Genomic DNA, 129,668 nt, shown 5'->3' on the forward strand with positions numbered 1-129,668 from the left:
AAAGTCCCAAGAACATGTAGTGCGGTAGTCTAAGAAACTATTTGGAATTGTGTTGAATAATATATATATTTTTTATAATAAAAAAGCGTTTGAGAAAAAAGTTTATTTTCAAGCTTTTCATAAAAGTGCGTTTTTTTAGAGCAAAAAAGTTAAAGAAATACATTTTGAGGTTATTAGCAAAGATTTAATTAATATTTAATTTTAAGATAAAAAGTCTCACTCAAACTTCTCACCTTTGGCTCCAAAATATATCGAGCTGGCATTTACTGCAGTATTAACTTGAAAGTTCCAAGAAGCTGTAGTGCAGTAGTATAAGATCCTATTTGGAATTGTGTCGTGAAATAGAGATTTTTTATAATAAAAATGCGTTAGAGAAAAAAGTTTATTTCAAGCTTTTACAAAAGTGCGATTTAGCCTTTTTATAGCAAAAAAGTTAAAAAAAATACTTTATGAAGTTATTATCAAACATGCCTATTTTTACTTTGCACAACTTTCTATATACTAAAATTACTTTTTAAATTTGTTAATACAATTTCAAACAGATCCTAACAAATTTAGTAGGACTGCTGGTCCGATTCGCCCCTGCCAGCAATGACATATAAGGCTAAGGAATTTCGAAAAGGACACGGGGACCCATAAAAGGCTGCCTCCCTCTGGTTGTGGAAAAATCTTAGGAGAATTATCAACACTATTTTGGACGAATTATCAACAAGAATACCATTGCTTAATTATAGTTTGTATTACCGCTTTTTAGCTTGTGTTAAAAATATTTCCTTCAAACTTAATGACTAACTCTTTAACATGATGTATTTTTTAGCGTCCATTTTAAATTGCGTTAAAAAATTTAAAAATTAATGTTAGTACTTAAAAATAACTGCCATGTAAAAATTGGTTCATTTGGTAAAAAAAATATTAAAGCATTTTTTTTCTTAGTATCTTTTTGCTTTAAAAAACTCCCAAAATTACGTTTTGACATAAACTTAAAAAAAAAAAAAAAAAAAAAAAAAAAAAAAAAAAAAAAAAAATTCACACTTTTTTAGATTTTTTTTTTCTAACAAAAATCTTATAAGCTAGCTAGCAGTGACATATAAGGCTAAGGAATATTTTCCGAAAGGAAACGTACGTGGACCCATCAAAGGCTGCCTCCCTCTGAATCTGATTGTGGAAAAATGAAAAATCTGAGGATAATTATCAACGTACGCTAGCTGGCTTTCAGTTGAGTAACATCATCAATAAAGTTAAACGACATGCACGTTCCATGCATTAATATTAGAGCATCAATCAATTAAGTTTACAAAGTTGTCCATAAAATAACTGTACTTTAATTGACTTTGAGGTCGTCTACGATGATCTCTTTATCACTCGCAAACCAAAACCACAATTACTTACTCCCTTCTCTCCTCACTCCTTTCATCTCTCTCTCTCTCTCTCCAAACTCCTTTGGCCACCATTTTGGGGTGGGTAGGTGAAGGTATTTTGCTTGCCAAAATGAAGATGTTCCTTGTTCCAATATTAATTCTCCTTGCTTCAACTCTCTCCTTTTGCTTCGCAGCAGCTAGATTGCCGGATTCTGAAGGTATGTATATATATATATATGCTCACCACACAGATGTATGATCTTTAAATTTTATTTTCTCCCCTTTATTTGTTACGTACCTGAATAAATCATGGTGATCCATGCAATTAATTCAAGTACTTTCATCTGGAAACGTGCAAATTTTGATGGGTTGATTAACCTTTGAATTTCTTTTTCCACTTGACAGTTAGCTTGCTTAATTAATGCAGCTGATTTGATCACTTGTGTCCATTTGCTAACTTTTGCAGTGCAAGCTTTACGTGACATAGCGATTACGTTAGGGAAGACGAACTGGAATTTCGACGTAGATCCGTGCAGTGGACAATCGGGATGGCTCGAGCCAACACTAGAATTATTCTCGAATAAAGTTAACTGTGACTGCTCCTTCTCCAGTGGAACTGTGTGCCACGTTGTCAGCATGTACGTATTTCTCTCTCGTGTATACACTCACTCCCTGCATATACTTCATTTCTCTCTGGCGCGCTTGTATTTGTTTCACTGATCAGATTGTTTTTTATATGTACCCGACCTTTTTTTTTTTTCTCTGTTTTCCTTTTTCTTTTTTCCACTTAATACACTGTTATTTAACAGATTGTTATACGATTATCACATAATTATATGACATGACAACGAAAATGAGGAGTAATATTATATATCACCTCTCGAGCATCACCCCCAAAGACTACTTATGTGCCATGGTCTTCAGCCCATAACATTAATTTAGTGCATGAAGATTGATTTTTTAGTAGTGGGACAACATCACATAGACTATAGGATGAGGGGTGATATATAGTATTACTCGAAAGAGATAGGATCGATACGTTTATAACCTTTATATAACTCTTGTACAACCCTAACAATTTTTTTTTTAATCAACTATTAGATATGTAAGACCCATATATATGAAAACAAATCTAATGGTTAGTTTGAAAAAAAATTTGTGTAAGTTAGAGTTGTACACGTATCATATCTCTACTCGAAATTAGCACTGTTAAAAAAAAAAGTCAATTGCTAATTTTTACTGTCATATTATCATAATCATATGATTATCTTATAATAGTCTACTTTTTTCATATATCTTTCATATCCATCTTTAGTGAAGACGTATTATTAATAATGGGGAAATGTTTACAAAAAATAGGTATAAATGTTATTTACCCTACTTTTTTTTTTCTTGTTTCGTAAATTAGAAAGAGGGGGAGCATGATCCATAATTATAAAAGCAAACATTTCCCACTTATAAATGCCAAATTCACTTGAAGAAATAACACGCTAAACTAGCTAGTACTACTCTTTCCTTTCTGGAGGAGAGGCACAACAGCTTAAAGTATTTTTTGCTTTGAAGATCGAGATCAAACGGCTTTCATTTAGAGAAATGCTACGTTATACACCACTATCCCTCTCCTCTCCCCCCGTTCTACATGGACATCAGATTTCTCTTATTTTCTTTGTTAAAAAGAAAAAGAAAAAAAAAAATGAAAGCAAATGTTAAAAGAAGGGTCATCTGAACAAATAATCACGAAAGTAACAAATATTATCTCGTCTTCTCGCCGGGAATGCTCTATCTCGCCTAAAACACTCTCTCTCGCTAGAAAATCTCTCTCTCTCTCTCTCTCTCTCTCACCGGATCTATCTTGAAGGGTTGTGCTCTTCGGGTTGAACTCGGCGGAAACCTATCCACCCTGAATGCTTTCACTTGGAACCATTCCTCTTAAACCCCTAAAAAAGTAGAGGTCGTCTATGGGTTGTTATCTCGGAGTCTTGGATTGAATTTTCTGATATACGTATGATTATCTATCAATATACTTATATCCAATAGGCATTAGCCCCAATTAACCAAAAAAATAAAGAAAGAGTCCATTGAACGCACTTAGTTCTTCTAACTTGAACTCTTCAATAAAGCCTACTCAATAAAGGAGAGGGCAATGATTCCTGCATGTTAACCCTAATGCTGAATTTGGGGGCTTGGGAGTTTGGAGAAATGTCCAATTCTAGATGATGCTTATGTTCTTTCCTCATTCATCCAATCCCTGTTTTCGTACTAATTAACTTTACTTGATTTTCACTTGGTTGCTTTTGGTTTCACAATACATTCTTTTGAGTGAATGGTTGTGTTTGCAATTTTCTAACAGGTTCTGGCCAGAGATGTGCAGAAAAACGCATATTCATGAAGCAAATAACATACTCCATTTCCATGATTAAGGAATTTGTCTCAGCCCACAAACAGACAAAATTGAACACAACAATTCGTTTAAATAAGAAGAATTACATATATATTGTGATGCAGATGGCACATAAACTTCCTTCCCCCATAATTCATCTTATAATAGTTTACAGTCGTTGAAAGCTTTCAAACAATCAAACCCCCAAATTAAGAAAGAAACCAAAATGAGAATTATTTGGAACTCCCAACCTCGGAAATTCGAATAACTACCCATTTACTGTATAGATCCCTTATAGATCCGGCAAGAGAGACCCGGCGAGAAGAGAGGGAGTTCCGGTGAGAGCAAGCGAGATCCGGCGGCAGAAACTGAGGTCCGACGAGATCCGTCAAGAGAAAGAGTTTACGGTGAGAGAGGAGCGTTTCTTGTTAGATCCAGCGGAGAGAGTCGTTTCTTGTGAGATCGAGCAGAGAGAGCGTTTCCGTCGAGAAAGAGATTTCCCAGCGAGAGAGAGAGAGAGAGATTTTCTCTTTTTCGGCAAGAAGAACAGAGAGAGAGAGTAAAAAGTTTTCGAACTTATTTTACTTTTGCTCATTTTTATTCAGAGGACCGCCCATTTCATTTAGCTTCATTGTTGGGGGCTTTTTTTTTTTCTTCTTCTAATCAAATAAAATAAGAGAAAAAAAATGCTGTACACATAAGACTGGTGGATAGAAGTTGTATAAAAGCTTACAACATAGCATAGCATAGCTCTTACATTTATTAAAAAAAGTAAGGGTAACATATATTTTGCCCTGATAGACTATCATTATTTTTGCACTCATGTCACAAAATTTTATTTATTTAAAAAAAAAAAGTTGTCACCAAATTATTGACAATAGCATTTCACACATATGTCAAATCTTAGATGGGAGCCACGTATTAAATTTGTGTCGCGACCACACGTCTTGTCCGTCAAAACCCATCTAATTAGCACAAAAATTTTAGGGTTAAATACGTTTTTGCCTCATGTGATTTAACGACTATATTTTTTATTCCTTGTGGTTCATTTCGTATCATAGATGATACCTCGTTTATGACTAAAGATGAAAATTGTACAGCTATCTTACTTCCTGTCCGAAAATTGATGAAAGTTCATGTCAACGCCTCTAAAAAACTGACATGTGCCTTAGGCCTAATTAAAAATTGATATAAAAAAAAAAAGGTTTAAAAAATATATATTTTTTTTTTTTAAAAAAAAAACAATAGTAGGGGTGGCTACTAGGGCTGGCAATTTTGACACGACACGACAACCCGACACGAAAACGACACGAAATTAGCGGGTTTGGGTCTACCTTAAACGGGTTGACCCGTTTATGACCCGTTTATCTCAGTTAAACGGGTCGTGTTATGGGTCACCCGCGGGTGACCCGCCAGACACGATTACTTTTTTTTTTTTTTTTTTTATAATAATAATAATTATTATTATATATATATATATATTTTTTTAAAAAAAAAAAAGAAGAAGGAGAAATGGGATTAGTCTGACAGATAGTCTTTTCTCTCTCTTTTCTTGGTCTTTTTTTTTTTTTTGGACTCTTCTGACTCTTCTTTCTTCTTCCTTCTTCGTTTCTCTCTTTTCTTGGTCTTCTTTTTTTTTGACTCTTTTGACTCTTCTTTCTTCTTCCTTCTTCATTTCTTTTTCTTCTTTCCGAGAGACACAGCGAGAGACGAGAGAGAGAGATCGAGAAATTGAGAGAGAGAGAGAGAGAGTGGGTTGAGAGCTGAGAGATGAGACCGAGAGATCGAGGGAGACCGGAGGAAGGAGAGACCCGATCGTGGAGGATCCGACCAGTGGGTCGACGGTGACGATTCTGGCGAAGCAAAGCTGATTTTCGGTGATTTCTCCGGTGGATTTTTTGGGAAAAATCCTGAACGTGAGTAATTTTGTGAATTTAGCCTTATCCTGTGATGATTAGTTGGATTGACAGCTTGGGTGTTGTTGATTTGAACTTATGTTGAAATTTTGTTATGGGAATCGATTGGGCTTTGTGAGAGTATAGTATTTCGGATTGTTTGAGTATGTGTGGGCATTGTGTGCAGTGTATCGGTTGACTGAGGGTTATTGTTCCATGTTCTTGTCATTGTTTTAACTTTCCTTTCTCTTTGATTTTAGTACTTGGAAGTTGGAAGAGTGTTTGATTTTGGTTCTGTTGCTTGATGATTTTGATTTTGTGTTTGAGCTTGAGCTGATTAAGATATTGCTCCGAGAGTTTTTGATTTTGATTCAGTGAATGCTTTCACAGAATCCTAAAATATATATTTTTTTTTTATTTTTTTTTTAAAGGGTTAAACGGGTCGTGTCGACCCGATATGATCCGTTATGTTAAACGGGTTTCACGAGTCGTGTCGGGTGACCCGTGAAATAACCGTGTCGTGTCGTGTCTGGAGCCCCGACCCGTTAACATAAACGGGTCGTGTCTGGGTCTAGCTTAAACGGGTCACGGGTCTTAACGGGTCGTGTCGGGTACCCGTTTTGCCAGCCCTAATGGGGGTAGCCAGTGGCTACTCCCATGGCCGGTCTGGGGGTGGTTTAGCCAACCCCAAAGATCAAAATGAGGGTGGCTGAAACCACTCCCAAGAGCCTTGGACCACCCCCGCTTGGCCTGGGGTGGTTTTTTTTTTTTTTTTTCTCTCTCTCTCTCTCTCTCTCTCTCTCTCTCTCTCTCTCTTTGTGGGGGTGGTTTGTTCGGCCCAGAACGGCTAGTTTGGGTGGCTTGGGCTCTTGGGCATGGTTTCAACCACCCCATTTTGCTCTTTGGGGGTGGTCGAACCACCCCTATTTTGCCCAAAGGACTGGCTCAAGCCACCCCTCTTTATTTTATTTATTTTTAATCTTTTAAAGGTTTTTCTTTTTTTAAAAAAAGTTTTTATTATTTTAAGTTTTTTTTTTTTTAAAAAAAATTATGCATCGGACACGTGTCAGCTTTTTAGAGATGTTGACGTGGACTTTCATTAATTTTTGGACGGAGGTACCATCTCCGTCTTTAGCCATAAACGAGGTACCATCTGCAATACAAAATGAGCTATAGGTGACAAAAAATAAAATCGTTAAAACCATAGGGGAGTCAAACATATTTAACCCAAACTTTGATGGGGTTATGAAGTCTTGCGTTATTCCCTCGTCATTATCAACATTTTTTTTTTTTTTTTGAAAATACACATACTCCTTTAACTACCTCCAAATTGTCAATATATACCCCAAATTACTGATTGTGTCAATTCCCCCTCAACCCCCTAAACAACAAAAAAATGTCAATGTTCCTCCTAAAGTCAACAAAAAGACACAAATAACCTTAAAATAGTTTCAATAAGATAAATATATCTTTATATATATAATTTTATGAATGGTATTTTTGTCATTGGGGGACAATGACAAAATTCTTCTAAACTTCTACTCGTTTTTGAAATTACCTGACTAAAGTTAAAAAATTTTGAATTTCAACCTTCGAACTTCTAATTTTTTACAATGTTCCCCCTCCATTAGGATTTGACATTAAATTAGACAACAAAGGAGTAAAATGACCCATATACCCCGAAAATTTTTTAACATTCCAAATTTAGCCTTAATTAAGAATTAAGAATTAAAACAAAAAATAATAATAAATAAAAATAAAGCAAAAGAAAAAAAAAAGACACCATTGGTTGCGATCCAGGGTGCCTAGCCATGGGTTGCAACCCACTGCTAGGGTTTGACACCACGGCTTAGGTCAGGGATTCCTCCAAAGGATCACTGGCCATGTAATCCCTTGTTCCAGTGGAACGACGCATTGTGGTTGCCCATGAACACTCGCTTGGTTCGCATGGACTGAAACTGATGAAGGAATGGAACGAGAAGTAGACAGAGTGACTAAAGCAGCATCTGTCGTTCACTGCTAGAGCTTGGTCGTGGGTTCTGTCCCACCTTATTGCGGGACTGAGACCCACGACCAGCTTGGCCAATCAGGGATATTTTGGTAATCTCAACAACATCTGTTAGAATTTTCTATTAAAACTTAACGGAGGGAGATAATATAAACACCCCACGATGTGTTTATCCAAAAAGATACAAATTACAAAGTGTGATTCAAATGTAAATCCAACAACATTACAAATTCAACAAACATAAAATTTAAAAAATAAAAATATTTATATAAAGAGTATGCGGATGCGGTTATTAATCGGATTTGCATACCCTAAAGCCGCTATCTGCATCTACATATGCGGATACTAGTTTTGGCTAATTGCACCCCGCATATGCAAATAGTGAATAGTTGTGGTTAATATCCGTCCACATATATAGCCCAAACAGAGAGTGAAAATGAGAATGTAAGAGTAAGAGTGTGTGTAACATTACTCTTTTCTATGTCATACAATGCTAAGCATGTATCCAAATCAATCCATACAAGTGATCTTAAAATGTTGAAAAGATGGTATTGTCAGTACTGAGCATATCATCATCTAAATTCTCTTGAGAAATAAATCTTTGTCGTTGATTTCATATTATATGAAAATTTAGATAAAACTGTTCAAGATTTGAAGAATCTTTAAGCTGAACCTAAGCCTTAATCTAAGGATTGGTTTACTTAGAAAAACATCCACTCAATATTTCTCTATGGTGAGGCATGAGAGGTTCATTAATCAATTTAATCCATTGGCCTTTTGCAAGGCTGAGCATGGGGCGAGGGGAGGGGGGAGGGGATGCCCCATTTTTGGCCCCGCACCCCCTACATCCATGCGGGGAAGGGATGCACAGGGTGGGGATTCGCGGGTATGCGAGGATCCGCGGGTATAGAGGTTGCTGCATGCCTGCATAAATTCTGCAAAAAATTTCAATACTAATCTCTCTTTCAAAGACAAAATATACATAGCAATATTCAATATAGGCTATAGCATACACTAACACTGCAACACATTACACACGGAAGCAACAAACAAGATCAAAGTTGCAAAAATTTAATGATGAAACTAACAATATAGCATACTGTTAGTGTATTCTCCTCTTTCTGGACAGATGTTTTAGCAGATAATATGAACATTTTCAATGCCAGCGCTTACTCTCTTCTCCATCTGGTTAATTTTATCCCTTAGCTTGCAATCTCTTCTCATTCAGGCTCAAAGAGAAGGTCATGCAAGAAGCCATCATAAACTTTATGTTTTTGAACTTGGAAGCTGCCTCCTTGTATAGATCCTGAATGTTGCTCTGCAATATTTTGCAGAGCAACATTCAGTATAGCATACTGTTAGTGTATTAGTTGACACAAACAAAGCTAACAGTCTTAACTAACAATCTTAACAGTTAGCAATAGTAGTATTAACATAGCAATATTAGTGTACACAAACAAGAGCAACATTCAATATAGAAATTCAATGCCGAAACACCTCATCATATATTCAATTGCTATAAAGCTGAATGCTATTCAGCTATTCAATATAGCATACACTGCATTACTGCAACTGCCAACACATCATCACTAATTCATTGCTGTAAAGCTGAATAAGGCATTACACCAAGAGCAAGAACACATTCTGATATTCTTACAAAACAAAAAATTTGAATCCTAAAGTAAAGCAATATCACTAGTTGCACTCATTTTAAACCAAGAGCAAAGAAGGAACCCAACAATCTTGCCAGTTAAAAAGCACAAACAAGTAAATAGTAACATATCTAAACATTAATCTCATTTAACAATTTGATGCAAAACGCGAAACAATCCACAAAATCCAGCAACTCAATGAATCAATGACCCATGTCATCCATCTAGCCTTGTCAGTTGCAACATCAATCTTCAGTCTTCACTTCACTAATCCTCCTCAAGCAAAACATTGATGTTCTTCAAAGTCATTTCTACAAAGAATGAAACAAAAAATAATAATAATAATAATAAGTACGTTCTCAATTGAAACCAATAATTAGAATATTTAAATAGCAAAATAAATTAAAAAGTAAATAATAGAAAGCTAAAAGCTTACCTTACTCGAGCCTATAACTTTCAGGATCGTCAACCATCTCTGTGTCATAACTACTGATGGGTTTTGATCTTAACCAGTTTTGTGCACACACCAATGCTTCAACCGTTGTTGGGGCCAATGAACTTCGAAAATGATCCAACACACGTCCTCCAATGTTAAATGTCGACCCTACAGCAACTGTAGTAATGGGAATGGCCAACACAATACGTGTTATTTGGGAAAGTACTGTGAATTTGGTTGAGTTCACCTTCCACCAATTTAAAATATTGAAGTTCACATTCGGTTTTTCAACCTCTTCCATCAAATACTGATCTAACTCTGATTTGCTTTGAACATCACTTTTAGAAGTTAGGTACTTATGAAACTTATTCATCAAGTGATATGAACGATTCTTAGTTTCTTCTGCCATTGAGGAACCTTGAGGAAATGCACCACTATGTTCATCTTGAGATGAACTATTTCCAGTGTTGAAGTGATCACATAATTTCTGAAGGTGGTTCTTCAATTTTATTATCATATCAGTGCATTGCTCAACACTAAGAAGATCATTGAACCAATATTCCAATGACCCAAACTTGGTTCGGGGATCAAGTATAACAGCAACAAACAACAACACGTTAACCTTATCAAGATCTCCCCAATACTTATTATACTTCGACATCATTTTTCCCACCATAGAACTCAATATATAATCATCACTGTCACAATATTCTTGTAAATGCAGTTGAATGGCAGAAACTTCTTGAATATACATATTACACGTCACATACAAAGACCCTGAAAGTCGCATTGTAGCTTCATAAAAAAGTCTGAAAAACAAAATCTTAATACAAGACCAATCTTCATAATTAGGAGGTCCCAAAACTTTTTTATCATCCCACAACGCAGAAACATAATATCCATCCAACTCTTCCATAAGTTCAAAAGCACTTTGACATTTTTCTGCACCTTCCAACATCTTAAATGTAGAGTTCTATCTAATTGGAACATCCAAATACAACAACTCCTTGAAATTAATTTTTTCTCATTCCATACAAGTCTTAAAACTCTCAAATCTTGCAGGAGAAGGCTTCACATATTAAACCGCACTTCTAACCTTCATAATGGATTCATCAACCTCTTTCAACCTCTCAGAAACAATAAAATTTAAGATGTGTACACAACACCTCACATGCATAAACTGATTCTCTAGTACGGCGCAGGGCTTATGAGCACTTCTCTTCCTCAAGTACACCAAAGCGGTATCATTGGAAGAAGCATTATCAACTGTGATAGTGAAAATGCTACCAATGCCCCACTCATGCATACACGACTCAATCTTTCCCCCAATGGTCTCATCTTTGTGATTAGGAATTAAACAAAAGTTCTAAATTCTTTTGTGTAAGTTCCATTCACGATCAATAAAATGAGCAATGATAAACGTGTAATTAAGGTTCTGTATTGAAGTCCAACAATCAGTGGTAAGATAAACCTAAACACTGGATGTCAAGAACATTCCCCTCAACTTTTCTTTCTCAGACATAAAGAGCCTAACACAATCCCTCATCACAGTAAAATGGAAAAAAATTGAAAACCTAGGTTCAACTGTTTTCATGAAGTCTTGAAACCCTTCACCTTCTACAAACCTAAATGGCAACTCATCCGCTATGATCATCTTAGAAATTGTTATCCTTATTTTTTAAGCATTATATTTAGCAATCACAAGGTTACCACTAGATCCTTCACCCACTGCCGCTTGTCCTTCCCTCTTAGCTTCAAAGCTTAACTTTGATTGTGTCTTATCAAACCTACCAGGATATTTTTTACAGCTTTTCCTGATATGTTGTAGCATAGATGAAGTATCATGGCTTCTAGGGTGACAATTAAACTCCCTCTTACAATAATTGAACTGTGATTTATGATTAAACTTGCCTCTAACTTGGTAAAATGTTTCCAAACCGTTGATGTTTGTTCAATTTTTTTAGGTTTTGGTGGGAGAGCTAAACTAAGATTTTGAGGGCCAATAGTTGAAGAACTAAAACCAATATTAGTATCCAAAAGACTAGGCCTAGATGATGAAGAACTAGAACCAATAGTACTACTAGTTGAATCATCCATGACTTGAGTCTACAATTTAAGTGGGAAAAAAAAATAATCAACATAAGCAAAAATCCATAACAAATCTCTCAAAATAGCAAATAGGAGCTACACAACTATTACTTGCTAAACAACACCAAAGCAACTAACCAAAGTACCTAACACCAAAGCAATATGTTTTTTGACACATATTGAACTAGGTGTCCTATAGACCCATGATCCAATGATCCATCAATCCAACATGATTTCATAGAACACTAATATTTTATGGAAAATACAAAAGCATGATTTCATAGAACCCTTATGCATAATTATGTCAAATTTAATATGATGTAAGATACATCCCATTACAGAATTCTCTTAACACATATCCTGATTTAAAAGATATTTATTGAAACAAAAAAAGGATTAACAGATACCTCATCATATAAGACTATAGCATATTTTGGATAAAAATACTGAAAAGTAAAATAACACATGTAATAAAGCAGGTCATGATTTCCACAAAGATCAGGTCACGATTTCCTTTGAAGAGATAGTACAGCATCCCAGTTCTAACTTCTAAGAAGTAAACAAGAACACCCACAAAATCAAACAAAATCCAATAATAAGACAAAGAAGTGAAGAACAAACAATACATGCAAAGCCGAAATCCCTTAGAACTTAGAAGTTAGAAATAGACCCGTAAGGCCGTGAACCAATGATTCCTCCGAAAATACCTGCAAACCCAAACAATAAATCACAAGAAAATACAAGTTTACAATTTACTTCAAAGATTAAGAATAAACACAATACAAGTTTACAAAAAAATACCTCCAAAGAAAATGAAGATCGGCCATCAGCGGAGGCTAGTTTTTGGTGTTGAAGAAGATGAGGATTGGTGGCTCGGCGCTTCCAGGGGACCAGGGGGGCTGCGGGATGTATGGACTATGGACTGTATGGTGCAATCGTGCGGGTGCGGCACAATGGGGAGACTGGAGAGGAGTAGAGGACTTAGTTTTTAAGTTTGTTAGGGTTAGGTTAGCACGAAAAGAGCCGGAGGGTTTTAAGTTTTTTTTTTTTTTTTTTTTTTTTTTTTCCTTTTTTTTAATTATGCTGTGCGGGGCGGGGACCTGAGAATTTTCAAGAGGCCCCCCTGCAGCCTTCACCGTGCGAGGGTCCCAAATAAAGGCCCATGGCCCGCATGCTAAACTCGGTTTTGCTGTTAGATGGGGCGGTTCCTTCGGGTCGGGGCGGGTATTTACGAGTATTACTCACTCATAGCCTTTTGTGCTTAAGAGTTGTAAGAACCTTTTTTTCGGTGGCCAATTACTAAGTGAACTTTAATCATGGGTTATACTCAGGTAACTCATTAGAAGGCTTCCATTCAACTAGAATAGTTCTCATGAGATTTTCTCAATCACGGTCTTTTTTTTTTTGGTCCTAAGCGTCTTTTGATCTAATTCTTGAAACTTTAAGCAGCCAAAGGTACGTGATATGCATATTAATGCTTGCAACTTTTGGATAAGATTATTATTATTATTTTTTTTATAGTAAAGCTCGTGATATTTTATTAAATCACAAAGGAGCATATTACTCAGCAATTACAACATCTCTAATTAATGCAGAATAATTTTCCATCTAAACTTGTTCCAATGATTAATTAACGGTTGCTTTCGCTAGATAATGAGCTGAAAAATTGACTTCCCTTTTGATATGTCCCATGAACTATGAATAGAGACTATTTAGCACAATCTTTAGATTATCAATAAGTTGCCTATACCAGCTCCAACACCGTCCTTTTTGCAACGCCAGCATTATTTTTAATGCATATCCTTTCACAAGAACATTTTGAAATCCCAAGTCTCAGCTAAATTCCTCAACTTTCTAAAGTACAAAATTTTTAGCTATGGTTCGATTAGAAATTTAAGGCTTTAAGGACCACATAGATCCCAACATCTTTCCTTTGCAATCACACCCACCCCCATCTTTTTTGATTTGTCTAGCGCCGCATCCTAATTGACCTTAATCAAACCTCTAGGTGGTCCTCTTCATTTCAAGGTCTCTCATCATATGCTTTTCACATTTTGGTTCTTCATACTAAGTACAGCTTTGAAAATTCCTCCACTGACTCCTTTGCGCTTCTAACTAATAAAGAAGGATGGGAAAGCACACCTCCAAAAACTGATGTATTTCTTCGCATCCAAATTCTTCTTGTTATGGTTGCCATCATTTCAAAATCCTCCTCATTTAATCTCTCCATCAGTCCTTCTAAAATGCATAAAAAAATCTTCTCCATTTGAGCACTTTTAAATCTTTCTACTGCATTCCGTCGAATTATCTATAGAAGATGGACATCGCCATAGAATATGGCTAGTGGTCTCCACCTTTAACCCGCAAATAGGACAAGGCAGATTGTAACCTCTGAAGAAATTTATTAACTAGTAATTAACTTCACGATTTGTCTCTAAGTCCCATTCCACAAGCAATAAGACTCAGGGATCTCTACTCTTCAAAAAGAGAATATTGCGCAGCAAAAACATAAAGTATTCTATCAACATTAATAATGACAACAAGAGCATCTACTAAGATTCATCACATTAACTGAAATTACTATATGTATCAACCATATAAAAGATCCAAACTAAACCTTAATATACAATCAACCCTTAAATGTTAAGCTTACAACATCACCCAAAAGTACTAATTACCATGAGCGGCCTTCAAATCCTCTAATTACCAAACGGCCACATCAGCCTCGAGGTCCATTTCAAATTCGACATATAAAGGTAGTCCAACTATAAACAATAAAAATAAATAAATAAAAAAACACATATGTTTCATAGGTAGAAAATATACACTACGGCTTAGTGAGTAATAATACACATGGTGTATAGATTATCATGCAATAAACTTAGTTGTTTTGCAAAAGATTCTAAATTACAAGCAGTAATATAAATGAAGTCCTTTGTTGAATAAAATAATGACATGATAATGTATTATATATATATAGTACATGATGTATTAAGTGAGAATCTCATATGTTAAACAAAATGGTCTACCCAAGATATTAATCCCTTCTAGACAGGGTTGATGCTGTCTTGAGGGACATGTAGTACAATACCGGTGCCCCTAATATTTTCGCATACCGTCTTATACTAGTAACCTGATGGAGTCTAACCTTGGGTGACCCACGTTACTAATCGTGACCCCATCCCTACATGGTGTGCCCGTCACAAAAATAACCATTGGATCCAGTGTCAAACATAAAAGTAAATCTCTTTGACCATAGAATTAACCTGTATAATAGTAAGCTCATGACCGTTATCTCGCATGTACTGATATACCATGTCATACGATGCAAATTAATATTCACCGTCTTTTACATGCATACATTTACAAACTCATTATTTTCGTTATCTTGTTATTCGTCACTCATTTTTACAAAATACAGTTCACAGTAATTAAAAATATATTTCATATGAGTTGTAAACATGTAGGTTTGATACATCAAATAATCATGCTATGTGAAACAATAATAACAACTATCTGTGTGAGGTTTTACTCACATGAGTCGTAGGTTTCCCTCGGGTAATCTTTTGGACACTCTCCAACCTCCACATCTGTGAAAAGACTTGGCATTAATTCCTATCCTTGAGCTAAAAATGTCCTAATGTCCTAAACTACTCAAAGTAGGCTTACTGCCCGACCATCGAATGTTCAGACAAAGTAGTCGAACGTTCGGTCACAACAATAAACATTCTTCCAGGGAGGGTCGAACGTTCGTTGATGTACATAAACCATTCCGAACCAAAATCTCTTCTAGAACTCATCCCGACATGACATTAGGTCATTGATCTCTAAAACAGTGCAAAAGTACAGTAACACTCTCATGCAGAACATGGTACGTCCAATACCATTAAGCCACAAATCCAACACTAATCTTGTATTAAAGTGAAAAACCAACTAGAGATTAAAAACCAAAGGCTAGGGCATGAAAAAGTGACTAAATAGTATGTAACAACCTAATAACACTGATAAAAATAACCTAGGTTAGGAAATTTACCTCATTTGAAGAACAAGAACCAAGAGAGATCATTCTCTCTCTTTCTCTCTCTCCAAATCACTCTCTCACTTTTACTAGGGTCTTAAAACCAAAGGAAATAGAACATGGGGTTTAACGGTCATGAGGGGTCCTATTTATAGGTGTGAAAATATGAGGAGAAGACTGTAACCATATGATTTTTCAAGTACTACAGGCATTGAACGTTCAATGTACGATCAAACCAACAGTCTTAGGGTTTTAAGGGAATGTTCGGCTTAGAAAAAAAGTTAAAATTCTATCTCTTAACAAATCCTAATATTACCATTAATTTTAATTAAGGCTCACTTAACCCTAATTAATAGTTTGGGTATTACACAGATCTTGCATTATCATTCTTTTATAAAGATTTTCTTTGGTCGGTAATAGATTATTGTAAGCCTTCCATAGAAACATATTAACCTCCCCAGGAACATTAATCCTCCATATCCTATTCCACATATTACAATTTATTTGAGCACTTGAACTCTTCTACCTTTACTCAACATGGTCCTTTCCTTTTCAAAATGATAAGCACTTGTGATCGAAAAATCTCCATTTAGCGTACCAACCCATACTAATTTGTCTTGTTTTCGATTGGGATTTATCGCCAAATTGCATATGTTCGTAACTTCCTTATTAAATATCTCTTTTATGAGAGGAATATTCCACCATTTTTTATCTTCATCAATTATTTCTGTAACGCTTACTTCCTTTTCAAGAACCATTATTGGTGACTGTATAGCGTAAGTTGAGGGAGTTATAAGTCATTTGTCTTTCCAAATTTTATGGAAGCCCCATCCCCTACCCTCCACACACTAATCCTTTGTTTAGAAGGTCTTGGGCATTCCATATACTTCTTTAAGTATAAGATGAGAGATAGCCCAACTTAGACTCCAGAAAATTACCCTTCATATGATATCTCTCCTTAAAGATTCACGCCACCAGAGTACTAAGATTATGCAGTAGCCTCCGTCCTTATTTTGCCAATAACACCATATTAAAACATTTTAGATCTTGACAACCCAAGCCACCCTTAGCCTTCGACCATCCCATTTTGGATTAGCTCATCCGTGTGACCTTGGCTTCATTTTCTTTATGACCCCACCAAAATTTAAGCATGAGGAAATTTATTCCCTTGTAGAGAGACTTGGGCATTTGAAATACACACTCTCTCTCTCTCTCTCTCTCTCTCTCTCTCTCTCTCTCTCTATATATATATATATATATATATATATATATATATGGGTATGGCTTGAATGACTACTTTTAGAAGAATTTTGTTCCCTACTTGAAAGAGAAAATTTTCCTTCAATCTATTAAGCTTGCTTCATATCTTCTCCTTTATGCTTTTAAAGTTTATAGTTTTTTTACTTTCCTACTAAATCCAGCAACCCCAAATACTTCTCATAACATTGAGTCACCTACACCCCCGCCAACGAGAGAATGTGATCACTTACCTCCCTTCTTGTATTTTTGTTGGAAAAAAGGAGATGTCTTCTTCTTGTTAATTTCTATCCCGGGTCTTTTTCATAGACATCTAGTAATTCTTGTATTCTAACCCATTCTAGGGGTCCACCTTTTCTAAGTCATCTGGATGGAGTTATGAGCCCATGCGGTTGACCATTGATAAGAATTGAATATTACATTGACCTAATGCAAGTCATAATCAACTGTGTCCACTTCTCTACAAACCCAAGCTTCCTCATCGTTGCTTCCAAAAAAATCCCATTCTACCGTGCCATACACCTTGCTCATATCTAGTTTGAGAGCCATATAGCATGTATGAAGAGCCTTATAGGCCACTAAGATATTATCAAATATCAATCTTCTAGGAATGAAGGCACTCTGGTTTTGAAAAATAATACAGGGCAAAATTTTCTTTAACATTTTAGCTAATACTTTTGTAATTAATTTTTTTTTTTAAAAAAAAAAAAAAAAAAAAAAAAAAATTGCACAAGATAATATGTCTGTACTCAGACACTTCTGAAGTATTTTTCACTTCCGAGATAAGGGCTATAAAAGTGGAATTAATAGGCGCACCCTGAAAACCATCATTAAGAAGATAAATACAATATGACATACCTCTACTCCTACAACTGTCCAAAATTTTTGGTAGAAACATGCAGTGAGTCGATTAGGCCCTAGGCTTTTAGAGGCTGCATATGGGATAAATTTGTTGCAATTTCCTCCACTATAAATTCCTTTAATTTCTTCTCATTCATCTCCTTTGTGACCCTAGTTTCCAAAGTTGATAGGCATTCATCAACTCCTACAGGTTAAGCTGTGGTGAACAGGTTTTGATGAAACTCAATGAACACCTTTATCTTATACTAAGACTCCGAACATAATTGCCCCCCCTTCATCTACTGTTTTCTAATAAAATTATTTTTTTTTGCAATGACTAGCCCATGCATGAAAAAACTTTGTATTCCTGTCACCATTTTGATATCAGTTTTGATTCGCCATTTGTTTCCGTTTTAGATCTTATCAATATCTCATTGCATTTTTTGATCTCTTTAAATTTTCAGGCCTCTCTCTTTTTTCCACTTTTTTTTTTTCATCCTTCCATATCAAAGATAATCTCACACTACGACCAATTGGGTGAACCATAAACATCCCTTTATATCATATTTTTGTTTTAAGAAATTGTAACAGTTGTTGTTTGAGCTTTGTTTCTATGTGAAACAAAAATCTAGGTTTCTTATCTTTTACCAATTGGCAAAGGTCTAGAAGTGTCAGAAAGTTTTCAAACCTTAACATTTTAGCATCTATGGATGAAATGCCTTAATAAACAACTCAAAAATCAACAATAATCTCCCTAAAACCAAAACCCATTACCATTTCAACTTAAAATCCTAACCTAAGTAAATTTTCAAAACATTCACATGATTTTCCTGCTTTATAAAATAAACAAAAATAAAAACAAATTGGCAAAGCCCATTTTTAGTTTTTTCTTCACCCCTTTTTGCTCCATCTCACGACACACATTCTATCCTCTTGCCAATCCTAGCCCACCATGTGACATTAGATAAGATTACATTTTTACTTCAAACATCTCACTTTTCTAATTTATGATATTATCCCCACTATACCTAATTCTCTTATTTGTTAATTGTTAAGAGAAAACCTTCAATCCGGACCATTTGTAAAACACTATTTTTACGACCTTTAATAAGATTTTGACACATCATTTAAAAGACTCAAAATACACTAGAGCCTAAAACACCGGATCATCACTCTACTTATTTGATTATTTCCTTCTAACCCTAGTGAAGCAACTTGCAAACCACCACTCCTCTCCCAGCCAAACGCTGCCACGCCTCTCCTAGCCGAACGTCACCTCCCCACCTCTCCTAGCCAAACGCCATGCACCTCTCGGTTTCGACATTCTTGGTATCGGACAACTGGCTGCACATCAAGCAGCTGAACGCCAAACACCACCATCCCACCTCTTCCAGCCGAACGCTGCCGGAATACGCCAAAGTCTACAGCCAAAATCTGCCTAGTAATCCCTAGTACTCTTTTTTTTAAAAGACATCCAGATGAGGCTTCACATCTCGTATGAATATACATATCTAGGATATAACAATCTTATTCTTAGCTAAATTACTCGATCTAGACCAGGTTGGTTAGATAACTTGAATGGAGTGGAACAATTACATTCATTTCTCATCTTATGAGTCCTAATTTTTTTAATTTTTTTTTTAAAAAAAATAAGGCACACCCTTGCTGTTATAGATCTATCTCTGCCCATCTCTTTTGTAAATTTACCATGAAGAAAATACACTTTACTTATCTAAATTATCACCACATTTTTATTTATGCTTTCCGACTATAAAAAGTGACATTGAAGCCCCTTGAAGTACCACTTCGTGTCAAATTAGACACTTTTACATTTTTCTCTCCGAAATACAATTGCAGTTATCAAAAAATAAAATTAAAAAAAATTAATAATAACCATTTGAAAAAAAATAAAGGGGCTTATATCAAAACAGCCACCTCTTTTTGGTATTTTCAATTTTTCCCTTTTTTGTTTAATTATTTTCAAATGGTAATTTTTTAATAACTTTAAAGGTATTTTAGGAAAAAAAATGAAAATGTGTCAAATTTAACATGTGATGATAGTATGAGCGGCCATGATGTCACCTGTTAAAATTTGGAGGCGTAAATGAAAATATGATAATAATTCAGAATTTCAAAGTATATTTTCCCTATTTACCACTGAACATGTGGATTTCACATATTTAATAGTGGATTTCTACTTCTTTTGTATGGGATGGATAAAGGATGAATAGTAGTGGAAAACAAGCATTTTTATGATATTCAAATATATTTCACATTGTGAAAAGAACCAGAAAATAAAATTTGATTGGAAAAAAAGTTACAATTTGTATCAGGTTAGTCCACTTTGAAGTTCTTAGGCACAATTTGAATAGAAAAAAGTTATTTAGGTTGCTGAGCCTTTAAACTATGATTTTATTCTCATATATGTTAAGAAAATTAAGCCCGGTAACTAAAAACCTCACTCTCTATTGGATGTACAGAGTTCTCAAAGGACAAAATCTTGCAGGCACACTCCCACCAGATTTGGCCGGGTTTCCTTCCCTCCAACAAATGTAAGTAGTCATAACAGAGATCAGATGCACACATGCTCTACTTTCTTTCATCAACTGACTCATTTCTCTCTTTCCCTCTCGTATTAGTGACCTCACTCGCAACTTCCTCAAAGGTTCAATCCCTCCGGGATGGGGTTCTTCTACGCAGCTGGTCCACATGTACTCTCTGTCTCTCTCTCCCATATATATTATCCATGGTTTTTGTAATTGTTTTCTCGAATCGATTCTTTGATGAGTGATGATTTTAATTACGTAAGGGTCTTATTGCAGTTCCCTTATTGGAAACCGGTTAACGGGTTCTATCCCCAAAGAGCTGGGAAACATCAAAACTCTCAAAAACTTGTGAGTTCTGATCGCCCATTTGTTTCTATTTGTGATTTTTTTTTTTTTTGGAGTTCTGTTATCAAGGAATTCAGTTTATTATTTGTAGTACGGTGGAGTTCAATCAGCTTTCCGGAAAGCTTCCTCCAGAGCTTGGCAATATGTCCTCCATCGAAAGATTGTAAGACGATTTTGAATATTCCCTTTTTTATTTGGTGTGAGAATTACTTGGATTGGCTTTTCTATGGAAAGATGTTGAATCCTAAGGCTGACAGCTCAATTGGTTTACTCTTACTCATATGCTGTTGTTGATGATGTTGTTATAGTTTCCTCAGCTCGAATTATTTTACTGGGGGGCTGCCTGATTCATTTGCAGGGCTGATCACATTGAAGGACTTGTAAGCTACTATTTCTTTCTTTCTTTCTTTCTTTCTGTATTACGTTTTTCATATGCTTGCAATTAGTTACTAATTTTTGCATTCTGAGTTTACAGATGACATTTCTTTCCTTTTTTTTAATTCCTTTTGTCCATTCAACGTAATGCAGTCGGATCGGTGACAATCAATTTTCTGGAAAGATACCCAATTATATTCAAAACTGGAAAAACCTTACAAAACTGTGAGAGCTTTGTTCCTTTTTCTTTTTTAATTGTGTTAAATGATTTTCTCGTGATTTTTAATTTTGGCTGTTATGTGTTATCCCTCTTTAAATCAAAATTTGGCGATAACAGACTGATTCAGGCAAGTGGTTTGAACGGGCCAATTCCTCCTGGCATTGCTTTTTTGGAAAACTTAACAGACTTGTGAGTATCGATCTTCTATGTCCCAGGTATAAATCATTTTCAGATGGAATTGCATTTGAATTGCATTATTCTTTGTTGAATTTGATATGTAGGAGAATTAGTGACTTGATTGGATCTGAAGAACCTTTTCCAAAACTTAATAATCTGACACAGTTGACAACACTGTAAGTTAAATGTTTCAATGATATGATTTTCCAAAGTACCCATGCTTATGGCTACTCAAGTTTACATCGATACATAATTTTAATTTTGTTCCAGGATTTTGAGGAGTTGCAATATTACTGGACAGCTACCTGATTATTTCGGGAATATGGCAACGTTGACAACCTTGTTAGTACAGTAGCCACTTTTTCCTCCGTTTTTCTGTTTGCTGATATTTCAAAAATCCTCTTGAAAATGCTTTTATGCTAATTTATGGCTCATTCAGTATTCTTGCATGGCTCATAATTCATTTTCTTCTCCTTGTATTGATTGACATAATCATCTTAGGTGGCATTCTTGTTATCACACATCCACAAGATTTGAATTTGAACTTCTGCAGAATTTTAAATTCTGCAGATATGGTGCTGAATATGTTTGAGTTGAGTGCATTGTCTGAGAACCTGGTTCCGTGAGCAATCCTCTTTCCTCTTGTTTAAATGGTTGTTCACTACAGGAAGTCTTCTTGCAGTTGTCCATGCTAGCACACCTTTCGCTGAGTCCTTATCCAATTGCACATGCTCCTTCAGTTTGTCATGCAGCAGACAAAATCGAATAGCAGCATGTCCTTTGGTCAAGAGTGGAAATGTAACGAACTTGAATGTCCTTATTGTTAACCTTCTCACTGGGGTCGGAACCAGGATTTTTCATCTGGAGGGGTTAAAGTATGAATGAGGGGTCAATTTTTAGTGGGGGTTAAGCCTAGTTTTTAAGCCTTAAAATACATATATATTTAACTTAATAAAAAAATTTAAAACCAAGGGGTGGCCCCCCTTGTTCTATACATGGGTTTGCCCCTTCTTCTCACGAATAAAATAAACATCAACTTCAATAAGCTTTAGTATGAGTGTGAAAAACCGGATTTGAAGCAAGTGCAAGAGTTCCAACATTATTGCACCATAGAGTAGTGAAAAATAAATATATGACTTCTAAATACTAAGTGTGTGTTCGTATGCAACAAAATATTTTAAATGCAGAAAATAAAAGAGACAATATATTTGTTGATGAAGTGCAAATTTTGTGTAGAGAAAAACTACTCTGGGGCAGCCAAACCCAGGAAATCTACTATCGAAAGGCAAAGAAAGTTACAAAGCACTCGTACTCACAAAACCTATTGCAGTAGTCAAACCTCTAACTATAACACGAAGTCCATCGTAAACGCTTCTCAACCAAGTCTCCTACTTGAAGAGGTCTTTGATGAAATCCTTTACCTTAGGGCCGACCTCTAAGATAGACTTCACACGAAATGTTGAGCATACACCGGCAACGGCTAGAGAGATAGCGGATCTTCAAATCTCCCTAAATACTCTCTCTAAGCACTATTAAATTCTATGCTGAATTCTTACAAATAACAAACTTAGAGTCATCTATTTATAAGCTTCAGAAAACGTAATTCTAGACAAATTTGGACTCTGGCTGTGAAGCGTCTGAACGGTAACTTACCCTCGTCCGAACGGTCTTCTGCGACCGCCTTTCTAGAATAGCACGATTCTTCCCATAATAGGAGCACGTCCAGATGGCTCGGCCAAGTGTCCAGACGATCTTTACTGTCACTTATTTTCGCGTCCTTAAAGAAAACCCGGAATATTCTAGAACGCTGGGTAACGTCCGGATATGTTGCCACGTTGTCTGGACGTTTTGCAGAAACTTTTCAAATAGTGTCAACTGAAATCCAACTCCGTGTAGAAATTGGAGAAGCTTGACCTAGCTTCTGGAGGTGCTGCTCTGACGTCCGAATGTCTTCAATGCTGAAACTTCTAGGCACTGAGGGGCGTCCAAACTCCTTTAAAGGCTCGTTCGAACGATTGCACAGGAACCGGTTAATCTGACTTGGAAAAAGCATGGAATCTTCATAGCATCTTCTAGAAATTTGTGACCAGTCACATGGCTTGAAACAAACATTGTCTATATAACTTGAAAACTTTGAATAAAACCAATAAACCTATTTAAAAAGCAACGGTTACATAAAGTATTTTTGTCATCCAGAATGTTGCCAACATAAAATACTAACAAACTCCTCATTTGGCCATTTTGGGACAAAAAACACTTTACCGGTTTGAAAATACATTGCCGGTCCAAAACAAAAAGTACTCTACATTTTTGTCACAAAAGGACAAAGGGTAAACAGAGTAATAAGGAAAAGCCACAATTACTAAAATTCAAAACAACAAGAATAATAGTAAACTGTCTCATCAAAAGCTTAAATCATCATAAGAGAAAACCACAACCTCAAGATATCACATCTCTTGAATTTGAGTCACTTCGGCTTGCTCCTGAAGCCGGGAAACCATAGACTGAATGTCTTTAGTCACTTGAGTCTTTTAGCTCGAAACCGATCATTCGCAGAATGAAATCCTCTAAACAAGTGGTCTGCAAGACGATAAAGAAGATTCACTACTGAATCTCTAGCTGGTGCAAATCTAGAGGAATAAGTTACGGAAGACTCTGTATGAGCTGGGGGAATGAGCTTATTTGAAATCTGAGACCTTTGGAATTTTGAACATATGACTTCAACACTAGTTAGTTTTCCAAAGAGCCCGTTGTCTAACACTATGTTGGAAGCAGCAAAATGACATATTCCTGACAAGATTAGATAGAAATACCAATGGTTTTCCTTTATCCACAAGAGAATATTAGATCCTGTTAGTTCAAAAAATATGTGGTATAAAGACGATATATCAATATATCAAAAATAAAGCAATCCAAAAGATACAGATATATCAATATCCATCCTGTACAAAGATAGAATAATCATGCACAACATCTCAAATCAACATCTCAAACAACGATTATTCCAATATTCTAAAAAGGACCAAAGCTTAAAAGAATAAGAGAAGTCAAAGAAAATATCTTGGAATGAGGAGATGTATAAAGAATATTTGCGTCCGTAAAGGAAACCCGGAATATTATAGAACATTGAGTAGCATTTGGACTTGTTGCCATGTCGTCCGGATGTCTTGCCATGTCGTCCGGGCGTCTTGTAGAAACTTCCCAAATAGTGTCGACTGATATCAAACTCCGTGTAGAAATTTGAGAAGCTTGACCTAGCGTCCGGACGGTGTTGCTCTGACGTTCGGACGTCTTCAACGCTGAAGCTTCTAGACACTGAGGGCCCGTTTAGACGCCTTCAAAGGCCCGTCTGGATGGTTGCACAGGAACCGGTTGATTTGACATGGAAAAAGCATGGAATCTTTATGGACATCTTCTAGAAACTTGTGACCAGTCACATGGCTTGAAACGAACAATGTTCATATAACTTGAAGACTTTGAATAAAACCGATAAACCTGGTTAAAAAGCAACCGTTACATCAGAAGACACCAGCGAGGAGGTCTATTATAACTCCTCTGATGCCACTGGTCATATCCTCGAGTTTGACATAGTGGAGTGCAAGGAACCAGAAATCTCTCTCAATGCCATCTCTGGCTCTCTGGGTGCCAAGTCTATGTGGCTGATGGGCCGTCTGCAAAACCAGCAAGTCAGCATCTTGGTAGATTCAGGAAGTACCCATAACTTCATGGATCTGGCCTTCTTAAACAAAGTCCAGCTCCAATACACTTCCACTGCTCTACTCTAGCTTAAAATTGCTGATGGAACCACTGTCCAAAGTTTGGGGAAGGTCACTTTTGTCACAGTCAAGGTTTAGGGCTTTTCCATTTCCAGTAGCTTCTATCTAATTGCCTTGGGTGGGTGTGACATGGTTCTCGGGGTGGAATGGTTGAGCACCCTGGGACCGATCCTCTAGGATTTTACCTTGATGACCGTGCAGTTTACATACTTGGGTGTTCCTACCCGACTCACAGGACTCACTCCTAAGGGTCTTTCGCTGGAAGCAGGACCCAACTTCATTAAACCTTCCCCTTTTGCCAACAAAGGGTTCTTTCTCCAGCTTGTAACCATTGAAACCAAAGCTGACCCAGCCCCTCTCTGTGACGTCCCACATCAACTGGGTATGGGAATGGGTATGTGCTTATATGTATATTTGCACCCTTCTTGACACAACTCGTTTTAAAGTCGTGATGGCCAGGAACCTATTAGAACTTCACAGTTAAGCATACTTCTAGAAGATTAGTACTGAGATGGGTGACCTCTTAGGAAGTCTAGTTTGAGAGAGCCAAAAGCACACAATATTGTGTCGTTGAGGGTGGGTCGTTCCAAATGGTATCAGAGCCATTGCCTAGCCTGAGATGGGGTGAGCGTGCACAAGCCCATGAGGGTCGCCAATGGGCACTCGCTGGGACGCCAAGACTGGGGTGATCCTATAAGGGTCGCCAGCGGGGATGTTGGGTTCCAAAGGGGTTGATTGTGACATCCCAAATTGTCTGGGTATGGGAATAGGTATGTGCTCATATGTATATTCGTACCCTTCTTGACACAATGCGTTTTAAAGTCATGGTGGCAATGAACCTATCAGAACTCTGAAGTTAAGTGTGCTCCTATGACAGTAAAATCGGGATGGGTGACCTCCTGGAAAGTTTGGTTAGGGGGAGCCAAAAGCGGACAATATTGTGTCATTGAGGGTGGGTCGTTACACTCTCCCTGCCTCCATTCAAGCCCTTCTCACCACTTTTGCTCGTGTGTTTACCGAACACTCAGGTCTTCCTCCGTCCTGCGAGCTAGATCACTAGATTAACCTCAAAAACCCTCAACCCATCAGTGTTCTCCCATACATATGCCCCTACTTCCAGAAACTTGAGATTGGAAAAATATTTGGGAGCTCTTATAGTCGGGTGTGATCAGCCCGAGCTAGAGCCCTTTCTTTGAGCCTGTCCTATTGGTACGGAAAGCGGATGGCAGTTGGCGGTTATGCCTCGATTATCGGGCTCTTAACCAAGAGATGATTAAAGACAAGTACCCCATCCCTATCATCGATGAGCTATTAGACGAGCTCCATGGCGTAGTCATTTTTTCCAAGATGGACCTTCACTCCGGATACCATCAAATCCAAATACGGGCTGATGACATCCCTATGACTGCCTTCCGCACTCACGAATGCCACTACAAGTTCCTCGTAATGCCATTTGGGCTTACAAATGCCCCTTTGACATTCCAGGCTCTCATGAATGATGTCTCCAAGCCCTTCCTCCACCGCTTTGTCCTTGTCTTTTTCGATGACATTCTCATTTACAGCAACTCCTTAGCTAACCATTTGGTTCGTCTGCAGGCTGTGTTGGAGGTTCAGCTACACCAAAAACTTTTTGCAAAGCTTTCCAAATGTCGATTTGCGATAGAAGAGGTGGATTACTTAGGACACCTGATTTCTCAGCAAGGGGTACGAGCCGATCCCTCCAAGTTAGAAGTCATGACCAATTGGCCTTTCCCACACACGACCAAGTCTTTACGGGGATTTTTGTGCCTCACCGGATACTACTGAAAATTCATCCGGAATTATGGAATCATGCCTGCACCATTAACGGCTCTCTTGAAGAAGAACGCCTTCCAATGGACACTTTCGGCCACGGTAGCTTTTAACACGCTCAAGATGGCAATGCTTACTCCCCCGGTGCTTCGCCTACATGATTTCAACCAAACATTTGTGATCGAGTGCAATGCCAGCAGTTCAGGTCTTGGCGCTGTTTTGATGTAGACAAGGCAGCCAATAGCCTTCCTCAGCAAGGCCTTAAAGGGTCGTGCTCTCCTACTCTCCACTTACGAGAATGAGCTCCTCTCCTTAGTGACCGTAGTTCAACATTGGCGTCCCTAATTATTGGGTCACACCTTTACTGTCAAAATGGATCATCAGGCTTTCAAATTTCTTCTTGACTAGAATATTGGGACCCCCTGCTGGCAACGTTGGTTGTCTAAATTAGTCGATTACAATTTTGTAATTGAGTATAAACTGGGCAGTGACAATTGCGTGGCAGGTGCTTTATCTCAGCTCTCGGAGCCCAGTTCTCATCGAGAGGAGGCCTCCATTTCCCTCATCTCTTTTCCAACCCCTGCTTGGGTTTCGAACTTGAAGTCCTCTTACGTTGATGACCCGCAGACAACGACATTATTATAGTCTCTTCAACAAGGTGACTTTGGTCCTAAAGGTTTTTCCCTGGAGCAAGGGATTATCATCCTCAAAGGTCGTTTATGGCTTCTGAAACACTCTCCATTCCAACGCTAGGTTTTGGAATTCATTCACTCCAATCCCTTAGCAGGCCATTTGGGGTACTGCAATATTGTTCATGAGGCTAAAGCCAATTGCTATTGGCCCGGAATTCGCGAGGATATCAAGCAATTCGTCAGGGAATGCCTTATTTGCCAGGAGAACAAGCACGAAACTTACTCCCCCCTAGTTTACTCCAACCCTTACCAATCCCTACTCGGGTTTGGTCCCACATCTCAATGGATTTCATTGAGGGTCTACCCCTTTCGCAAGGTTTCTCAGTTATTTTCGTGGTGGTTGATTGAATCATGAATTATGGCCACTTCATCCCTTTGGCCCATCTGTTCTCTGCCTCTAAGGTTGCTTAGGTGTTCATGGCAAATATCCTTAAGTTACACGGCATGCCTACTACGATTGTCTGTGATTGGGATCCAATTTTTACAAGTTCTTTCTAGAAAGAGCTCTTTAATCTTTACCTATCAAAAAAAAGAAAGAGCTCTTTAATCTTCAAGGAATTTCCCTCGCCTTTAGTTCAGCTTATCTCCCACAATCAGATGGTCAGAGTGAAGCCCTCAACAAATGCTTGGAGACCTACTTACGTTGCTATGCCGGTGCTAAGCCTAAATCTTGGAACCTATGGTTGCCTTTGGCAGAATGGTGGTACAATACCAACCACCATTCTGCGACGGTTTGTACTCCGTTTGGAGCCCTCTATGGTTACCTTCCTCCTACCCTTTTATCACATGTGCCAGGCATGTCTGTGAATCTGGCAGTGGACTCCCAATTGCGGGATCGTACCACTATCATTTCTTTACTCGTGGAGCATTTGTAGGTTGCCCAGAATAAAATGAAGACTCCGGCGGATAAACACCGCACTGAGCGTGTCTTTATGGAAGGAGATTGGGTTTACCTGAGGTTGCAGCCGTACTGCCATAAATCCTTAGCCTTGTGCAAGAATTTAAAACTTTCTCTAAGATTTTATGGCCCTATTCAAGTTTTGCGCCGCAATGGATCGGTAGCATACAAGCTTGACCTACCTCTGGCCGCTTGCCTTCATCCGGTCTTCCACGTCTCTTGTTTGAAAAAGAAATTTGGGCATTTTGCCTCTCCCATTCCCACCCTGCCACCTGTGGATGCCGAGGGCAAAATCCACCCTAAACTTGAGCAGATTGTCGATTGTCGCTTGATTAAGAAAAATGGCTGTGATGCGACAGAAGTTTTAATTCGTTGGCAAGGGGATTCTTCGGAGAATGACTCGTGGGAGCTACTTTGGACATTGCAATCCCAGTTTCCGCACCTTGTGGGCAAGGTACTCTGATGGGGGAGGCCATGTTATGGGTCTGCCATGGTGGTGCCATCTCAAGCCACGGCTAGTGAGTGGGGAAGATGACATGGAGCGTGGATAGTGAGTCACCAACAATGACTCAACTGAAAGGCAGTTTTCAGAAGTTCTAGAAGGTTGTTTGGTTATTTGTTCATTTACCATTTTATCCCTAGATTAAATTTCTATTTCTTGTTATTTGGTAGCTGTTTAAAGGAGTGAGAAAGGATGCTATTCTGTAGGATATATTCCAATAGAAGCGCCTATATATGGACGACTGTAGTAGAAGTTAGAGCAGAATTCAATATTGAATTGTAAGTCGTACCTTGAGAGTTTGGGCCTCTCTAAGAGCTCTAGCTTATTTTTAGTAAAATTGTCGGTAGTTTCCCTTCTATTTCCTTGCAATCTGTCTGCATTTCGCCACTTGTTGGTTAACCCACCACATAAACAAGAGACAAGAGGATTTGTGTGTAGGTGGAACAAAACCAAACAATTATGGGGACTGAAACGAATGGATCCAAAGAACAAACATTTTAGCCCCCCCAAACCACTAGCCGTTTTGGAAGTTGCCCTCTAAACTATTAACCCTTGGATTCTGGCCTCCCAAACTACGAGAAAGTTTCAAAAAGACTCATTTTGTCAAAATATGCCTATAATATCCCTGTCATGTGTCATTTTTCAATTAAAAAATAATAATAAATTTAAATTTAAAATAAAATAATTTATATATATATATAGTTTGGGGGTGGTCGAACCACCCCCATGGCTCTTGGGGGTGGTTCAGCCACCCCCAAGGAGCAAAATGGGGGTGGTCGAAACCACTCTATTGGGGGTGGTCGAACAACCCCTGTTTGGCCTAGGGGTGGGTTCGGCCACGCTTGACCAGCCAGTCTGGGGGTGGCCAATCTACCCCTAAGAGCCATAGGGGTGATTTGGCCACCCCCAGATCGATCGGTCAGGGGTGACTGAACCCACCCCCAGGCCAAACGAGGGTGGCCGAGCCACCCCCTTGGCCAAAATGGGGGTGGCCATATATATATATTAGGTTTTTTAGTTCTTAAATTTTAAATTTTAAAATTAATTTTTATTATTTTTAAATTGAAAAATGACACGTGGCAGAGGTGTTATAGGCATATTTTGACAAAAGAGATCTTTTTGAAACTTTTTTGTAGTTTGGCGGGCTAGAGTCTAAGGGTTGGTAGTTTAGAGGCTACTTTCAAAACGACTGGTAAATTGGGGGGGCTTAAATGTATTTTTTTTTTAATTGTTATTATTGTCAGATACAATTATGCAAGATCCATAGTGAGAAAGATCTACACAATATTGACTATCAAGAACAAGACAATAAAACATAATTACAAAACTCACCGGCGACACCTCAAAACACTACATAAGATGTTGGATAACTCAAAAAATGCTGGAAAAGACCATAGCAGCCTCCAGAAACAACTAAAACCACCGAAAAAATTGTCAAATTTTGCCAAAAATTCGTTGGAGACAAGCAGACGTCGCCACAAACTATCAGAAACTGTTGGAGAGGATCAGAACTCGCCGATGACACCAGCTAGGACCGCCAAAGAGCCAATCGACAACCACCCACTTAGAACCACCGTGAAAACGCATGGTAAAGGAATTAGTTTTTTCTTTTCCACTAGAGACGTTCTGGTCACCATGTACAACCATTTTAGAGCTTTATCAAGGCACTACTCGTGTGGGCTAAGCTCACAAGAGCGGTGCTGCCGCCAAGAAAAGAAGAACCAAACTAGGGGTTTTTAGAATATCACAATGAGGGGTTTTACCAAGTAGGGGTTTAGCTTAGGATCTAAACCTGGTCTGATACCAAGCAGAAAAAAATAGAGGAGAAATATTATGATTACTCGATTACTTCATATTTTGCGATAAGGCTACATTGATTAAATAGGAAAAACCTAGAACCTAATATGGATATAAATAATAAAATATTACAAATCAAATCATAATCAAATTAGGGAAAGAATTTAGGGACATAATCTTTCCATCTCCAACAACACTAAGAGAAATAGAGCCTTTGCTGATGAAAAGACAAAAAAATCAATTGTGTTCTTTTAATACCGTAACACCCGTTTGGCAGAAGTCAAATGGGTTGTTGTTGGAGCTTTCATATGCTGGCATAGTTGATTCATCGAGCAGGAAATGTCGGGCCTTGTTAAGGTAGCATACTGAAGAGCACCCATTACATGTCAATATGTCAAAGGATCATCTAACAAATCACCATCCAGTTTTGAAAGCTTGGAACCCAAGAGGTAGGGGCACAATATGGTTTAGCAGCTCTCATGTTAACAGGCTCCAGTAAATCAATGATGGATTTAGATTGACGAAGGTGAAGACCAATGGTATTGCATGTGGCTTGAATACCCATGAAAAATCAACAATGGCCCAAGATCTTTCATTTCAAAATCACCCTTTAGTTTCTCAATCAGCCCAGAAACAGTGTTGTCATCATTACCTGTAATAACTATGTTGTCGGCATAGACTAAATGAAAAATGTGGACCTTAGCCGTATGAAAAGTAAAAAGAGATTGATCCACTTGAGACCCAACAAAACCAAAATCAAGCAAGGTATGAGATAGTCGTGTAAACCAAGCTCAAGGGACTTGTTTGAGCCCATAGATGAATTTATGCAACCTGCACGCAAAGTCTAAAAAATTCGTGTCAACGAACCCAATGGGAGGAATTTGGCATAAGCAAAAACTTGCTTGATGGCATCAAGGAGTGGGAGGTTGATTTTTACTTGTTTGAAAACCTCCATCATATCTTGTATTTTCTCTCATTGTTTCCTGAAGTAAGAAGGTGCCTTGAGACATTCTGGAAATGGGAACCGGGGCTCATATGGTATCTCAGTAGTGGGAGCAGATGAAGAAGAAGCCTCAGTGCTTATATGCTTACACTTTTCCTTCTACAGATTCTGTGGGGTCTGTATTTGCTCATACTCCTTTTCTTGCACATGATTCTCGACCCTTCTTCCACTGCGCAATGTGGTGATGGCTAGCACTTCTGATGATTTGATGTACTTGCTTCTGCCATGTAGTGTCCATTCGGGTTGGCCACCAGCTGACTTGGAAGTGTCCCCTCTTCCCTCTTGTTGAGTGTATTAGCCATTTGTCCCATCTGCACTTCTAACTTGGCTATGGATTGAATCAATGGTCCCAACTAAGCCTTAATTTTGGCAATGGCTTGGGAGTGAGAGTCCATTGTCCGATCCATCTTGCTCATAAATTTCAATAGCTGATCTTGAAGGTCAAAATCCAACCGAGGAAATGGTGTAGCCTGAGATTGTTGTTGTGGAGGCCTGTATGTGGAAGAAGGTTGATAGGGCTGCTTGTTAGATTAAGCTTAATTGTACACCCCTGGGACCGAGTTACTTGCAGCTTGAGCTTTCCATGAGAAGTTGGGATGATTTTTCCACCTTGGGTTATAAGTATTGGAGTAAGGATCATTACCTAGATGTGAAAATGCTGCATTAACCTGCTCAGTTGAAACATTAGAAAAATTTGCAACCATAGGACAATCATTGACTTGATGCATAGGATTCGAACAAAATGAACATGGTGAATGCTGTGTATTTGTGTGAGCAGAATGAGGAGCAAAACTAGCCACTATCAATTGATCGAACTTCTTATTGATAGCATCAACTACTTGATTGGCTATATCCGAAGATTGTCCTACTTTAAAAAGACCTTCGGTCTTTGGTGCTTAGGTGCAGGTGCTCTACGTCTAGTGGATGCATGCTGAATGGAATTATCACTCAAGTTTTCAAACATAATCCATTGCTTCATCCTCACTTTTCATCATGAATGTTCCCCCAAAAGATGCATCTACCATTTTTCTATTAGGCTCGGTCAAGCCTTCATAGAAGCTTTGCACTAGCTACCATTTCGGGACAGCGTGGTGTGGGCATGATCTAAGTAGGTCCTTGAGTCTTTCCCAAGTCTCATATAGTTGTTCTCCCTCATATTGGGAGGTACTAGTGATAGCTCTCCTAATATCATTGGTCTTTCCTATGAGAAAATACTTCTTCAGAAATTCTTGTTGCAGTTAAGCCCAAGAAGTAATGAAGTTTGGTGCTAAGGAATGAAATCAATGTTTGGCTCTTTTCTTGAGGGAGAAGGGAAAGAGATGCATACTTAAGAGTGTCCTTAGTGAACCCGCTCAATATAATGGTAGAATAGATTGTCAGGAATTCACCGAGAAAGTCGTAAGGATTTTCAATACTAAGTCTTAGAAAAGATGGTAAACTCTATATAGTGCTGAGCTTAATCTCATAGTGTTACGGCAGCCTGAGATATGTGGGAGGAGTGTATGTGGTAGGGAGATAGTGATCTCTCAAAGCCATAGTGTTATTGTCACCCATAGTCTCAGTGGGGCACTCTCCTAGCAAATTAGAGTCCCTTTCGGATCTAAGTTGTCTAAGAGTGCGTTCAATGTCGAGGTCACAAGAAATTAAAGGCAATGATAGAGAACGATGACCCAGCATAAAACAAAAGAAAATAAAGATAAAAACGGAATAGAAAGCTCACAAACGGCCTGTTGGAATGCTAGAATTTAGCTGCTGCAGATGCTGATGGCACTAAGTGAGAAAAACTGAGAGGAAAAAGAAAAAGGAAAAAACAAAAGAAAAAAGAAACATTAAAAGCAAAATTAGAAACGAAAATTAAAAGTAAAAATAAAAATGAAAACATAAAATAATGAAGCTAGATTTAATCTTTAGAACTTAATAACTCAACTGTTAAGCAGTCCCCGGCAACGGTGCCAAAAATTGATGTGGTCATTTTGTGTACAAAAATATCAATAATAAAATTATTCACTCGCAATAGTACGAATCCTTATAGGATAGGGCTATATTGAGGGTGTCGAACCTCAAGGACTGCATATGAATTGTTATCAAGTTTTTCAAGATTAAATATAACTTAATTAAAAGAAGTTTGATTTGATTTTATTTATAACTACGTTAAATGCATAAAGCTAAAGACATAAAAATAAAGATTGTAGTAATGAGAGAAAGAATAGGGGATTGATTTCACTACTTACCGCATAACAACGGTCAATCATAAATTAACAAGGGAAATTCATACTATGCATGATATAGGGCTCGTCTCACTCGAGTAGTCAAGAAATTACCTCTAAAGAATAAGTATAATCTATCTTTGGCTGGCACAGACCGTTCATCTAACCACTAAGATGCAGTACAACCTGTCTTCCTTTGATATGGATTAGCTACGTCTTAATAGGATACACACAATTATTGGAATAATATAACTCATCTTTTGTTGGTACGAATTGTCTACCGAAATTACACTAAACTAGGGTGTAGTACAATCCGTCTTCCCTAGGCATGGCCTATCTAACCCTCTTGATCATATATCCGTTAAAACCATTGTATAATAATCATTCACATAATCACAGAAAATATGAAAGATTGAGTTCAATCAATATAAAAGACATTCTAAGACAAGATAAGAAATTCATAATGATTGAATATAAACATTAAGATTAATTCTCACAATTATACAACCATCATGCATATAGAAAATCCAAAATTAAAATACAATTAAATCATTGTTACTTGGAAAGGGTTACATCAACACCCTATTACGAGTTTAGCTGCTCAATGTGGGGCTGGGATGGCCTCATGCCATGTTCTTCACCTTTTCAACTTGTCAAGCCTTCAAGAATAATTTTTTGTTTAAAGCTAAGCACACCTTCTCTTGAAGTTTAGGGGTTTATTTATAGAGACTAGGAGAGGCCTAAAAGACATAACTGATTTCAAATGATTAGTTACTTGTTATGCCAATGTTATTCCTCCAATAAGTTACCTATCTACATCTAAGATATTGATAACAGACATAACTGATTTCAAATTTCATACCTCACAGACTACACACTAGTGTGCTTGTGAGAATCAAATTAAAACAAGTAATATCTCATGCTGCCAAAGAAAATAACAAAACTTCTTAATTCCCTAGTCAAGCGATCATTTGTTCGTCATGTTAAGCTCACCAATGAAATACAAATTAAAATTAAAGTTCAACGAAATTCTTAGAAATAACGTGATTAGGCAGTCACAATATCTACAGCAGGACAACAAAATGTTTTTCCCACCCCCAAACTTAAATGATACATTGTTCCCAATGTATAGATAGAGATACAATACCGGGTGGAAGGAAAAAAAAAGTTGGGATGGTTGTACTCCCCAAAACTTCAACGCAAAAGTGCTTGTCCTGAAAAAGAAAGCACTACTCCAGCTGTATAATAAGTATCAAGAAAATCAACAGGAAAAGTTTTAGTAAAGTAGGTTGCCTACCATTAGCGCTAAATTTATTTTCTTCAACTAGACAAACTAGATCCACAAAGAAATCAAAAATAAAAACGAGAAAGGGTTAAAACCAGATCCACAGATATATTTGTTGAGGTTTTTATTAGCTTTCCAATGCCACCATTGTTATTGGAATCCGAGATCTAAGCAGAAAGTTATGATCCAAATTCTGAGACGTGTGTAGAATCCAAATTTGAATCTAATCCGATTTTGACTCTTATTGGAGAAATTCTGATTTAATCCTTCCCTTGATTTGATTAAACTTAACCACATCATATAAGTCTTCTATTATGATTGTTAAGCTTACCAATATCTTCTAGGTCTTCTTAAAGTGTATTTTAATCCTAAAATCAATGGAATTAATTGCATGTTTATTTAAAACCTGAAAACAATAAAACAACACAAAATCAAACAAATAACAATGCAAAGGAATTAACATATGCAAGTTAAGGGGCTTGAATGTGCAACACTCACCACTTATCATGGATAGTTGCAAATTGTCTGAACGTAATTTCCTTATCAAGGACTGCGTCTGGACAGATACAGGCTTTCTTCCCATACATGTCTAAAAAGGAAATCCAAATACTTCTTGAACTCTAACTGGCGTCCGGATGGTGTTGCCTTGTCGTTCGAACATATGCACGCTAGAGCGCTAAGAATCTTCTAGACACTAATAGGCGTCCGGACGCATAACTGGGCTGTCCGGACGGAAGCAAAGGATCCGATTTCTCTGAGTTGGAATCTGTACAAAATCTTCTTGGAAATTCTGAAATAGCCTTCTTAAAGTTTGTGACACTGTAACTTGTCATAATAAAGCTTTTTCCGTATTAGTGAAATAAACTCTAAATACTTTGAAGATTCTGAAATATACGGCATCAATGTTAAAACACCAACATTATATAATAGTGACTTTGTCAACAGAATGCAGCCAATAAAAAACTAACAAATGATATTCCAAGAAATACTCTAGAAAAATTTTACTTTATAAGGTTTTAAACAAAAACCAAAACCATGACCTCCCTTTGCCACCCACTTGCAATCTAAACCAAGGCCTAGGATCTGCAAATGTTTTTTAAAAGATATAAGAATCCACTCTAAATTAGCGTGGTTTTGACTTTGTTTATGACATTCTTATATAAAAATGACTGTCTTTTCTCGTTTTGATAATTTTAATATGTTGTTTGTTTGTAACATTTTTTTTTTCCAGGAAATGACTGATTTTTCAGGGTGCTATTTGTTTTCTAATTCATTTAATTATAACTTTTCATGCAGAGATCTCAGCTTTAACAAACTAAGTGGAGAAATGCCAAAAATGTTTGTCGATCTTCGATGGACGAGTTTCATGTATGCATTTTAAATTATATGAATATTTTCTTATATCAAATTGCAGACGACCATTTCCGTATAGCTAAGAGGCACTGTGTGATCATTACCTCATTAGTGGGGATGAAAAAGAAATAGTTTGTTGGTCTGATCAATTAGGCAATCTCCAATTTTATTAACTAGATGACTCCTAGATTCTGGCCTTAAAAGGCCTCAAGTATAAAATCAGACAAAACTATCAGTTTGACATCGAAGTTAAACTCAAAACAAACCTTGGGCCCGAAACAGAATTATCTGTGACCAACCTGACAGGATGTTTCAAGGGTCAAATAACTGAATGGCTTGTAGAATAGAACGTGGCACTAATGTGGCTTTAAATGCACCAAGTCAAGCTTTTAGTTACAAGGGTTCTATAAAATTTTTGAAGTATTATCATCCATATGGGTAATTGAGTTTTGAAAATGTATTCTCTTAAATACCTACCCAGTAGTGTGTTTGCTAAAGGCTAAAAAAGAAAATTTAAGTCCCTTCATGTCATTGAATTTATAGGTTTCCTTTAGTTAAATACTACATGTTGATATCCATATAAGGATTTTTCAAATTTTCTTCCTAGTTAATGTTGTTCCTCTTTCAAATTTGTATCCTCAAGGACAAGTTTACCTGATGATCTGTAATGCACAAACTACAAAATGATACTGAATTGTTAATATTGATTTTGTTTAGATATTTAACCGGCAACTTGCTAACTGGAAAACTGCCCATTGGGATGCTGAAAGCGAGTAACATGTAAGCTTCTCTTCCAAATTCTATATATTCACTTTGTTAATTAACCAAAAATGTTGACATATTTTTATCCTAATCATTCCGTGGTATTTCATTAACAATGATAATTGTGCCTCTAACATTGTTGTCTCTCTTCTGGAACTTTATTTGCCTTTTTGACTGGGTCAGTTTTACTTCAATTGAACAAAATGTATCTATGTATGACCTTTGGTAATATGTAGTTAGTTGTGTGCTTTGATAGCACTTCCTCCATTTGATTGGTCTAAATATCATGTTGTACAAAGGACCACAATTACGGTAAATAAGACAAAATAATCACACATGAACACCAAGAATTTACGTAATTCCTTCAATGTGAGGTACATCCACAGGCGGAGGCGATTATGGAGAAATACTATAAAAAATGGAATACAAAACAATAAAAAGAAAATCACTCAAAACCCAAATCCCCAATATGCCCAAATCTCACTTACACAAGATTCTTCCCTAAAGGAGAAAACAAAAGAAAAAATAAGAATATAAACTTCTCTTTTGTTGGGACAAATGGTAGGTTCGTTTATCTTTTTCTCTCACTTTCGCACGCATAGCTCCCTAAATTTCTTTCACTGTCCGACGCCTTGACTCACCTTTTTTTTCTCTCTCTCTTGTTTCAATTCTTCAAAACCAAGAAGAAAACGTCTGGCGCTTGTTTTTCTTCTCTTGTTTCATGCAACGCTGGGTAACAAACAAAAGCTGCTTACTTATAATGAATGAAGTCGGTGGTAACAAAAAACACTTTCCTACTTGAAGGAGACAAAATTTTGGGTCCCACCAACTTGATGGGTTCATGTCACCCACGTTAACAAATCTCCACCTTAACTTGAGTCCCATTAGATCTAACAATAAGAATCTTTTCGAGATGTCTTTGCCAAAGCCTTTAAGAGCCATCACAATCCAGAAGTGTTACTCAATTTCATGCGTCTCATATATTCGAGCATAGGACTTGGTTTAGACATAACATCATGCTTCTCTACTAGTCTCGTTGGCCACAAAGCTTTCTTAGCTAACTCTGCCTTCCAGTAGACCCATTTGCACCCTATAGTCTTTTTTCCCTTGGTCAATTCTATCGACTCCCAAATTTTACTTTTTTGTGGCTACTCCACCTCTTGCGGCATACCATTCTGAACAGATGATGGATCTCCACTACTAGCTATTAAGGCAAAAGAAACCATATACTTAAATCCACACCTCTCTGGTGCTTTTCGATCACGTTTCTCTCTGTCTCTTGCTAAAGAATAAGGCTCTTCCTCGTGCTTGAGTTTCTTGAAAATTGTTTGTCATCACATTTATCCATGGGTGAACTTTGATCATCAAATTCCACTTCCACGACTTGTTTCCTTTTTTGGCTATCAGTTGATGCTGCATCCTAACTATTTCCTAACATATAGGGCTTATAGAATCTAAGAATATAATTGTTTATATTTGTTCTTGTTCCCTCAAGCGCAACGGTATAGGATTGATATTGAGCTTTTCTTGAAGAAAACCAAAACAAGAGAGGATGAAAGACGCTTTGTAAAGATATCCACTAGCTGATCTTTGTTAGAGATGAACTTGATGTTAATGATTTTTTTTCGCAACTATGTCATGAACGAAGTGAAAGTCGATCTCGACGTGTTTTGTTTGTGCATGGAACATGGGGTTGTACTGCAAAATAAAGTGGGTTCAAAGAAGAGATCACCTTCAAATGCCCATAAATGAGTGGAGGAAGCCATAGGAGAATTAACCAGTTTTGCTTCAAGCATCTTGGTGCGCTTGAGGAGGTCAAGGATGTACCAGTGCTAAGAGAGAATAACACCACCAGAGGAGGGAATGACTTCAATGCCTAGGAAAAAACTGAGTTTGCCCAAGTCTTTCACAGCAAAGTAGCAGCTCATCAATTGCAGAGGAATTTGAACATGTTATCAAGATGTCATCTAGATAAATCAAAACAAACGTGGTGTATGCAATAGATTTATATTTGAAAAGAGATGTATCAGACTTGGAGCTATGAAATCCAAGCTCTTGCAGTTTGCATCTAAGTCTGGAGAACCAAGCCATACAAGACCTTGTTGAGTTTATAGAGTTGTGTAGGATGCTGAGGTTGAGCAAATCTTGGAGGTTGGGATAAGTGGACCTCCTCAATCAAATGCCCATGAAGAAATGCATTATGAATATCAATTGGGTGTATAGGCCAACCATCGTTGATAGCAATGGAGAGTACAATACTTACATTGTTGGCTTGATTGCGGGGCTATAGGTCTCACCGTAGTCAATGCCGACCTACTAATGGAACCCCTTGACAACGAGGCGTGCCTTGTTGTGGTCAATGAAGCCATCAGCCTTCCTCTTTAAGTGGAACACCCATGTGCACCCAATGCTATTGGCAGCCGAATCAAAAGGAACAAAGGTCCATGTGTGATTTTTTAGCAAGGCATCAAATTCAACATTCATTGCTTGCCTCAATTCGCATCCTTGATAGCTGATGAATAACATGTGGGTTCCAGATCCATTTGAGAGGATTCAGCAAGAAGAGCACGGGGAAGAGGGTACCAAATGGTGCCATTTGTGAAATTTTTGGGCCTAGAGACATTATTTCGAGCACGAGTGACCATGGGGTGAGGGGAGATAGGAGGGAGTGAGGGATTGGGTATTTCTGAGGTAGGCTTGGCAACAGGTTGAGAAGATGCACTCGGGGCTGTGGTATGGTCAGAAACAGGAGGTAAACCAGAAATATTATGAGGGGCAAAAGGCAGTTGAATAGGAAGAATGAAAGGAACATCACCTTGAGCACTAATCTTGGAAGGAAGTTGTGAAGTAGCTTTATCCTTTGCAGGGAAGAAATCTTCATTAAAGATAACATGTCTAGTAACCTAGGATCCAAGCATTTATAGTTAGCATAGTTGTAACCTAGGAAAATACAAGGTTTGGATCTATATTCCAATTTATGCAAGCCAAAGGGTTAGAGAGGAGGATAGCAGAGGCAACAAAGACTCTAAGAGTTTGATAGGCAGGTTCACGATTATGGAGTTTAAAGTAGGGTGACTTGTACTTAAGAGTTGGAGTAGGCAGCCTAATGATTATGTGCACAACGGTGACGAAGGCATCAACCCAATAACGATTTGAGAGATGGGAGTGGGCTAAAAGTGTCAAACTTTCTCTAAGATTTGTCTCAGTTTTTGCTCAGAAATTCCATTTTGTTGTGATGTATAGGGACAAGTTTTTCTATGTAAGATACCATGCTTGGTCAAGAAGGATTGAAAATGAATTGAGGTATATTCACCTCTCCCATCTGATTGAATTTGTTTAATCCTAGTAGTGACTTGATTTTCTACTAAGATCTTAAATTTGACAAAAGTTGGAAAGACCTCAGATATATGATAGAGAGGATAAATCCAAGTATATCGTGAAAAATCATCTATGAAGATAACATGGTATTTGCATCCATTGATGGACTGAATTGGTGATGTCCAAATGTTAGAGTGAATCAATTCTAAAGGTTGAAGAGTAACATGATTTGAAGCATGCAAAGGCAGCCTTTTACTTTTGCCTAATTGACATGAAATACAAGCAGATGTTTTATTGAAATCAAATTCAGGAACAGGTAGATGTTTAAAATGCCACTGTAAAATAAAGACTTCTGATTTACCGTGTTTGTGTGAACAATGTGTAACAAAATATCAAAATGCGGAAATTAAATAAGAAAGATATTTTGTTAATAAAGTGGAAATTCAATTAAAAGAAAAACCACTTGGAGGCAACCAAACCCAGGAATTCCACTATTCAGAAGACAAAGCTAGTAACACTCACATATTCTGATGCAGCAATCATACCTTGCACTCTGACGTGTACCTATACACGAACGCTTTCCAACCAAGTCTCCTACTTGAAGGGGTCTTCAATGGATTCCTGTAGCTTAGGGCTCCTCCCTAAGCTAGACTTCACACAATCAAGTCACACACCGGACAACTCTTAGAGAGCTAGCAAATTTACACAATTTCTACCTAAATACCCTCTTTAAGCTCTAGAGAATTCAATACCGAATTCTGTAAATAATACATGCCGAGAGGTCTCTATTTATATGCTTTAGAAAACCTAAATCAAGTCTGATTTGGATTTCTCTACGCCATGTCCGGACGTAACCTGAGAGCGTTCAGACGGAGAACTGCAACTGTCTTTCCATAACGCGCTTCACGTGTTTCCTTATTAAGGCCGCGTTCGGACGGTGTTGCTCTAGCATCTGAATAGTTGCAAGCTGTCTTCCAAATCCATGTCTGTAAAGGACTCTGGATTCTTCTCGAACACTGAAGAGCGTCCAGACGATGTTGCCCTATCGTCCGGATGGATGCTTGCTGAGCTAGTAGAATCTTCTCGACACAAAAGGGTGTCCGGACGCTTCACAGGCCCGTCCATACGGAATCAAGGGATTTGACTTTTGTTGAGTTGGAAACGGCGCAGAATCTTCTTAGAACTCTGAAATAGCCTTTTTGATGCTTGTGACACTGAAACTTGTCATATTAAGGCTCTTTCCATATTTAGAGAAATAATCTCTGAATATTTGAAGACTCTGAAATAAAACGTTATCCTCGTTAAGCAACATCATTACATGATAGTGATTTTGTCAACAGAATGTAGCCTATAAAACTAACAAACTCCCCCTTTGGCCATTATGGGACAAAAATCATTTGACCGATTAAAAAATACAATTTTGGTCCATAATTTTGATTGTTGGTTGGTGGAATGAAGGTGGTAGTGATGTCGGAGGAGGATGACGGGTTTGAAGTGGAAGTGGCCATAGGAAGGATCAACACAAAACTGGCGTATGCCTAATATTGAACTCTGTAATATTGGCATATGCCTAATATTGAACTCTGATACCATGTAAAAGTCCATGGAGCTTACTCACTCTCAAAAAATGCATTGAAAGAGGAAGGGTGTCCATGGCTTATAAAGTCACCAGGGCATGTATCTCTTGGCGATGTAGGACACTTTAACATGCCCCCTCACGTGTGGCAACTTTGATCAAACACGTGTTCAACATCGGGAGGAAAAGGCTCATCATCGTCCAAAGAACATGCTTTGATACTATGTAAATATTTGTATTGCTTTCTTATAATCACTTACCTTACAATGAAGAGGCATATGGCCTTATATACTGTCAATTAGGGTTTTGGTTTGAATGCCTCTCCTTGTGAGAGTTCTTTCTTTATATAGAGATTGTCGCACATTACAAGGCTGAAAATGAAAGACTATACAAGGTAAGAATAAAGTTATTCAATTATACAATATATGTTTCCTTATTTAGTTTGGACTAAAGGTATTCGTCAATTCTGCTTACATCTCCCCTCAAATTGATGTTGGGCGATCGCGAAGCAGCAATTTGTTAATCAGGAATTGTTGGCGAGAATGAGAAAGAGCCTTGGTGAAAACATCAATGGTTTGGTGTTTAGAGGAAATGTGTGGAAGAGTAATCTCCTGACAATCCACTTCAATATGTTTGGTGCGCTCATGAAAAAGGGGATTGGCTGTAATATGAATAGCACTGGTATTATCAGCATGAAGGGGGAGTAGGAGTATGCTGCGGGACACTTAGTTCGCCTAACAACCTGCAAAGCCATATAATTTCAAAACTGGCAGACGACATAGCCTGATATTTAGACTCGGTGGATGACTTCAAGACATGAGCCTACTTCTTACTCTTCCAAGAAATGAAAGCATCGCCAAGGAACATACACCAACCTGTAACAGAACGACAAGTATCCGCACAATCAGCCCAATCGGCATCACTAAAGCCCTCTAACTATAAAGAATTTCCTGAAGGGAAGAACAAGCTGCGACCAGATGTCCCTTTGAAATAACGAAGAAGACAACAAATAGTGACCAAATGTACCTAGCACGGATCCTGCATAAATTTACTGACTTGCTTGACAGCAAACGAGATATCAAGTCGAGTAATGGTCAAATAATTCAAACTGCCCACCAGCTGTCTATACATCGAAGGATCAGATAAGGGATCACCATCCGCCTTAAGCAGCTTCAAATTAACCTCCATAGGAGTAAGAACCGAATTACCATCTTGAAGGCCAGCTAAAGAAAGAAGTTCTTGAGTATACTTATGCTGATGTAAGAGCATCCCAGTCGGACAATGTTGAACCTCAAGTCCAAGAAGTTACTGTAGGGGACCAAGATCTTTCATATGAAAGGAAGATTTGAGGCACTATTGGAGCTAGTCAATTAGCTGGAGATCAGATCCAGTAATCATAATATCATTGATAGACACAAGAAGTATAACAATCCCAAGAGCGGTCTTGTAGAAATATAGAGAGGAGTCATACTGACTCTTAAGTAAAAGTGAAATCTAGTAGAGTAGTATGAAACTTCTCAAACCATGCCCGCGATGCCTGCTTCAAACCATACAGAGACCGCTTCAAGCGACAAACCTCAACAGAAGAGGAAGGAAACAAGCCAGGAGGAGACATAAATATTTTTTCCTTTAGGTCACCATGTAAAAATGCATTCTTCACATCCATCTGGCAAAGCTACCATCATTTCGAAACAGCAATGGCCATAACAGTGCGGACAATAGTCATTTTGGCCACAAGAGCAAATGTTTCCTCATAATCAAGCCCAAACTCCTGCCAATTCCCAAGTGCCACTAGAAGAGCTTTATGTCTTTCTATAGATCCATCAGCATGTAGCTTGATGGTGTAGATCCATTTGCACACAATAAACTTAACTCTAGTAGGACAAGGGACGATGTCTCAAGTATGATTGTCCTAAAGAGCCTGAAGTTCATTCTGCATAGCTTGGCGCCAACATTCAAGTAGAAGCCTGAGAATAAGACCTAAGCACATAAGTATTATCAAGAGTAGCCTGAAGAGAGAAAGAAGAAAAACCATACCAATCCAAGGGCCGAGAAACCCTAGGAGACCGGCGGGGCGCATGCAAGACAGGATCAGGTGGCGGTTTAGAGGAAGGAAGACACAGTGGGCAACGTTGCTGGTACACAATACTTGGCTTAAAACGAGGAGGAGTACTAGACATGTCACCAAAAGGAGAAAGCAAAATAGAGGAAGACACATGATTAAGACGAGACAGAAAGAAATATGATTTTTTTTAAAAATCATATTGCGAGAAATACGAAGCTTGTTAGCATCCGCATCATAATATACAAACTCTTTATGAGAGTTACTATAGCCAATAAAAGCACACTGAATAGATTGAGCAGCATGCTTTTGACGTTCAATGGGAGGTAAGTGAACAAAACAAATGCAACCAAAAAATGCAGAGAATTATAATCAGGAGGACCACCAAACAAACGAGAATATGGAGAATCAAGATGCAAAGTTGGAGAAGGCAGACGATTAATCAAATATACAGCCGTAGACAAGGCTTCTACCCAAAATCTATAAGGAACAGAAGAATCAAGCATCAAGGTATGAACAACATCTAAAAGATGACGATTCTTACGCTCGGCGACGCCATTCTGTTGAGGTGTGTAAAGACATGAACGCTGAGAGAGAATACCCTTCTGTTCGAGAAAAGATTGAAAAGCATGAGACATGTATTCTCCTCCAGAATCTAAGCGTAAGATCTTAATATAGGTAGAAAAATGGGTTTCTACAAAGGCAACAAAAGTTTGGAAGGTTGAGACCACATCAGCTTTAGAACGAAGAAAATAGACCCATGTGAAACGACTATAATCATTAATAAAGGTCACAAAATACCTGTATTGAGCATGAGAAATAACAGGACTAATACCCCAAACATCAGAATGAATAATTTCAAAACATGTAGAAGCACGACTACCCTGTAAAGGAAACGGTAGGGTTTGCTTTTGGCAAGTTTACAAGGAGCACAATCAACAATGAAGAAAACTCATTCGTATTATTCAAATATTCATGTTTTATAAGATGTGTCAGAATTATAGAGTTGGGATGACCCAATTTCTTATGCCAAACTTGGCTATTATTATTAGCAATAACAAAACAACCAACAGAAATTGAACGAGGAATGGGAAATGACTAAAGAGAAAAAAGATGTCCCACTTTAGGCCCCTTCGCTATCTCCTGTCCCGACGCTTGATCCTGCACACAACAACCAGAATGATCAAAACGAAGAGAATAATTTTCTTCTACTAATTATCCAACCAAAATAAGATTGACATATAAATCAGGAAACACAAAAACATTAGTAAAGGAAAATCTCAGATTTCCAACCGCTATAATAGGAAGAGTACTGCTATTGGTGATCTGAATATGCTTCTTACGATCATACTTACGATCATCATGTAAAGCTGCCGAACCACCAGTCATGTGATTGGAAGCCGCAAAGTCAATTAACCAAGGAGAACTAAGAAGATGTTTCTTATCTTGGAGACCAAGAGTAGAAAGGGCAGAAATAATCATCTGTTGAACCTGCTTGGGAGTAATGTTGGAAGAAGAACTCAGAACAGCTGGCTGTGCAGAAGATGTAGGCACAAAAGTGGACTGAACAGCAATATGATAAGCAGAAGCGGATCGACGTTGAGGGCGGAGATGAAAATCCTTAATGATATGACCCTTCTTCTTGCAATAATTGCAGAATTTCTTGTTGCAATGTTTTGCAATGTGCCCAATATTTCCTTGCAACTATAGCACTATGGCAGAGCTCTGGATCGTCCTCTACCTTGAGCAGCGTAGGCCATATTAATCATCTCAGAACCACCAGCATCTTGAGTAATGCCAAGCTGTGAGGCGAGACGTTGTTCTTCACGCAAGAGTTCACCCAAGCAAACCTCCAAAGATGGGATAGGTTGGCGATTGACTAACGCAACTCGAGCACTTTCAAACTTAGGTCGAAGCTTCATCAAGAATTGATCCCATTGGCTCTCAGAGTGAACCGCTTGTAGTGCTGCTAAAGCTGCTTGGACAACCTGAGAATGCACCAACCCAGAATAATCATTCCATAAATAAATAAAACTGGAATAAACTTGCTCAATAGAGAGATTCCTTTGGCGATAGTTTCTGATGTTCAACTCCAATTGAAACTTTCGGGCGGAATTATCTTGATAATAAATTCGCCAAAGGTAATCCCACATCGCCTTAGCAGTAGTGAACCCATGACGATTGTTGACCGACCATATGAGGTTCAACAAAGCTGAGTAACTAGGAAGCAATTTTGGCATCCTTCCCTTCCCATGAACTAGGTTCATTAGGATCAGTGGGAACTATAGAAAACCCATCCAAATGACCTTATAATTCATTTCCTTTAACAAACATTCGGAACTAGAATTCCCAATTGGCATAGTTCTTGTCATTAAGGCGAATAATAAAATTTTCTCCTGACATAATAACCACTAGAAAGAAAATTGACGAAGTAGAGAAAATGCCGATAGTCACAATAGAATTGCACAACCCAACAACACCAAAAAAATTGCACAGCCCACACAACACCAAAAGATTCAGCCAAGCTGAAAGAATACTACGAAATGAATTTGGGGCTCTGATACCATGTCAATTAGGGTTTTGGTCTGAATGCCTCTCCTTGTGAGAGTTCTTTCTTTATATAGAGATTGTCGCTCATTACAAGGCTGAAAATCAGAGACCATATAAGGTAAGAATAAAGCTATACAATTATACAATATATGTTTCCTTATTTAGTTTGGACTAAATAAAGTAGCCGTCAATTCTGCTAACACAAGGTTGGTATAATACCTACGGTTGTACAGCAAAGGAAATTAAAACAATGAAAATCAAGTCATAATAATTTCATTCCTTATTGGATCCGAGGGTCTTTGCTGCAGTATATTTCTTTCCCTCTTAGTGTTTTTGTGAGCATCAAGGTTGGGCAATTCACGCTTGCACAATATTTTCCTTTCCTTCTTAACATTGTCTTGAGCATCATGGTATTGGGTTTGATTGAGCAATAGTTTCCCTTCCTTCTTAGTGTTGTCTTGGGCATCACAATATAGTTGAATCTTGTCACACATAGCTGGAGATACTTTGATATTTTCCTTTCTTGGTATAGTTGAGATCTTTCCAACATGGTGGAGATTTGTAGTTGCCTTCTTATTGACCGTCATTGCTACCAATGTGCTGTCATGCGAGGTATACAAGTTAACACACAAAAGCAATAGCATGAGAGGAATAAACTATCAAGCTTCAGATGCAGGAGGAAAAACTAAGCAAATATCAAACTAGATTATCTCAAGTATATGTAAAGTTATTTCAATAAAGCACAAAGACTGAGATATCAATTAAAAAGACGAGATATTTGAAAAGCCGTCAAAGAAAAAAATTGTTTGCATCCCCTTTTTTTGTTTTTTTGTTTTTTTTTTTAATAAATCACAACTGACAAAAAAAACAAACAAGCAAGCAAGCAAGCAAGCAAACAAACAAAACAAAACAAAACAAAATTAATGCAATGCATATGCAAAACAGAAATTAAATAAAAAAAAATGCAATGCAAAGAACTCTACATGCTCTAGGATATTAATATGCATGAACAATGATTCTAGATATGCCATGTGACCACCTAACTCTAGGTGAGTCCACTACCACTCCCCGTCAAAGGGTGAATGATATCAACCTTCCTAACCTAAGCCTTCTTAACACTAGGTTTAATGTTGTGACTCTTGTCCAACTTATCTAACCTAGTCAAAACAACCATCATCATATTGCACAAACCCTCATAATTATTCCTAAGATAAAGATTATCATTATTATGCTCATGGGGTTTCAGCTCGAAACAGTTAGGTCGGGTATGACCAATTCTGCCACAGTGATGGCAAGTAGGGACAAACCTTTGAGAATGTTATCTCCTATGCGGAGGGACATATTTAGACATGAAAGACTTCTTAGGAGCATCCTTCTTATTTCAAGGTCTTTGGGATTTCAACTGACAACAATTTAGTCTAATGTGACCAACAATCCCACAGTGGTAACAAGTAGGAACAAACTTAGTTTGGGTTTGTTTCCCTAAATGAGCATTGGATTTGGGCTTTAGACAGTTATTCATGGAAGAAGTTTTTCTCTTATCCAAACAAACTATATTGGCATTGACTTCTTCAACTTTTATATGCTTAACAAATAAAGACTTTCTTTTAGAATTAGAAGCATGCGAATTAGAGGCACCCAAATTATCAACAATCATACTAGGCTTGTTAATAACATGTTTTTGAACACATAACATGTTTTTCAAATTATCACTAGAGAGTCTATTTGAGAGTTCCTTATGGTTCGTTTGGGAACCAAAGAGAATCGTGATTCTCTTTGGGTTTTTTCTAGTTTTTGGGTATTTGAATCCAACCCGTAAAAATACCCGAAATGCAAGCGTTTTTTTTTTAAAAAAGTCCTACTTTACTTGTGGGTCCCACTGACATCAGCAAAGTACACCCACTAAACACAAAAAATAATTAAATAATACTTATTTAAATTAAATAATGGTTTTTAATATTTTTTATACTAAATAATTATTATTCAATCATTATTCCACACTACTTTTCATAATACCAATCATTATACACAACTTTTCATACCTCCAATAATTTCCAATCATTTCCTATCATTAAAAAACACTACTTTTCAATCTCAAAAATCCAACATCCAAACACATTTTTTTTACTTCAAAATTCGCAAATCAAATAAGAATTCAATTATGATTTCAAAAATCCAACACCTAAATGGACCATTAGAGTCTTTCAATTCATTCTTAAGTGATTTAATATTTTCAACCAGCACAATATTTTCATATTTTAAAGAGTCTATTAAGGCATGTGATTCAGACAATTGAGTAACCAAAGACTCTTTTTCAAGCTTAATATTTGTAAGCTCTTTGAGGGAAATTTTATAGAATTTCATCAAATTCATACATTCCTTAGAATAGAACTCATCATCAAAATCATTCTCAGATAACTGAAAAGTTTTCATAACACAAGGATTCATGGATCTCACTCAGGAAATTAATCCAAATAGGGTGAACCTGCTCTAATACCAATTGAAAATAAATATAAACTCCTAAGCTACCTCAACCAAACAGTTAAACATATATGTAAAGCAATAAAAGTAAATAACATACAGATATTTGGTTACGAAGTGGAAACTCTTTGCACCAAAGAGGAAAACCACTTTGAGGCAGTCAAACCCAAGAAATCAATTATCAGAAGAAATAGTTAATTACAAAAAGTCCTCTCCAGTTAGACTTTAATGGTTGAATGGTTGAACAACAAAATACATCAAAGACTCTAAGAGAAATACATAAATCTGTTTAAGCTTAGATAATGTTCTCCTAACACAATGGAATTCTCTACTAGAATTCTTAAAGAAACACTACCTAGAAGCCTCTTTAAATAGGCTCTGGAAACCCTAATTCTAGTCAGAAATGGATTTCTAGGCGGTGGTGTCCAGACATGTCACTGCGTGTTCGGACATTATGAACTTGAGCCTCTCTCTCTCTCTCTCTCTATGAGGCAGTATGAATAACTTCATCTGAAAAACTAAAACGGATCGCATTGACAGCCTCCATATCCATCTCTTCCCACTCATCGTCGTCCATCTTCTAAGGTTTCTTTGCATTTCCTAATAAGGCCTTGTGGACTCTTTGCTGAATCAAAAGATATTTCATCCTTCTTTTCCAAAGAGATAAGTTGTTCTTGCCCTTGAACTTCTCAACTTCATACTTGGTGCTTGCCATATTTACCATAATTATCAATCTGAATACCGAACCTTAGCTATGATAACACTTGTTGTGCAAAATGTAGCAATTACGATAAACAAGGCAATAATCTCACAAAAGAAAACTAAGAATTTACATGGTTCCCTCAATGTGAAGTACGTCCACAGGCATAGGCAATTACGAAGAAATTTACTATCAAAGATGCAATACAAAACAGTAAAGAGAAAATCTGACGCAAGAGCTTTATTGGGCTTTTTATTTAGTTGCATTTTTCTTTTATTATTTATTTTAAGACGGGTTGTATTATTTTATTTTGGACTTTATGTTATTTAAGTTGGCCATTAGCCCAAGTACCATAAGAGTTAGGGTTAGGGTTTTAGTCTTTATTATATTTTAAAAGAATTTTCTATTGTATTTGATATCTTATGATGAATTGAAAATTTTGGTCGACTGTTGTCGTCTCCGCCCTCTTGTCTTCTTTCTTCCCTCTTTCCCCCTCTCCCTAGCTTCTTCTCCTCTTTGACTTATTTTCACCCTCTTCTCGACATCTTCCTCTTTTCTCTTCTCTCTCTATTTACTCTTGTCAATCTTGGTTTGTGTTGCATCAAAATCACTCAAAACTGAAAGTCGCAATACACACAAATCTCACTTTCACACAAAATAGATTTTTTTTTCCAAAGGAGAAAACAAAAGAAAAAAATTAAGAATAGAAACTTCTCTTTTGGTGAGACAAATGGAAGCTTCATTTATCTCTTATCCTCTCTCACCGTGCAACACCTAGACTCTCGCCCATTTTTTCTCTCTCTTGTTTCGATTCCTCAAAACCAAGAAGAAAATGTGTGGCACTTCTTTTTTTCTTCTCTTCTTCCACGCAACATTGGGTAGCAAACAAAAGTCACTTATTTATAATCAATGAAATTGGTGGTAACAAAAAATACCCTCCTACCTGGAGGAGCCAAAACGTTGGGTCCCACCAACTTGATTGGTTCATGTCACCCACATCAACATGTCAAAATGTGAAGAAACTTTGATGCATTCAATGTTAATCTTAATCATTTGAGAAGTGATATGAGCAAAAAACAATATGCATCTTTAGAGAGTAATTTACAGAAACATGTGAGATACTTCATTAATCAGTTAAGAAAATGAGGGATTGAAAGCATATCAGAACAAGAGGATTAAAGGAAATGTATTGCTTATAAGTTTTAATCATTTCCAAGAATTTGTACTAGTGAGATTTCCCAACTGTTTGTACTCCAAGGGATTTTTTTTTTGAAATATATAAACAATGGCATCCCAACTTCGAAAACGGGATTCAAAGAATATGCATTTTCATTGGCATCCACTATTCTGGTATTTGTTAATGGGATTGTTAGCAACATCATAAGACTATAAGTAGGATGATCATGTTAGGCAGTATTTGCTTAGCTTATGATAATTAATTAGCCACTAATCTCTCGAGTGGTGGAAAGAGCTTGTCATTTTTCTGCTTAAGTTCAGTTGTAATTGTATAGAATGAAGTGTGAGAACAATTAATCTGAATATTATCATCTCTTCCAAGTATATTATGCACTATCATGTATAATAAAAGTTTTCTGGTCATGCTACATTATGGAAGATAATGAATCATGTTTGCTTCTTTTGAGTGCAGAGATCTTTCATATAACAAATTTACGTTAGTTGAATCAAGTTGTCCACAACCTAGTCCGTAAGACTTTCTTCTACACATGTTTGTCTGAATGCAAGCGCTCATGGGTATTCTCACTAAACTTTTCTCTTGTTATGTTCTGCAGGAACTTGTTTGCAAGCTCTTTGATTGGCAATAACAAGTAAGTATCAACTTCATCTAAAAAAAATATGCATCATAAATTTTTCTGATATTAACTTTCTTGTGTATTGCCTTGATATGAGTAAACACAAATTCAATTTTGATGTCAATAATAACTTGTTTTGGACCTTGATCTTTCCAACAGTGGCCTGGTTCCGTGTTATAGAAGCTTTCATTGTCCTGATCAAAGTAAGTTGAAATGCCATATAGCCATATATTTCTTCAATATTGATATATTCTCAGGATTACCTTTAGTTCAATAGTGTATTGTTTAGCTGTCCTGATCTGTTGCTTTTATCCCAGAATCATACCAGATTCATATAAATTGCGGCGGAGAAGTAGTACCTATTAATGGAAATACTGCATATGATCCCGATACAGATTCAGGTGGAGCGTCAAAATGCTACTTGAGTCCACAAAAATGGATATTTAGTAGCACTGGTAACTTCATGGATAACCGTCAAGCTAACTATATTGGGCAAAATTCATCCAGGCTCTCTATGACCAACCCTCAACTGTACATGAATGCACGCCTTTCTCCTCTCTCTCTTACTTATTATGCTTTTTGTATGGGAAATGGAAATTACACAGTAAACCTCCATTTTGCGGAGATAATGTTCACTGATGATAAAACATATAGTAGCTTGGGAAGACGTATATTTGATATTTACATTCAGGTAATTTTTACAATATACTTCCACTTTCATCGACCAATTTTCAGTTACTCAAGTAGTATTTGTTAGCATGACATAAATGGATTATAATATTGTAGGGAAAGCTGGTATGGAAGGATTTCAACATTGTAAAAGAGGCTGGTGGAGTGGGTAAAGCAGTTATAAAAACTGTTACTACTGCCGTGAATAATAATACCTTGGAGATTCGTTTGTACTGGGCTGGTAAGGGGACAACTGATATCCCAAACAAAGGAGTCTATGGTCCTCTTATTTCAGCTATTTCTGCAGTTGATCCTGGTAGGTTTTATGTTTCATGAGTTCATGCTAACTTTCAACGGTTTGAAAGTGAACCATTCTCTTGCTTATATCTTAGCATGTAAATTTATCTCTATTTATTTGGGAACGTTTAAGAAAGCATGATGCTAATTATATTTCATTAATTTCCTTAAAGTATTTGAGTTGAACCTTTTAATTACTTTATGGTATCATAGATCGATGTATCTGTCTTTTTTTTACCACATTTTATCATTTTATTTTTATTTTTTTTAGTTTGATGTGTACTAGTCCACGAAATGATATTCAAAAATCATATTGATGAATAAGAGAAGGAAATCATTTTCTTGTTTATTTTCATTGTAACTCTTATGTTTTTTCTTCAAACAGATAATATACTAGAAAATGGAACTGGTATATCTTTGGGTGCAACGGTCGGGATTGTCGTTGCCGGAGCTTTTGTTATATTTTTGGTTCTGGGTATCCTCTGGTGGAAATGTTGTCTTGGACAGAAAAATAAGATGGAACAAGGTACTTGCAAGGCAATTAATATTGTTATTATATTCTTTTCAATATATATATATATATATATATATATTTATTTCTGATATGTTCTTTGGTTTCTTTTTTCTGTTTAGTTTTTAGTTTTTTCCCCATATGTATGTATGTTTGAACACGCAACAGGTGCATATATACACCTGTAGGATGAAATAAATTCCTTATATATATATATATATATATATATATATATATATATATATATATATATATATAAGGTATATATATCAAACTATTTGCCAACCCCTAATTCTTTTAAGTGGAAACAACTAACTTACTCATCATCTGTTTAGTTATGGTATGCTTTAAACTGTCTCAAACTATAAGGAATGTCAAGAATTTTCCAAATTTCTTAGACATGCTTCCGTATCTAACTTGGCATCTCCCTCAGATTTAAAGGGTTTGAACTTGCAAACTGGTACATTCACCTTAAGGCAAATCGAAGCTGCAACAAACAACTTTGATGCTGCAAATAAAATTGGGGAAGGTGGTTTTGGTTCTGTTTATAAGGTATTTGCATAAGAAATAGTTTCTTTTCATTGAATGTTTCTTATTGTAGTTCTTTGTCTTTTTGAAGTGTTCCTTACTCATTTATGACAAAAGTTTATGTTTCCCAAATGCAGGGCCTTCTGTCAGATGGCACCAGAATTGCAGTCAAACAACTTTCTTCCAAATCAAAGCAAGGAAATCGTGAGTTTGTGAATGAGATAGGCATGATTTCTGCTTTGCAACACCCTCATCTTGTTAAGCTCTATGGATGCTGTATTGAAGGAAATCAGCTGTTGCTAGTATACGAGTACATGGAAAATAATAGTCTTGCTCGTGCTTTGTTTGGTAATCTTTTAACTTCATGCACTTAATTGTTTTTGTTGTGTATTTGTAGTCATTGATAAGATGCATGTGCGCATGGTCATTTACTATTTTCTATTAATTTGATTGATTAAAGGGCCAAAAGAATATGAGTTGAAATTGGATTGGCCAACGAGACAAAAGATTTGTATTGGTATAGCAAGAGGTTTGGCCTTTCTCCATGAAGAATCGAGATTGAAGATTGTTCATAGAGACATCAAGGCTACTAATGTTTTGCTTGATAAAAATCTCAACCCGAAGATATCTGACTTTGGTTTGGCCAAGCTTGATGGAGAGGATAATACCCACATAAGCACCCGAGTTGCTGGAACTTAGTGAGTTGCTCTATATTAATTTAATGTCATAATGTTTCGTATTATCTTTTTTCTTGTTCTCATGTGATGCCAGTAGACTAAAAGAAAGAGAGAACAAAAAGAAAATGGATAATTGCAGTATTGGTCTCTGGGGTTAGCCTAAATTACAAATCATTCCATGTTATACAAAAAGTTTTTGGAGGGTCATTGTGATAAACTATAATTACAAATCAGTTGTTGAACACATTTTCTATCCACCAAGTTAACAGATCCCGTTAGTCAGCCACGTCATTCCCAATAGGAAGCCGACACGTGTCCATTACAATAAAAAATATATAAATAAATAAAACAAAAATATTTGTTTTTTTTTTTTAAATAAAAAATAAAAAATACTAACCAACAGCCGCCCCTTTGGGGGTAGTGCGCGGCCACCCCCAGGGCCTGAGGGTGGCCTTAGACCACCCACAAAGGTATTTAGGGGTGGCCTGAAAAATAAAATATTTTTGTTTTATTTATTTATATTTTTTTTATTGTAATAGACACGTGTTGGCTCCCTATTGGCTGTGATGTGGCTGACTAATGAAATATGTTAACTTGGTGGGCGGAAAACGTGTTCAGAGACTAATTTGTAATTATATTTTACCACAAGGACTCTCCATGAATTTTTTATATCACATGAAGTGATTTGTAATTTAAGCCAACCGCAGAGACCAATGGTTCAATTATTCCCAAAGAAAAGTCAAAGTAGAGGAATTGTTAGTGAAGTTCAATAGTACCAAAAAATTTCAGCTTGAGAAATTTCATTGTCTCTGAATTGTTTAATAAGCTAACTTGATTACTTCATGATATTGATTTTTGTTTACGCTGCCATTAAGACCAAAAAAAAAAAAAAAAAGAATGGAAGGCACATATAGAAATTATTGCCCTTAATATCAGCGACTTTACAAAATCTTAATGCTGAAAATTTTACCCATTGTTTTGTGATTTGACAGTGGATATATGGCACCTGAATATGTAATGCGGGGTTATTTAACCGACAAAGCAGATGTTTATAGTTTTGGAATTGTTGCCTTGGAAATTGTTAGTGGGAGGACCAACACTAGTCACTGGGGAAAGGAGAAATCTTTCCATATTCTTGATTGGGTAATTTGAAACTCACTCTTTCTTGCATTTATTTCTTTAACACTCTTGTTAATTTTTATACACTTTGTGTTTGTTAATCTTAAAATCTAGATTGGGGAATTGTTTCGTGATGAGTATCCACTATTTGGAGAGCAAAAAAGTTGACAAGGTTCCTGGCCAGTAGCATGTTGCTGCTAATTAGACTTTTCTACAATGTCTTAAGTACCCTGCTCCTATCTCCCTGTTTGCAGGCACTTCATTTAAAAGAGAGACACAGTTTATTGGAACTGGTTGATCTAAGGTTGGGCTCAAACTACAAGAAAGAAGAGGTTATGGTGATGATCAATGTGGGTCTCCTATGCACTAATGCTTCTGCAGCAGTTAGGCCTACCATGTCTTCAGTGGTGAGCATGCTTGAGGGCAGGGCTGTTGTTCCAGAGTTGGCTCCGGATCCAAGTGTCTCAAATGACGAAATGAAAGCGAAGGCAATGTGGGAGTATCTTCCACAACGTGAAGAACAGAATATGAGTGAGAGCGAGACACAGTATACGGCAGAACTATATCCAGGCAATTTAGATTCTGATTACTGGGAGAAAAGAGATTTGTAGGGTGAAATGATATGTATTGGTTCACTTGGAAGGAAACCAAATAACTTTCAAATAAAAATGTTAACTATTTGAGAGGAATTCAACTTATAGTGATTTCATTCACGTAGAATGCCTCAACATATACTTACAAGAATTATAAAGATAAACAACTAATCCTAACTAATGATTATTCTTCGTTATCAATACATCGAGATAACTTTTTTTTTTTTTGGATGAAATTATTTTTTTATGATTTGATTAAAGAGATAAACATTTAGAAGAGTACTACACATATTTTAAAGTGTCCACTTTCAAGTGCTCACTTCCTAATGTAGTAGTAAAAAATGAGAAATGCTAAACGTAAGACTTATGTTCTTTTTGTATCTTTCAAAAATGATGTGACTTTTAAAATTATTATTGGATTAAATAAATCATTATTAAATTTTGATCCAATAATAATTTTAAAATTCACACCAATTTTGAGGTGACATTTAGTATTACTTGTGAAAATTACTCTTTTTTTGAAACACATACTAGAGAATTTATCCTGAAAGCGAACCGGTGAAATTACCGGAAACCACCACAAAGGGTTTTATGTACAAAGAATATAAAAGGCAGTCCTCTTTGTCCCACGGGAAGACTAAAAAGACGACGTAAACAAATTTGCCTCAGAACTAAATTAAACACAGCATTGACTTTAAACCATATGAAAAGAAATACAACCTCCCATTCTTTTCGGTCATTCTTGATGGCTGCATGACAATTAATTCGCCTACCGTACTTGACCAGTCTATGTCATGACCATCTCTTTCCTCTCTTTTTCCAACTCAATAATAGTATGACTCAAATCCTGAACTACAGTGGAAACTTTAGAATATTTATATACTAAACTTAAAAAAAAAAAAAAAAAAAAAAAAAAAAAAAAAAATTTGTTATTTTTGAGAGTCAAATTACTAAAAATCATCAAAATGAATATTTTTGTTTGTTAGGTGAGCTGTACTCTCAAACTTTGGCGAGTATTATTCGTTCACTAAAATAATAAAAAATAATAATTTTTTTTTTCTCTCTTTTGTTTATTTATTTATTTTCATATTCATAGCAAACGTTCATTTCTCTCTCCCTTTTTTATTTCTTATCCTAACATTTATTTATATTGAAAGCATATAATATTTTTTGAAAAATATGACCGTTAGGAAAAAAAAAATCAAATTTTAAAAAATATAACCGTTAGGATAAGACAAATATTTTTAAAAAAATATGACCATTAAGATAAGATAAATATTTCAAAATATAACCATTAAGAAAAAAACAAACTTTTTAAAATATGACCGTTATAATAAGACAAATATTCAAAAATATGACTATAGGATCTTGAGAATTTCATTAATTTCGCAGCACATAAGATGGTCTATAGCCTAGTTAAGACTCCAAAAAAATACCTTGTACGTGGATAATAGTTCTCTTTAAAAATTCATGTCACCAGCATATTCGACAAATCGGCCAACCGCTTTGGTACCCGGTTAGAAATAACTGATAAACAACCTTACCAGAGCGGTTATGGATTTTAAAAATGATTTAACCTTAATATAACAAGTAGCCGGGTATATATATAAATATATTTATTTATTTAAAAAATTAAAATGATAAAATTTGCGTATAGAGTTTTACACTTATTTTTCATTGGTATTTCTCATTAATTAGTTTACTTTATCAGTTTCTTCTTCCTTCTTCAGTTATTTATTACAAATTGATTGATTGACCTGTCAATGAATTTCTATCTGTATGATTTTGAGGATCAAAGGGAAAGACATTTTTCTTTTGCTGGTAAACAGAAAGTAACCGAGATAATTAATGGGTTTATCTTTTACACCCACAAAAGTAAAGATCAGCAAAGATGGTTTCCTAGGCCTGCTCACAGTTTCTTGGGGTTGGGAAAAAAATCTTTTATTCTCTCTCTCTCTCTTTGCTGCTCATCCAGAAAAAATAATTATAACACCACCAAATTAAAGCACGAAAGGGACTTAGAAACAGTGATCTCTCTCTCTCTTTGCTGCTCATCTCCCATCCTCTCAAGCTCCAACCCTCCAACGGTAATTAAGTAAGAAAAATATTTATCCCGAAACACCCCATGCTGACGTTTCTGTTCCTATTTTCATTGTGCAAGAATCTCAAGGATAACTTTGTCAAATATTAGACAGACAACCTCAAGAAATAAAAATAGGTATGCCGTATGCCTCCTTTTTTATTTTACTGATCTCATATTTACTTCACTGCATATAATGTGGTTTTTTTTGAGAAAGCCAAGCATATTGGGCTAAAGAACGTTATATATATATATTATTTTATTATTTTTTTTAATGGCTATAAACGTCTAAATGAATCTTAAAAAGTAGGCCTAATACCTAAAATATGCTCAAAATATGCAATTTTTTAAAATTTCGGATACTGGTGTGGATAACTGGATACCAATCGACTATTAAATATCCGATTAACCCGCTACTTGCTTAGCTGAGCTGGTTGAAAATTTTGGCCAATTGGCTACTCCAATTATGGTTACCGGTTTTAACCAATAATTGGTATTTATAATAGAATTTTCACTCCTAATAACCGGTTGAAGAAAAATCTCTGTCCCAGCTTGTGTTAAAAAATATTTCCTTCAAACCTAATGACGTACTCTTTTAGTGAGATGTATTTTTGGGAGTCTGTTTAAAATTGGTTTTAGTACTTAAAAAAATGTGCCAAGTAAAAAATTGGTCCGTTTAGTTAAAAAAAAAAAAACAAAAAAACAAATATTAAGTATTTTTTCTTTTTCTATTTTTACTCTAAAAAAATGTCCAAAATTTTGTTTTGAAATAAACTTCAAAATGATGTTTTTTCTTAAAAAAAACAAAAACTCTTTCAGACTTTTTTAGATTTTTTTTTTTTTCTAAGAAAAAACTTATAAGCTAGCAGTGACATATAAGGCTAAGGAATTTCCGAAAGGCTGCCTCCCTCTGATTGTGGAAAAATCTTGGACAATATATTATCAACGCTAGCTAGTTTGAAAGAATTATCAACGACAAGAATTAAGTTAATGAGAGCACAATATAACTCTAAGACCATGCATTTATGGTGGTTGACGTTAATATCTAATACTAAACTCCTGGTAATTCTTTTTCTCTCTTTTCTAAGTCTTTTATTCTTGTATTTTAAATTTTTACACAAATCTCAACATCGATCATCTATCACTATATTACCAATTCTCATGTTTCACGGCATGTTCCGTACATTAATTAGAGCATCAATCTGAGTTTACAAGTTGTCCACAAAATAATTATACCAATATTGCTTATAGCTTACATGATAATATAAACTTGACTTGTCTTTGAGGTCTACGATGATCTCTTTATCACTCTCAAAGCAAAATCAGAAGTTACTCCCTTGTTTCCTCACTGCTTACATCCCGCGTATTGAACTCCTATCTGATTTGATTACTACCAAGATTTATCACCCACATCCAGTGCGCGAAGCCAACTTTTGCAATTTGTATTTGGGGCCAAATTGAAAAAATAAAAAATAATAAAAATAATAATAATAATTAGGGAGCAAAACTAAAAAAATGTGGAGAAGCATGATAGAAAATGGCTAGTCTATTCAAAAGATTTTATTAATATTTAATGTTAAAATAAAAGGTCTTACTTGAACTTTTCACCTTTGGCCTCAAAATATATCGACCTTGCCTTGACTACAGTATTGGCCTGAAAGTTCTAAGAAGTTGTAATGCGGTAGTCTAAGAACCTGTTTGGAATTGTGTTGAATAATAGATATTTTTTATAATAAAAAAGCGTTTGAGAAACAAGTTTATTTTCAAGCTTTTCACAAACGTGTGTTTTAGCCTTTTTAGAGCAAAAAAGTTAAACAAATACTTTTTGAGGTTATTAGCAAAGATTTAATTAATATTTAACTTTAAAATAAAAAGTCTCATTTAAACTTTTCACCTCTAGCCCCAAAATATATCGAGCTGGCCTTGACTGCAGTATTGGCCTGAAAGTTCCAAGAAGTTCTAGTGTAGGAGTCTAAGAACCTGTTTCTAATTGTGTTGGTAAATAGAGATTTTTTATAATAAAAAAGCGTTAGAGAAAAAAGTTTATTTTCAAACTTTTCACAAAATTGTGTTTTAGCATTATAGCAAAAAAGTTAAAGAAATACTTTTTGAGATTATTACAAAACAAACCTAGTTTTACTTTGCATAACTTTCTATGTACTAAAATTACCTTTTACATTTGTTAACACAATTTCAAATAGACCCTAACTAGGACCGCTGGTCTGATCCGTCCCTGCCACCAATGACATATAAGGCTAAGGAATTTTGAAAAGGACACATGGACCCATCATAGGCTGCCTCCCTCTAGTCGTGGAAAAATCTTAGGAGAATTATCAACAACAATAACATTGCTTAATTATAGTTTGAATTACAACTTTAAGAAAAATCTTTGTCGTAGCTTGTGTTAAAAATATTTCCTTAAAAACCTAATGACGTAGAACTCTTTAACGAGATGTATTTCTTACTGCCCGTTTGAAATTGCATTAAAGAGCTTAAAAATTAATTGGTTTTAGTACTAAAAAAGATTTGCCATATAAGAATTAGTTTGTTTGATAAAAAAAATATTAAAGCATTTTTTTCTTATTATCTTTTTGCTCTAAAAAAACTCCCAAAATTACGTTTTGACAGAAACTTAAAAGTAATGTTTTTTTATTTATAAATATTATAGGCTAGCTGTGACATATATGGCTAAGGAATTTCCGAAAGGAAAAGTGGACCCATCAAAGGCTGCCTCCCTCTGAATCTGATAGTGGAAAAATGAAAGAGAATTATCAACGTACGCTAGCTAGCTTTCAGTTGAGTCACATCATCAATAAAGTTACACGACATGTACGTTCCATGCATCAAATCGAGCATCAATCAAGTTTATAGTACTTTAATTGACTCTGAGGTCGTCTACGATGATCTCTTTATTTATCGCTCTCAAACCAAAACCACAATTTCTTACTCCCTTCTTTCCTCACTGCTTTCATCTCTCTCTCTCTCTCTCTCTCTCTCTCCAAACTCCTTCGGCCACCGTTTTTGGGTGGGTAGCTGAAGGTATTTTGCTTGCTAAAATGAAGATGTTCCTTGTTCCAATATTTCTCCTTGCTTTAGCTCTCTCCTTTTGCTTCGCAGCCGCTAGATTGCCGGATTCTGAAGGTATATATATATATATGCTCACCATACAGATGCATGATCTTTAAATTTTATTATCTTGCCTTTATTTGTTACCTGAATAAATCATATATAGTTTCATGGTGATCGATCGATGCAATTAATTCAAGTATTTTCATCAGGAAAACGTGCAAATTTTGATGGGTTGATTAGCCTTTTAATTTCTTTTTTCCACTTGACAATTAGCTTGCTTAATTAATGTAGCGCTGATTTGATCACTTGTGTTGATTTTCTAACTTTTGCAGTGGAAGCTTTAGGTGACATAGCGAAGAGTTTAGGGAAGACGGACTGGAATTTCAGCGTAGATCCATGCAGTGGACAATCTGGATGGCTCGAGTCAAAACAAGATTTATTCGAGAATAATCTTACCTGCAGTACTGGCTGCTCCAGTGGAAATGAGTGCCACGTTGTCAGCATGTATGCCATTTCTCTCTCGTATATACACATACACATACGCATCCACAGATATATATATATATATATATATATATATATATATATATATGTGTGTGTGTGTGTTTCACTGAGATGGTTAGATTGTTTTTTACACACATTTTTCGTATCTATCTCATCTACATCTTTAATGAAAATGTATTACTAATAATGGGAAATATTTACAAAAACTCAAAAGTTGTTAGGATAGGCCAAAAAAACAATTTATTGCCAATACTAAATTTCATGTATTGACTTAAAAGATTTTGTTAGTGTATTATTAACTTAAATAGACTAAAACACATGTCATAATTTAATTAACTTTAATTATCGTGTCACACTATCAAAAATTTGTTCAATAAGTGAATGATATTTAATTATAAAGAATAAATTAATTTTTTTTTTAATATATCTTGAGACTTCTAAATTTATTTCCATAGAAAAAGTTAATTAATAATTCAATCGAACAATTTTGCAATTGTTTAATTTCCTTTTATCTTTAACTTTGGCCGTCCAAAAATATCCCAAATGAGTGCTGAGGACTACATCTTTTAGTCGCATTCACACTTCTGTCAAATCGTAGATGGGAACAACGTATTAAATGGGTGTCGATGGCCACGTCTTTCCTCTTTTTTTTTTTTTCATTTACTCTACTCAGAGGAAATACATATATCTATCTATTTTCAAAGCATTTTTAATAATCTCGTTAAATTTTATCAGCAAAAATAATTAAAATTTACTTTTTTCTATTTTAATCATTCAGTTTTTTAAAGCACTCACAATAGTCTCACAATTTTAACTATCAACTATCATTATTTCATTTAAATAATATTTTTCAAAATGAAGGTTGTATGTGATGAAAAAAAGAAAAAAGAAAAAGAAAAGAAGAGACAGAAAGTTTTAATAGTTTGTTTTATAGAGTTGATGAGTGAACATTACTTACTATTGTTGGTTAGCCATGTTCTTTCACCAAATTGGTGAGGCTGTTAGAGAACCATTTTGAACACTTTCATCAAATTAATTCACCTAAATAACTAATAAAAATGTTCTCATTAACTCTCTGTCCAAACCCATCTCGTTGGCATTAATTAATGCACAAAAATCATATTGGGTTATGGAGTCGAGTAATTTTCACGTCATCATCAACATTTTTCTTTTCATTAGAGAGTTGTTTAGACTTTGTTGTATACAGTTTTTTCATGGACTAATGCTATACATATAGAGACGGAGCTAGGGTGGCAGTATAGGTCAAGGCCCAAGTCTGTTTGAAAAAAATAATTTAACAACCTATAATTTGATTTTTAACTTATTATTATAAATTTTGGCGATAGGGGATATTGATTGTAGTACCAAGTACTCCTCTAAACGGTTGTTGTGTACTAAGTCCATAATGTCCACTGGAATGCCCGTGTATTTTGTCACAAGCTTGATCGATGAATTAATTTCAAGATATAAAACTTTTCTATTATAATAGGTTGTTCAAAAGGATTCCCGTTTCTTCTATAAAATATTATGCTTTTTCTTAGATACTCGGGTTCAAATACTCATGGATTTGCTGTTTGCTTACTCGGTTTATATAATTCAGAAAACATTAGAGTATAGCATTACTTCGAACTGAAAGAGGGCTGGGAGTGGCATGACACCCGGCCTCCCACCTCCCTCCTCCCACACGATGGACAACAGAAATTGGGGAGGGGAGGGGATCAAAGATTACGTACTATGGGGCAAAGGTGAATTTGAGCGACAAGTGGAGGAAGGTGGTACCTAGGTAGATGGATGGTTGGGATCCTTTGTGGGAGTTGAGGTTACCATAAGAGAAGGTCAGGACGACGAGCGAGAGGCGGAGGGGATGACAATTGGGTTCCTTTATAGGGTAGGTGGTGTCGCGGTTTGATCAAGGAGTGAGATGGTAAAAAGATGGCACAAGCTTCGGAAAATGGTTTATGCTCTGAGAGGCGTAAGCCATTTTTCCCGACAATGGCAAATGTATTATTCGCTTGAAAATTATTTTCAGTTTATGAGAATTTTTCGCTTGCACAAGACACTGGAAATGTGAAAACCATTTTCAGAAAAATACTTTAATTTACATCAAATATGGCCTAATTAAGCTTCAAAGGTTTTTTTTTTTTTTTTTATTAAAAAAAAAATAAAAAATTGACACATGTTAGCATGTGATTGGAAGAGTTAGATGGTGTTTAATGCTTTCAACTTTTGGCTCCGATCAAATGTTGTTCGGCATGTGTCAAAAGTTGTAAAAGAGTTTTATGTTTAATTAGCATTACTTTACAGCCAAACATACTTGGAAAATACCTAAATCGGCCTCAGTTGGGAGATAATCTTAAGCTTCAATTTTAATAAAAATGGATTTTGTAAAAAAAAATTTTTACAAAAAAAAGGGAAAAAAAAGAAGAGGACAGTTCTGGGTCTAGCAAGCTTTCTTCACCCAAAGGTTGGACATAAAACTGGGCTGATAATAAGAAATGGTAAATTAGGGTGTTAATTAAGTGAAACTAGCATTTGACAAGGATGCCTTTTGAGGGTCTAGATTACAACTCTTGGTTTTAAATGGGTAAAAAGCCAACCTTACCCGTTTGTTTTGTTGGAAAAACTTTCTTAAAAATGTTTTCGTATTTTTTAATGTTTAATATTGATGAAAATATTAGTCAACAGAAATGATTTTCAATATTATGCTCCGTTTGTTTTGACGTAAAATGATTTTCGTCGTAAAATGGTTTCAGGAAAGTTATTTTTTTGAAAAATATTTTTCGCCGAAAATATTTTTTGGTGTTTGGTGCGTACGGAAAATCACAAATATTTTTTATATTTTTATTTAATCATATTAACATATAAAAATTAATTTTTATTCAAAACGTATAAATATTAATGTAAAATAATATAAAAATCACCAGAGACGAGATTCCATCATTGACCGACAGGATTCCGACCACTTTTACCGAATTCTGGCTATAGGATAAAGGCTGGAATCCGGACAGTCTCGTCAAAATTTGGGTTAGCTGGATTCCAGCGAAAGTGGCCGGATTCCGGCAAAAATACTGGATTCTGGGCAAAAATGCTGGAATTCGGCACAGAACGGTCGGACTCTTGCATACTGGCCGGAAACTGCCAGAACCGCTGGAATCCGGCCAGTAGGCCGAAATCTGGCCGTTTTGGCCAGATCCCGGCCAGTTAGCAAGGATCCAACTGTTCTGGCCAGATCCCAGCCAGTCGGCAGGGATCTGGCCGGCCGTTTTGGTCGGGCTATTTTGGCCAGATCCGGCCAGCCGGCCGGAATCTAGCCTTTCTGGACTGATTCCGACCAGCCGGTCGGAATACGATCAGTTTGGTCGCCGGAATCAAGGCTGGTCGGATTCCGACAAAGATGGTTGGATTCCGGTGACATTGACCTGAGGTTGTCGGATTTCGGTACCGGCAAGATTTCGGTGATGGTCAACTGCTTAAACGTGAAGATCGACTGTGTCGTTTAAAAGGGGTCTAATGCGTCTGGCGTCTTCGGAAAATGATTTACACTTTTAAAAAGCGTAAATCATTTTCCGAAATTTACAAAGCATTTTTGGTCAAACATAAATTATTTTCCGGTTAACTATTATTTTCGCCCTTACCAAACACTAGAAAATGCAGAAATCATTTTACGCCGAAACAAACGGAGCATTAATGGAAAATGATTCTCGCCTCTCAAGAGTGAAATTATTTTACGCCCCCCCCCCCCCCCCCCCCAGAATCACTTATGTGCTCTTACTTTCTAAAAAAAAAAAAAATTTAAAAAAAAAAATAAAAAATTCCCTATCACTCTGTTTTTTTTAAAAGACATTCATTCCAACCTTCACACATCTTGTATAAAATATATATATATATATATATACAAACACACATTTGTAATTTGGCTAAGTATAAGAATAAGAATAGAAGGCTACATTTCTTTCGATTTTAATTTTTTTTTTTGTTTATGAAAAATATTTTAGACTGCAAACATTTCAAAATAACTGATTTTTTGGCTTTTGGCTAACACTTTTGAAAATAATTCCCAAAATATTTTTTAACGTTTATTTTATAATAAAAACTAAAAGGTTAATTTAATAACCAGATAAATTGATTTATTTATTTTTTTCTCTAATGAGAAACACATATACATACATACATATATACACATACATTCATTTATATGTATATATACAAATATATAAATACATACACACATAGATTATATATGTGTGTGTGTGTGTTTCTCATTAAAGAAATAAATTTATCGGGCTATTAAATTAACCTCTTAGTTTTTATTATAAAACAAACGTTAAAAAATATTTTGAGAATTGTTTTCAAAAGTGTTAGCCAAACACCAAAAAATAAAAAATTTCGTTGAAAATGTTTTCGGTCTAAAATATTTTCCATCACAAAAGATTTTCCATTGAAAGAAATGTAGCCTTCTATTCTTATTCTTAATCTTAGCCAAATTACTTAATCTAGATCAGGTTAATTAGATTGATTGCATGGAATGGAATAATTACATTCATTTCTCATATTATAAGTCATTTTTTTTTTAAAAAGAAAAGAAAAGAAAGAGATAATTTAGGCACACACATGCATTCATGTTACTTTTTAGTTGTATTTCACAGTGAAAGCACTCACCACTGGGTGAAAATAAACTGAAAATATAATTTGATTAGAAAAAAGTTGCAATTTGTATTAGATTTCTCCTCTTTGAAGGGGAAAGGTACAATTTGATTAGAAAAAAGTTCTTTAGGTTGCTTTAGCCTTTAACCCATGATTTTATTGTCATATATGTATTCATATGTATATATATTGAGAAAGTTACGCCCGGTAACTAAAAAACCCCACTCTCTATTGGATGTACAGAATTCTCAAAGGACAAAATCTCTCCGGCACACTCCCACCAGATTTGACCGGGTTGCCTTCCCTCCAACAAATGTAACTACTTCACTTTCTTGTACTCATAACATAGATGCATAGATGTTGTACGTAGTTTAATTTCTTTCATCAACTGACTTTCCTGTGAACTCATTTCTCTATTTCCCTCTCATGTCAGTGACCTCACCCGCAACTACCTTAACGGTTCAATCCCTCCGGGATGGGGGTCTTCCACGCAGCTGGTCGACATGTACTCTCTCTCTCTCTCTCTCTCTCTATATATATATATATATACATATATATGTTCATATGTTTGTGTTCTTGAACCAATTCTTTGATGAAGGATGATTTTAATTACGTAAGGGTCTTATTGCAGTTCCCTTCTTGGAAATCGGTTAACGGGTTCTATCCCCAAAGAGCTGGGAAACATCAAAACTCTCAAAAGCTTGTGAGTTCTGATCGCCCATTTGTTTCTATTTGTGAATTTTTTATTTTAGAGGTCTGTTATAAAGGAATTCGGTTTTATTATTTGTAGTACGGTGGAGTTCAATCAGCTTTCCGGAAATCTTCCCCCAGAGCTTGGCAATATGCCCTCCATAGAAAGATTGTAAGTTGATTTTTGAATATTCTCTCTTACAAGAATCTTAATTATCTCTTTTTATTTGGTGTGAGAATTGCTTGGATTGGCTTTTCTATAGAAAGATGTTGAATCCTGATGCTGATATCTCAATTGGTTTTCTCTTACTTACGTGTTGTTGTTGATGATGTTGTTATAGTTTCCTCAGCTCGAATAATTTTACGGGGGAGCTGCCTGATTCATTTGCAGGGCTGATCACATTGAATGACTTGTAAGCTACTATTTTTTTCTTTCTTTCTGTATTACGTTTTTCATATGCTTGCAATTAGTTACTAATTTTTGCATTATGAGATTACAGATGACATTTCTTTTCTTTTTTTCTTTTTTCTTTTTGTTTTAATTCCTTTTGTCATTCAACGTAATGCAGTCGGATCAGCGACAATCAATTTTCCGGAAAGATACCCAATTATATTCAAAACTGGAAAAACCTTACAAAACTGTGAGAGCTTTGTTCCTTTTTTCTTTTTTAATTGTGTTTAAGGATTCTGTCGTGATTTTTAATTTTTGCTGTTATGTGTTATCCCTCATTAAATCAAAATTTGGCAACAACAGACTGATTCAGGCAAGTGGTTTGAACGGGCCAATTCCTCCTGGCATTGCTTTTTTGGAAAACTTAACAGATTTGTCAGTATCAATCTTCTATGTTACAGGTATAAATCATTTTCAGATGGAATTGCATTTCAATTACTTTGTTCTTTGTTGAATTTGATATGCAGGAGAATTAGTGACTTGAATGGATCTGAAGAACCTTTTCCACAACTTAATAATCTGACACAGTTGAAGACACTGTAAGTTAAATGTTTCAATTACATGATTTTCCAAAGTGCCCATCCTTATGGCCACTCAAGTTACATGGATATATATTTTTTATTTTGTTACAGGATATTGAGGAGTTGCAATATCACTGGACCGCTACCTGAATATCTCACGAAAACGACAACATGGAAAGCCTTGTTAGTATCGTAGCCACTTTTTCCTCGATTTTCTATTTGCTGATATTTCAAAAATCCTCTTAAAAATGCTTTTATGCTAATTTATGGATAATTCAGTATTCTTGCATGGTTCTTAATTTCTTTTCTTCTCCTTGTGTTGATTGACCTAAACCGACTTAGGTGGCATTCTTGATATGAAAAATAGCACTCCCTGTAGTACATGTCCGGACCAGGCTCCATACCACAACAATCTCCCACTTGGAGACTGGTCCGCAACCGCCTGCGCTTAGGCGGTTAGCGATTATTTTTATAACCACCAGTTAGCGGTTAGGTTTTGGACTGGTTTTTGGGTAGGTTTTAATTTTTTTTTTTTTATTAAAAAAAAAAATTAATAATTTTTGGACATTTTGGTACAAAATTAACAAATCTAAATACAAATTCAAATTCGACAATATGTAATTGGTGGATCTCTGATTTACCAAAGATGTAATGTTTTTGAATTTGGTAAATACTCTTTTAGGTTCAAGCAATTTTCATAAATATGACGGCGTTTTCAAATAGAATGCTTTGGTAGATTTTTACTTTTGTATCAAGAAAAGGGTTTCTGACTGACTAAAGTTCTTTTGGAAGTTTCAGTTTTTTTTTTATGCAAGGTTCTTTTGGATGCGCATCAGAGAATCAAATTGTGCTTGATGAATTTATACATACAAATATTTGTCAGCCCCTTTAAAATCATCGTAGAATCAACCACAGGAAATCTTTAAGATGCTGAAATCTTTAAGGTTTACATGCATAATAAAACACAACATTCATGATAGTGTTTTAAAAAAAGCACAGATGAATACATGGAAACCAACAGAGGTCCTTCCCATAGGCTGATTCCATTGCACATCCTAAACTCAAACAAACACAAGGAGAACAAACACAAACTAAAAAAGGAATGTGATCGGAGAACCTCTGTTTCGATTTGAGAGTGAGGGACGAGAGGCTGCACCGCTGCTGATGCCTTTGAGAGACGAGAGTTGACAGCCGCCTGGTGCCCAGTCGCCCAGTTGTGATTCTACACCGCGAGAATTGAGAAGTGAGAAGACAAGTGTTTTAGGTTTTCAGAAGATTGAAAGTCGAAACATCATATTAGGTTTTAGATTCTTAGTGTTTTAGGTTTAAAATCAGTAAAGATACGGCGTCGTTTTGGTATTTTTAATACCAAAACAACGCCATAGGGATGTAAATTTTTTTTAATATATATATTACAAGGGTAAGCGGTTAGCGGTTACTAACCGTCTCCGCCTATCCCTAAAACTACTAACCGCCTCCGCCTAGGTGGTTAGCGGTTATTTATAACTGCTTTTGAAAGTGGTTATGCGGTTAGCGATTAGCAGTTGCGAAGCATTTATAACCGCCCCGTTTGTATAGGCCTAATGCTTCTTGAGTGTTTTGTTCCATAGGCTTTTTGTAGGACAACGGTTTGATAAATATACAGCGCAATCAACAGCTTCAGCCCAAAATTCTTTAGGCTTTCTCTTTGTCTTCAACATGCTTCGAGCCATATTGAGAATTGTCCAATTCTTTCTTTCAACAATACCATTTTGTTGTGGCGATCTTAGAACCGTTAAAGGACGACGTATTTCATTTACTTCACAAAATTCTTTAAATTCATTAGATATAAATTCGCTTCCTCAATCGGATCTTAATGATTTAATACAATAACCATTTTGTTTTTCTACAAAGACTTTGAATTTTTTGAAAGCTTCAAACATTTGATATTTTTCCTTCAAAAAATATACCCAAGTTTTTCGACTTAAGTCATCAATGAAAAGGAGGAAGTAACGGTTTTTACCAAATGAAGATGGCTTAATTGGTCCACAAACATCTGCATGAACAAGTTGAAACGGCTCATTTGCTCTTGTAGTAGATTCTTTTGGAAAGTTTTTCCGGAATTGTTTGTTGACAAGACATCCTTCACAAAGTTGATTCGATTGATTAATGAAAGGCAAGCCATTCACCATCTTTTTTTGTGCCAACAATTTTAATCCACCAAAATTTTCATGTCCAAACCTCAAATGCTAAAGCCAAGATGAATCTTTCAAATAAGTCTTGAGACATTTAGCCACATCCATTTGAATATTTAATAAAAACATTCTATTGCTTGTCATGGTAACTTTGGCTATCAATTTCTTCTTGTCATCTCTTAGTAAAATATTACGATTTTTCATATGAATTTCAGTCTTTTTCCAAGAATTGTCCCAAGCTCAAAATATTACTTTTCATACTTTGAACAAAATAAATATTTGTAATACATTGATGTTCTCCATTTTTCAAGCGAATTAAGATTGTACATTTCCCTTTTATTGGAACTTTAGACAAGTCTCCAAAAGTTACATTCCCGCTTACTGATTAATCAAGCACCACAAACTTGTTTTTGTCTTCACACATATGGTTGCTTGCCATGTTATCAAGATACCACGAGTTCTTCTCCTTTATAAGCTAGCAACAACGTGGGCTCCACTTCATTATTTTCAGCATAATTAAGTTTCTCTTCAACATTGTTAGTGTGGCTTCTACACTCCCAAGCATAATGACGATATTTTTGGCAATTATAACATTTAACTTAAGATTTATCATACCGTCTTCTATATTGCTTCAAATTATTTCCTCTTCCTCGTCTTCTTGATGCTTGACCTCTTTCTCTTCGTAATTGAAACTATTACATCCGCCTCTTCCTCTTAATCTACCATGGCCACAACCTCGTCCACGTCCTTGTCTTCTTTGACTCATTTCTTGTTCTTCTTCCTTATCTTTGAAACAGATCTTTGTAGCTAGAATTTGTTCCAATGGCTCTTCTTTCTTCTTGTTAAGCCTTTCTTCATGGGCTTGAAGAGATACCATGAGTTGATTAATACTCATGGTTTCTAAATCTTTTGACTCTTCAATAGCGACAACGATATAGTCAAATCTTTGATGCAAGGAACGAAGGATCCAATGACTCGAACATCCTCCAATCTTTCTCCATATCTTTTCATTTGATTTACTATGGCCAACACCCTTGAAAAATAATCTGTGATCAATTTCGATTCTAGCATTCGCAAAACTTCAAATTCGCCTCTTAATGTTTGAAGGCGAACTTTGTTCACTTTATCAACTCCTTGGTAAGAGTTTTGGAGAATCTCCCATGCTTGCTTAGAGGTAGTTGCATTCGCCACCTTCTTGAACATAGCGTCATCCAAACATTAATAAATAAGGGTGAGAGCTTGTTGATCCTTCTTTCGAAGTTTCTGCAAAGCCTCTCTTTGATTAGGACTTAAAGGAATTTCGTCACCAGGCTCATCGTAGCCTTTTTCTACAATCTCCCAAGTATCTTGCAATCCAAGCAATGCCTTTATACGAATGCACCAATTATCAAAATTGTCTTTGGAAAGGTGAGGGAATTGAAATGGAAAGGTTGAATTGGCCATGTCTCTAGGATCAATAAGCTGTGCTCTAATACCAATTTGTTGGAAATTGCAAACCACACACACACTAAGAGAGAGAATGAAAAGGAAGAGAGACAATAAATTGATAGAGGACTTTATATTCTTTTATTCAATTTAATTAAAAAAAACTTGCTTGCATGGGTATTTATAGGATACAAATGACCCTTCTAACTTTTTCACATTATTTTCATTCATTTACGTCTCATATAATTCCCATCTAACTCCCATGTAAAATAACTCTTGAAAACCCAAAAGACACAACCTCTTCAAGTCACTTGGTAACTTACAAGAATAATAAAAGACTCAAATAAATGTTATTAAAATTAAGTTTATTATTCAACAAGGGAACTTATGCTAACAAAGAAAAAAATTGTCCCACTAGAAATGAGTTAACAACTTATGTAATTGACAAGAAAAGAGATGGGTAGCTTAATGTGCTGCTACAATCAAACATGAATGATATACCAGGAAAACTTATATTTTATAAGATTTTAAACAAAAACCAAAACTATGACCTCCCTTTCCCACCCACTTGCAACTTCAACCAAGGCCCAGGATCTGAAAATGATTTTTAAAAGATTTAAGAATTCCCTCTAAATTAGCATTGTTTTGTCTTTGTTTATGACATTCATATATAAAAATGACTGTCTTTTCTCGTTTTGACAAATTCAATATGTTGTTTGTTTGTAATATTTTTATGGAAAGAATTGGTTTTTTAGGGTGTTATTTGTTTTCTAATTCATTTAATTATAACTTTTCCTGCAGAGATCTCAGCTTTAACAAACTAAATGGAGAAATTCCACGCAGCTTTTCCAATCTACAAATTTCAAATTACATGTATGCATTTTAAATTATATGTATATTTTCAAATTACAGAACCATTTTTGTATAGATGAGAGACAGTGTGATCATTACCACATTACTGGGGATGAAGAAGGAAAAGTTTAATGGCCTGATCTATTAGGCAATCTCCAATTCGATTAACTAGATGACTCCTAGATTTTGGCCTTAAACGACCTCAAGTATAAAATCAGGAAAAAAATAATTTATTCTTTCGGCATCAAAGTTAAACTCAAACAAACTTTGGGCCCCAAAAAGAATTATCTATGGTGAAGTAAGTGAATGGCTTGTAAAATATAACGTGACACTAATGTGGCTTAAATACAACAAGTCAAGCTTTTTAGTTATAAGGGTTCTGTAAAAAGTTTGAAGTACATATTTTCATTGGATGTATATATCATCCATATGGGTAATTGAGAGCTGAAAATGTATTATTCTCTTAAATGCATACCCAGTCGGGTTAATGCTAAAGGCTAAAAAAGAAAATGTAAGTCCTTTCATGTCATTGAAATTATAGGTTTCCTTTAGTTAAATACTGAATGTTGACTTCAATAGAAGGATTTTTCAAATTTACTTGCTAGTTAAAGTTGTTCCTCTTTCAAAGGAATGATGTAGCTAACTTGACACTCCATTCCATTTAATTTATCATTGTTAATATGAAATCATCCAAGGCATATATATTCATTTAATCATTTAGCCATTGGATGAGTTTTAACAAGATCTGATTTGTAATGCACAAACTACTTAATGATACTAAATTGTTCATATTGATTTTGTTTAGGTATTTAACTGGCAACTTGCTAACTGGACCTGTTGAGATGCTGACCAAAGACGCCAGCATGTAAGCTTCTTGTCCAAATTCTATATATTCAATTTGTTAACCAGACATTTTGACGTATTTTTTTTTTTATCGTAATCATTACGTGGTATTTCATTAATAATGATAATTGTGCTCGTATCTGAACAAAATGTATCTGTGTATGACCTCAGTAATATGTAGTTACTTGCATCCTTTGCTAGCACTTCGTCCATTTGATTGGTCTGAATGTCAAAATGTGAATTTCTTTCTTACAAGTTTTAATCATGTCCATTTAATTAATTATGAAAATGAAGGACTGAAAGAATATCAGATAAAGGAAATTTATTTCTTACAAGTTTTAATCATGTCCATGAATTTCTACTCCTAAAAGTTAACCCACTTGTTTCTACTCTCCTAGATTTTACTTCCAGAGGCTTTTTCTAAATATGTCAAAATGGCATCCCAACTTCAAAAACAGGATCCAAAGAATACGGATTTTCATTGGCATCCACTATTCTGGTATTTGTTTATGGGAATGTTAGTAACATATTTGCTTAGCTTATGATGATTGATTAGCAGCTAATCCCCTTATGAGTGGTGAAAAGAGCTTGTCGTTTTTCTACTTAAGTTCAGTTTAAAGTGTAATCTCTTGGATTGTATAGAATGAAGTATGAAAACAATTAAATCTGAATATTATCGTCTCTTCCAAGTATATAATGTACTATCTTGTATATTAAATTTTTCTGGTCCTGCTACATTATGGAAGATAATGAATCATGTTTGCTTCTTTTGAGTGCAGTGATCTTTCATATAACAAATTTACGGTTGGAGGATCAAGTTGTCAACCTAATCTGTAAGACTTTCTTCTAATTAAGCATGTTTGTCTGAATGCAAGCACTCATGGGCGTACTCACTAAACTTTTCTCTGTTATTTTCTGCAGGAACTTGTTTGCAAACTCTTTGATTGGCAATAACTCGTAAGTATCAACTTCATCTATCAAAAATATGCATGGCAGAATATTCTGATATTAACTTTCTTGTGCAATACCTTGATATGAGTAAACTCAAATCCACTTTTGATATTAACAATAACTTGTTTTGGACCTTAATTGTTCCAACAGTGGCCTGGATTCGTGTTTGGGAAGCTTTGGTTGTCCTGATCAAAGTAAGTTGAAATGCCATATATCTCGTCAAGATTGCTATATTCAATATAGTGTACCAACTCATCCTTTCCTCTCCCCACTCCTCACTCAATTGAAAGTATTGAATAGATATTCTTTCTTTTCTTTTTTGATGAATATGAATTCTATAACGTCTACCTGTTTAGTTGTTACTAATCTGTTGTTGCTTTTATCCCAGAATTATACCAGCTTCATATAAATTGCGGCGGAGAAGAAGTAACCATTAATGGAACTACATATGATGCTGATACAGAACCAGGTGGACCTTCAAAATTCTACAAGCCGAGTCCACAATACTGGGCATTTAGCAGCACTGGTCACTTCTTGGATAATAATGTTGAGACTGACATTTATACTGTGCAAAATTCATCCAGGCTCTCTATGACCAGCCCTCAACTGTACACGAATGCACGCCTTTCTCCTCTCTCTCTTACTTATTATGCTTTTTGTATGAGAAATGGAAATTACACAGTAAACCTCCATTTTGCGGAGATAGTGTTCACTGATGACAAAACATATATAAGCTTGGGAAGGCGTATATTTGATATTTACATTCAGGTAATTATTACAATATACTTCCACTTTCATCAACCAATTTTCAGTTACTCAAGTAGTTGTTGTTAGCATGACATAAATGGATTATAATATTGTAGGGAAAGCTGGTATCGAAGGATTTCAACATTGCAAAAGAGGCTGGTGGAGTTGGTAAGGCATTTATTAAAAATTTTACCGCTGCCGTGACTAATAATACCTTGGAGATCCGTTTGTACTGGGCTGGGAAGGGGACAACTGATATCCCAAGAAAAGGAAACTATGGTCCTCTTATTTCAGCTATTTATGCGGTTGATCCTGGTAGGTTTTAAGTTTTATGAGTTTGCGTTAACTTTCAATGGTTTGACAGTGAACCATTCTCATACTTGCTCATATCTTAGCATGTAAATTTATCTCTATTTATTTGGGAACATTTAAGAAAGCATGATGCTAATTATATTTCATTAATTTCCTTAAAGTATTTGATTTGAACCTTTTAATTTCTTTATGGTATCCTAGATCGATGTATTTGTCTTTTTTATCCACATTTTATCATTATATTTTATATTTTTTAAGTTTGATGTGTACTAGTTCACGAAATCATATTCAAAAATCATATTGATGAATAAGAGAATGAAATCCTTTTTGTTGTTTATTTTCATTGTAACTCTTATGTTTTTTTTCTTCAAACAGATTTCATGCCGCCATTAGAAAATGGAATTGGTATATCTCAGCAATCAATGGTCGGGATTGTCGTTGCTGGAGCTTTTGTTCTATTTGCAATTGGTATCCTCTAGTGGAAATGTCGTCTGGGACTGAAAGATAAGATGGAACAAGGTATTTGCAAGGCAATTAATATTGTTATTATATAGATAAATATTTATTTCTGATATGTTCTTTGGATTCTTTAGTTTTTATTTTTTTCTCCATTGAGCACTTTGCATGTACACTTGTAGGATGAAATAAATTCCTTATATATATATATAGAAGGTATATATATCAAACTATTTGTCAACCCCTAATTTTTTCGAGTGGAAACAGCTAACTTACTCGTCATCTATTTAGTTATAGTACTTTTTAAAATGTCTTAAACTACGAGGAATGTTAAGAATTTTATAAATTTCTTTGACATGCTTCTATATCTGACTTGGTATCTTCCTTAGTTTGAACTTGCAAACTGGTACATCCACCTTAAGAAAAATCAAAGCTGCAACAAACAACTTTGATGCTACGAATAAAACTAGGGAAGTTGGTTTTGGTTATGTTTATAAGCTATTTGCAAAGTAAATATTTTTCATTGCAAGTTTCTTATTGTAGTTCTTTCTTTTTGAAGTGTTTCCTTATTCATATATGACAAAAGTTTATGTTTCCCAAATGTAGGGCCTTCTGTCAGATGGCACCATAATTGTAATGAAACAACTTAATTCCTTCCAAATCAAAGCAATGAAATCGTGAGTTTGTGAATGACTCGAATGACATAGCATGTGTTATACAAATATCAACCTCTGTAATAAGTTTCTAAATGTACGTTTTAACTCGTAAATGCACATGATCAAACAAATAGTATTACTAACAAATACGAGATCATTCCTACGAGGATTGGATTAATTGTGTTTAAAGATAATTTCCTAAAGCTTCTATCTAAATGAAACAAAACAATTAACAAATTTGAATAAACATTCAAGATTGCACTAGTGAAATAAAATCGTAAAAGATATTTGAAACTAGAATTTAAATAATGAGAAAATAAGTTAAGGCTTCGATATTCACCGCTAATTATTTTTTTTTCAAACAAATAACTCGCAAAATGTTACAAATTAGATTTAGATGCTTAATGTTTGTCAACTTAAGGACATGGTATCTACTTCTTAAGCTATTGATTTTCTTAAGCAACAAGTTAGGCATGGGTGTCTCTAACTCTTTTCATTCTCAAAGTATTTAGCATGGCATCTATTAAGTTTCAATTCAAGAAAGTATAAAACAATGAAAACAAACACACGAAACCTTGAACATGGTATCTATTCTGGTTTTTCATGTTGATTAATCCCAAGAACCGATAATTGGTTCCTTCGTCACTTAATGTAGGCACAAGACTCGCTCATCTAAATTTCCATAAATAACAATCTCTATATAACATATGTATATGATGATTAAGCATAACACATAAGCCATACGAAGAATGAAATAAAACTTGAAAGTAATCAGTTAAGCATCACAAAAATAATTTGTAACAAAGCAAATTGAAATCCTTAAGAAAACATGACTTGGCCTTCAATTGAGCCCTAACTAAAATATTTAGTTACACATAATTCTAATGAAAAGTATCAACATCACAAAACAATAGATAAAAGAAATAAAAGACAACTCCTCTATGATGATAATCCTTAGAAAACAAGAGATGACATGCGTGAAGACGGCCACCTTAGAAGAAAATTTAGAAAGAAAAAAAAAAAGTGCCTCCTTTTAAGTCTTTTAAACATGTATTTATAGAGCCCTCAACAAAACCCTATCAATTGAATGTGTGCCTATTTTTGTTTTCTGATTTTTCCCTAGACTTATTTAGGCACTCAACTTCCTTTTCAAGCGGTGCAAATCCCCAACAAATCGGAATTTAATACCTCATTCAAGTCTGTCACGTTGACATCACGCACAACCTGACCTTTGTTTACTAAAATTGTCATTGCATTGTCTAGAAAAATTATTTTTACGAGCCGTAAAATTCTCTAGAAAATAGACATATGGATCTTTCCAAAAATATAGTTTAGTCCGCAAAGATGACTGTCTGTACAGGCAATTCTGAGAATTTAGTGAGGCTCATTTTCACCCTTTGCTAGTGACAACATGACTTAGCCAAATACTCAATTTATCTTTAACGGTACAAAAATGATGGGTTTTGTTACACTTCTCTTGCAAAACCTGAAAGCATGTAAAACACTACAAAAAATCAAATTGAAACAAGGCTAAAGTATTAACGTATGCAAATTAAGGGGCTTAAATGTGTAAAATTCAGCGTTTATCACACCCTGAAACTTACATATTGCTAATCCCTTAGTAATACAAAACTGAAAATAAAATAATTACCTACTTTCGTCTTTCGTGGGATGTATGAATGTATTTAGCGTATGCAACAAGCCTTTTAAACCCCTAGGCATCTCTAGAGGACGAGTAAAATCTCGTGAGGGTTTAATATAAATGCTACCCAGAAACATTTATGTCACAAATATGTTATCAAAAAGAATAATGAATCACATTAACAATGTTTTTCATTCATTAATAAGCTTAAATTGACAAACTCCATTTTCAAGATGTCTAAAATAATTCAAAGTCTAATCACTCACAGCTGGCTAGTATAGACTTTACAAGATTAACTAGTGTAAAATGAATTATCACATAATCCAATGTTTCAACTCGATCCTAATATGCAGATATCATTATCTCAAAATTCAATGGAATCTCCGTCAAATAAATGACCAAGGCAATATCACATCAGACATGATGACTTCCTTTTGTTTTGTTTTGTTTTATTATTATTATTATTACTCTTTTTCAAATTTTTTTTTTTAAACACAAGTTGTGCAATGCTTAGCTCCCTTAAGCTTTCTAATTAGCCCATATATCGAGTGTTAGGCCAATGACTTCCAACCCAGATGGCTTTAGAGCACTAAGTGTAAAGTACCCTTAAAGCTTACTAACTCGAGCTAAAAAGGCTAAAAAGCTAAACTAACCATGTCATTAACCAATCCAAACCGTTCACCTTTTGACTCGAAAACTCATTGCTTGGTAGCAAGAGGCCCGGTTACTCAGCAAATAACTTAGAAAAGTCAATATTTATCATTGTTTGTCATGCCATTATTCATTGCCAATAACTCATGCCAAGAAGTGGTCATGGTGATGATCAATGTGGATCTCCGATGTGCCAATACTTCTGCTGCAGTTAGGCCTATCATGCCTTCGGTGGTGAGCATGCTTGAGGGCAAAATTGTTGTTCCAATGTTGGTTTTAGGTCCAAGTGTCTCAAATAATGAAATGAAAGAGGAATTGTGGGAGCATTTTCAACGAATTGTACAACAGAATAGGAGTGGAAACCAGACAGAGAGTATCTCAACGAATGGCCAAAGGATTGCTTCTTCTACCTCTGCCGCTGATCTATATCCAATCAATTTGGATTCTGATTACTCGGGGAAAAGAGCTTTGAGAAGTTGAAGGAGCTCCATCTCTCAATTTGGTCGTCAATATTATAAATCTTAACTTGCAATGGTTTATGGTATGTTTTTCATTTTTAATTTACTAGTTCTCTCGGATTACCTTTGTGAAAGACAAGGCATTATTATTATTATTATTATTATTATTATTATTAAAGCTAATTACCTTTTCACCCATGAACTGTCAGCCATTGTCAATATGCCCCTATGAACTTTCACTCTCACAATAAGAGAGCATTGAATTATCATTTACATACCAAACCCCCATTCTGTCAGTCAACTTCGTTAAAAGGGTCAAATACCCCAACTTAAAATACAAATAAACATATAATACCCTTAAAATTAAATAAATGAAAATAAATACAATTTAACCCCCCAAACTACTAAAGCTTGCACTCTGACTCCCAAAATTACCAAAACCTTTGAAAAAGACTACTTTTGGGGAAATATCCATATAATACCCATGCCACGTGTTATTTCTCAATTAAAAAAATTAAAAACTAATTAAAAAACATTAAAATTTTTTTTTTAAAAAAAATAAATTAAAATTTTATTTCATATTTATATTTATATTTTTTATTTTTTTAAAAAAGATGGGTGTTTGGGGTGACGTTATTTTTCAACCGCGACCCAATCGTCCCGACACTCCTTCAATCACCGTCCGCTTGCAACGCCGTGATGACCGATTTTATAGCCCGGCTTGGCGAGTTTCGATTCGTTGATCTCGGCCGAGGTCAAGCTCGCCTCACTCTGGAAAATATCCTCCACCTGAGAGAAAACTTGTGATCCTTTAGCCCCAGGCAGTTATTGGCCGATGTTTTGATTGCCAAAAAATCACAGAGAGGAAAATGGATATGAACATCAACGAACAAGCTCAATTTTTTTTTTTTTAAAAAAATAATAATAAAAAAAAATTAATTTTTTTCTAATTTGGTTTGATTTTTTTTTTTTTTTTTTTTTATCATTTTTTTAATTGAAAAATGACACATGGTAGGGGTATTATGGAGATATTTCGCCAAAATGGGTCTTTTTCAAAGGTTTTGGTAGTTTGGGGGCTAGAGTGCAAGCCTTGATAGTTTGTGGGACTATCCGGAGAAATGATGGTAGTTTAGGGGGCCTAAATTATATTTTTTCCATAAACAAATAAAGGAAAAAAAAAAAAAAAAGAAAAAAAGAAAGGGAAAGAAAGGTTGAGGCCAGCAAGCCACCACCGAGTTGCATCAAGGGTGGTCGTGTGGCCACCCCGTAGGCCTGGGGTGCCCTTCGTGCCACCCCTGAGGTGGCTGGAGCCACCTCAAGGTTTGATATTATATATATGTATATTAGGTTTGATAATTTTTTTATTAAATTATTGTTTGAGGGTATTTCGGTCTGTAAAGGAAATTTTTCTATAAATAGAATATTCCATTTAATTTAACGAGATTCCCTAATGGAATGAGGTTTTGGTACGTAAATGGTAGTTTAATGCTCTCTTCTGGTGAGAATGTCAGTTTATGGGGGTATATTTATAATGGTTGATAGTTCATGGAGGTAAAATGTAGGGTTAAATACCTAATTGTCTCTTGTGGTTTAAAAACTTTATTTTTTACTCTCTCAGTTTTCATTTTTATCATAAGAGGTTTTTGTGCTATGGGAAAAGACGGAAATTGTACCTCCGTTAATTTTTCCGTTCAAAACTAACGTCCCACCATGTCATCCTACACGTGTCGGCATACCTGTGCGACACCTGTCCTTAGAGCCATGTCAGCGCTGACGTGGCTACTCTCTCTCTCTCTCTCTCTCTCTCTCTATATATATATATATATTTTAAGGACTTAAAAAAAAAAAAAAAAAAAAAAAAAAAAAAAAAAAAAAAAAAAAAAATTCTAGGGACCCATCCCTTTGGGCCACGTACATGGGGGTGGCTGTCCCAAGGCCAGTTTTAGGAGTAGCTGAACCACCCCTAGGGGCCAAAATCAAGGTGGCCGAAACCATCCCATTTGGCCTGGGGGTGGTTCGACCACCTAATGGGCCGCGGGAGTGGTTCAGTCACCCCCATATCGGTCGGTCTAGGGGTGGTCGAACCAACCTCGTGGGCCTTGGGGGTGGTTCGGCCACTCCAAAGGGAAAAAGTGGAAAAAAATGAAAAAAAAAAAAAAAATAGGTTTTGGCCCTTGAGGGTGGCCGACCTGCCCCCAGGCCAACTCATGGGGGTGGTCCAAAACTGGCCTTGAGCCACCCCTTGGCCAACATGGGGGTAGCCAGCCACCCCATGTGGTAATATATATATATACTAGCCACGTCAGCATTGACATGGCTCTGGGGACATGTGTCGCACATGTATGCTGACTCGTGGAGGATGGTATGGTGGGACGTTAGTTTTGGACGGAAGAATGAACGGAGGTACCATTTCCGTCTTTTCCAATAGCACAGGTACCTCCTATGATAAAAATGACAACTGAGAGAGCAAAAACTAAAGTTTTTAAACCCCAGGAGTGTATAAGGTATTTAACCCTAAAATGTAATTACTTTTTATTATTATTTTGTGGCATGTCCATTTAAGTTTGCGATTTTAAAACGTGAGTTTTTAATAGATGCGACGTGAAAACGTTATTTTCAAAAACGCAATTAAGCATGTGGTAAAATTGAAGTTTATCATTTAAAGTCACGCATTTTTTTTAAAATGCATAATCTAACTTGCGATTTGAAAACGTAGGTTTTTTTATGTTCTCAAATGGTAATATTTGAAAAACGCAGTCCCAAATGATGCATTTTATATTATTTGATTTATAATTTTAATCTGCGAAATCGCAATGCCCCACACACTCATAATAATTGTAAATTGGGAATATAAGTATTTGAAGAACCATGAACTGTTAAGCTGCTGATTTGTGCATATATATATATATATATACACTCATAATAATTGTAAATTGGGAATATAAGTATTTGAAGAACCATGAACTGTTAAGCTGCTGATTTGTGCATATATATATATATATATATGAATTCATATCCAATTTATTTGTTTGACATTCCATATTGTTGAGTTTCCCAACTTTCCTCACTTAACGCATTCTGATTTTATTTCGTATATCCCTATGAGTCCATGTGAACAAATGATTTGAAGACATATATGGCCTGTTGTTACACGTCTCCCTTATACTTTTAGCGGGCAATATAAAGATTTACGACACCTTTAAAAATCAATCTTCATCATCAACTTGTAGGGTGATATGATACGTATTTAGTTCACTTGGAAGGAAACCAAATAACTCTGAAATAAAAATGTTAGCTATTAATTGAAAGTTTAATTGAAAGGAATTCAACTTAATGAATGGAATTGGTGGCTTCCTGCCAGGTTTGAGGATCAGGTTTCTATTCAAAGCAAGTTGTAAAAATTGGGATTTGAGAGAAGACTGTTTGGCTGATGTCTAAGAAGATGGTTTGGTTTAAGATGGGTGTGACTTGTGCTTAGAAATGGCCTAACCACTGAATTGAAATTGGGAAACTAAGGGTATGGTTGTAACGCCCCCAAAATTAAATAATTATATTTATTTAACATGGAGTGTTACTTCTAATGTGATAAGATCAATTAATTGGTAATTAGTTGTATTCATCACGCTACACTAATTATCAAAATATATTATAGCGGAAAGCGAAATTAAATAATATGAAATTTCTAATAATAAATCTTTAAACAGAATATGCATCATCAATTATACAATCATAGCCTCCAAATAAACAATTATATGACAATAACAGATAACTAATTACTAATCTCACACAATGCGAGACATTCACTTGGCATCTTTATCCCAGTGAATTTCTCATTCTACCGTCTGGCAACTTGTTAATTTGCAAAAAATCGAGGTGTTTTACAGTGGACGAGAAGTAACTGCGTTAGTCCACGACTTGGTAAGTAAATTATTACAGAACCGGTTTATACAATGAGCTTTAAGTGACTGCCCTTTACGCTTACTTTATTAGACATGGGTTTTTTCATAAAATTATATGTGTTGTTTCCGTTAATATGTCATCTAAAAATTTAGATTTTGTTTGAAGAGAAGTAACATATTCTCGATAAAATCACTAATATTTTAATGCAGAAAAATCATGCTATATATAGATATAAACGTTTAATCATAGTTTTCCTCTATATGGTCCATCCAAGCCTTTAACCCCTTCTTGGTAGGGTTGGCGCTGTCCAAAGGGACCTCTAGTACAATACTGGTTCCTCGGATATTGCCTCCTCGGATATTGCCGCATACCATCATATACTTAAAAAAAAAAAAAAAATATGTAATCATTTATCCATTTGAAGTAGTCTAAACATGTTATAAAAGCAATAGGCTAAGGACATATTATTTTGAAAAGTAAAGCTTGCTCAGTCCTCTGACATATCGCACGTTAAAGTAAGATCAGTTCCGTAAGCATTTACTTACCCCAATCGCTCATCCACAAACACGGACATCTTGAACTCTCCACTACTACGAAATATACCCTAATATTAAACATAATACATTTCAAGTTTTAATCCATGCACATAAAAACCCTAATAATGCTCTAGGTACTTTAATGTATCACTAAAATGTTAATAATCCATTTTTGGTCTCTATTGGATGTTCGGTTTTAGGTTGAGCATTCGACCAACAATGGTCAAATGTTCATTTAAAACAGTGAACGCTCGATGGGTACCATAATGCATGAAACTCAAAACTTCAACTGAGACCACCTTCTAGCTTAACTAAATCTTATAATAACTCTATAAAAACATAATAAAACATGAAAAACAAGGGAGAGTTCATGATTTTTTGGAAAATAATCCCATGTGATAAATCATAAACCTAACTAGGGTGAAAATGCGGATGTGGATGAGGTTATTAACAATATCGGCATTTGCATAATGCGGTTATTACTTTTAGGTATCTACATCTGCATCATGTGATTGCTATCTGCATCGGCATGTTTATTGTGGTTATTAAATGAGGTCATTATCTGCCATCCACATATGACATAACAATCGTTTTGGACCTTGAAGTTGTAATTCTTGTTTCTAGTAAATTCAAAAAGGCATTATCTATAGTTGAATATTGTTATTCAGATCACAGTTACTAATCATTTTGCTAGGAAATTTCCATCTCATACATTATTTAGCTTCTTGCATCATCTATCTATAATTGGTGAAAAGGAAAAAATAATAATAATAAAGGAATAACATATAGGGCAATTAAATCAGAACAAATCAAAAGAGTTTCCTAGCAGTGAAATTCAACATTACAAATGACGTTGTTTTAGTGAATTTAATTAAATACATATATAAATGGAATGCGGATGCGGTTAATGCGATTATTAACCGCATCCATATACCCGTAATCAGCATCCGCAAATGCGGATAGTATTTTTGCTAACCGTATCTGCATTTGTATATGTGGATAGCGGATGCGAGCAATTATTATCCGTCCGCATTTTCGCCTCTAAACTTAACATAACATGCTAGAAATTCACAAAATGCTTGATAAATAATAAGGTTAGTGTATAATCATTGGGAAAAATGGACTTAAAGTTCAAAGTTTACCTAATGGACAGTGGCGGAGCCAAGATTTTGGTTCAAGGGGGTCAAGAATTTTTTTATTTTTATTTTTATTTTTATTTTATATATATTCATGAGTTAAAAAAAAAAAAAAAAAAAACTAAAGTTAAACAAAAATTTATTAAAAATATTAAAAAATATAACTAACAAAATTCAACAAAATTTAATTATTGTTTAAATCATATAAATGTAACATGTAATTTATTCTGTCATGCCTAGCTTGTTGCCTTATTCAATTATCTTTGACGAGTCTTCCTAATTGGTTGACAAGATCTTTTCTGTAGATATACCAATCGAATTAAGTCTCTATCACTAGGATGGTATTAAATAGAAATAAATAAAAAATCTTAAGAAAAGAAATGTTGGTATATTTGTTAAATCTACCTTTGAACAAGCTCTTTTAGAATTTGATTGGAGCATATTAGAATCATTATTGTTTTTCATAATTTCAGGTAACTACAATTATATATTTCATACAATTAAAATATTTAACAAAAACTATATATATACTCATAAAAAATTAATTTAATTGAGAAATGTAAATATAAAAGCTTAATCAATATTAAAGTTTGATCACATACTTGAATTTTTTTAAGGGAAATTTTCAAAAAGTAATTGATTTGAATTGTTGGAGGCTTGAATAAATAAAAAATGGTAAACTGAAAGAACAACTTCAGAATTTAAAACAAGTCTAAATCGCAATTCATAACTTGCAATTTTGCTTTTCATTCTCAATGACCTTTATCTCTTGCTCAGCTTTTCCTTCTAGATTGAGGTCATATATACCATTTGCTTTTGTTTTTAAAGCCAGCGCAACCTATATATACTTTAGGTTTTTTTTTTTTTTTTTTTTTTTTTTTTCCTAAGCCTACTTATGCGTTAAATGAAAGAAGCTAAGTCGGTGGTCCACAAACAATCCAACATCAAAAGTTCTTTAAACGGTGCATTTAGTAAAGGGACATCGTGATTGTCATCATCTTCTTCCCCATTTTCATCTAATCTAAACCTAAAATCCTGAAATGCTGAAAATGCATGTGGCAGAAAACTTTCCAGACATCCCAGCTCTGCATGAATCCTTTGCCCTTGAAAGTCTGATGAGTGAGTCTCGATTGCCCCTAATTTGCGGTTGAGGGTAGGCAACCATGACATCTAGAGGATTTTATACTACGGTAAGAAACATTTTTGGTTGGGCTCAAACTACAAGAAAGAAGAGGTTATGGTGATGATCAATGTGGGTATTCTATGCACTAATGCTTTTGCAGCAGTTAGGCCTACCATGTGTTCAGTGGTGGGCATGCTTGAGGACAGCGTTGCTGTTCCAATGTTGTCTCAAATGACGAAATGAAAGCGAAGGTAATGTGGGAGCATCTTCAACAAATTGAAGAACATAATATGAGTGAGCGCGAGACACAGAGTATGCGGCAGAACTATGTCCAAAACTTTTTCATTTTACAAGTTTTCTCAGATTTACCTTTGTGGAAGAAAAGGCATGATTACAGAAGTTTTTATGTCGCATAATAATTGTAAATTGCGGATATAAGTATTAATTTGAAGAACCAACGTACTGTTAAGCTGTACAATCAGTGGCGGTGGTGGTGAAGTGGGAATTATCAATCTTATTAGTATTAGTTGCTTTAGGTCTCACCGATTCTTTATGGGTCTAGGCCAGACTATAGCTCTCTCAGACTTGTGGGAGCGCTTGCAATTCCAGCTCCTATTGTTTAGACCTCTCCTGTACCGCTCCCAACAAGCAAGTACTATTATGGTCGGGTCAAGTTAGAATAGCTATAGTATTTAGTCTCTCATTCTTAACCTTTTATTTATTTATTTATTTTTTTTAAAAAAAAAAAAAAAAACTGTTCATGTAATATATATATATATATATATGCACGAATTCATATATTTGTATGTTTGACATTCCATATTGTTGAGTAACTTGAGTTTCCCCTATTTAAGGCATTCTGAATTTCTTTCGTATATCCCTTTAATTAAATCCATGCAATCAAAAGATTTAAAGACATATCTGACATTTTTTAACGCGTCTCTCTTCAACTTTTAGTGGCCAAAATAAAGAATTATTTTGGGTTTTTCGACGAGACCTTTAAAAAGCAATCTTGATCGTCAACTTTTAGGGTGAAATGATATGTATTGGTTCATGACTTGGAAGGTGTTAGAATATAAAATAAGTTATTAGATTTTTTTTTTCTTTTATTGGCTTATACGGTTAGGATAAATAATGATTTAATATGGTATTAGAATTAAAGGTGGTGAGTTCAAACCTTGACTCGATCATTTACCTCTCATTTTAATTAAATATTTCACGTGTTTGACCTTACTAATTAAATGAGAGTTTAAGCTAACACGTGGAGGGAGTATGTGTTAGAATATAAAATAAATAATTAAATTCATCTCTTTCTATATATATCAGCTTATCCTTTTAGAATAAGTAGTAATTTAACAGAAAGAAACCAAATAACTTTCAAATAAAAATGTTAACTATTTCTTTACGTAGCAATGAAAATGAGTAATGCTAAACGTAAGACTCATGTTTTTCTTGTATTTTCTTAAAACTTCTTAAAATTGATATGATTTTCAAAATAACTATTGAATTCATAATAGATTACTATTTGATTTTGATCCAACAATTACTTTAAAGGGATACAAAAAATAGTGACTATTTGTCCCACATGAACAAGGACGAGTGCTATATATATATATATATATATGTGTGTGTGTGTGTGTGTGTAAAGAAAAAACGAAAAGAAAAGAAAAAAAAAGAAAAGAAAAAGGAAGCTAGTCCTCTTTGTCCCACATGAAGACTAAGAGAAGATGTTTGCAAACAAAGGCAACATAAACCAATTTACCTCATAATTAAACGAAACATTGATTTAAAACATTTGAAAAGAAACAGAACCAAGCAACGTACTCTGTAGGATTCATTCTTTCCCCCCCCCCCTTTTTTTTTTTTTTTTTTTTTCTTTCTTGTTTTCTATTGGTCTTTCCCATCTTTTTTTTTTTTTTTTTTTTTTTTTTTTTTTTTTTTTAATTACATTGAAAACAAAAAAACTAAGGAACAAAGAAAGAAGATGAGTCTCTTCCAAAACAGGGAGGAAGAGAACCAGAAAAAGAGAAAAGAGATCCGGATAAAGGGGTGGGAATGCAGCCAGAATGGTTTCTAGTTGCGGCCCAATTTGCCACATAGTGGGCACAGAAGTTTGCACTTCGGTTGACTTTCCTAGCCTTCCAGCTAGATGTTGGTGGGATGATGGAATGGATTGTGGAGATGGTGGAAGCAATTCGCCAATCTTGAGTGATATCAGGACGTTGGAGTGTCAGAGTGACTAGAAGCGAATCACCTTCTAAGATACAAGAAGGTAAGCCCATAGAGACTGCTAAACGAGCGGCCAAGAGAGCTGCAAGAGCCTCTCCATAAATAGCAGTACATGGGAAACTGATGAGGGAGATACATCGAAGAATGGAGCCTGAAGAGTCCCTGCAAACTGCAGATTGCGCCGAGAAAGTATCTCTAATTGCTGTGTCATAATTAATCTTCAAGTAGGGAGGAGGAAGAGATCGCCATACTTCAGGAATGGGAGCCAATTTTTTCTTCCAAGCAGAGTGATGCTCCAGTACAGTCTTGTTGATGGTAGATGAGATAATAAGAGCATTCGGGATAAGACCATCATGATGAGCTTTATTCCTGATGAACCACAGATAATCACAAGCTACAGCAGCAAATATTTGGAACAGGTGTATCTCAGCCTGAGGGATGCTAATCATGCGATTTGGATTGAGAATAATAAGAAGCCATACTTTAGTCAGTCTTGATGGCTGCGAAACACAATTCCCCTACTTGATCAGTCCACGTCATGACCATCTTTTTCTCTCTTTTTCCAAGTCGATAGTAAAACTCAAATCCTGATCCACAAGCTGTAACTTTATCCGAAAAAAGAACAAGAAAAATTGGTAACGTTATCCCACAATGTTAACAAGGAGCTCACAAAAACTCTCCATATATATATATATATATATAGTCTAAAGGTTAATAAGGAAAAGCCCTTTATTGATAAGATAGAGGATATGCTTAAGGATTTGGTTAAACCCAAACAAGAACAGCCCAGTAGTTCCAATACTCTGTCTGTTACTAAGATTGCTGAGTCTTCTGAGAATTCATTATAGTAGATCCTGTAAATCAAAGCTAGAGGTTGGACACCTTCTAGAATCTTATATCCTTGGGTTCTAATACTCAGGGTCAAAGTTTCTTTCCTCAAACTGGATATCCGGAGGGGTAGGTCTGGGATACCAATTCTTAGTGAAACTTGTTGGTGAAAACTTAGGCTTATGGATCCTATTCAGTTCTAAGGCTAAAAAGGCTTTCTCAACTTTTCTGACGTTTTCATCAGATTCAGACTCCGAAGAGGATTCTGTTTCAGATGAATTCTCAGAAGACTCAGCAATCTTAGTAACAGACAGAGTATTGGAACTACTGGGCTGTTCTTGTTTGGGTTTAACCAAATCCTTAAGCATATCATCTATCTTATCAATAAAGGGCTTTTCCTTATTAACCTTTAGACTAGTTCCTGATTTTAGATCTGGGAACTTGACTATTGGTTTTTCTTGCTTAAAAGGCTTATGTTTCTCTTTTGGGAGAGGCTTATTATCGAGCTTATGAGTCTGAACTAAGTACTAGTTCAAGTGATAACAGCTACCGCTCATGCAGTAGCAATGAGTCCGGTCCAAACATAAGTTTCGGTTGTAATGACACTTGTTGCAAAACAATTGGTGTTATGACCAAAGAAGAAGAGCAAGAAGAATTGCTTCTTGATCTCATAAGTAAAATTGAGAATCCTGAGTTAAAAAGACAATATTTAGAAAAGTTAAGAAAACTTCTAACAAAAAGAGAAGTTAATAAGTCTAAAAGTCTTGATATAAGTTTAAGCAACACGCTTAAAAGATTTGATAAACCAAAGGAACAAATCACAATAAAAGATTTTCAACTTGAAGTTAATCAAATTAAGTCTGAGATTAAAATACTTAAGGAAGAAAATCAAGAGTTAAAACAGGATGTTAATCTCTTGAAAATTGAGCACAAGCTTAAGTCAGCCTAAGTTTTCACCAACAAGTTTCACTAAGAATTGGTATCCCAGACCTACCCCTCCGGATATCCAGTTTGAGGAAAGAAACTTCCAAAGTCAATTTGCAGTTTCTGCTGATAAACTATACGAGTGGAATATAAGGAAGGCTTACAGTGTGTTTTTTTCTATGCCAAAAGGCAGTAGGGACATCAGAACAGACTTCACTTTTGATCCTATCTTCAAAGAGTTGGATTCTTTGCTGAAGGGTCTTTTGGCTCAGTTGTTCTTCAATTCTTTTAACCTTAATCTCCTCCTGTAAGAACCCTATCTGTTGGGTCTTAGACTTGATTAGGTTAACAGACTTAGAAATTGAATTGCTTTTGAAGGCATTCAATTGACTCAATTCTGGTTTAGCCAGAAACTTAAACTTAACCTTTTCATCCATAGGATAGGTAATTAAACCATCCTGGTCTGTTGTAAAGGGATACAACAGAGTAATGAAAGGTAAACCTAATATGACTTTGTCAGTCATATTCTTAACCAAGACAAATGATGTTTTGAAGCAAACATTGTCTTGACACACATGGGCTTTGCTTATCTCAAAAGTAATTTGCATCTTGCTGCCATTAGCAGAACGCAAATTCTCTTTTGACTTACTGTAATACTTCGTAGGAACAAGTCCTTCTTGTATACAGTTCAGATCTGCACCTGTATCAATTAATACAACTACAGATAACTCAAAATCATGAATCTTAATTCTAACCTTGGAATACCATTTCCTAATATGGATTCTGTTGATTAGACTTATACAATTTTCTTCAAATTGTGGAGGCGTATTTTCAAGCTTAGGTTCGGACTCGGCTTCGCTGCTATCAGGACTGCTACCGGCTGACTTAAGCTTGTGCTCAATTTTCAAGAGATTAACATCCTGTTTTAACTCTTGATTTTCTTCCTTAAGTATTTTAATCTCAGACTTAATTTGATTAACTTCAAGTTGCAAATCTTTTATTGTGATTTGTTCCTTTGGTTTATCAAATCTTTTAAGCGTGTTGCTTAAACTTATATCAAGACTTTTAGACTTATTAACTTCTCTTTTTGTTAGAAGTTTTCTTAACTTTTCTAAATATTGTTTTTTTAACTCAGGATTCTCAATTTTACTTATGAGATCAAGAACCAATTCTTCTTGCTCTTCTTCTTTGGTCATAACACCAATTGTTTTGCAACAAGTGTCATTACAACCGAAACTTATGTTTGGACCGGACTCATTGCTACTGCATGAGCGGTAGCTGTTATCACTTGAACTAGTACTTAGTTCAGACTCATAGTCACTGGGTTCAGTGTCTTTTATCTCTAACATTCTTATTAAGTTTTCCTTATCTTCGTTAGAGACTTTTAGAGACTTAATGGTTTCCTTAGCTTTGCAATCCTTTGCAAAGTGACCGGACTTACCACACTTATAACAACCATCTTTGTTGTTCTTAGGTTTAAATCTTTTCTTAGGTTTTCTCTTTTCCTTCTTATAGAAATCATTCGGCTCAAAGCTTCTTTTCTTGAATCTTTTAAACCGTTTCTTATGCTTTCTATATTCCTTTTTCCAATTCTAGATCTCGTCGCTTTAGTTCTTCCGTAGAGGTAGAACCAGCAAACGATTGCCTAGCTGGAGTCTTATCCTTAGGTTGTCTAGAAGATCTAGACCTTGGCACTTCAGATCTAGATGCACTAGATCTTGCAACTTCTTCTATGAGAAGATTTGGCTTAGGGGTCGACTGAGAACCTCGGTCGAAACTGATCTTAACAGTACCATCCAAGTACTGCTGGATATAATCTAGGTCTCCTAGATTATGACTTATAAGATCGGGCTTAAAACTCTCATTGGTCAAACTCCATTCTTTGGGTAACTCAATGTCAGTCCAATGAATAGTTCGAGGAACGTGAATATTCGCGTTACTCTGGCTACTTTGGATTAACATGGTTTGATCATTTGGGCTTCTCTTAATTGCCTGGAAATTCATGTTAGTTCCAGTGCACTTATAGTAGATCCTGTAAATCAAAGCTAGAGGTTGGACACCTTCTAGAATCTTATATCCTTGGGTTCTAATACTCAGGGTCAAAACCTTAAGGATGTGAGGATCACTTAGACTTACGGTGAAATCAGGGAAACAGTCAAAATAGACTGGTCCATCATGCATGGTTGCTTCAATGACTCCGAGGAGACTATCCTGCCAGTCAGTGAAACGGGCATCTCTTAATCCTAACATAACAGAGGCTTTAAGACCTCTCCGTGTTAGGGGCTTAATGGCGACCTGAACTAATCCTATGTGGATAAAGTTGTGGCCTTCTCTTCTATGTCGCTTAATGGCTTCTGGGCTAAAAAGCTGGCATAACTCATGTTCCTTATTGAGAGCATAGACTTGCTCTACGGTCTTAACATGCTGTTCAGTCTTGAACGCAAGTGCAGACCACTTCTTCCTGTAGATTTCTCTACTGGGGACCTTAGGTATATTCCAATCATTGACATCAATGAAGGAATCCTCATCGTGGTATTCAACGTGTTCTTCGTTGACTACCTCTGGAATCTCAGGGATCCGAGTGGATCTAGAGCTTACTGATGAGTTAGATCTGAACAATCTATTCATCGTCGCAAGTTTAGGGTTACCTGGCTTAGACTTCTACTGTTCCGGTCTCTCTACCGCGAGACATCTCTCTACCACACTTCATCTCTGTTCTCCAACTAGGTCTCCTAGGTCATACGCCTGTGTCCTATCCGTGTGTCCTCCCGACTTACCTGGCCCTTCTCTCGGCTCTCAACTGCGCTGACGGCACGTTGACGGCAGTGTCCTTCCTATTCACCCTAGAATCTTAACAGAGAGTGGTGTAACAGACAAACTTGAAACAATATAAGAACAAGCTTAATAACCAGCCACTTGGGCGGATGCTCAGATTATAACAAGAACAAACTCAACAACACTTATGGCTCTGATACCAAAAGGGGGGGCGGAAGCAGGGAGTGGGGGCTTAGTAGTAAGAAGTGGAGATAGTGGTGTGGATGGAGTGATGGTTAGCATATGAAAACATATAAATAGTCATAACAATTTCAACATCAAAATCAGAATACAAAATAAAAGAGTATTCAGTAATGATCATGAAATTAAACTTAAAGTAATGCTTAGATTCAAAATAACTTTGAATGTAAAACTTACAAATGAACTTAGGCCAGAATGCAACTGGCGAATACAGGCTTAAACTCAGAAACACAAGAATGAAACATTACAAGTGTTTGGCTTATGAGAGGTTCAGGTGAGATTACAAAGGAGTAAACTCCGAAATAAGCTCTGCCTTGAACTTCAGACTTCTGCTCCTTAAATAGGCTTCAGGAGGACTCAAGGGCTGGAATCACGGGATGCCAGCGTGCTTAGGCTTGTCAGGCGTGCACCGAAAGCAGATTCTTTCTGCTTTTACTTCAGGTAACTCGCACCAAAAGCAGGGTGAAACTTATGGTGAACAGTGAAAAAGTCACTATTCATGAATAGTACTATGTCGGGTGGCCGACCGGGTACTGTTTACTTTTGTCATTTTGTGCCGACGGTTGAAGGAACTGCTTAGAACTTGTCTTTTATGCTGACGAGGCAACTTAGAAATCCAAACCCAAATCAGTGACGTCATTCGGGTCTTGGGCATCTTGAAAGAGGTCAAAATTATAATGATGCTGAAAAGAAGATTCTGCAGTGGAGGCTTCTTCGTCTTCATCATTATCTTCAGCTTCTAAGATCTGTTTCATAAGGAGAGCCATTTGCTTAATCTTAGAGGGCTTCTTTTCTTTTGAAAGAACAGAAGACTCAGACTTAGGGATATCAGGGACAGGCTCAACTTGAGTCTCTGAAACGTGAGTTACAGAGTCTTGAATAGCTGGAGGTCTTTCAGGGAACTCCTTCATAAGGCGGGATTGAACCAGGGAGAAATTGAACTTATCCCACCACTTAACCGAGAACTGTCGGGCAACGCAGTTCTGGGTGATAAACACATATTGCCACTTAAGAATCCACGAGACTTTGAAATGAGCAAAGAAGTGGACTGTCATAGGCAAGTCTTCTTCCTGAGGAGATAACTTCTTAACGGTAGAGAAATACCGTACAGCATCTTTGACCTCTTCAGGGAGGATCTGGTGAACTGGTCCATGAACTTGCCACCATCTGTGAAACCAGACGGGGATAGGACCCTTAAAATTCCTGTCAAAATTTATAAACCAGGAATGGGAAAAATCCTCATTTTGATACAAAAGAACTTTGTACCAAGCCTCAATGTAATCATGGTAACTGAAACTAGTTGGATAAGATTGAAGATAAGCTCGATAATAAGCCTCTCCCAAAAGAGAAACATAAGCCTTTTAAGCAAGAAAAACCAATAGTCAAGTTCCCAGATCTAAAATCAGGAACTAGTCTAAAGGTTAATAAGGAAAAGCCCTTTATTGATAAGATAGAGGATATGTTTGTTTCTAACAAATATTGATAGAGATTGATACGTCAGCATTGTAAGATACTTGTAAGATAAATGTGACTTCTAAGATTACCCTTTCCTAATGCTCAAGTAAAAAAGTAATGCTAAATGAGAAAACCTTTAAGCCGGACGTGGCGTGAAAACCCAATTTTACAGCATCCATTAAAAATTCAACATGTAAGCTAAAAGCACCAAATGCAAGAAGAGGTGAAAACACCGGAATTTCTTTTCGTATATAATTCCTCTCGAGAAGATTTCCATGAGAATGAAGAGATAAGTATAAAAAATATCATCGTTGCCCATAAAATCGTTGCCCATAAATCCTACGACAGATAGTTAAGCCAAGAAAGATTTTAAAAGCCATTGTAGCTTGCCATATATTGGAGTTCGTTTATTTCAAACCACACCATTCATATCCTTTAATCGCCTGAAGTTTACCGGTGGGTCAGTAAGGAAGATCACAGATAGAAGATTGGCCAGCGGGAGACTGGAGTATAGAGAAGCAGAGAGCTTGTTGTCGTCCGGGATGTAAACGAAGCAAAGCTACCCATGAACTCGTGCGCTACTCGGTAATTAAATGAGCTATTCGTGGACACGAAAATATACTCGATTATTAAACTATACAAACCCGTATAAAACTCGGCTCGCTCGTTTATATGATACTATCTCTTAGAATTTAGGTGATATGCTGATAGGGCATAGTGTATCTTCATTATATAATGTAAATTATGTAATAAACATAGGATTCATCATTTACATCAACAAGGCAACAACACTTATTTTGTATGACTAATGACTAAGTATGATCTAATCATGTAAATTATATAATATGATCTAATAATTTATATGAATATGATATAAAGATTCATATAGGGCCAGAGCTCCCTATAGGCATTGTGTGTTGATTGCCATGCGAGTTGTTGCTTTATGGACTATGAACTGCCATGTTTGGTTAAAGTTGATGTTAACTCTGTGATGATGACTTAGTATATGTGGTAATGAACTATAATGTGAAAAGGTAACATGTTGATAAATTGACGTTTAAGAATTGCACGAGATATGTATTGAGAATGTAAATGTGAAGATGTAATGATGTAGAGTTATACATGAAATTGCATGTAAAGGAGTAACATGATGATGTGCGTGTGTGTGTGGTTATAACGATTTGAGAATGATATTATTGAATCTTCTGTGTATGTACATTTGTATGCATTGTTTACACCATTGTGAGTCTTATACCACTGAGGCCTCAGTAATTTATTACTGAGGTTGTGAATTCATACTTTCACCTGTACGGATGTGGTTAACCCCACAACGGATGTGGTTAACCCCACAACCGCACAGACTTTGATGCTTTGATTGCAGGTCCAATGAATCTAAGGGATGACGCTGTAGCATAGTGCTTAGGATATTATGACTGAAGCCCGTCGTGACAGTTGTAATGGTTGGACCATGGGTTGTTCACCTTTTGGTAGACAGTTGTAATGGTTGGACCTGTGACACTTGTATTTATGAGCCAGTCTTTTGGTATGTATTTAACAGCTATGTTGAAGCCTTAAACAGATAGACACATTAATGGCTCTTGTTGTGAATAAGTGTTGTTTATAGATGTATCTTCCGCTATGTTGATAATGTTATTATGTGCTATCCACTACGTAGATGTACTCTGATTATCAGGTACATGTTATGAAATGTGTTCCGTATATTAGCTAAGCGACACATAGTCGTGCCACTGTGATGACTCAATTTATGTTTAAAAAAAAAAAAAGTTCTTCATAGATAATGGTATCAAAGTGGTTAGCTCTGGGGGCATAGGGGAAATCGGAAGTTTAGATTGGTGCTAGAGTCTAAGTGAAACAAAAGAGCGTTAGGACTATAAAGACTTATAACCAAGACTTGACCTTTCAACAAGACTTATTTGTGTGTATTGCATGTTTATTTTGATGCATTTGTTATGACTTGCATTTATTTGTGTGGTAATATTTATATACTCACATGGTAGGTTAACTTTAATGTTGTTGCGTCGAACTATGCCACCTAGACAATGACATTTTCCTTGTTCAGTAGTGTTGCATGCGTCTCAATAGCTTTGAGTGCAACACATTCCTTTGTCTCGTCCATGTATGCGGAGTTGTGTAGGTAGAGTATAAATCCTTAGGTGAAAACATATGCGTGGCCACACTTGTTGGTGACACTGTAATGGGTAGGTCTAAGTGTTAAGTATCTTAGTCTTTTAAAAGAGTCTAGCAAGGATGAGTTAAGCTGTGAGCGATGTAAGAGAGTTTCTCGTGTGGGTAGACTAATGATTGTTCTTTTGAAAGGTGACGACATATTCTTAGGACGCACCGAAGGAAGCTCGAATCTTGAAGAGCGCGATCAACCAGCAGAATAAGGATTAGAAACTTCATGGGCGTTGCACCTACCTCAAAGGAGATGAAGAAATAGATAGGAGATCATATGTTCGATAGTTACACGAGTCCCTTCGGAACGAGAAGTGAACGTCATCGTCTATGCGCCAACGGGAGAAGTACCGAACCAATTCAAAGAAGCGGCCTAACTGCAACTACGAGAGTGACACCATAGCGAGGAGACAACCATCAACCAAGACAACTACTCAACGACGAGGGACATTTACTCTAAGAATTTGACTAATAGGTACGAGTTAAGATATTAAAGATATTAATGTGAAACAGATTAAACAAGTAACTAAAAATGATAAATTTCAAGATGTCTTATTTTGATAAATCATGATTTAAAAATAGGTAGTTAAGTTAAATATGACTACTTAATAAAATATATTGGCTATGCCAAAATACTTTTAAAACACGATTTCAAACATAAGAATTAACTTAAAAGTTAGTAGTTCAAACATGCTTTATGTGTAAAGTATAGAGTTTAACACCAATGATCTTTAAAGTAAAAGTGAGAGTTCAAATATGAACTTTCAATATATAGTTGTACGTGTTAGAGAATGCTATTTGAATTAGGTATGAAAATGATAATTGACTTCTAAAACAAACCAAGTGTGTGTGTTTGTGTGCAAACAAATATCTTAAATGCGGAATTTAAATAAGACAAGATATTTGTTACGAAGTGGAAACTCTGTGAAGAGAAAAACCACTCCAGGGCAGCCAAACCCAGGAAATCCACTATCCAAAAACAAAGCTAATTACAAGACAATCGTACTCACATAACCCTGTGTAGTAGTCATACCTTTAACTCTGACGTGTAACCCAACACGAACGCTTCCCAACCAGATCTTCCACCTGAAAGGGTTTTTGATGGATTCCTTTACCTTAGGGCCGACCCCAAAGATAGACTTCGCACGAACAAATCACCACACCGGGAACGGCTTGAGAGCTAGAAAATCTTCGATTCTCACTAAACACTATCTCAAAGCTATGAGGAATTCACTGTCGAATTCTCTGTAAAATACAAGCCTAGAGCCCTCTATTTATAGGGCTTAAAGAAACCATAAATCTGCTCAAATTCGGACTCTGATTGCGAGCGTTCGGACGGAAGATAGCCTCGTTCGGACGGTTTTCTGCGATATCCTTCAAAAATAGCACAATTCCATCCTTATCAGGTTTGTGTCTGAACGGCTTGACCGAGCGTCCGGACGGTCTTCGCTAAAATCCTTTCCACGTTTGAATGGAAATCTGGAGTTATCTGAATTACTGGATATCGTCCGGACGTGTTGCTGAGTCGTCCAGACGGCTTACAGATAATGGACATCGTCCGGACGTGATGCCAAGTCGTCCGGACGGATTACAGAGACTTCCCAAATAGTGTCGATTTTTGAGAACAAACTCCTTGTAGAATACTGATTGACCGAGCGTCCGGACGGTGTTGCTCTGACATTCGGACGTCTTCAATGTTTATCTGTAGGACACTGCGGGGCGTCCGGACGCCTTCAAAGGCCCGTTTGGACGGTTGCACAGGAACCGGCTGTTCTGACTTGGAAATTGCATGAAATCTTCATGGACATCTTCTAGAAGCTTGTGGTCAGTCACATGATTTGAAATGAGCACTGTTTGAATAAATGAAGACTCTGAATAAGAACCGATTATCCTATTAAAAAGCAACCATTACATAAAGTATTATTTTCATCCAGAATATAGCCAACATAAAATACTAGCAAACTCTCCATTTGGCCATTCTAGGACAAAAAACACTTGACCTGTTTGGAAATACATTCCCAGTCCAAAACTAACATATACTCCCCATTTTTGTCAAAAAGGGACAAAGGGTAAAACAGAGTATGAGAAGGACCACAGTAATAACATACTCCCCCTTGATGTCTCAACAGGGCTTGGGTAAATAGAGTATACAAAATCCACAAACAAAATCATTCTAAAATCTAAAACAATAGGAAAACAGAGAAGAGTCTGCAAGTGGCCCAAAAGAAAGGAACAAAAATCCTCCAAGTACCAAATCCTGTTGATGCACTGAAAGCAAGGAATGAAGAGATATCCGTACAAAAAGTTGGATTTGTTCTACTTCGGCTTCTAGCTCAAGAAGCCGGGAACCCATAGACTGAAAATTTTCGGTCACTTGAGTCTTCTAGCTCGAAACTGATCATCCGTAGAATGAAATCCTCTAAACAAGTGGTCTGCAAGATGATAAAGAAGATTCACCACTAAATCTCTAGCTGGTGCAGATCTAGAGGAAGAAGTTTCGAAAGACTCTGTATGAGCGGGGGGAATGAGCTCATCTAAAATTTGAGATCTCTAGAACATATGATTTCAACACTGGTCTGTTTTCCAAAGAGCCCTCTGTCTGACACTATGCTGGAAGCCGTTGGACAACATATTCCTGAAAACATTTAAACAGAAATCTCTCCAAAAATAACACCACAAGGAAATATTAGATCCTATTAGTTCAAAAAGAATGTGGTATTATGACGGGTATCAATTGGATGCACAAATGAATACAAAAGTAGATAAAACAATCCAACGGACACAGATGTAGCAATATCCATCCAGCATAAAGACAGAAAAAGATATTCATGCACAATCTCCAAATCATAATCAATTAAAGATTCCAGTATTCAAAAAAGAACCAAAGCTTAATAGAATAAGGAAAGTCAAAGGAAATACCTGGGAATGATAAAAAAATGTGCAGAGAATGCCAAAATCTCAGGATCAGTCCAAGAGAAAATACACAGAACACAACATGATAGAACATGCAAAATGTAGTGTGTGTATTTGGCAGAGAAAGCAAAAAGCTTGAGTTCGGACGTGGTAGACAGAGCCGAGCAAGTCCAGACGCAAGAACTTGTCTGTCCAGACGCTTCACACTAGAAGCTGAAAAACAAAGGGAAATATGCATAAAGAAATTTCCCTAACATTAGCTTCAGAACACGCATGTATAAATAATTGATAAAACAGTCAAATAACATTTCAAAAATATACCAAGATATAATTGAGAGTTAAGAGACAATAAGCACAAAAATTTCCCTACAGATAGAAATTTTTCAATAGTAAACTTAACTCATGCAATGCGTGTGTGTGTGAAAGCTTTCTCAATAAGGTATAAAGTTTACTGATATGACTTAAAGCAACCGGATTTTCTAAACAAGAGAGAAAATCAATGTTAGATCAGTCAAAGGTCAAACTTTATTTTACTAGGGCCTAGCCACCCTCATCTGATACACTCCCCCTAAGCTGCAGAACTTTTCTTTTACTATGTCCTTTAGTGACCGTCTATTTCCGCAATGAATTGGTCATTGACTGTTTCTATAGGGACAAGTTCAAGAACAGATTTATAGCACAAAAGCAGTGGATCTTTTTATTTATCCATATTTATTCAGTTTTGAATGCTTTTTATCACTTGGTGGTGCAATCTAGAAAGAATGACAGAATTTATGGATTCTAGGTTCAACTAGCGAGTTGGTCAATTTGACCATCTTAGCAAAAAAATCTCTCTTTAGAATTTCCAAAAGCTAAAAGTTAGAGAGCAAAAAATGTACCTTAGGGGAGCTTTGAATAGTGCATATTTTCATCACATGAGAAAAGCAACTATCTATCAAATAGATGCAGCAGGAAAACTTTGCAGATATCAAACAAGAACTCTCAGTTATATAAAAGCAAAAAGAGTAATGCACCAAGAACTGAGACATCAGGAATACATACATAAGATATCTGAAAAGCTAAATACAGGAATAAATATCTACATCTTTCTCCCTCATTTTTTTATTTTTTTTTTGTTGAAAAATAAGAGTGGAAAAACAACAAAAACATGCTTACGCAGAGAAGAAGACAGTTTAGTCCAAGCATGTAAGATAAGAGCAAACTTGACCTCGGGGAGAGAGGTTTGACTATTCCAAGATAGAAAAGCAGTGACATGCTTTCTCTGTCATCCCTAGAATATATCCGCAGAAATTTCTCAAAGAAACCAAGAGAAAATCTAGGGATAGAAAAGGTGGTTCCTCAAACAGAATGTAAGGCAAAAACAGGATATATATAAGATATGACAATCAATGCAATGCAAACATACCTGGTATGCACTAGGATTTAGGAACCAAAATCCTAGGCATGGTGAGATTGCACCTATACTAGGTGAGTTCACTCCCCCTCAAGGGGTGGATGGTCTCATCCTTTCTGACCCAACCCTGGTGTACCCGTGGTAGATGTGATCGGGTATTGCTCATACTGTCCATTCTCCTCTGCATCCCTCGTAACAAGCTCAGCAACCCTTCATAGGCATGATTGCTATCGGGCTTTTGCGGCTTTTTCTTGTAGTGCCTTGATGCGTTCTTTGGAACAGACCGCTTTTATTGCCGCTGATGCCATGGAACCTGATGTCTCGCCAAAGGTAGAGTACCTGATGTGGTCTTAGTAGACAACTTCCTCTGAGCCTTCTTCTTCAGAGCTTGGAGCTATGGACATTTGGGTCGGATGTGACCAGTGATGCCACAGTGATGACAGGTGGGCAAGCTTCTTTTGTTAGAATGCTACTTGACTTTCTCTACAGAAATAGGGTTAGCATTCTTACAAACAATATTGCCCTTACCTTTTATATGTCTCCTATGCGGAGGGACTTATTTTGATGAGGAAGAATCTTCAATTTCACTTTTCCTCAGAGCATTATGCTTAATCCAAGGCCTCTGGGATTTCAACAAATAACAATTTGGCCTAATATGACCAATCTTCCCACAATTATGACACTTAGGAATAAACTTACCTTGTATTCCCGATTCCTTGAATTTAGGAATCACATGATTTGTTAAGCAAGAATTATCTAAACAAGTTGTATCTTCTATCACAAGCTTAATATCAATAGAATCTAATTCAGAATCAAAAGCATGTGAAGTAGAAGTACTTAAACCATTAACAATTAAATCAGGCTTGTTAGAAATATATGTATGAATACAAAGCATGCTTTTCAAATTATTACTAGAGAATTTTTCGAAGAGATCCTCCGATTCTTTTAATTTATTCTCTAGTGCATCAACAGTATCAAAAAGCATAGTATTCTCAGATTTCAAAGAGTCAATCAAAACATGTGATTCAGATAATTGTAAAATCAAATACTCTTTTTCTTGCTTAATCTTCTTGAGTTCTCTGTTGGATTTCTTAAAGAGTTTACCTATCAAAAGGGTATCTTTAGAGAAATCATAAAAATCATCTTCAGAGAACTCAGGAAGATTTATGTTAGAAGAAGTCATGGATCACACTCAAGAAATAAATCTAAAACACAAGTGTAACTTGTTCTGATACCAATTGAAAATAATAATTGACTTCTAAAACAAACCAAGTGTGTGTGTTTATGTGCAAACAAATATCTTAAATGTAGAATTAAAATAAGACAACATATTTGTTACGAAGTGGAAACTCTGTGAAGAGAAAAACCACTCTCCGTAGCAGCCAAACCCAGGAAATCCACTATCCAAAAACAAAGCTAGTTACAAGCCACTCGTACTCAAATAATCCTATGCAGTAGTCATACCTTTGACTCTGGCGTGTAACCCAACACGAACGCTTCCCAACCAGATCTTCCACCTTAAGGGGTTTTTGATGGATTCCTTTACCTTAGGGCCGACCCTTAAGATAGACTTCGCACGAACAAATCACCACACCGGCAACGACTTGAGAGCTAGAAAATCTTCGATTCTCACTAAACACCCTCTCAAAAGCTATGAGGAATTCACTGTCGAATTCTTTGTAAAATACAAGCCTAGAGCCCTCTATTTATAGGGCTTAAAGAAACCATAAATCTGCTCAAAATTGGACTCTGACTATGAGCGTCCGAATGGAAGATAGCCTCGTCCGGACAGTTTTCTGCGATATCCTTCAGAAATAGCGCAATTCTATCCTTATCAGGTTTGCGTCTGGATGGCTTGACCAAGCGTCTGGACTGTCTTCGCTAAAATCCTTTCCGCGTTCGAATGGAAATTTGGAGTTATCTGAGTTACTGGATATCGTCTGGACGTGTTGTCCAGTCGTCCAGACGGCTTGCAGATAATGGACATCGTCCGGACGTGATGCCGAGTTGTCCGGACGGATTGCAGAGACTTTCCAAACAATGTGAATTTCTGAGAACAGACTCCTTATAGAATACTGATTGACCGAGTGTCCGGACGGTGTTGCTCTGACCTCCAGACGTCTTCAATGTTTATCTGTAGGACACTGCGGGGCGTCCGAACGCCTTCAAAGGCCCGCCCAGACGGTTGCACAAGAACCGACTGTTCTGACTTGGAAATTGCATGAAATCTTTATGGACATCTTCTATAAGCTTGTGATCAGTCACATGATTTGAAATGAGCACTGTCCAAATAAATGAAGACTCTGAATAATAACCGATTATCCTGTTAAAAAGCCATCATTACATAAAGTGTTTTTGTCATCCAGAATATAGCCAACATAAAATACTAACAAGGTCCAAGTGTTAGAAAAGAGTTAATTGCTAGTTGACTATTGATGAAATAATGGTGTCATAGCATATTTTCGGTTGTAGAACCAAAATATAAGGAAAAATTTATGTTTTGAAGGTATTGATGACGGTGGAATAGTAAGAAATTAACGAATCGGATCGATAAAATGTTGAGGATAAGCCATCAATCACGAGTAAGAAGCAAGTTAAGGCATAATGATGTTAGGCTAAGTGTGAAAGTATCAATGGTTTACCTATTTGAGGATAGTAGTACCTATGATTAAATGAGAAATAGATCATGATATCATATAAGGATAAGTGAATTTGTGAATATTGGAGACACTTAGTAAGCCCACACCAGATCTTTGATAATTTAAAGATCACAATTGAGGACAATTGGAGCTATTCCATTATGATTTTCGGAGTTGATAAGGTAAATGCTAGAGGTGATTAATGTGAAACGATCAAATCATACGAATTGAGGGAAGTTACTCTCCATAGTGATGCAATAATATGATCAAATTTTATTAAGGTTGCTTAAGGAATAAATTTCATGGCTAAAAGTTTGAGGATAGTCTACCACAATGACAAAGAGTTTGAGGCATTAAGGATAAGTTAAAGAATACGGTATAGAGGAATGGGTTAACTACGAAAGTATAGAACAAGAATAGATGGTCGTGAGTCGGGAGTTGCATTCTGAATCTTAGGTGTGAGAGTTTGAATTCCATAGTTCTATAGGCAAGCCACTCCACTACCTCCCCGATGTTTTCCGGAAGTGAGTGTCCAAGAATGTATACTAGTATGTCTTGCTTAAGTTCAAGTCAAACCCAAACCCAAGTTTAAGTGGGAAAACACCTCGGTAGCATCCCATCATCCGGATGTTCTCACTACAGTTACGGTCTACGTGACTATGAATAGATTATTGGGTAATAACCAAGTGGCGACTTAGAATGAATGTTCCTTAGTGAGAACTAACGACTTGAAATATAGGAAGATCTTAGAAACAAGATGTTCTATCCTACGACTTGAGTCAATGTCATGACTAATACACTAAGTAGGAAATCACGTGATAATGAGATTGACTCAAGGTATATTCGAAACGTTAGCACAACATACCCTCCGCAAGCAGACATCCATGACTTTTCTCCGTACATCATCGTTGCAAACGTGTTTGCGACCTTTTATTTGTGATGCGATTCTTTACATTCAATGGAAATTGACTTATGAAGAGGAGCAAAGCGAGTGATAGTTGGTAAGAAAACACTAAAATCGTTTCGTTAGTTAGAACTCCATGGTGAAATCACGATGTCGAGGAAGCCACATGAGTGTGTAATCGTTAAATGCGAGTGTGATTCCCCATTTCATTATATAAATTCTGGTATGACTGCCATGACATACCATTTTCGTATAGGTATTCCGCGTAAAACGCATACTATCATAGGTGTATCGAATATAGAATGCATGCTCGTGTGTGTGAAAAACGATTTAACATTGAAATTTCGAGGACAAAATTTTTATAAGGGGGGAGGGATGTAATGACCTGAATTTTAAATTATATTTTTAGAGTAAAATCTAGTGAATAAACGGCTAAGAATAATTAGATGACAAAAAAATGCAATAGGACGCGCAGAGAATATTTTTTAAAGTCCAAAGAAAATAAAATATAAGAGAATTAGAAAATAAAATAAAATAGAAATTTAAAATTTAAAATAATAAGATGGCGCGTCCAGACGCAGCTTCAAGCCATGTGTGGACGGCCCGTCAGTGGGCGCACGCCCGAGATCTAGAGGGCGCGCGTCCGGACGTAAACCAAATGCGTCCGGACGTCCAACCATTGGGCACACGTCCATAGTTGGACGTGCGTCCGGACGGAACTAACACCCCTTCCGGACGGTCCCTATTTTAAAAAGGGCCAGAACCCATTTTCTTCCTTCGGCCGATCCGTTTCCCTCTCCCTATCTTTCGGTTTTTCATGGGTTTTTGGTCCAAAACCCTTGATCCACAAAGATCCAAAGGTCCAATCCTCGATCTGTCTTCAGAAACGTGATCCTTGAACTTGGGACTACGTTTTCACCGATCATTTTGAGGTAAAACACAAAACTCATGATTTTGTAATTTTTGGGTAAAATCCTAAAAGTGAATTTAATCTTCTATGTTCTTTAGGTGTTTGAGCTTGTTGGAGGTTACTTAAGACTACCCAAACTTTGGGTCTTAGTTTGGTGAATTTTGGGTAAGTTTTCCTCAATCTTAGCTTTTGGATATTTGATTTTTAATTGTGTTTTATGTAATTAACCCTTAGTAAATGCTATTGAGTTAACAATATTGTGATTGTGGTGGTGTTTTGGTAATTATGGGTTTAAGCTTGGAAACCTTAATTTGATGGGTTAGATTAATATGGGGGTTTAAGTGTATAAAACCTAGGTTGTTAAATTATGTTATAAGTAGTAAATATAAATTATGGATATTTGGTTTACCGGGTATTTTGTGAGGATAACCCTAAGGTTTTCTTATAGGTTAATATTATTTTAAATACGTAAGTAATTATGTGGTTAAGATAGTGAATATAATTTATAGGTTAGTGTTTATTTCTAAGGGTATGTGATTAGGATGTGGTTTCAATGTTTAACCTTAACTAAATATTTTGGGTTAATGTTACTTGGATTAGTTTAACGTTTTTATATTATAGGTATGTATTTGGAACCCTGGGAATTCTATGGTTTTCCATGAGCTAATTCTTTAGTTATTTAGTGGCTAAATATTAGTAAAGTGTTAGGAGATGTAACGCCCCAAATTTGAACCAGCAAATTCGTAAGCAGAAACCTCCGGTTTCCACGTGACGTTACTACATCAGAGGTAAACTCTCGCAGCGGAATATATTTTTATCTAACAGGCTTGGATTAAATAACACATTAGAGCTTTTAAATAAAATACCTCTATATATTCATTAGGAAATACTTATAACAAATACAAGGGAACCGGTGTCCACAATGACACAAAAGAATACATATAAATCATTAGCAATCTTGTCAACATAAAATGCTATAAACACAGAAGACTACAAACAAAATATAAACTATGCGTCCTTAGTTATAAAACCTCTTGAGCTCTTGTCTTTGTCTATTAACCTGCATTAACGGAATATATATATATATATAGAAACAAAAACACAAAACAACCAAAGTGAGTCCACTGTTTCCAATAATAAGGTGAATACTGATTTACTTAATAAATTCCTTAACATGCAGATATGGCTTTATAGCCACGCGTATAATGCAAATGTATGGGTTGTATGAATATGCATCGTAGTAACCATTTAGTTTGGTATTTTATGATCATCTTTCTTCAGACCTCTCGTACCCAGGGCCATTAAATCCCTGTTCGTTCACGTCCGTTGCCTCCCACTTAAAGTCTTACCTGTTTTTACTGGAATCCTACCGGTCCCAGCATTAGTTATATATTAGGTCTTCGGATACCCTTGGGTCACTATGAACCCCTCTTGGATCCACTGACTAGCCATACTTTCCCCTAGCTACTACATCAGCTTGTTGATGGCTATCTCATCAGCCGTTATATTATTTTAGACACAACATGCTATGCATGATCGGCCACATGCAATGAACAAATTATATAAAACAATAAACACAATATTATGGAAAAATCCACCAGCTTCGTCCTCAGTAAGTATAGAAATACTTACTCTCCTTGTATAGTTTCTTAGCTTCTTTTTCTGCATATAAGTCAATCAATATAATAAGTATATATATATATATCAATTATCAATCAAACAAAATATTGTTTATAAACACTCATCTTTTTATCCATTACTTTATTATTTAAGATGATTACTTATAACAATCTTAAATCCTTGGTTCATGATTTGGTGCCGAGGCTATATGACCAATACCACCAAATACGATTATGAAGGATTTAACATATATTATAAGAACATAAAAGTAAATACTATAAGGATTTATTATGATGCAAGGGTTAGGTAAGCAGTTGGCTGAGCCTCCTTACTTAATGCAAATGCTAAGATAAATAGGTAAATATATATACTAACAAGAATATATTCACTATTTTACAAAAGCTATTAAGTCAACTGAATTCATTTCTTTGATTCATGGTCGAGCGCTGAAACGGTTGACATAATGCTCAAACATGAATCTTAACAATTAATATACATCTTAGAAATCACTTATGAAACACTTGAACACATAGAAAACTTACCAAACAAATTCTGAAACAAAAGCCCCCCCTTTAAGCCCTTAGTGACCGGTTTTGGTGTTGCTAGTGCTGTCTTGGTTTTGGATCTTGGTTCTATAAATCTAGGCCAAGAAATAGCAAGGTAAGAAGTATATCTAGCTCCCCTAAGGTTGCTGGACAGAAAATCAAAAGAGAAATAGAAGGGTTTCTTCACCTAAGCCAAGTAATGAACAAAGGAAGACTAAATTGTGTAAGTATGAACTTTCACTTGTCTTAAGGTAGAATGGGAGGTAAGGCTTGTCCCATATTTATAGGAGTCTTAGAACATCAAGGAAATGAAAGGAAATTCGTGCTTGGAGTGCTAGAGGGCTGCTGGAAATTGGATAGACAAGGAGAATTCTACCACCTTCCCTTCCATGCTTATCTTCCACCTTTCATTCCACCTCATCACTTGGTTTTGTCTCTTGCTAAATAAAATCCCAGAACTTGCTGAATGATAATATTTTTAATATAAGGTGGCTAGGGATGGCTGCTAAGTGTATTACAAAACATTTCTGCTAATATTTTGACAGTCGGATTAATAAGGCACCGGTTTTGGCCAAAAAGTCAACTGTTACCAAATTGAATTCTGACTTCACCGGTTTCAAGTATAAACTATATATATACAATATTGAGTAAGTAAAAGTCATAAAAACATATTTATCAAGTCTAAATTTAAAGGTCAAAGTTTAACCAAAAGTGCCACTTGGCACCTAAATAGTCAACTATAAACCAAAAAGTCAACCGGTGGACTTTTTACTAACTTTTGCCATATGGTAGATCTTTCTTTTGTAAGCACATCGGTCTTTGAATCAACTAAATCCGAGTCCGTTTGACCAGTTTTCGGTTCAATCAAAGTTTAAAGCTTAAATGTAATTCTTAAGTTCTCAAAGGTTTTTAGGTTTGCTTATAAAAACATGTGGATATTGTTTCCTTAACAATATCAATGATTTCTTAGGAGCATGAATTTCCCGGGCGTTACATCCCACCCACCTTATTGGAATTTCGTCCCCGAAATTTGTAAACTATGCTTCGCATAAAGTTTACATAAAGGAAAGATTTAGATTCTCAAATCAAACGTTACAGATTTTAAGTGAAGCATCTAATTATTAAACATACAAAATAAACAAGTATACAGCACCGTATGATAAATTATCTTATATATAATTTTAAGCTCATTATAACAAGAAATATAATAGATCAAACAAATGTGTAGCTTGAAGAAGGGAAAATATTCATTTCTCATTATAGGAAAATTTCTCGTACAACAAATCCCTTTTATGAGGATGTTTTCTGATAATCTTGGTGGAAAGCTTGCCAAATAAGAACATGGAAGCCTCGAAAGAGAGGAAGGTGGGGAAGGTGAAGAAAGCCAAGAAGGCGAGGCAAGCAATCAGGAAAGGATATGAGTGCGGTACTCATATCGTAGTGCTCTCTCTCTTCTGTCATAGATCGCCATCACCGGATTGAGAGTAGATGCCAGAAAATTTTATGGTGATGCGAAGGAAGAGAAAGATACTTCATCTCAGAAGCATGATCAAGGATAATCTTGCTTCTGGATGACATGATCAAAAATAATCTTGCTTCGTTGTTTATGAATCTGGTTGTGATGCTGCATTTTTCTTGATTTAGGTTTGAGGTGGTGATACTACATCTTTCTTCTCAAGAAGTTATGATAGGCTCAAACCAGAAGGAAAATTTTGGCTTTCAAAGTGTGAAGGTTTGAGAGCTGAAAGGTGTGCTTTGCAAGGGAGAAGATGAGTGAATTTATAGAGAAGATTTGAGAGGGGACGGTGCAAGTGGTGCCGACAGTGGATCGTAAAATCTCCCTACCTTTCTCGAAACGCTCTTCCAGCTCTGCAAGGTGTGAAAAGTGCAGCGAGAAATCAGGAAAAGTCATTGGGTGAATTTGGAATTCGAGAAGGTGAAAAGGGTGAAAGTTGAAAAAGAGAAGAACTCGTGATTCGAGGGCTGTCTACTAGTGGTAGTGGCGGTCGTGCCTAGAACGATGTTGATTAGACCACGTCTTGTCTACTGATTAAGCTCCCTTTTCTTCCTTCAGATCTTTCGAATAACCGCTTCATTTCTATCTTTTCTCCTTCAGGTTCTTTGAGGAGTATCATCATTTCCTTAGTTTTTTCTAAAATGGCTTCCTCATCCTCTCAAAATAATTTTGATCTAAATACTGCGCCTGTAGTACCAGAAATTTGGCGTCCATTGTTCTTATCTCAGAGAGGTCCTCTTCTGACTAATGACTCTGTGATGCTGAATGATGCAGTAGCTGCATCTGTGGCTCAAGGCATCATGACTCCCCGAGATGAAAAGTTGTTGGCGGATAGGACTGATGCTCAAGCCATCAATGACTCTTTGGCTTTCAGTATTCAGGGCGCTTCCTCTGTTGCAAATATGGCTCGACGTTTGCAAGTTCGAGGAAATGAAATTCAAGCACTGAAAGCTCAAATTTTGACCTTGCAGCGAATGTACATGGACTTTAGGCGAAGGAATCAGGTTCTTCAGCAAGAGAATAAAAGGCTGAAGAAAGTGGTAGATTCGTATGCGAAAGACTTGGGAAAGAGGTATGCTGATTTGGAGCAGAACACCAATCGACTCCGAGAACAGCATAAGGATCTTTTGCTTGCAGTCCAGAACCTTGGGGTTTTCCGCCCAGAAACTTAGCCAGGTATTCTATTTTATCTAGCAATTCTCTACTAACAAAAGTAAATAACTAACTGCAGTACTATGAAATACCTGCAGGTATAAGCATACCAGTATTCTCCGGGAATGGTGCAGAAAAGGTCCTGTTTGCAAGTTTATGTTTTCTTTGAATCAAAAGTAGTTCATCTTGTAAGACAATAATTATTTTCTACGTACCGTTCTTATTATCTAATATGTCTGTAATCTTTTTGAACTATGATTTCTTTTCAATCTTTTACTAAGGTACAATTCTTATATGATATCATGATCTTCTTTCTTATTCCTGCATAATTACTATCATCCTCAAAATTTCATTAGATTAAAACCTTAGTATCACTCCAATCTAGTTATGCAGTCGATCAATACTCAAATTTGATAAAAGCTTATCCGTCAAGCAAGGATATCTAAGAGAATCAATGAATCACCTAATCAAAATTTTATTTAACTTAAGCTCTAGGAAGCCTCAATAATATATAAACTTCCCCAAAGTTCGTCAGATGCATAGGGAAAATAATCTCTCTAAAAAAATCATTAAATCATTTAATCAACTAATTTCCTCAAATATATATAAATCAGTAATTTACGTTTTATACACCTATCTTCAAAAGATATTAGATTTGGAATAATAGATCCCCATTAGTCATAACATATCTTTCCTTTACATTCTAGGGTTAATCGGATAAACCTCAAATGTGTTCAGCTAGGAATCAGACATTCACTTAATATCTAATTAAATCAGTCATCTCTAAAAATCCATGTGTTATCCACATCGAATATTACAATCAATTACCATATTCCTGTAGCCTGATTTAGGAACAACTTCCTTTTGTCTATCACATAGCATTACTCACTTTCCTAAAATTCAACTAGGCATCAATATAAGTGGTATATCATAACCTATTCTCCATATATGTTCATCTTAGGGAGCCTGTTAAGGAAATCTTAATCTTAACAGTTGAGTACTGACTTTACTTAAAAAGATATTGCAACTTTTATGCGAGCTTAATCCAATGGAAGTCATACCTGACACCAGTTTGGTTACAAATCTTATTTGAGCTTATCCTATCTGAGACGAGCTTATAATTCCACCGACGTTGTTCACTTTGTCACCGTTGTTTGATTGAGACGAAGGACAATCAGTCAATCAATAAACAATCAACAAACATTAGTGTCGAGGACAAACAATCTATGACAGTTACATCATAAAACTTATCATCTAAGCTAAGGATTTAGAACAGGTCATTCCTAAACATTTCATGTCATAGAATCAATCTATACCTCCACATCAAATTCTCAAGTATAAATATTTCATGTAGTGATCAATCCTCAGATCTGATAGTTAGAACATTTATTCCCAAAATTAGGGTTTACTGAGAGATTCGTCTTATGTGCATCACATATCAAAATAGTTATATCAATCAACTTAAACTCTAGAAAACCTCAACAATTTATCGATTAATAAATTCTAGCTTCTCCAGAGTTCATTAGATGCATAAGGATATAGTCTCTTCAAATATCTCCAAGTTATTTAATAATCTCATTTCCTTAGATATCCTCGAAAATACAAATAATCCATTAACCTACTATTTGTAAACCTATCTTCAAAAGGTACAATAGATGCTCGTAATACAGTTTAGCCATGAATCATTAATCCTTAAGATTTATCTTTCCTTACTATCTAAGGTCAATCAGGTGTACCTCAAAATCTCAATATATGCTCTTTTGATTCTAAGGTTAACCTTATCATGATCATAGGACGACTATCAATTCTAAGCAACAGTTATTAATCTTATCAACCATGTTATTTCACACAAAAGCTATTATAAAAAGTTGTTTATTTTACTTATGGCTCTTGTGTTATTCTTAGACACCTAGGGTCAATTCTTAAGGTCCCCAGAGCAAACAGCTCTGATACCATTCTGTAACGCCCCAAATTTGAACCAGCAAATTCGTAAGCAGAAACCTCCGGTTTCCACGTGACGTTACTACATCAGAGGTAAACTCTCGCAGCGGAATATATTTTTATCTAACAGGCTTGGATTAAATAACACATTAGAGCTTTTAAATAAAATACCTCTATATATTCATTAGGAAATACTTATAACAAATACAAGGGAACCGGTGTCCATAATGACACAAAAGAATACATATAAATCATTAGCAATCTTGTCAACATAAAATGCTATAAACACAGAAGACTACAAACAAAATATAAACTATGCGTCCTTAGTTATAAAACCTCTTGAGCTCTTGTCTTTGTCTATTAACCTGCATTAACGGAATATATATATATATATAGAAACAAAAACACAAAACAACCAAAGTGAGTCCACTGTTTCCAATAATAAGGTGAATACTGATTTACTTAATAAATTCCTTAACATGCAGATATGGCTTTATAGCCACGCGTATAATGCAAATGTATGGGTTGTATGAATATGCATCGTAGTAACCATTTAGTTTGGTATTTTATGATCATCTTTCTTCAGACCTCTCGTACCCAGGGCCATTAAATCCCTATTCGTTCACGTCCGTTGCCTCCCACTTAAAGTCTTACCTGTTTTTACTGGAATCCTACCGGTCCCAGCATTAGTTATATATTAGGTCTTCGGATACCCTTGGGTCACTATGAACCCCTCTTGGATCCACTGACTAGCCATACTTTCCCCTAGCTACTACATCAGCTTGTTGATGGCTATCTCATCAGCCGTTATATTATTTTAGACACAACATGCTATGCATGATCGGCCACATGCAATGAACAAATTATATAAAACAATAAACACAATATTATGGAAAAATCCACCAGCTTCGTCCTCAGTAAGTATAGAAATACTTACTCTCCTTGTATAGTTTCTTAGCTTCTTTTTCTGCATATAAGTCAATCAATATAATAAGTATATATATATATATCAATTATCAATCAAACAAAATATTGTTTATAAACACTCATCTTTTTATCCATTACTTTATTATTTAAGATGATTACTTATAACAATCTTAAATCCTTGGTTCATGATTTGGTGCCGAGGCTATATGACCAATACCACCAAATACGATTATGAAGGATTTAACATATATTATAAGAACATAAAAGTAAATACTATAAGGATTCATTATGATGCAAGGGTTAGGTAAGCAGTTGGCTGAGCCTCCTTACTTAATGCAAATGCTAAGATAAATAGGTAAATATATATACTAACAAGAATATATTCACTATTTTACAAAAGCTATTAAGTCAACTGAATTCATTTCTTTGATTCATGGTCGAGCACTGAAACGGTTGACATAATGCTCAAACATGAATCTTAACAATTAATATACATCTTAGAAATCACTTATGAAACACTTGAACACATAGAAAACTTACCAAACAAATTCTGAAACAAAAGCCCCCCCTTTAAGCCCTTAGTGACCGGTTTTGGTGTTGCTAGTGCTGTCTTGGTTTTGGATCTTGGTTCTATAAATCTAGGCCAAGAAATAGCAAGGTAAGAAGTATATCTAGCTCCCCTAAGGTTGCTGGACAGAAAATCAAAAGAGAAATAGAAGGGTTTCTTCACCTAAGCCAAGTAATGAACAAAGGAAGACTAAATTGTGTAAGTATGAACTTTCACTTGTCTTAAGGTAGAATGGGAGGTAAGGCTTGTCCCATATTTATAGGAGTCTTAGAACATCAAGGAAATGAAAGGAAATTCGTGCTTGGAGTGCTAGAGGGCTGCTGGAAATTGGATAGACAAGGAGAATTCTACCACCTTCCTTTCCATGCTTATCTTCCACCTTTCATTCCACCTCATCACTTGGTTTTGTCTCTTGCTAAATAAAATCCCAGAACTTTCTGAATGATAATATTTTTAATATAAGGTGGCTAGGGATGGCTGCTAAGTGTATTACAAAACATTTCTGCTAATATTTCGACAGTCGGATTAATAAGGCACCGGTTTTGGCCAAAAAGTCAACTGTTACCAAATTGAATTCTGACTTCACCGGTTTCAAGTATAAACTATATATATACAATATTGAGTAATTAAAAGTCATAAAAACATATTTATCAAGTCTAAATTTAAAGGTCAAAGTTTAACCAAAAGTGCCACTTGGCACCTAAATAGTCAACTATAAACCAAAAAGTCAACGGTGGACTTTTTACTAACTTTTGCCATATGGTAGATCTTTCTTTTGTAAGCACATCGGTCTTTGAATCAACTAAATCCGAGTCCGTTTGACCAGTTTTCGGTTCAATCAAAGTTTAAAGCTTAAATGTAATTCTTAAATTCTCAAGGGTTTTTAGGTTTGCTTATAAAAACATGTGGATATTGTTTCCTTAACAATATCAATGATTTCTTAGGAGCATGAATTTCCCGGGCGTTACAGGAGAATATTAAATAATTACAATATGTTTTTTTTTTACAGTAACATATTGCGAGAAGTCGACTTGGAAGATTGATATCTGTACAGCCAGGTGAGTATTCTACTCATTGAGAAGTATTATTTTCATATATGATGAATTGCAAAATATGTATTGTTTTACAAACCTACACCAACTATATGTTGATTATGATATATTTGGATGATCTGAGTACTTTTGAGTATATTGCAATTATGATGATGTTTTAAAATATGAATATGTTATGTGGAGTTTGAATGAATGGTGTGACTGTATGTTATGGTTGGGAGTTTTGAAAGCTGTGATTACAATGGAACATGAATGTGATTTTAGAGTGAGTATAAAGTTGGAGATTTAAGTTATGCAAATTGTTTAAGAAATGACATGTTGGACTGTTTATGTTTTATAAAGAAATCATATGTTAAAGGCATTATAAAATGAATGCAATTTTAGAGTGAATGTAAAATTGGGAACATGATGCATTGCGTTCTTAATGGCACAGCTTGGTTACTTCCGTGCTTAACAGCATAACTTGAATCTGGAACTCTAATATCAAGCCAAGGGCTCCACAACTGAGTCTGGAACTCTAAACTCGAGCCTAGGGCTCTTCGGTGACTTGAGTCTGGGACTCTACTCTTGGGTTCGGGACCCAGAGGACTTGCATTGGCATACATACATTGTGATGACAAATGGATGTTGTTGAAATTGGAATGTATTTATAGTATGCAAGTTTTGGTAAAAAATATATGTGCTTGAGTTGTGAAATATTGGGTTGAGAAGTATGATGATAAGATTACATGGATATGTTTGAAATTGGTTGTGTTGAATAATATGAAGTTAGAATGATGATTTGAATGGCATGAGAATATGTGGTAATTATGTGTATATATGATTGCATAGAGGTAGACCATAGGGCCCGAGCTCCCTATTGGCAAAGGTAGTGAATAGAGGTAGACCATAGGGCCCGAGCTCCCTATTGTCAAAGCTATGATAAGATTACATGGACATGTTTGAAATTGGTTGGGGTTGAATAATATGAAGTTAGAATGATGATTTGAATGGCATGAGAATATGTGGTAATTATGTATGTGTATATGATTGCATAGAGGCAGACCATAGGGCCCAAGCTCCCTATTGGCCAGGGTAGACCATAGGGCCTGAGCTTTCTATTGGCCAGGGTAGACCATAGGGCCAAAGCTCCCTATCAGGTAGTGGTAGACCGTAGGGCCAGAGCTCCCTATCAGACAGTGGTAGACCATAGGGCCCGAGCTCCCTGTTGGCCAGGGTAGACCATAGGGCTAGAGCTCCCTATCAGGCAGTGGTAGACCATAGGGCCTGAGCTCCTTATTGGCCAGGGTAGATCATAGGGCCAGAGCTCCCTATCAGGCAATAGTAGACCATAGGGCCAGAGCTCCCTATCAAGCAGTGGTAGACCATAGGGCCCGAGCTCCCTATTGGCAGAGGTGATGAATAGAGGTAGACTATAGGGCCCGAGCTCCCTATTAGCAAAGGTGGTGAATAAAGGTAGACCATAGGGCCCAAGCTCCCTATTGGCCAGGGTAGACCATAGGGCCAGAGCTCCTTATCAGGCAGTGGTAGACCATAGGGCTTGAGCTCTCTATTGGCCAGGGTAGATCATAGGGCCAGAGCTCCCTATCAGGTAGTGGTAGACCATAGGGCCCGAGCTCCCTATTGGCCAAGGTAGACCATAAGGCCTAAGCTCCATATTCGCCAGGGTAGACCGTAGGGCCAGAGCTCCCTATTGGCAGAGGTAGACTGTAGGGCTAGAGCTCCCTATAGGCATTGTGTGTTGATTGCCATGCGGGTTGTTGCTTTATGGACTATGAACTGCCATGTTTGGTTAAAGTTGATGTTAACTCTGTGATGATGACTTGGTATATCTGGTAATGAACTATAATGTTAAAAGGTAACACGTTGATAAATTGATGTTGAAGAATTGCATGAGATATGTATTGAGAATGTAAATGTGAAGATGTAATGATGTAGAGTTATACATGAAATTGCATGTAAAGGAGTAACATGATGATGTGCCTGTGTGTGGTTATAATGATTTGAGAATGATATTATTGAATCCTGTGTGTATGTACATTTGTATGCAATGTTTACACCATAGTGAGTCTTATACCGTTGAGGCCTCAGTAATTTATTACTGAGGTGGTGAACTCATGCTTTCAGCTGTACAGATGTGGTTAACCCCACAACCGTACAAACTCTGATGCTTTGATTGTAGGTCCAATGAATCTAAGGGATGACGCTGTAGCATAGTTCTTGGGATATTATGACTGAAGCCTAACACGACAGTTGTAATGGTTGGACCATGGGTTGTCCGCCTTTTGGTAGACTTTATTTATGGCTCGTGTCACCTGTGACACTTGTATTTATGAGCCAGTCTTTTGGTATGTATTTAACAGCTATGTTGAAGCCTTAAACAGATAGACATATTAATGGCTCTTGTTGTGAATAAGTGTTATTTATAGATGTACCTTCCGTTATGTTGACAATGTTATTATGTGTTATCCTATGCGTAGATGTAACTCTGATTATCAAGTACATGTTATGGAATGTGTACCGTATGTTGGCTAAGTGACATGTAGTCGTGCTACTGTGATGACTCAATTTATGTTTTAAAAAAATTAAATAAAATAAAATTGGGTCGTCACAGATAGCCCTAATGATTGTCCCTAAGGATATTAGCAATAAAATCCAAAGGAGCAACCATCACATCAGCTCTGAGGACATTCCTCTCTAGAACAGCCTACCTGTTCTCCACTTTTGCTAAAGAGACAGCGCGAGCTTCTTCGATCCTTTGTCGGACCCTGCACTGAGAGCTGTTGGCACACATAGTTCTGCAAAAGAATATTCAAACATTTTGCCAAAAAAATAACACCAATGAAATTAAATTCTATTAATCCCCAAAAATTTCGGCATTACAACAGGAGAAAAATGGACATCCTAGAAATTACAAACACAATAAATATCTCAAAATAGTCCAAAAATATGCCATAACAAATAGTCCAATCTCAACAGCAAAGAAAACAATCAATAATGTGCAATATCCAACGCAAAATATATCTTAAAATTCTAACAGTTAAAAAGAACTAAAAAGACTACAAAGGATAGAGCAAAATACCTGAAATAGAGAGATAAAGCACAAAGTGACAAAATAAGCCGAGAACTCGTGAGAAGACACGAGAAAAATGCACCAAAAAACACTAAAAGCTCAAGAAAAACCGAGAGAAGTAAAGAGAAAGAGATGCGATTTTAAAACTTGTAGGGTAACCGTTCGGACGCGGGCTCGCCTAGCTACCATGTCACCCTTTGGAAGAACTTCAGGCGTCCGGACGCGTAACTTGACCATTCAGCAGTCTAAACCGCACCTGTCCGGACGCAAGAGAATTCCGTCCGGACGCTTCACACTAAAAATCTGAAACTTGAGGAAACTTTGCAGAAAATATATTTCCCTATAAATAGCTTCAGAACACGCATGTATGATCAATTAATAAAACAGTAAAATAGCATATCAAAAATATGCAAAGACATAATTAAGAGTTAAGAGTTCAATTAGCACAAATTTCCCTGCAAATAGAAATTTTAAATAGATTACTCAACTCATGCAATGCGTGTGTGTGTGTGTGTGAATACTTTCTCAATAAGATATGAAGTTCGTTGATATGATTTTAAAGCAACTGAATTTTTTAAACAAGAAAGAAAATCAATGGTAGATCTGTCAAAAGTCAAACCTTATTTTACTAGGGCCTAGCCACCCTCATTTGATACACTCCCCCTAAGATGCATCACTTTTCTTTTACTTAATCCTTTAGTGACCGTCTATTTCCACAATGATTTGGTCACTTACTGTTTCTATAGGGACAAGTTCAAAAACAAATTTATAGCATAATAAGCAGTGGATCTTTTTACTTATCCATATTTATTGATTTTTGAATGCTTTTTATTACTTGGTGCTGCAACTTAGAGAGAATGCCAGAATTTTTAAGTCAAAGAAAAAAAATATATATATATAACTTAGGGGAGCCTTGGATAGTGCATAAAATTATCGCATGAGAAAAGTAACTATGCAGCATTAAGATACACAGGAAAACTTAGCAGATATCAGAAATAAACTCTCAATCATATCTAAGCATAGTCAATCAATGAACAATAAACTGAGAAATCAAGCAAAAATACATACAATATCTGCAAAGCTATTTAAAAGAAAAAATAAAAATCTGCATCTTCTCCCCAATTTTTTATTTTATTTTATAGAAAACAACAAAAATATGTTTCAACGGTAAAGAAAATAAAACTAAACCTAATATGTGTGGCAAGATCAAACATGTTCATAAGGAGAAAGGATCAAAATTACCAATACAGAAAAGCAGCCGCTCGACGTGCTTTTTCTGTCATTCCCAAAATCTACCTGCAAAGTTTTCTCAAAAACAACAAGAGAGATAGGGGGAAAAATAACATTGGTTCCTAGATTGCAAAGCAAACAAAGATATGCCAAGTAGAGAATAATGCAATGCAATCAAACCTTATGCTCTAAGATTAGGAACCAAATCCTAGGCATATGAACTCTCACCAACTAGGTGAGTCCATTCCCTCTCAAGGGGTGAACGTCTTCCTCCTTTCTGACCAATGCCTGCCTTCCCTGTGGTGGTTGTTGATAGGACTTCATCTGGTGATCCATCCACCGTATCATACTCTGCATCCATATAGGCAGCTCCCCATAGAATTTATCATCCTCAAGCTTCTGCGGCTTCTTCATGTAGTGCCTTGATTTGTTAGTCTTGGATTTGCAATTCTAATTGGTAGGAACAAATCACTGTTGAAACTGCTAATGATGAGGAGCCTGATGTCGTGGGTTCTGGTGCCGTGGAGCCTGATGCCATGGAGCTTGATACTGGGAAGCCTAATGTCGAGCTAGAGGTCTAATGCCGAATGTAGCTTGTCTAGTCAACTCTTTCTTGACCTATGATCTCTGAGCTTTGAGAAGGGAGCATTGGGGTTTGATGTGATCACTTAATCCACAGTGATGGCATATAGGAGGCCGTCTAATAGTAGGGAGCTTCTGAGGTCTAATGCCGAGCCTGACGGTGGTTGGAGGCTCGGAGACTGTGGGCTTGACAAAAACAGTCCTAGAAGTAGAGGGGATATCAGAGGAAGAAGCTACATACCCGAGCCCGGTCTTGTTTGTTGGGCTTGAAAAATTATTGGACTTCTAATTTTAACAAGTGTGTGTGAACAGTGTGCAACAAAATATTAAATGCGGAATTAAAGGAGACAAATATTTTGTTGACGAAGTGGAAACTCAATTAAGAGAAAAACTACTCCGGGGCAGCCAAACTAAGGATATCTACTATTCAAAAGACAAAGCTAGTTACAAAGTAGTAGCACTCACATACCCCTGATGCAGTGGTTGTACCTTGAACTCTGACGTGTAACCCAACATGACCGCCTTCCAACCAGGTCTCCTACCTGAAGGGGTATTCAATGGAATCCTTTACCTTAGGGTCAACCCTTAAGATAGACTTCACAGCTGATCAAATCACACACTAGCAAAAGCTAGAGAGCTAGCAGATCTTCAATATCTCCCTAAACACCCTCTCTAAGCTGTAAGGAATTCATCACCGAATTCTGTATAGAATGCATGCCTCGAGCCTCTTATTTATAGGCTTCAGAAGACCTAAAACAAGTCAGAATTGGAGTCTCTGGCACGCTCGTTCGGACAGGAGCCTTGGTCGTCCGGACGGGTGATAAGTCTTGAATTATTCTATTCAAGACCCCTTAATTTACATTTGTTATGCCTAGTTTGTGTTGTAAATGTAACGTTTTGTTGTAGTTTTGTGTTTTGTCTTATTTTCAGGTCTTAGTTGAAATCTAGTTCAAAACACTTGAATTAGACCTGAAAATATATCAAAGGCGATTTGGTCATTTCCAGAGTTCAAAGTTGCTCATGCCAAGTGAAGAATTGGCTAAGGCAAATAGATTGATTGACTTTATAATCGATCGATCGAATCATCAGTCGAAGAAAAATCGATTGTGTGAGATGCGATCGATCGAGACAGGGCAACCACGAATGCGATCGAGCGAAATGCGATCGATCGACTTTATAATCGATTGCTCGAATTTGGATATTTTCGGAACAATCTGGAACAATGTTGACATGTCACTCTTCCTTGATATTTTAAATATTTTTAGATATTTTCTAGATATTTTTATATATTTTCTAGATATTTCTTAGATATTTTTTAGATATTCCTTAGATATTTTCAGATATTTCTAAAATATCTTAGATATTTCCAAATATCTCTTATCCTATCCTATCATATCCTATCTTATCATATCCTATCCTATCCTATCCTATCTTATCCTATCCTATCATATCCTATCTTATCTTATCTTATCTTATCTTATCTTATCTTATCTCTTCTTTAGATTTTATTTTGTAAATCTCCTCCTCTATATATATGAGGCATGGGTGAGAGTAATAGGCATGCATCTTCTTGGGACTTCCATTTTCTCAGGTGTATCTTCTTAGTTAATTTTAATGTTTTTCATTTCTTTTATGTAATCCGAATTCCATACTTTCAATATATTGTTTTTAGTTTATTTTGATCGTGTTTCTTTATTATTTTTTATGCTTAAATTAATTTACTTCATGTCTAGTTAAATTAGTTCTTAGGGTTTGATCAAAATCCTCTTCAAAAATCCTCTCCAAAAATCGTTCTTGATGTTCTTGAGATTTTCTTAATATGTTGATGATTGTGTAAGGCTAGAGGATTGCAAAACCCATGCTAAAAGGTTTTGTTTTCAATATTTCAATCCGTTTATTCATGAAAAAGAGTCATGCTTGTCTATGAGTTTTCTTGGATTCATGAGTAAAATCAACATTTTTTAAAGAGAATGATGTCTTGTGCAATGATGGTTTTTGACATAATGTGTGTTTTCTCATTAGAGTCACCTTATAGGGTATACTAGGGAATACCGGTCGTTTCACACCTTTGGTAGTTTAAACCGTTTTTCAATTATAGTGTAACTTTTACGTGATGCGTTCGGTGTAAAACTAGATACCTTATCATTGTGGCCTAACTAGGGTTTTCATATATTGTGTATGCTTATTAGGATGTGTTGTAACGACCCGCTTTTTAATAAAAAGCGTAAGTGAAAATTTTGATTTTTTCACGTATCGTTACGACATCAACAACGATGTCATCAAAGTAAAAATTAACAGTGGAGTATATCTTTCTTTTACAATAATACATCAGAGCTTACTGAATAAACTCAATATATAAAATAATAACTATTTGATCTGATATAATAACATACATTTAAATAACAATAAGCGTACCACATGCGGTACGAACATTACGAAATCATTGTATATAAAATTTACAAACTAAAGGTCTCGTCCTTAATCAACCTAGCAGCTCCTATCTTCGTTCCTGCAAAACTCGTATGTGATTGTGGTTAACACCACAATCTCATGCTGTGGTCGAGTGAGTCAACGGTCCTCAACCACAGTGACACACTGATTTATATAACCATATACGATGCATTCAAATGATGACAAATATATTCACATACACATAATCATTTTCACCTACAATTATGCTTATCCCTTTTCATTAACTATTCACATTCTCAAAACCATATCTCTTGTTAACACATCATTAGCGCTATCTTCTTTGCTAATACTGGGCTTTACTTCCATATCTGTTTTTCTCTATTTATCCTTCATCCTTTGGTTCATCCATCGGTCTTATCATTAGATTGATGCCTTGGTACATAAACCTCAGTCTTTTTATTAACCGATTCACATCACACCATCATATAATCATGCCAACAACAACATATACATAATTCCAACCAAAGCATGTTACACATGTTAAATGTTAAACATCAAATATCATACAATCAAATAAAGTAAAGATCACTAGTCATTAAAGACTAAACCACACGTATCATCCTCAGTTAGTAAGAAATACTCACAGTCCCCTTTTGTACAGTCTCTCAACTCTTAACTCATCATCTGCAACAAATATATGCACATACATAGGATATTAACATCATCATTCATAAATCCTAATTATATTCACATAAGTACAATTATTGTTTTCTTTTAGAAAATCATTCATATTTATCATTATGAGTTTAAGAGACTCAATATGATAAACATGCTTTTAATTTTAAAGACACTCAACCTAGTAAATAAGCTTTACATTTCTTATTTTAATTTCCCAAAAACATAGCCCTTTAACCTTCCGGCCAATACCTAAAATCTAACCATCACTTACATTTCCAAAATCCACTAAAACCAACACCAACTTATAGCTTCGATACACTACACGGCCAGAAATTATCCACTATCATCACACACGATTTCAACACTCATTTACACCTTCAACATAATTGGTCAAACCTATAAATGGCAAAAGTCCCCAAATCATATGACTAACATGAGAAATCATCTAGCGACCAAAATCGGGGAGCATATGCAACACATACCCAATTTACATAGCCTGATCATCACAATATCATTCAAAATCACAACCTAGCCGAAAAATAATCAAACACGCACAAACGGCTAATCAAGACCCATCAAAGCACACTCACTGCCAGTAGCCAATAACAGAGAGCAATCCCCCATTCCATAATTTATCAATTAAAATCAACATGTCACTGGCTAGAAAAACCACCCACAAACACACACGACTCAACCGTCCAAAACAATGAACATCCAACCTCCCAAATCAGTAAACTGCCCACACACACACTTACTGCCAACACTTAACCGACTACCTCAACCATCCAAATCATCCATCAACAGGGAACACATCACACACATACTCAAAAGCAAACCCAAATCAGTGCACAAAATCAACCGGCCAAACAATAGAGAAACCCAAACAAAATCATGAAACCCTAATTTCAAAAATCAATAAATTAATCCACAAAATTATAGGATTTATACCTTGGAGATTTTCCTCAACAAATTCACCGGAAAATGCCACTGGCAGTCGCCAGAAAACTGCCGAAAAACACCCATAAAAATCGGGTCTTCTTCCGGGTCTGGCGGGTTGCGGGTCGCAAGGGTCACGGTCGCGGATTCTCGGGTTATGGGTCACGGATCTTTAGGGTTAGGCCGGAAAACACCTTGGCCCGCCGAAAATCGGCTTCTGGCCGCCGTACATGGACGATCGGACCTCCGGAAGGGTCGGGTCCGTCTCACGGTTTACTGGGTCACAAAAACGGGTCATGTGGGTTGCGGGTCACGGGCTTCACGATCGGAGCTCCTGGGTTCCACCAATCGTTGACCCACCAGAAGATCAGCCGGAAATCGCCTCCCTAGCCCCACCGGCGACCACCCTTCAGAGGATCGGGTCCTCTGGGTTTCGGGTTTTCCCCGTGCGTCGGATCCCCTGACTCCCAGCTCTCTCTCTCTCTCTCTCTCTCTCCGGGTCTCTCGGTCTCTCCCTCTGAAACTCTCTCTCCGATCTCTCCTCACTTTCCCTCTCAGTCTCTCGGCACCTCTCTCTGTGGGTCGTTCGGGCATGCGAAGAAGAAGACCGAAGAAAGAAGAAGAAAAGAGAAGGAAGAAGGAAAAGGAAGAAGGAGAAGGATTCGTGCGTGAGGGAGGAAGAGAGAGGAAAAGAAAATGATAAGGGACATGTGGCACCTTGTGAGTGGTTGGGGGAAATAGTGAAATCCACTCCAGCCAATTGGGTAAAGCCACGTGGCAGGGATAGGATTCTCTTTATTAATAAAAACTTCAACTTCCATTAATTACATCAAGACCCCCACCATATAATATTTCTATCATTTAAGAATTAATATCAAACCCTAACATTTAATATAACTATATTATACCCGTACAATTAATTATTTATTACCCAATGACTCATTAGTATTTTATTATTCAAATTATATTACTTTGTCTTAAATCCATTTTATTCCAATCATAGCATTTTATCTACTTAGGATTTATTATTAGTCCCATCAATTTAATAAATATAAATTATAAAATGCTAAACTCCCTATTTATTTTCTCGGTCCTTACATGTGTTGCAGAGTAGTAAGCTAGGGAGCATTAATCACTCCGCACCTTTCGTAGTGTAAACGTTTTTCAATTATAGACTAATCTTTACGTGGAGTTGATTAATGTAAAACTAGGTACTTTATAACTACGTCTTAACAAAAGTGTTTTCATGTCGAGGTCGTCGTAATGGTTGACGCCCATTATGCGCTCATATCATATATGTTAGGAAGATCCATATAGACTTTAAGCATTTCATTGGTTGAGGATTGGACAAGATCAATACCCTAAGTTTTTCTCTTAATTTGTTTTCATTTTCTGCTATCATTCCTTCACTTTATTGTTGTAGCTTCAATTCTACAACCCTTGCTTTTATTTTTATCTTTAAGTTAAGTTAGATACGCTCTTTAATATTCCGTTACGCAAAACAACCAATAATCTCTGTGGTTCGATCACCCTTACTATAGTACAATCGATACGTACTATTGCGAGTGGTAAACTTATAAATTTAAAATCCACGTAGCTGGTTAGTCAGCTACCAATTTTTGAAGAGGATTTTTGAAGAGGATTTTGATCAAACCCTAAGAACTAATTTAGCTAGACATGAAGTAAACTAATTTAAGCATAAAAAATAATAAAGAAACACGATCAAAATAAACTAAAAACAATATATTGAAAGTATGGAATTCGGATTACATAAAAGAAATGAAAAGCATTAAAATTAACTAAGAAGATACACCTGAGAAAATGGAAGTCCCAAGAAGATGCATGCCTATTACTCTCACCCATGCCTCATATATATAGAGGAGGAGATTTACAAAATAAAATCTAAAGAAGAGATAAGATAAGATAAGATCAGATAGGATATGATAGGATAGGATAAGATAGGATAGGATAGAATAGGATATGATAAGATAGGATATGATAGGATAGGATAAGAGATATTTGGAAATATCTGAAAATATCTAAGGAATATCTAAAAAATATCTAAGAAGTATCTAGAAAATATCTAAAAATATCTAGAAAATATCTAAAAATATTTAAAATATCAAGGAAGAGTGACATGTCAACATTGTTCCAGATTGTTCCGAAAATATCCAAATTCGAGCGATCGATTATAAGTCGATCGATCGCATTCGTGGTTGCCCTGTCTCGATCGATCGCATCTCACACGATCGATTATTCTTCGACTGATGATTCGATCGATCGATTATAAAGTCGATCAATCTATTTGCCTTAGCCGATTCTTCACTTGGCATGAGCAACTTTGAACTCTGGAAATGACCAAATCGCCCTTGATATATTTTCAGGTCTTATTCAAGTGTTTTGAACTAGATTTCAACTAAGACCTGAAAAAAAGACAAAACACAAAACTACAACAAAACGTTACATTTACAACACAAACTAGGCATAACAAATGTAAATTAAGGGGTCTTGAATAGAATAATTCAAGACTTATCAACGGGAGATGTTTCCGTCTAGGCAGGGGCCGTCCGGACGTTTCTATTGGCTGTCCGGACCATCAATTTACATCATTTTTGTTAGCTTTCCAACGATGCTGATTTCGTCCCAATCCGATATTTCAGTAAAACATTATGATCATAATACCGGAGGGTGTTCGGACGGTGTTCCCCTTGCATCCGGACGGTTGCACTTCTACTGCACGCAATTTTCATAATAAGGCTTTGAGCGTCCGGACCCTGAAGGTAGTCGTCCGGACTGTTGAACTTGGTATGCATGACTTGCCTTACAGAGGACATCGTCTGGACGGGATCACACATCATTCGGACGGTTGCAGCCGTCTTCCCATAACTGTGTCTTGAGGCAGAAACCCTGATGCTTGTCAAACACTAAATGGCGTTCGGACGGTATAACCACGTCGTCCTGACGGATGGACTTGAACGCTGGATTCTTCTCGAACTCTGAATAGCGGCCGGACGATTTGTCATTACGTTTGGACGGATGCAAGCTGGAACAGTTCGAAGTTTCTAGACACTGATGGGCGTCCTGACGGAAAGTTCTCGTTGTCCGGACGGATTTTGCTAACTGATGAGCGTCCAGACGGAATACCACGTCGTCCGGACGGCTGACAAGGAACCGAGATAAACTTCCTTGAAAACTTCACAGAATCTTCTTGAAGATCATAGCTGAAGAGTAGACTTTGGATAAAGCAGCATCCCTGCGAAAGTAGTAAAATTACATAGAAGTGATTTTGTCCAACAGAATGCTGCCAACACAAAAACTAACAGGGCTCTTTTGGATTGACAACATATGGGTTAGCTTCTCATCTGTGACCCTCTCCAACTGTAGCTGGTCTATAGTAGCTTATCCTCTAGATCTTGTATCTTGAGCAGCAGCGAACTCTTCTCAGTCGTTAAACTGTTCAACTCATGGATGTGTTGCTTACGAGTCTCTCTCAACTTCTCGAACTCTACATAGAGGATTTTATAGGCCTCTTTGAGTTCTTCCCCATCTTCATCATTGTGCTCAGAGTAGTAAGAATCCTCATAGTCTTCATGTGGAGCTACAAAGGCTAGAAATTGATCTTGAGCAGGAGTTTCTTCTTCTTCGGACTCATCACTGAGAGATGCATTGTAGGCCTTCCCTTTTCCCTGCTTGAGATTCCCACAGTCAGCCCGTATATGCCCAAAGCCCGAGCATTCAAAGCATCTGGAGCCTCTTGGGTCTTTCTTCTCAACTTCTTTAGGTTCAGACTCTCTGGGGCCCTTTTTCAGTCTTTCGAAGAATTTCTTCTTGAATTTATCATTCTTCATTAATCTCCCGAAATTTTTGGCCAACAATGCCACTGCATCTTCTTCATTCTCTGAGTCTTCCTCAGATGAGACTTTGGCTTTCTTCTTAAATGCCTTGAGGGCAATAGTCTTCACCTTCTTGACTGGAGGCAAGGAAGGTCATAGGTTTGAAGAGATCCTACCAACTCTTCAATTTTCATCTCTTCTAAATCTTTGCTTTCTTCCATGGTAGTCACCTAAATTCTGAAACGCTCAGGCAAAGATCTTAAAATTTTTTGGATGAGCTTTACATCCGAGACAAACTTCCCAAGATTCACCATCGAGTTTCTTAGGTCGCTCATCTTAGAGTAAAACTCTCTAAATGTCTCATCTTCAAGCATCTTAATCTCTTCAAATCTAGAAATCAACATTTGAAGTTTAGCAGATTTAACAAGTTTTGTGCCTTCATATGTTGTTTCTAAGATTTCTCATGCTTCTAGAGTAGTTCCACAGTTTGAAATTTTTCTAAATTTAGACGGTGAAAGAGCTTGACATAGAGCATGGAGGGCTTTATCATTGGCAAGTCATGCGTTTTTTTCAGTAACAAGCTCAATATTTGTATCCTCTGGCTGAGTCCAACTAGTTTCAACAGTTTTCCAACAATTAATGGATTTTAAAAAGAAACGCATACGAGCTTTCCAATAGCCATAGTTCGTGCCATCAAAGGCAGGAAAAATCATAAGATTTTGAGACATGGCAAGATAAAATTGAAGTCAAAAGGATAAACACAAGAAATAAATCTATTTTTACAACTTTTTGACATGTGCCAACATGTAATGGGAGGGTATTAAATGATGTTTAATGCTTTCAACTTTTAGTTCCAATCACATGCTAACACGTGTCAAAAGTTAAAAAAAGTTGTGTCTAGCATTGCTTGACTTCACAACATACTAGGGAAAATACTTTAATGGGCGTCTGGAAAATAATCTTAACACACTTCAGCTTCAATTTTAATAATAATAAAAAAAGAAGGCTTTTGTAAAAAAAAAAATAGCCTGTTCCGGGTCTAACAATCTTTCTTCACCCGAAGATCGGAAATAAAAATGAAATAATAAGAAACTGTAAATAGGTTGTTAATATAGATTTGACAATGTTGCCTTTGAGGGTGGTATTGATTACAACTCTTGGTTTTGAATGATAGAAGCCAACCAAGACTCTACTACTATGTTTGTTTTGATGTAAAATCTATTTTTAAAAATGTTATTTTTTTATTTTTATTTTTTGTATTTTTTAATATTTAGTATGGATGAAAATATTAGTCACTGAAATGATTTTTTTTGATACCAACAGAAAATGGAATAATTCTATATATACATTAAGTGTCTATCAAGTGTCCATAAAAAATGAGGTGGCTTTTAAAATCACCATTGGGTGTGTGATTGATCAAATAATGATTTTGATTAAATGGTGATTTTAAAAGCCACTTCATTTTTTTATGGACACTTGATGAACACTTAATGTACATGTAGAATTACTCCAGAAAGTGACTTACGCCTCTTGAGAGGTTTAAATAATAATAATAATAAAAATAAAAATCCCTAATACTCTTTTTTTTAAAAGACATCCAGATCAGGCTTCACATCTCGTATGAATATACATATCTAGGATATACCAATCTTATTCTTAGCTAAATTACTCGATCTAGACCAGGTTGGTTAGATAACTTGAATGGAGTGGAACAATTACATTCATTTCTCATCTTATGAGTCCATTTTTTTTTTTTAAATAAAAAAAAAATAAGGCACACCCTTGCTGTTATAGATCAATCTCTGCCCATCTCTTTTGTAAAT

The 129,668-nt window shown here is 36.1% G+C and overlaps 2 protein-coding genes, 2 long non-coding RNA genes and 1 pseudogene across 8 annotated transcripts; 3 read left to right on the top strand and 2 right to left on the bottom strand.

Moving 5' to 3' along the window:
- Positions 1-1,375: 1,375 nt before the first annotated feature.
- Positions 1,376-56,738, top strand: LOC133875091 (probable leucine-rich repeat receptor-like serine/threonine-protein kinase At3g14840). Of its 5 annotated transcripts, none has more exons than XM_062313092.1 (24): positions 1,376-1,576; positions 1,825-1,996; positions 20,413-20,484; positions 20,572-20,643; positions 20,742-20,826; positions 20,901-20,986; positions 21,132-21,203; positions 21,352-21,423; positions 21,536-21,607; positions 21,700-21,771; positions 21,866-21,937; positions 36,843-36,914; positions 37,617-37,679; positions 51,997-52,053; positions 52,139-52,174; positions 52,319-52,362; positions 52,477-52,850; positions 52,946-53,144; positions 53,511-53,651; positions 54,070-54,188; positions 54,302-54,512; positions 54,625-54,862; positions 55,834-55,984; positions 56,075-56,201. In XM_062313092.1, exons 1-24 carry the CDS (start codon positions 1,489-1,491, stop codon positions 56,126-56,128), a joined length of 2,694 nt encoding a protein of 897 aa, XP_062169076.1. In that variant the 5' UTR covers positions 1,376-1,488; the 3' UTR covers positions 56,129-56,201. The 5 variants fall into 5 exon arrangements, with proteins under 5 accessions (XP_062169076.1, XP_062169074.1, XP_062169075.1 ...); XM_062313090.1 differs by lacking the exon at positions 56,075-56,201 and adding an exon at positions 56,215-56,738 and having other exon boundaries at positions 1,377-1,576; XM_062313091.1 differs by lacking the exon at positions 56,075-56,201 and adding an exon at positions 56,215-56,738 and having other exon boundaries at positions 1,377-1,576; positions 20,755-20,826; positions 20,915-20,986.
- A 4,835-nt stretch (positions 56,739-61,573) lies between these two features.
- Positions 61,574-76,502, top strand: LOC133875093 (probable leucine-rich repeat receptor-like serine/threonine-protein kinase At3g14840; annotated as a pseudogene).
- Positions 76,503-79,383: 2,881 nt separating this feature from the next.
- On the top strand, positions 79,384-79,701 carry LOC133876195 (probable LRR receptor-like serine/threonine-protein kinase At1g29720). Its single transcript, XM_062314480.1, has one exon. It carries the CDS (start codon positions 79,384-79,386, stop codon positions 79,699-79,701), a length of 318 nt encoding a protein of 105 aa, XP_062170464.1.
- Positions 79,702-106,696: 26,995 nt separating this feature from the next.
- Positions 106,697-108,176, bottom strand: LOC133875095 (uncharacterized). The gene is made up of 3 exons (XR_009901434.1): positions 107,943-108,176; positions 107,413-107,442; positions 106,697-106,840 (listed from the first exon to the last, which is right to left on the bottom strand). It is a non-coding gene; the product is annotated as an uncharacterized LOC133875095 (long non-coding RNA).
- Positions 108,177-112,744: 4,568 nt separating this feature from the next.
- Positions 112,745-114,255, bottom strand: LOC133875094 (uncharacterized). Its single transcript, XR_009901433.1, has 3 exons — positions 114,022-114,255; positions 113,492-113,521; positions 112,745-112,919 (listed from the first exon to the last, which is right to left on the bottom strand). It is a non-coding gene; the product is annotated as an uncharacterized LOC133875094 (long non-coding RNA).
- Positions 114,256-129,668: the final 15,413 nt, after the last annotated feature.

Source organism: Alnus glutinosa, chromosome 8 (assembly GCF_958979055.1).
Source record: "Alnus glutinosa chromosome 8, dhAlnGlut1.1, whole genome shotgun sequence".
NCBI classification, from domain to species: Eukaryota; Viridiplantae; Streptophyta; class Magnoliopsida; order Fagales; family Betulaceae; genus Alnus; species Alnus glutinosa.

What these genes read in the sequence shown, in the direction of transcription:
- LOC133875091 (XM_062313090.1), top strand. Translation starts at nt 1,489, where the DNA reads ATGAAGATGTTCCTTGTTCCAATATTAATTCTCCTTGCTTCAACTCTC. An exon ending in ATGTCCTCCATCGAAAGATT is followed by an intron (nt 20,987 to 21,131) that starts GTAAGACGATTT and finishes ATGTTGTTATAG; the next exon opens with TTTCCTCAGCTCGAATTATT. An exon ending in TATTTGATATTTACATTCAG is followed by an intron (nt 52,851 to 52,945) that starts GTAATTTTTACA and finishes ATAATATTGTAG; the next exon opens with GGAAAGCTGGTATGGAAGGA.
- LOC133876195 (XM_062314480.1), top strand. Translation starts at nt 79,384, where the DNA reads ATGGTGATGATCAATGTGGATCTCCGATGTGCCAATACTTCTGCTGCA.